At 41.8% G+C, this 121,896-nt stretch overlaps 1 protein-coding gene across 1 annotated transcript; it reads right to left on the bottom strand.

Moving 5' to 3' along the window:
• Window positions 1–2,986: 2,986 nt before the first annotated feature.
• Window positions 2,987–82,413, bottom strand: LOC126470384 (elongation of very long chain fatty acids protein AAEL008004-like). The gene is made up of 9 exons (XM_050098214.1): window positions 82,349–82,413; window positions 21,169–21,239; window positions 20,061–20,251; window positions 19,549–19,629; window positions 16,112–16,168; window positions 15,831–15,936; window positions 13,460–13,596; window positions 11,415–11,576; window positions 2,987–4,797 (listed from the first exon to the last, which is right to left on the bottom strand). The coding sequence occupies exons 2-9, from the start codon at window positions 21,227–21,229 to the stop codon at window positions 4,633–4,635; spliced, it is 960 nt and encodes a 319-aa protein (XP_049954171.1). The 5' UTR covers window positions 21,230–21,239; window positions 82,349–82,413; the 3' UTR covers window positions 2,987–4,632.
• Between the last annotated feature and the right edge of the window lie 39,483 nt (window positions 82,414–121,896).

The following is a 121,896-nucleotide window of genomic DNA, read 5'->3' as shown; positions in this document are numbered from 1 at the left end:
CTCTTGTAACTGCCATTTGGTTTCTGTACAAATTGTAAATAGTCTTTCGCTCCCTGTATTTTACCCCTGCCATCTTCAGAATTTGAAAGAGAGTATTCTAATCAACATCGTCAAAAGCTTTCTCTAAGTCTACAAATGATAGAAACGTAGGTTTGCCTTTCCTTAATCTATTTTCTAAGATAAGTCGTAGGGTCAGTATTGCCTCACATGTTCCAACATTTCTACGGAATCCAAACTGATCTTCCCCGAGGTCGGCTTCTACCAGTTTTTCCATTAGTCTGTAACATTACACGTATCAAATCGGTGATTGCTGTGTCTTCAGTCAGTTTTTATTATACTGCGACTTTGTTATAAAGTTGATAAAGGCTATAAACTATCGAAAAGTTTTTAAGCTTGTCAGGTGGAGGTAAAGAGTGAGAAATTGTTGAGGACGACAAGGAAAGTGATAATGAAGATAGGAAACGCAATTATGGAAATTACGACGGAAGCTACTTAGATTTTGGTTTCACGTGCGCTGTTGTTAACAGTAAATAGCGTCCACAGTGTTTTTAATGTTTGAAAGTATTTTCTGTTGAATTAGGAAATTAGGAAATTAAAAGGTCATTTATAAAGCATTCACAAGAATGAGATGGTCAAACCAAGAGAATATTTTTCTAGAAAACGTAGTCGAATGAAAGAAAAAAATCAACATTTTTAAGAAGGCAAAAACTTCGACTGAAGCACTTCTAGCGTACTACAATGTAGCTTACCGAGTAGCAAAATGCAAGGAATCCCATACGATTGCAGAATAACTAATTCTGCCGTGTGCTATTGACATGGTGTCCATTGTGCTTGGAGGGTTCATAACAAAACAGCTTTTGCCGATTACTTTCTCTGACACTACAGTTAGTTGTCTAATTCAATATTTAGAAGAAGATCTTCCTAAACTAATTACAGAAGAAATTAGAGGGAGGGATTTTGATCTGCAGCTTGATGAGGCCATTGATAACAATAGAGATGTTCATTTGATTTGCTGTAAGCGATTTGATGATGAATAAAGTAACGAAGTGATGGAAAATCTTTTTTTCTGCTAGGAAATAAATGCAGGTAGGACAGGCTAAGACTTTTTAGAAATAATGGGCAATTTGATGTTAGAAAATCAAATTAACTGGGCTCACTATCGTTGCATCATCCATAGAGAAGCACGTCTTCGCAACTTTTGAGTGTTGATCTAAATCAAGTGGCGCAAACCGACATCAGGAAGCTAGACTTTTTAGATAAATGTGTCACAATATTGGAGCTGAACGTAAATATCTCTTATCTTACACCAGCTCTCTTTGGCTTTCCATGGGAAATATACTATCGCACCTTTTTCAACTCAGGCGAGAAGTCTGTTCATACCTGGAACAACGAACTATACCGAAAAAATGAGTGGTCAGTGAGACAGAATGTTAATCTTAAGGGCCCAGGTTCGATTCTCGCCTGGGTCGGAGATTTTCTCCGCTCAGGGACTGGGTGTTGTGTTGTCCTAATCATCATCATTTCATCCCCATCGACGTGCAAGTCGCCAAATTGGCGTCAAATCGAAAGACTTGCACCCGGCGAACGGTCTACCCGACCGGAGGCCCTAGTCAAACGACATTTAAATTTATTTTTACGTATAAGGAACATAATTTCAATAAATTACAATTAATGTAATGTGAAATATGCATACGACATACCACGTAGCCTTCTTGATAAAAAGCATGTTTTTTTGTTAGAGCGGAGATAGCGTAAGCGAGGGAAAAACGAGTTTCATTTATACGGTTATTACATCGTAAGTTCCTAAAATAACAGAGATAAATGTGTGATCTAATTACAGCTACCTTGAACGTAAGCCGCAATTATGACAAGATGTTTCGTACATTTTTCACTTAACATTTATCAGCATAAGAAATACATATTCGTATTCGTTTAATTTCAAGGAAATTTATTGCACTGTTCCTTTTGAACAGAAAGGAATAAAAAAGGTTGTGCCTGTTCCCTCCGGTTCCAATTCATGGAAGCAGGTCATGAATTTCTCACGTCGCAACAGGACTTTTTAGCTCTATGACAGTTTCCTACCAAGCATCTCTCCTTTTGTTCAGCATTTTGTACTGCGTATATCTTGGATCCTATAAGAACCTGTGATATCTATATTCCTCTATTAACAATATTACAGTCTCTGCTGACCACTTCATCGCTCACGCAACTTACTTTCAATAATAAAAACAGTACGCATTAAAAACAGCAGACGAATGCTCAATGTGCTTTGGGCGCCGATGCTAAGAGCACGCGAACTCATATGATGATACGCGGAAATATCAACATCTAGCGCAACACGAGCGAGCACCTGCGAATGCTAACGGAATACGATTGAATGCTGTCTGCTCGCTCTCGCCTATCATTTACACTAAAAAGAATGCCGTTTCGCTGATGCGATTCACAGTGGCTTGCAGAATATGGATGTAGATGTAAAGGTTATGCCAGTGAATAATGTGGTGCTTCCTAAATAACATTTAAGGGAAATAAATGTTTCCCTTAGTTCGTGCTCTCGATATGAACTACAGCGAAGTTTGCCAGCCATTCAGTTCAGTACTATTATGCCATATTGTGCTTAGACCATTTAGATTTTGTAACAATAGTTCAGTCAGTATAGTAGTTGTCTTCTTAAATATGTGGAAATATTCCAGAAAACACTTAAAATACAGGAAACCTGAAAGAAGATGCTCGTATTGTGATTGTACTGATTATATGTGCGGGTAAAGAAAGCTACTTAGAATATATGGTATACTTATCTCTAATGCGGAAGATTCTTCCATATGGGAAATCTTAGCTTTGAAATATCAAAGGCCCACAGAACCGCAACAACAGAGCAATTTATTGTGATTTACGTTCTGTATTATGTGGAGTAAACAATAAATGGTATTTTGATTGATAAAGGATATCAGGATGCGTATTGTGATCGAGAAAAACAAATGAAACACGATTTACATAAATAAATAGTAAATATTTGAATATTTTCACAACACAATGACATATTACACAATGTTTTGACATGTGCAGTATAAAAGTGATAATCCCAAACGAGCGATAACAGTTCATATCCTTTAAGTCCAAATTTTTAGAAAGGCTTTCTAAAATTTATTTCGAATGAATTCCTGTTAATCGACGCAAATAATTACTTGAAACATATAAAAACTGTAGGGACTAAATGCGTTAATTATACACACATATTTGAGTTAAAATATTGATATGTGTACTCATGATGTTGACTTATCCAATTGAAAACGTTGTTTAACAAAAATACACATACACTCTGAGGTGTAAATCGTGCAGAGCAAACATCCCCTATGCTCCTAGTTTCTAGTTGTTACGCTCAGATAATATATAGCCATGAGAGAAGAAGCTACACAACTGTTAAAAATACCTTCATTTTGAGGTAATTTTCGTAAATATACTTTCTACATATTTTTAAAAATAACATCACAGTAGTTTAGTTACAGCTCATTTAAGCAACACAGATTTGCAGGAAAGATTTCCTTCCTTCTAGGGGTCTAGGAAGACACACACACGATGTGCTGTCGTAGCGGCTTTGTGGTGATCTGTTCAGTGACGAGTTATGTGTCGCAGTCTAAACAGCAGCTGAATATCGAATTCCGTTACAGTGCTCTTAAGCGAATGAATAATGTCACTCATTAGCACAACATTCAACGTGTACACACAATTATTCCGAAGCAAGTTCAGGGCTGACTTCAAGGAATTACAAATATTTTGCACTTGGTATATTGATGGGATTAAACGGCTTTAAATTCTCGGCAAGTGTATGTTGACAGAAGGTAACTTTGTACTAGAAACACGAGGGGCTTTCCTTAAGAGTATATAAGTTGTTTTCATGAAGAAACCTATGGAAGAAATAGCTACGATTACGACATTACGATTTTTAAATCACTGGGATGGCGGTGATCGTCGCGTTGTAAAATAACTGTACGAACATTTCACCCGCGATGTCGATCTAACGAAATCCCTTTATATATTGTGGCAAGTATTCCGACCAGCGATAAGTCACAAAACGCGGCCTGCTGGCCGCATCTGTAGCAGTACTCGACAAGCAATGTCCATTTCCACTCCATCGAATCCAATTAAACATTGTAATCAGGTGTAACACTTCTGATCTATTCTGCCAGCACAGCCCAACAAACGGAGTTGCCCTACACGAGTGGTGAGGCTACATAGCATTTCTAGTTACTTCAGTTACCACTCTTTAGTTCAGTCTGAATGCCACACGCGCATCGGATGCACTGTGAAAGAGCGAGCGATAACGTTGCCTGCAGCTTCTCAACAAATAATTGTTGTCACTTGAACATGACAGAAAAAGTTGTGAGCGGCTACTTCGTCGCCAGTATGAGAGTGAGAAGAACTGTCCTGCTGCGGAGTCGCAGAGAAGCAGACGTCATTTGTTTGTGAGTTGTCCCACGTATACGGAGGCTCAATGTGAGCGCCTGTCTCTCAGAGCTGGGTAGTCTTCACACGCATCCACCGCGCTCAGACAGCCACACACGCGCAAACAAGTCCACATTTCTTAGCCGACGGTGTGCAGCCTGAGGCGATGGGAGATTCGGTGGCGTAGGCGCGTTAGCTCTGGTCGATGAAGGCCCTGTTTCGAAGCTCGCTGGTCGTATAACCCGCCTGCACCGCCGCCTTGGGCTGTTCGTAGAAGCTGTTGCTGTTGTTGTTGCTGGAACTGTTGCTGGAACTGTTGCTGTTGCACACGGGTTTTGTATGGTTCGACTCCACCACCTGAAACAATACATACGAAATTTTTACATTATTTGAGAAAGTAATTCGTGTAAAATTAGAAAACACTCCAATAGTCCGTTTGGCTGTGCGACCGACCAGATGCTACAAACGGATGATTCCTCATAAGCGGAACCTACGAAGAAAAAGGCTTGATATCAAAATTGGAAACAGTGGAAATGTTATCTCGTTACACCGCAAGCAACGCATTGCTATCTTCAGCAGAAATTCGATATCTACTAGTACCTAAAGACCACCTCTAGGCTTTTCATTAGATTACAGCCTTCAGCAATACTCATCCATGTTGTTCCTGCTTGTTTTCCAATGTTATCTATCTACCATCAATTATGTAGTAGGCTCAGTCTTTTGTTATCTCTTGGAATCCAGCAACGAACTTACTTCATCCGTTAGACAGACTACAAGTCCCGCCTACGTTCATTCCATTTTCTCTGCCTTTACAGTTACATCTAGTCTGTCCCCTGACCAATTTGTTTGTTTCCTGTCTCTCCTGTCTCCCAAGATGCTACTTTGCACATTAAAAATCGATGTTTCACTGTCTTAAGTCAAAAATGGTAATAAGAGTGGAGTTCAATAAGTAATGCTTTTTTCTCGGCCAATTTAGCTTGAAAAAAAAATGCAAAATTTCTTGTGGGACGTCGTGAATATTCCCGCTTCAGGCCCTACTGTTTCATGAAGTTCGGGCAGGTGGCGTCGGTTTACGTAGCTTCCAAAATGGCATCTGTGACAGAGGTGTTTTCCAATCAGAGAGCTTTCATTTGTGTCTTCTGGCGGAAAACTAGAGCATCGCAGGTATTGATAGGAACTTGCAGAATGTCTACGGAGACCTGGCAGTGAACAAAAGCACTGTGTGTTGTTGGGCCATGGCGTGTGTCATCATCGCAACGAGGTTGTGCGTATCTGTCCAATCTCCCGCTTGCCGGCCGGCTGCGCACACCTGTGATTCCTGCAATGTTGGAACGTGCGGACACACTCATTCGAGATGATCTGCAGATCACAGTCAGACACCTCGCTGTTTAACTGGACGTCTCTGTTGGTAGTGCTGACACACTCGTCCACCAGTTGGGATACTCAAACGACTGTGCCCACTGTGTTTGTCGCCGCCTACACACATTTCGACTTCCACCTGTATGGCCCAAAGAAAGATGCACTCCACGGGATGCAGTACGTGGATGATGGGGAGGTTATTGATGCAGCAAGACGTTAGCTCCGACGTCGATCAGTAGAGCGGTACCATGTTGGTAAACAGGTTCTCCCACTAAGGTGACGTAAGGACGTCACATTGAAAAATGGTTCAAATGGCTCTGAGCACTATGGGACTTAACATCTGTGGTCATCAGTCCCCTAGAACGTAGAACTACTTAAACCTAACTAACCTAAGGACATCACACACATCCATGCCCGAGGCAGGATTCGAACCTGCGACCGTAGCAGTCGCGCGGTTCCGGACTGAGCGCCTAGAACCGCGAGACCACCGCGGCCGGCGTCACATTCAACAAAGGTAATGTTGAAAAATGGGGTTTTGTGGCCCAAAGAGTGCGGAATAATATGGTGTGCTGGAATCCTACATAAGACCAACCTAGTTTCAGAACAAAACTGTTGCATTAGTTATCGAACACCTCTCGTAAAAATAGATCACAAATTTTCCTTCTACAGTAGGAGGGATTGCTACGTTAAGCAGGTTAAGCTGTAGTTTAAGACTGATTTGTGACATTTATTTCGTACACTAGATTATGTGGGGAAGTAGCTTCACACGTACTAGAATCTAGTAATGTTATATGCTAATACTGTAGAAACCTATAATGAGTGACGGTATAATAATTGAATAAAGTTAAAAATAGTTTTCATTATCATCCTATTTACTTTTGTTTGTATCAGTATATTTTCAAAGACTGTGAAAGTCTTTCAGTTCTACTGGAGTTACAACAAACCGCATATGTTAGAAAGAACAGCGGAACAAAAGAATCTTGTCAGCCTCTCCCAAAAGGTAATTTTATGAAGAAAGGGAAAGGATGTCTACTCTTGCCTTCGTTTCTTAGCGCTATCTTGTTACATCTCCGTAAGACACACAAGGGGAGGAAGGAATAGCGAGGTCACGTAGTTCATGATTTCTCACAAACCACAACTTGTGTTTCTGTGTTTACTTTCATGTTCGAGGCCCAAAGAGAGAGCTGTCTCGAGATAGCGTAGATTCAAATTACTGACAGCTAGACTTTATGATAGTGATGATATGTGTAAAAAAAGAACATCGAAACGTTTAAGAATAATTTTTTTATTGAGTCTTGTTTATTCAATCATATGATACTGCTTCGCTGTTATGGTAAAAGCACTCTCAGTATTTGCTAACGAAGATTTTATTTTGCTATGCAGCTTGATATATTTGTAAGCTTATAAGTAAATATGTAAACATTCCCAGTACGATAGAAGGAAGGTTAGAGTTTAACTTCCCGTCGACAGTGAGATCGTCAGAGACGGAGCACAAGCTCTTTTTAGGGAAAGATTGGGATAGAAATAGACCGTGCCCTTTCAAAGTAACCATCCGGTAATTTACCTTAAGTGAGTTAAGAAAATCACGGGAAACCTAAATGTGGATGGTCGCACGAGGATTTGTACCGTCGTCCTAATACGTGTACAGTCTGATAACCACTCCTCTACCTCGCTCGGTATTCCACTACTGGGCAGCGGTGGGGGAGGGGGGGCATGTGAATCAGTCGTGTAGAGACAATAAAGGACGAACATCCTGTCTACCAAGAGGTCGTAGAAATGGAAAATGAGAACCCATTTCCTTAGCAGAGATTCAGCTTCACACGTAGATGGCGGAGTGAGACAGCCAGCCATAAAGCGGCAAATGGCAATGAGCACTATGGGACTCAACTGCTGTGGTCATCAGTCCCCTAGAACTTAGAACTATTTAAACCTAACTAACCTAAGGACAGCACACAACACCCAGCCATCACGAGGCAGAGAAAATCCCTGACCCCGCCGGGAATCGAACCCGGAAACCCGGGCGTGGGAAGCGAGAACGCTACCGCACGGCCACGAGATGCGGGCATAAAGCGGCCAAAAGGGTGGGAGGGAGGGAGAGACGCTCATGTAGGGAAGACAGTGAAAGAACAGTGCTATTGTCATCTGTATTTTGGATTCAAGTAACTGCGTCATTTCGGTGGGAAGTACTCACAAATGAGATATTGTGGAATTAAAGTGTTATTAGTGTCACGTAAAAGTAATTTTTAAAAATATTTTCCTACTGCAAGTAGCGGGTACTTGCGTATATAAACAGGTGTTGCTAATACAGGTAAGGAATGGAACAAAATGGACAGCAGCTGTGCTTTCTACCACATTCTACAAGGAGCCTTGAAGAGCATCGATATGGCCGATAGACAGGAAATTCTGCTGGAGGAATTGCGTTCCGAGCCGTCCTTGTTCTCCAGAGCGCACAAACTCGTTTCGCAACGCGGGCGGCGGGCACGATCCGACCGGTTCCGCTTACCTACGAGCCAAAGCATCTCTAGTCCTGATACAGGTGACTTTTCCACGTGTCCGCGGGGACTTTCCGACGTCGATTTTCTGTTTACGTCGCAGTGCGGAGCGCAGGCTGCCTCTAACCGAACCGCGAGCAGAGTGACGGGTGAACGACACGTCAGCGGCAGGTGTTTACCATCAGCAGTTCACTCCGGTGTCTGCTCTCGCTGCACCCTGAGACGGACTGTAGACAGTATGCTAATCACGAACGAAGAATCCGATTTCATGTTGTTCAGTATGAAATGCAGAACGAGCTGGCGTGCTTCCAAATCATTCCAGATTTTCTTTTCCCTATTCACGATGGAGTAATCAGCATTTAACGTCTACACAGTCCCTACAACACAACAGTATTTGTTGAATAAATGTTATTGTTCCCATTGCAATGAAATTATGATATGTGAAAGTTTCCACTGAGCTAAAAAATCTCAGAATACGATGTCTTGTTCCAAATGCAACTGTCCTAAAAGTTTCTTCGTACAACCATATTCAAACGATATGAAATGAATAAAAGAATTATTATTGAAAACCCAAGCATTATTCGCTTTCTCGTGATTCCACTATTGAATCGTGTAAGCACGTAAAGTCAGACAGTATGGGACTGAGGCTACACTCCACTTTGTCTCTACGGATTTTAAGGGCATCTAAGGTGCAAAGTTTAAAGTATTTTACACGTATCTTTTCACTACTGTTACTTATAGCTTCATTAGTAAGAAGGTAATTCTGCGAACGCGGCCGCCTCCCTCTATCATTGACAGAGCTGGCATACTCTGTCATTTTTATTTCTCGCATTTTTATCTGTAGCTACAGGAATGGCTGCTCAGTTAACACTCAACTTTGGTAAATATACGTAAATGCCGTCTTGCTGTCACATAGAAGTTGGTGCATTATGTTGCAATTCATTGCGATATGACAATACGAGAGAAATCGTACCGCATCAGTTAACACCACAACGTATATTACTATCACTTTTAATACTGTCGAGATGAATTGGGTGTAGTTTAATTATGTTCTGTCTTAGATTGCCGTTTCCTAAACTGATCGTCGCTGTTCTCGGAAGGTAAAGACAACAATATCATGCATCGTAGTGAGGCTTTTGCGCAGTAATCTTCCCGTAATGAGACAAAATATGGGCAACATTTCGTGAATGACTGACTCTCGACGTCCTTCGGGGCATGTTTGGCAACTCCGGCCAGCGTTGCGTCATTTCTCTGTGATAGCCCTAATTGCTTATGCAAGGATCTACCGGCAGCGACGCCAGAACAACAGAAAGTGGTATGTCGCAAGCACACCGTGACCTCGCCTGCAGAAACTCTCTTCGCCTATGCACCATTGATACTAAGCTCCCATTCGTATTGCGTAACTTATTGTCAACACCGCAAGCGCAGAAACATCAAACATAGTAGATTTATGAAAACTCGTCATACATACAGGTTTGCGGTGGTCATTCTCACAAGAACACGCCGAGTCACTTCTCGTGCTTCCTTTCCAGAGCTATGACGGCTTCACTTCATCTGTGCAGGCGGTAAGAAGACTGGCACATATGTGCACGTCTCCAGTCTCCTCCCAACGGCCCACTACTTCAGAGTTCGAAGATAAGCAAACTGGCTTGCCTACTACGTCAAGGAACTTGACGTTTAACGCAGAGTCAAGTAAAAATATTCAAAACTGTGGTTTTTATTTCCTTATTTATCTTTCCTCAGCTTGACAAATCGAAGGGAAAAGTGCGACAGTGATGCAATCGACAAAATGGATACGTGCTCTGACGTCACGCTCTTAGATGCCAGTTTCACATTCGCCCACATGCGATTTTACCACTCATTTGTTGTGTTACTGATATCACAAAATTTCACACTGGCCACTCCGTTTTCTTGTTCACATCGCGCGTGCCGTAGCCTCACATCAGTCCTTACTTGCTGACTAGTTGCAATGGCACTGTTTAACGGCGGCTTTTCATGCTGTTAACTGGCCGGGGTGTCATATTCATTCTTGCGTCATTTACGCCTTAACAAACAATGATAAAGAGAAATGAACTCCTCAAAAGTAGCAAAGTAGTAACAGAAACAAAAGATATTATACTAAATTAACATGCCAAAGTTATACAATTTTCTCCTTTTATACGACACCCGGAAAAATTGGCTGACAGATTTACACCTCAGATCGAGACATGTTTTTTCGCCTCTGATGTCACTTCCTTCCCAGCGTATTATTCAAAATGAGATTTATTAATGTTCAGCTGTTCTGAGCGTTGTTACGTATTTCGAGGTCGTCGCTGTTATTTGTTCCTCCGCGGGGCAGCTGTTTTCACTGATGGTCAGTGTCTTGTCTGGCTCAGTTCAACGAAGGTATGGGAGTAATCAGCTGTACCCTTTTTTGAAGGAACCGACATGGTATTCGTCTCATAGGATTTGGGGAATCCACGAATAAACTAAATCTGGACTGTCATACGGATATTCGGATTTCACTGCTCCAGAATTCGATAAATTCTTAGGTAAGAACTTAGGTATATGACAGGTTTCATGACAGTGTAACATAGGAACAAAATTACATTTTACTACCGTTAATGCGTATTGACGTAGGGAAAGTTCTAGATCTTGGTTTCAAAAAGGATGCTAGAAATCCATTACCCAATAACAGAATTGCACATCTCATTTCTCACTTCTAAAAATTTAAGTACAAAATAGCTGAAATCCGACGAGAGACCAGGGATTTTGCTTGGACTCACGTGAAAAATACCTAAAAACTAATTTATTGTGAACAATAAAGTTCAAGGCACAAACTTATTCAGCCCAAACGTCCAGTCACAGATCGAAATCCCCAGGCTCAGGCGATGAGGGATTGGTCTAAATAATGCAGCACAAATAGTACATTTAACATTATTCTGGTCAACTGTTTGATTACTGTGGAATAGTCGTCTAATCTTTTTCCCACCCCTCCTTGCACCTCCTCTTCCTCCCCCTCCATAGTCTGCTGAAACACGGAGAAAAGTTTCACCGTTTACTTTTCTTCTAAAATACTAGGAGCCACTAGAAGGCAGTGTTTACTCTGACAACACGACATTATACGACAGTTCAATTTCTCACCTTCTTCAGTGGTTTCCTCTTGTAGGCCTGCTTGTAGAAGTCGGAAAACAGGAAGTAGAACATCACTGCGTGCATTCCGATCCACCAGACGAAGGCGCGTGGGTAGTCGCAATCGATGAAGAGCAGCTGGAAGGCATGTACCATGACCAACACGAACTGCACCTGTTAAATTGTCAGAGGCTGTGTTAATGCAAATTCCATCAAGCTGCAAGTTGTGTGTCAGTTTCTTTTATATATGCTAACAGCAACTGTGAAGGCATTTACCTAAGATATACTTCCTGGTGTCTGACTGGATGGAAAATTCCAAATGTTTTCCAGACTATTTTGATAACTGACGTAGTTGTTTTCGTTTGGTGCTACAGACGGTTGTCTTAAAAGAACTAGCTTCCTGGTTACAAATTAAGCAGTGAGCACGGCTAAGATTATTGTCGGCAGCACCTACCGGAAACGACTTCATCAGTTGCCTTGAATAATCCGCAAAAAAAATGGAATCGCTACCTCGTCTGGACATCTGGAAACTTATCTTCTACCAATTACTCCAAGAAAACCTCTAAAAGCCTTTATATCTATCTTTTACACTGTGTCATTCTTGTTTTGTTGTTCAGCTAACAAATATTGGCCCATTTTTAAATGATGTTTGGAGCTCGCTATAAACATTTTAATTTACTGCTTTGTATTATTTAGGAAAATCAACATGGCGATTTGGCTTTTTTAAAACAATAGATATCTAGCGATGTTGTTACAGTTTATTCTTACAAGTAAATGGAAAATTGTGAAACCATTATTTTTGATCTGTCATTAACCAATTCACCATTATTCAAAGATAAAGAAGCTACTTCGACGCAAAAAGTTTTACTTACTAGTTATCAGATAAGCGACTCATCACCTTGCTAAAATCAGTACCCATACATATTTCAGGCTAGGGGTTTCAGAGTGTTCTGTATCTTTTGTCTGTCTGATGACTTCAGCGTTTCTGCATTTAACATAGCAAGAATACTCACTGCATTTCCAATTTAAGGTTGTCAACATGAGGACAGAGAGGAAAGGACCAAACCTTAACGCACGTGCTATAAGAAATATACGTGCTGCGCCAATTGCCACGCGTCAGTGCTCTGTGTGTTCTACTGACGGAGGCCAACAGCTTTTAAGGAATGAAGCGGTGCGTCATTGCTTTTCATTTGTATCACACTGTTTAGGGATGCAACTATCGTAAACAGTTTTGGAAGGCGTTGAATAATGTTTAACTCTGTTACAGTTTAAATACAAGCATCTACAACATGTTTAATTAAATACTCTTAAGGGTTTCATCATGAAAAATAGAATTCGACGTTTCGGCTGTTGCTTCTGACAGCCGTCGTTAGGTTGACTCGCACTCATTAAGGCAGCTTCCAACAAGAGCGAAAATGTTCTTAAATTATTTCATATGGTGATGCGGTCACATGTGCATAAAATTTTGTTGTTAATTTGACATCGACCGCGAAAAGCTACGATTTTTGAGACCTTCTCTCTAATAGGAGGAGAAAGACTGTTAAGAAGGTAGCGGTTTGAAACGAAAAAGATACTAAAACGAGTGTCTTGTCTGTGTGAGATACTGTGTTTTTCGATCTTTGCATGCTATGAAAGGAAAAAACTGTTAAAATTCATAGACTTATTTTCATTTCTCTTACACCAAAGCACTGACTAATAAGTAGTGGAAATTTGCGTATTAATGCATATAAATGTCACCTAACCCTCTGTTACTTTAGGGAAACAAATTACGTAACATTTTACTCTGATTATTCCATTTCTGCTGACTAAGAGATTAGCAACATTTACATCTGTTCGTTTATGCCACATTCATGTAACACTTTCTTTTATGAATGATGGACATGGGAAATGATTCGACAATAGTAACTCCTGCACAATATTTTAGACAAGCTTGTATTACAACTGCGTTGCGACACGCAAATACGGCATCGTACCTAATGTCTTTCACTCTCTTCAGTGACTATTAAGGTTAGGCGTGCAACATAAATGTATGCCTGTCCTTTACGATTATTACTTACCATCTGTAGGACGGTGAGGTATTTCTTCCACCAGAGGTAACGCTGGAATCGCGGTCCTAAGGCAGCCAGCAGGTAGTACGTGTACATGACGATATGCACAAACGTGTTGAGGAGTCCGAAAAATGTGCTGTGGCCACCTGCAACACAACATAAATTGGTTATTAATATTCTGTCATGAAGCTCGCTTGTGTGTGTGTGTGTGTGTGTGTGTGTGTGTGTGTGTGTGTGTGTGTGTGTGTGTGTGTGTGTGAACTTTTCAATCTTATTTATGTGCTTAGAGAGAGAGAGAGAGAGAGAGAGAGAGAGAGAGAGAGAGAGAGAGACTTGTATCTTTGGTATCTGATTCGTCTCTAGCACACTAACATGAAATAAACGTAGGCAGAGCAGTGCTGGGACCCTTGCCGTTCAAGTCGTATGTTAACGATCTGAGAGACGATGTTATTGGTAACCTCAGACTATCTGCAGATGTTGCAGATATATATGATGATGTACTATCTGATAAAAGCTTCATAAATATTCAATCAGATCTTGTTAAGATTTTGAAATTGTGGAAAGCTTTGTAACTTGCTTTAAATTTTCAGAAATTGAAAACTGTGCACTTCACAAAACACGAAACTTATTATCCTATGAGTATAGTATCAACGAGTTTCATTTGGAATCAGTCAACTCATACAAATACCTGGTAGTGGGGGTATGAAATGATTGAAATTGTGGAAAGCTTTGTAACTTGCTTTAAATTTTCAGAAATTGAAAACTGTGCACTTCACAAAACACGAAACTTATTATCCTATGAGTATAGTATCAACGAGTTTCATTTGGAATCAGTCAACTCATACAAATACCTGGTAGTGGGGGTATGAAATGATATGATGACACTCGGTCAGTCTAGGTTGAGCAGATGACAAACTTCGGCCGGCCGTGGTGGTCGTGCGGTTCTAGGCGCTGCAGTCCGGAACCGCGGGACTGCTACAATCGCAGGTTCGAATCCTGCCTCTGGCATGGATGTGTGTGATGTCCTTAGGTTAGTTAGGTTTAAGTATTTCTAAGTTCTAGGGGACTGATGACCTAAGATGTTAAGTCTCATAGTGCTCAGAGCCATTTTGACAAACTTCGGGTCACTGGTTAGATACTGGGAAGATGCAAACTGTTTATAAGGTTTAAAGAACTTTCCTGCTACCTGTCCTGTAGCACAACTGTAATGTGTGGGATCAATGCCAGGTAGGATATTTAAGTCATACGAAGACGGGCAGTACGAATTTTCGCAGGTAGAGCGTCATGGAAAAGCCGAAAAATCTGAACTGGCACGCGCTAAAGATAGACAGTACGTATCCAGCCAAAGCCTACTTACTCAGCTTCACTGCGAAGACAAGGTTAGACTAAGCACAGAGCTCACAGAGGCATGTATGAGAGCGATCATTCTTTCTCCACATCATACGTGATTGGAACGTCAGGAAACCCTAATATGTAGTACTACGGAAAGTACCAGCTGCCAAACATTTCACAGTGGTATGCAGAGTATAGACGTTGATCTTAGGTACTGATATTTTTAAGCGGTGGCACTGACCACAGTTTCGTGGATGGTTCGTTCCTGCAGCAATCTAGAATAATTTTGCTTTGTTGCACATTTAAGATATTTTTCCGCTTCCCCTGTCCGCCGTGGCGTCAGAGATACCGTTTAGAAATTCACCTGTATGATGCAAGGAAACCTTAGTTCCAATTGGCTGAATAGTGTGTACCCAAATGATAAAAAAAAAGATCGTATGGCATTGTTTGCCAGGAGGCCCCATTCGGGGGAGTTCGGCCGCCGTATTGCAAATCCTTTTGTAGGTGACACCATATCAGCCACTTGCGAGTCAATGGTTTTATTGTGACAACATCGCTTGGCTGTTGTGTGTAAGAGAAAGAATGAATAATGAAATTCATTTGGGTATCTTACGGACACTGAGTGTCTTATTTATAGGTTTAGTTTGCCCTCATTCATTTTATACTTTAGACGTGATGTTTCCATTACTAATTGTGCTCTTGTGACTTACCATTTTCACAGTGTATAGTGACGCATTTCGAGTAAACCTTTACAACACGTACATGCTATATAAAGTTCAGACGACTGGGAAAAGAAAACAAATGCGCTTGCAAGATTCCATTCCTCAGACCCATGCTCGCGTTACTTTCATCTCTGACAGTAAACTTTACATTGTTCATCACAGATTATTCGGAAATTTCAACGTCATTTTCTGTGCTAATATTTAAAGCGGCATGGTATGTTCCCTTTAATTGAAATCAAGAGTTACGTTTAAGTGTACTAGGCATAAAATTTTTCCTTGAAAATTTTTTCATATTAATAACTTTAAAAAGAAAAATAAATTCTCACCAGGGGTGAATTTGACACCGAACCAGACACTCATGGGCATCACACCGTGATGTACCACGTGCAGCGTCGAAATCTGCTCGTTCTTCTTCCTCAGCACGAAGAAGATCTGAAATACATCACCTGAATGAGCATCTCTGTGAATGGAAACTTTATCTACGATAAACAGATGTGTACCATGAGCCCGTACGAAGAATCTGAAGTTTGTAAACAATAGGATACAATTACAAGTAAACATAGGTACAGTTGCAAGAAACTAGTCTGAATAATCAAAGTGTACTCACAGTGTCAAAGAATTCTGTGAACTTGGAGAAGTAGTACCACCAACACCCACGAGCTACCTGCAATTAGAAATTGATCTTGAGGCGAGACGATAAAAGGAAACACACAATTTTCTTTTACAACTGCGTTAATTTGTTAAACGTGTGCATGAACTGTAATAACTGTAAATATCTTGGAGGAATATTTAGCAATACGTTTTTGCTGTCATTAAAGTAATATGAATCAACGATTATTTAACATGATTTTTCTATTGTTACTGCACCTGGAATTGAAGAAAATAAATTATGCAAATATTTCGCACAAGGATACTTCATCTCCCTTTTTATGCTGTGCTCGTTTATCTAAGTAAGTTACAGTCTGAGAACTCCAAATTTGTCCAAAGGCTACATAGACTCAAAGCTCGGGGTCCAGATGTTTCTATAATGCTTTATCAACCACACAATATTTCTGTCTTTCTGCTCCTCGCATTTAAATATCGGGCTAAAATGAGGTCACTATCCGAGATCATAATTGACGCCTGGGAAACTTTTTTAACATTAAATTATGTGGACAAAAAACTTTGATGATGTTTCCTTGAATTTATTCTGGTCACAATATCATTTTATATGGAAAAATGTCAGGACATATAATGATTATTGACCAATACAAAATCCTGATTCGAACATTTTCTTTCCAGTATCACTGAAGTATAAACTATGGTGTCTAGTGCATGGTGTCGCTACTGGGCATTGAAAAACTTAGATTACCAGTTATTTAGACTTGCTGTTGTTGTGATCTTCAGTCCAAAGACTGGATTGATGCAGCTCTCCATGCTACTCTGTCCTATGCAAGTCTCTTCATCTCCGAGTAACTACTGCATCCTACATCCTTCTGCATCTGTTTAGGTTTTCCATCTCTTGGTCTCCCTCTACGATTTTTACCCTCCAGGTTTCCCTCCAGTACTAAAGTGGTGATACCTTGATGCCTCAGAATGTGTCCCACCAACCGATCCATTCTTCTAGTCAAGTTGTGCCACAAATTCCTCTTCTCCCCAATTCTGTTCAGTACCATCTCATTAGCTACGTGATCTAACCATCTAATATTCAGCATTCTTCTGTAGCACCACATTTCAAAAGCTTCTATTCTCTTCGTGTTTAAACTATTTATCGTCCGCACAAATACTATCAGAAAAGACTTCCTGAAATTTAAATCTATACTCAATGTTAACAAGCTTCTCTTCTACAGCAACGCTTTCCTTGCCATCGCCAGTCTACATTTTATATACTCTCTACTTCGACCATCCTTAGTTATTTTCCTGCCCAAAAAGCAAAATTCGTATACTACTTTAAGTGCCTCAGTTCCTAATCTAATTCTCTCAGCATCACCTGATTTAATTCGACTACATTCTATTATCCTCGTTTTGCTTTTATTGATGTTCATCTAATAGCCTCCTTTCAAGACACTGTCCATTCCTTTCATCTCGTTCTCCCAAGTCCTTTGCTGTCTCCGACAGAATTACGATGTCTTAGGCAAACCTCAAGGTATTTATTTCTTCTCTCTAGATTTTAATTCCTACTCCAGATTTTTATTTGGTTTCCTTTACTGCTCGTTCAATGTACAAATTGAACATCGGGGATAGACTACAACCCTGTCTCACTCCCTTCTCAACCACTGCAACCTTTTCATGCCCACGACTCTTATAACTGCCTTCTGGTTTCTGTACAAATTACATATAGCCTTTCGTCCCCGGTATTTTACTCGTGCCACCTTAAAATTTGAAAGAGTTTTCCAGTCAACATCGTCAAAAGCTTTCTCTAAATCTATAAATGCTATCAACTTCTAAGATAAGTCGTAGGGTCAGTATTGCCTCGCTTGTTCCTACATTTCTGTGGAATCCAAACTGATCTTCCCCGAGGTCGGCTTCTACCAGTTTTTCCAGTCGTCTGTAAAGAATTTGTGTTAGTATTTTGCAACCGTGACTTATTAAACTGATAGTTCTGTAATTTTCACACCTATCGAGCCCTGTTTTCTTCGGAATTGGAATTATTACATCCTTTTTGAATTCTGAGGGTATTTCACCTGTCTCATACATCTCTCCCACCAGATGGACGAGTTTAATTATGGCTGGCTCTCCCAAGACTATCAGTGGTTCTAACGGAATGTCGTCTACTCCCCGGGCCTTGTTTCTACTTAGGTCTTTCAGTGCTCTGTCAAATTCTTCACGCAGTATCATATTTCACATCTCATCTTCATTTACGTCCTCTTCCATTTCCATAATATTGCCCTCAGGAACATCGCCTTTGCATGGACCCTCTATATACTCCTTCCATCTTTCGGCTTTTCCTTCGTTGCTTAGGACTGGTTTACCGTCTGAGTTCTTGATATTCATTCAGATGGTTCTCCTTCCTCCAAAGGTCCCTCTAATTTTTCTGTAGGTGGCAGTTTCTACATCCTTACATTTGTCGTCCAGCCATTCCCTCTTAGCCGTTTTGCACTTCCTGTCGATCTCGTTCTTGTGACGTTTGCATTCCTTTTCGCCTGCTTCATTTACTGCATTTTCTATGTTTTATCCTTTCATCAGTTAAATTCAATATTTCTTATGTTACCCAAGGATTTTTACTAGCCCTCGTCTTTTTACCTACTTGATCCTCTACTGCCTTCACTATTCCATCTCTCAAAGCTACCCATTCTTCTTATAATGTATGCCTTTTCCCTGTTATTGTCAATCGTTCGCTAATGCTCTCTCTGAAACTCTCTGCAACCTCTGGTTCTTTCAGTTTATCCAGGTCCCAGTTCCTTAAATTCCTACCGTAGACTTAATTTCTCTTAATTACTCAATATGCTACAATGCAGCACTAAACGTTTTCAGACACCTACCGTTTAACAAGGAACACATGTGACATGGCAACTGTCCGACAATGCTGTTATATCTGGGTTTGAAAAGTCAGGAGATATAAACCTCCACATTCGATAGAATTTCTTCTTTTTGTGAAGTTCGCTGGGAACAGTGCTTGGTGTGAATACCATGCACAGCTATCTCTGCACGTATCGCGCTAGATAACAAGATTGCATCTGCCCTCGTGGGAAAAGTCAAGGCTACGGTCATGGGCCACCTAGAATTATGCTACTATACAACCGTTATGTTTACTATCCAGAGTTACTTGATTCTTTCAGTGATTTAATGACTACCGTGACACTTTAGAAAAGTTATTGTATTTATTCTCTCGTGTTGTAAAATCCTGAGATTCATTACCTTTTTATGATATGTAAAGATGTTATCGACAAATCGCAGTACGGAAATGAACAATAATTTCGGTGTATGATGATTGCACATAATTTTTTATCTCTCGAGATTTTAAAGCAAGAATATTCTTTCAATGGAAATAGATTCGTTTGTAAGCCTATTAAATAAAACCTTGTGAATACACTGGCATTTGAAAGACTGGTAAAATATGCTTACCCTGAGGGCCTTCGGTGAGTTGGAGTAGTCGACTGGTTGGCATCTGAAGCTGTAATCTCTGAGCCACCCGCCTTCTAGTGCCTGAAATACAAATAACTCGTGTTGATAATGTGAACTTGATTTCGACATACGACACTGCTAACGGACAGCTACATAGTTAGCCAAAACTGGATATGTATTAAAAATTATTTTCTCCTTGTTTTTACGGATTGTGCATCGTGATGTCAGTGATTACAGTAATCATTTCGTACAATTTTATAGATAGCGTGGATTGCAGATATGTCACTTATGTTTGGGAGTTACATATTTCTGGCATTAAAGATTGAATGGAATCATGATAATTAATGCATCGTCTTATTTTTATATGAATGGAATTCAGATAACATGCATGTAAATGCTATATCTGCTGTCAATGATATTGTTTATAATACCTTAAGGCAAGATTGTAACCATTATGTACATAAATTCAACCACCGTTTTTTGTGATGTTTGTTAAGTTACGTAGTACTCACCTCCTTAAAAAGCCAGGCGCTGAATATGACTTGGAATAGGTTATAGATTATGAGAACTCCTCTGAGCTCGAAAGGTTTTCGATTCTCCATGAGTCTCGGTCCTAGCCTCTTTACCAAATACGCATAAGCTAAACAAATGAAGAGCGTAGGAAAAGGGCTAGACATAAGAAACCAATCCTTGACACGAGGGTCTGCAAAAAGAAACAATGATATTTTTGTTATGTTCATGAAGTAGTTTGTTTTCTTAAAGCTACATAGTATTTATATTACTCAACATAAATTTTATTTTATTTTAATTTGGTAACATCCATATTGGATTTTAAGTTAAGATTGTGAGTGTTACAAGTCAATGACAAATTAAACACACAGCGTGTTGTCGTTAATACTGGTAGTAATATTTTTTTTATTTACGAAGCTGCCTTACATGAAGCTAAAGTTGAGGACTGCATTATGTATAACCCTTATTTATCTGATACAAAGATTGAATTTACTCGAATAAATAAAATCCACAAAGCTTGTAAGATACGTAAAATTATATTGGTGTTGCGTTAGCTTTCTTCTTCCATTTGTGAATCTAGTTATGAAAAAATTGACCGACATGCTTCACTGAGCACAGTAGACCATCTTGATTTGTTCTTGTGGTCCTTATAAGGTATGTCATTTCAGGAGAAGATCTGCTTTACAATCTATCTCTCTCTCCCGAACAGTAGTTCTCTTACGTGCAACAGCACTCTGTGAGAAGGATCCCATCTTACATCTGAATATGACCACATTAAAGTTTCCGAGCATTGGAGTAACACTGCCATGGCGATTAATCGGACAGAGAATGATGCTTTGCAGCTAAAGCAATTTTATTCTTCGTGATGACTTTTTGTGAATACCAAACACTCTAATAGTACTTAGCATAAGTAAGCAAAGGCCTTGTACATCGCGTGCTTTACAGATACAGCAATGTTACCGAATCTTTTGGCAATAAAGAGAAGGCATCCAGTTGCCTTCGCTACATCTGATGTTATGTTACCGATTCATTTCGTGTCGCTTCGCAATGTTATTCAAATTTCGCGAGTGAATCTACGGATATAAATTACTTTTTGTCTGCCGTACTTACCGCTCTTGTTCTCCATTAGGTCATAGTACCCATCCACAACCACTCGCACCAGTTGCGCCATTTTTGCAAATCTGAAACAAAAACATTATTTTTAGATAATGAGACAATTTTCGCTATGGTGTTAGGGCATGATATTAAATTTGTGAAGCTAGTCGCCGATATTAGACAGTGACTGAATAATATAGCGGGCTGACATTTCCTCGACTCTTGACGAAGAGGTACATGTTTGCAATTAGTTGTGTGGAGTTCAAGCGGATTTTCCCACTCGTCTAACTGAGCGCCTTGGTAAAATGCTTGCAAGTGTGGAAAGTTCGTCATTTCTGTTCTCTGGCTTCTTGTAGTTGCTATTGTGTATACATTTCCTACATAGTTGAATGTTTGTGCGTTTCAGTCACGTGACAGTTTTATATGGATGTCTGTTGACTGAAGAGAAGGAAAAATGTGAAGGTGATGTCGTGTAGCCCTGACTGCTCGTGTAATGCCAGCTAGTCCTCCACCTTATCTTAAAATGATTCGCGGCTCAAGAACATCGCATTCTATCACACTGCGAGAAAGTCTGAGAAGTATCCTGTTTTCTTTCGTACTGTTCGGTAATAAAGAACTGTCCACCTATTCTTCCTTTCTTGGTCAAATTCTGGTGATGACATTTTCATCCATCAGTAATCGATCGCACTACCTGCAGATTGAGGACGACCTCTGTACTGAGAGTTAATGATCTGTCTTTGATACATTTAGATTCATTTAAACAGATTATCGGTTTCGGATTAACGGCTTATATCACATCTCGGCCACACAGCTGGGCGATTTCCGTAACATATTAAATATTTCGTCGGAAAGTGACGTAGCATATATGCGATTCCAGTCTTTCTCGGCGTATTTCACTGATGAATTCTTCTCGGGTTATCAACCGAGTGGTGGCGTCGTCTTGTCGCAACGTTTCGATGAGTTTCGTACCCATCATCATCTCCTTGTTGAATAAAGGAGATGTGTTTCACACTAGCGAAGATGAACAAGTGCTCGTAGCTTATCTTCTGGCGAAGATGATGGGTACGAAACTCATCGAAACGTTGCGACAAGACGACGCCACGACTCGGCTGATAACCCGAGAATTCAACAAGTGGCGTAGCTTTTGTAAATTCCTATGAAACTACAATGTCAGTAGTTATTGAGACGAATGATTGCGCCGGCCGGAGTGGCCGTGCGGTTCTGGGCGATACAGTCTGGAGCCGAGCGACCGCTACGGTCGCAGGTTCGAATCCTGCCTCGGGCATGGATGTGTGTGATGTCCTTAGGTTAGTTAGGTTTAATTAGTTCTAAAGTCTAGGCGACTGATGACCTCAGAAGTTAAGTCGCATAGTGCTCAGAGCCACGAATGATTGCACAAAAAATTATGCATTGTATGGGAGACGTTTCACAATTCATGTTACATGTTCCTAAAGGTTGTAAGAGGGGACTCAGCAGATTAAGTTTTATGCAAGAACCCATGCCCGGAACCGTCATCCAACGACGCTACAGAGCGTCAAAATTATAGGCGCCAGCGCCTGTAAACGTATCTATACTCAGAGTGATTCCGTGATGATATTATAAACTTGCAAGAATGATGGATACGGATAAATGTACCAATTTCACGTAAGGGCCCCTGTACCGGAAACGAACGAGTCGAAAGTTATAAGCGAAAACCTATCTGAGACCTCTGGCAATGGAGTACACGTACCGCTACTGTTATTGCTAAGCTTTTAGTGTAACCAGTTTTCAGAGGTGGTAGTATGAACCGAAACAAGAAGAAATGTCTAGTAAACATGAGCTCTAAAATGCATACCTAAGAGCTACGAGCCCTTGTTTAATAAAGGAGATGTGTTTCACACTAGTGAAGATGAACAAGTGTTCATAGCTTATCAGGTATGCATTTTAGAACCCATGTTTACTAGATATTTCTTCTTGTCTTAATCCATTTTACCACCTTTGAAAGTTGAAAATTCTACATTCTTAGCAACAACAGTATCGGTACATGTATTCCATTGCCACAGGTATCAGAATGATTTTCGCTTGTAAGTTTCGACTCGTTCGTTTCGAAAACAGGGCTCTTACCTCAAACTGATACATTTATCCGTCTCCATCGTCCTTGAAAGTTTGTAACGTCATCACGGAATCATCCTGTGTGTATATAGACATTTACAGACTCTGGTGCCTGTAACTTTGATGCTCTGTACGGGCGTTGGATGACGTTGCTGGACATGGGTTCCTGTGTAAAACATCATCTACTAAGTCCCCTCTACAACCTCTAGAAGTGTGCAACATGAATTGTGAAACACTCAGTATGTATAAACCAAGTAGTCGACACAGTATGACTTATCAAGGCCGGATGTTTATACATATTATCCGGAGATTCGCAGTAACTTCTCACTGAGTGCATGACAACGAGCAACAAGGACGAGTCTTGCTGGTACATAGTGTCAGTCTTGCTTTAAATTGCTGGTAGATAGTGTCAGTCTTGCTTTGAATTGATTTGGCTTATTTGGGATAACTATATCAACATAGAACACTTATCTTGCAATGAATATTAACTGTCGTTTGCACTTCAGCAACACAAAAACCAAATGTAATCAAAACCGAAATTAAATTTACGGTTCCCACAAAACCTCAAAATCTAATGCAATTCAAGGTTTCTCATAATTTGCTTGATCACAGATTAACCCCAGGGAGCGAATCTACTGTCTCATTTTTACTTTCTCTTTTTTGCTTCTTACAATTAAAAACAATAGTCTATAGCACAATATATGTAGTGTGAGAATTAAAAGACCGTTTTTCCTACATAAGAGACACACTGAATAGCTTGGTTTGGTCATTATAAGGCGAAAGAATTTCCACGTGTTGGTGTAATTTTTAGATGGTTGGTTGGTTTGGGGAAGGAGACCAGACAGCGTGGTCATCGGTCTCATCGGATTAGGGAAGGATGGGGAAGGAAGTCGGCCGTGCCCTTTCAGAGGAACCATCCCGGCATTTGCCTGGAGTGAATTAGGGAAATCACGGAAAACCTAAATCAGGATGGCCGGACGCGGGATTGAACCGTCGTCCTTCCGAATGCGAGTCCAGTGTCTAACCACTGCGCCACCTCGCTCGGTGTGTAATTTTTAGAGTCTTCTTCAAAGAAGTCAAAGGAAAGAGAACTTTATTACTAATTCTGTAAACGAAAATCGCTCTTTTTGGTAAGTAATGCGTTTCGCTAGATGCCCGCGTGAACATGATCTAAGTGAGCCAAACAGTCTAGTCGCACGATTTCAAATTCTAGATTCTCTCTAGAAAACTAGAGGTCGCCCGGAATCGTCTGTAGAAAGCTGGTTGGGAAATTGGTTGGAGCAAGAACCTTTGTTTCGAACTTTCTCGGTCGCAGCGTAGCGGATCTGTACGCTGTCGACAAACATCAAGAATGAACAATACACAATGAAAGTACCAGTAGAAATGAGTAGTCGCCGATCAGACTTCGGCGTGGAAACCTTTCATTTAACGTACACTGTGTTTTTTCTCGGAAATTACTTGCAACTGAAGATTCACTATTTACGCATTTAGAATTTTATATCTTTCTCTTCAGTGCCCACTCTAAACCCAAAAACAGTTTTTCGATCAAAACAAAACAGACAGCTGATCTACACCGAAAATCTGAGTCTACCACGCGTTCTTTGTGTAGCTGGCGTACGGGACAGAGAGAGAAAAGCCGAGCCCTCGCTGACTGGAACCTGTTGCGGAACACGTGTTGACGAGCGCTGCGTAGGCGCGACGGCGCAGAAGCAGGTGGGAACGAGTATGGGCTGCCTGCCTGTGACACAAACTGCATTTGTCGGGCGCTAGCACCGACGCATTGCGCAGCCCGGGGCCATTACCACGACACACTTTCGCGTCGCGCGCTCGCGCCACATCTCACTGGCCTTCACGCAGCGCAAATCGACCGTTTCCCAGAAGCCACAGCACTCCTATATTTTTTTTCTGCTACCGAAATATTTGGACTTGTTCTCGGCGTACTGCGTGTTATGCAATGCACGCAATTTTCTTTTATGGTCCTTAAACAGGAATGCTGCTGCAAGTAATGAGTCAGAAGTCGTGCCTCAAGTCAGATTTGTAGTCCAATATTACGGAGAAAGGCCACGTTTGGCTCGATCATTGTCGCGCGCAAGGCGCTGTCACAAGCTAATCGAAAAACAATAACTGAAATTATTATAACAATACAACGAGAACGTCTTTTCTCGGCTGCTAATGACGTCTCATTGGCGGCCCTTTAACTGTTCAGTCGTGGATGGTGGTAATGACCCTTCGCTTGCAAAAGTGCCGCTGACGTTACGATATTTTCAATTATTTAGACTATCAAAGCACGTGTTGGTCAGTAATCATCTTACCTTTTTTCTTATACTACACTTCACTTAAGCTATCAATGTTTGCAGCAAGCGCTGCACCTGTCGAATGTAGTTTCCCGCCATCGATTTTAAAAGCCTGTACTTCGAAATAACAACACGCACCACTTTGGCTACTTTGGACTTAATACTGCTGTTATTTGTCGTCTGAAAGAGCTTAATTCTTTCAATGGTGACGCTCACAATTGACTCGGTTGCGCAACATGTTAAATTAACGCATAAAAATGTACGATGTTACCATCATTACACATGTCCAAAGTCTATGCATGTGGCGATACTACCAGCTCCCCCCTAATTTCTCACTTCCCCCCTAAAAAAGTCAATACAATGAACACTGAACTAATTACTCCAAATATGACATGCATAAGATTTTGATCCTCGTTTTACTTACCATGCTACATTGAAGTTTGACACTATATGATCCATTTTAGGTTACATTTGTGCGGCTACGGATTGATTTCTTGAGATAATCTTTCAGCTTATTTTCTACTATATGTTTAATATAAACTTTTGAAATGTGGTTCTACAGAAAAACGCTGAAGATTAGATGGGTAGGTCGCGTAATTAATAAGGAGGTACTGAAAACAATTGGGGAGAAGCGAAATTTTTGGCACAACCAGACTAGAAGAAGGGATTTGTTGATACAGTACATTCTAGACATCAAGGGCTCACCAATTTAGTACTGGAGGGAAGTGTGTGTGTGTGGGGCGGGGGGGGGGGGAGAGATAGTAAAGAGGGACCAAGAGATGAGTACAGTAAGCTGATTCAAAAGGATGTAAGTCGCAGTAGTTATTCGGATATGAAGGTGCTCGCGCGGGATAGAGTAGCATGGAGAGCTACATCAAACCAGTCTTCGGAATGAAGACAACAACAACAACATATTTGATATTTTAATGCGAGCACCTGGTGGGGCGACCCATGTCATTCGACATGCTGGGAAGCAATATAAATATCCACTCAGCCACTAAAGGGATTAAGCTAACCAGCGCGTAACATTTATCTTACGCAACGCATGTTACAGGCGCTGGCTAGCTTTCTCCTGTTTCTTACACTCTGCCGTTTTGCCCACATAATTAGTATACCTTTAACAGCAATGATAGATCATGCTTGTCACATATGAAGGTCTATGATACTTCGAGTAATAGTTCGAAGATTAATTCTTTTGTAGTTTATAACAATGTATTGTCAAGACGTAACATGAACCCCAATAATATTCAAGACAGTACTTTTGTGTTCTGACATTTGTGCCATAGTGGATTAATAACTTCTCTAGACAAATATACAGAACATGGGTTGAAGACGGCGCTGAAATTGTGATACAGAGAATGAAAAGAAAAAAATGGTTCAAATGGCTCTGAGCACTATGGGACTCAACTGCTGTGGTCATAAGTCCCCTAGAACTTAGAACTACTTAAACCTAACTAACCTAAGGACAGCACACACATCCATGCCCGAGGCAGGATTCGAACCTGCGACCGTAGCAGGAAAGAAAAAAAAAAAGATGTAATAATTTATACGAACATTCGTGTTAAACAAAATAAGAGCAGTTGTGGGAAGGACGTTAACGTCACAAAAGAAGACAAAGGCGTGATACGGTAGTAGTGTCACATGTTGTTAACGGCGTCTGGGAAACCCCCACGCAGAGATACTCTCGGTTCATTATTTCGCTGGGATGGTAGTTAGTGTAGTTGCTGTAATTACTGGACTGCTTACGACTGGATGATGATTTACAGAGTATTGCGTAAAATATAGGATGAAGAAACGCTGAGACTATTCCTGGTGACGAAAGCTGCAGAAGCCTACGAACGAACGAGCATTGTACTCTTTCGCCGTAGTGAAGCTGCGCGAGTTAGCCAGTCAGACAGGTGCATTAGTTCCTCTGTGACTAGTGCAACATACGTTAGGGATGGCGCAACAAATTTATAACTGTGTTTGCGTAAGCTACGGATGGCCCTCATATGTGGCCTGATCGAAAGCTGGTAAGGACTGAAATGTCAACTAGGCTACAACTTTCGATGCGGCCCGCTTTGCTCGACTGTTCTAATTCTCCACAGTCTCGCAATATGCATTTTACGATCATACCAATATTGACTTGTTAGGCACGGTGATCTAACAGTAAGGTGCTTCTCTGTAGACTGAACTACTGGCACTCGAGTCGTAGCATTCAATAGGCTCGAAGGTTGTTTTGTGTGTTCTCCTCCGAATATGAAAATATTTTGTTGACGTCGACCTACGTAGGGAGAAAAAAATCATCATAATAAAATAAGGGAAATCAGAGCTCGCACGGAAAGATATAGGAGTTCGTTTTTTCTGCGAGGTTTTCGAGAGTGGAGTAATAGAGAGTTATTGTGAAGGTGGTTCTATGAACTCTCTGCAGGTACTTAAGTGTGATTTGCAGGGATCCACATAGATGTAGATGTAGAAACGTTACGAATGCTTGTAGCTCGGAATACATAACACACGTTCAACCCTCGTTCCATCCTTCCGCCCCTCCCTCACTACTTATGATGAGCTGAGCGAATGTGAGCTATGTGTGTAGTGGTTGATCGAAGGTAACGCAAGTAATGGTTCGAACTTTTTTGCACGGGAATCATACAACAACACCAAGTGTGTGTGGAAACTAAACGACAATATAGTCTGTGTCGTCTGTGAGCGTTTTAATAGTATCTAGTTTGTTCGCAGACATGATTTTTTTTCACAAATTTAGTATTAGTTTTGTCCGATGCATCTTTAATCATGACTATTCTTCAAATGTCCACTGTTCTTTGCACTGTGAATAATATTGTAAACCAATTCTATTTTCTCCCTTTACCATTTCATCCAAAACCGGATCGAGCCAAAAGTCTGTCTAAGTTTCTGTCGAATTTAATTAACTGTGCTCTTTTGAGGAATCTGTTACTGAGTCACAAAATTAGTGATACCATGTGCGCCATCAATTTCTCTTTGTAATTGATCTCAATAATTGATCGAAAAAGTTTTAGTTTTCTGCTGTGTAGTAAGGAGTGTAAAGCTAAATACACTGGAAAATTAGCATTTAAAAGGAAAACTATGAAGTTAAAAAATAAACAAATACACATTATAGTTATTGGACATATAAGAAAGATCTTCAGAATAAGTCATTGTGCTTTGCTGATACGTGTCTGTTCTGATTTTTTATTTAGTTTACGTTTTCTTTGTAAAAAAATGGTTCAAATGGCTCTGAGCACTATGGGACTTAACATCTGAGGTCATCAGTCCCCTAGAACTTAGAACTACTTAAACCTAACTAACCTAAGGACAACACACACATCCATGCCCGAGGCAGGATTCGAACCTGCGACCGTAGCGGTCGCGCGGTTCCAGACTGAAGCGCCTAGAACCGCTTGGCCACACCGGCCGGCTTTTTTTCTAAATCACATCAAAAATATTTCCATCAGGCCCACCATGAAAGCCAGGAAAGGCAAAGGAAAAAAACCCAGCTGTAAAAGTGGCTTATGAAACTATCGCCAATTAGACACAGATGATGTCTTTTCTACATCATCATGATTCAGTTTCATTATTATTTTAGGTTAGATATTCACTTCCCGTTTCTTGAACTCATTCTTTAATACTCTGTCCGTAACTATTTTCGAACTGCTGGAACACTTTCTATGTGCAAGCATAACTGGTAGCCACGTGGTGAATGCCTGGTGACTGATATCGTAAAAAACTTCCCAACCGCGTGCTCCCAACAGCTGGACACGACTAGATGTGGACTGAGGTCGAGCACAAGAAAACACAGTAGTTCTGATCAGCAGTGCGAGCTGTTTGTTTCAAATTACACCTCTCGATTTCTTTTGATGCCACAGTACGCGTTGGAATTAAAGTGTTTTTCCTGTAAACGCTCCATTGCATCGGTGCCGATATAAATACCGGAAAACTGTCCTACGCTCTGCAACGCTACCTTATATCAAGGTGTTACTCATGAAATGGTTCACATTGCAGTGATCTGAAAATCAAAATTCAAAGAAACCGAAGACAGACTTCTTCAGCTACAGAATAGGAAGGAAATGGTATTGACATCCATGGCGTGCATCCACGTCAGAGGGAGGACTTAGTATCACTAATTTTGTGACTCAATAACAATTCCCTCAAAAGAGCACAATTTATTTAAATTAGATAGAAACTTCGACAAATTGTTTGCTCGATCCGATTTTGAATGAAATAGTAAAGGGAGAGAATAATACTGGTTTCCAGTATAATCAACAGTGTAATGAACAGTGGACATGCGGAGAATAGTCATGGATGTAGATGCACTGGACAAAAAAGATACTGGATTTGTTAAAAGAGTCATGTCGGCGAACAAAAATTTATACTATTAAAAGGTGCACAGACGACACAGTCAATATTTTATTTAGTTTCAACATGCTTGGTATCGTTGTGTGATTCCCATACGGAAAAGATATTCAAACCATCACTTGCATTCCCTTCGACCAACGATTACACACGTAACTCACATTCACTCAGTTTGTTAAAATGGAGAGGGAGGGGCGGGCGAAAGGATGGAACTAAGGATGAACGTGGGTTACATATTCTGATCTACGAGCATCCACATATTAGTTTCCTAAAGACATGGTCACTTTACATATTGTTCCTTCTCAAACAGCCGCACGACAAAGTATTGTAAGAGTATATTATGGAACAGTGGTGCCATATGTAGAGTACAAACAATAAAGAAGGCTTTGTAGAGAATTCTTGACTCACTGAGACTATCTGATGACCGAACAGACATACCTTATCATATCCAGCTAACACACAACTTTCGCTGATAGTTATTTCCACAGTTTAATTACAAACTTCATTGCTCATCATTCCTTCTCCGCAACAGTTCCTGTCATAATGAAGGAGACTTCCTTGAACATTGTCTCTATCCTATTAGATTCTCTGAATTATGTATGCAAATAAATGCAGGTGGTTGTGTGGTCTACAGTAGCTCACAGTTTTACAAGGTTCGAGGAAATCTTATCACTTGATCATCTCTCTTTCTCCTCTCCCGACAATGAATTTTTCTTTTTTAACAACATGTCGTTTATTCACTAAAAACGCATGTGTACGTATAGCGCCATCACAGCACTTGGATGACTCCGTAGCAGCCATCATTTGTGGACAAACGGCGTTCAAGTGTAGATAGTTTGTGGTTCTTAGTAACCAGATGAAGAAAAGAGTTGCGAAAACGATGCGCCTCATTAATTCTATGCACAAAGCCACGTAACAGGACCAGCAGCGCAATCAAACCTTAAATTATTCCTGCCATCCACCGAGAAAATCAGTTACCGCGCGCAGCGAATGACTGCATAGTGCTTACGATGTCCGAAGGCTGCTATTATGATGAAGCAGCTATTCCGACATCAGGCTCCGAATTTAGCCACGCACGGTGTCCATTAATAGCGTAACGATTCTCAAATCATACTTGTTTACGGCTTTTTGCTTTATTTTCACACATAAAACGTACAGTGACCTCGAGATCTGCTTATAAGCAGCCGCATCCCACACGAGTAGAAAATAAACAACCACTACTATCCCACAGTTACTCACCGCAGTTTTCTCAAGATCGGTAGTTAGACTTTCTTATGGCATCAAAGAAATAAGTCGAAGACATTTACCAAATAAAATATGTAGATGAAGCTCTTACTATGTTCAGACAAGAAATTAAAATTAAGAGAAATCGCTATTTTTGTAAGTTTACGATGTGCAAGTAGTGACAGAAAATTTTTTCTGGACTATTTCTGGTTCACCTGTACGCAAATGCTTACAATAAAGACCTTGTGTATACCCAGCGAAAGGTTGCCGAGAGGGGAGGGATCCCTATTGAGACTTTCGTTTTCTCAAATGACTTTTACAACTGATGGTGGTCATTTGGTTTGGGGCAGCATGCACCACAGTAAGGAAGTTTCTGTCATACATTGACTGTTCACGATCAGAAACTCAATGAGACGAAAATAGCTCGCGATGGCAGTCACTATCGCCACAAACTCAACCTGGGAATAAACATTATAGCAGTGCGTTATCTAATCACAACATTAAAATGTACGGGCTAATAATACCAACGACGTGGATAAAATCTGAATTACGGTAACAGAGTAGTTAGTAAAGGCCTACAGTATGTTCTGCGATGCTTGGAGACTGGTCTGGACGTGACCACATAGAGCTTATTGTAAATTCTTGTTGACTCTTGGAATTTTGTGCTAACCGCCAACTCAAACAGGAGGTGGACACTGACATGTAGTATCCTAAGCGTCGAGCAGAGTACAAGATGTGACACTCATAACGGCGGCCGCGTAGCAACAGGATTGATTTATTTTCGCTTATATTCTGTGTGACACCAACGTCACCATCAAAAAGTGGATGGTATTACTTCAGAGCAACGTTCAGTAGTTGGACAGTTGCAGTTACTCAAACGTTTCTGAAGTAAACTTGACAGGACAAAACAATTGAGAGGCGGGTCTCCACAATAATGTGAGCGACCTTGAATCATGCAGATAGTTCGCTTAATTTCAATTTCATTTTCATTCGTAATTTTTTCGTACCTGTTATAATTATCACATCGCATATCAACTGTACAATGAAATCTGATGATTCTGCAAAATCAATTTTTACTAGACGTCTAAGGAATTCGGAAGTGCATTATATCGCAATTTCATAACTGGAATCGCTTTTTTAATAATACATTCAAAATCTGTCATATCTGCTTATGAACTAGTTTAGTTATACAATGCGGTGACAAAAGTCATCGGATACCTCCTAGAAATATTCGGCCATACTGCCTCTGTAGCCGTCCATGATTGCGAAAGTGTTGCCGGAGCAGGATTTTCTCCAAGATGTGACCTCTCGATTATGTCCCATAAATGTACAATGGGATTAATGTGGAGCGATCTATGGGTCCAACCATTCGCTCCAGTTATCCAAAATGTTCTTGAGCTATTACAAGCTTACACAGTGCCTTCTTGATAACTTGGGTCCAAGGCTTCGTAGGGTCTGCGCCACCCTCGAACCCTACCATCAGCTCTTACCAACTGAAATCGGGACTCATCTGACCAGGCCACGGTTATCCAGTCGTCTTGTGTACAACCGAAATGGTCTCGAGCCAAGTAGAAGCGCTGCAGGCGATGTCGTGCTTTAGCTTAGGCACTCGCGTCTGTCGTCTGTTGCCGTAGCCCATTAACGCCATATTTCGCTGCACTGTCCTAACGGATACATTCGTCGTACATCCCACACTGATTTCTGCGGTTATTTGACGCAGTGTTGCTTGGCTATTAGTACTGACAACTCTACGCAGCTCTACGTCCACTGGATTGTCCGTGGCGAGAGGTAATGCCTGAAATTTGGTATTCTTGTCATGCTCTTGACACTGTGGATTTCTGAATATTGAACTACCTAAAGTTTTTCGAAGCGGAATGTCCCATGCGTCTAGCTTCAACTACTATTCCGCATTCAAAGCTTGTTAATTCCTGCCGTGCGGCCGTAATCATATCGGAAACCTTTTCACATGAATCACCTGAATACAAATGACGGCTCTGCCAATGCACTGCCCTTTTATACTCTCTGTACGCGGTGCTACCGCCACCTGTATGTGTGCATTTCGCTATCCCGTGATTTTTTTCACCTCAGCGTAAATGTGGTTTGAATCAATCTAGTATCTACACCTCTACCTATGTTTGAGCAGTAATAAACAACTAAATATTTTGATTTTGCCATTTTAATTTTGAAATCCGCTTCTGTGGTGTCTGCATACCGTTGTGGAACTAGCTTTTCACCGAATTTTGGCGGTAGTATGCTAGTTGCTACATCGTTATTTGAACCTAAGATTGGAGTGAAATATCATGAAGTGATATTTCTGTAAATATGGAAGATTTTACTGTACATGTTTTCGTATTTTAATTGTTAGAGTGCTGTGTTTATGACCTGGAGAAGAGGAACACAATCGGTGGCTGTGGTAAACAACCTAAGAACACACACCAGTTGGTACACTAGACCCACGGTCCGGTGGGGTTTGGTTCACCTCACTATAGTTTAACCTATGTTATACGATTCATACTATATCAGTTGGTCTTGAGTCGCTGGCAGCTGTGACCGAGCGGTTTTAGGCGCTTCAGTTCGGAACCACGCCGTTGCTGCGGTCGCAGGGTCGAATCCTGCCTCGGGCATGGGTGTGTGTGATGTCCTTAGGTTAGTTAGGTTTAAGTAGTTCTAAGTCTAGGGGGCTGATTACCTCAGATGTTAAGTCCCATAGTTCGTAGAGCGATTTGAACCATTTTTGGTCTTGGGTCTGAGGTATTGCATCCTAATCAAAACCAGTGTAGCTAATGTGAGAAAAATGACCTGGAAGAAAAGCTATAGATTACGCCCCGTCGACGCTTAAGTTAGTAGCGGCATAGCACAAACTCCGTTTGGTGCGACATGACGTCGTTTACACACAGTGCGGAGGAACCTGCTTCATTTTTACCTGCGAATACAGTATGTAGACATTGGCACTTCTTAGACGGAACAGACTGTGACGCTGTTTTAAAATTCGGCGGAAGATGAGAAGAAGGAATCTATGGGAAGTGGGCAAACCGGAGTGGGGATTGCAGCGCACGTGTGATGGAGGTAGCCCGCCGCGGAGAGGTCAGTACTCACAAGCTCTCCTTTGCAGATGTTCAGTCCTGCGTGCAGCACCTATCCACAGGTCACAACCATCACACACACCAATGACACGTCTGCAGTCCATCATCTTATTGCCATACTGCTTTACTGTAGCCTTCCACGACTATCTCTCTTTCTGTCTCCCTCCATATGACTTGTATAGACTGCTTGTAAGAGATCTCATTGCCTTGTTAATTTTCTCGAATCAGTTATGCTTGAATATATAGTTCATACCTATTTCAGAGACCTTACACAAGCAAAGTTCTCGGTTACGTGTACAGTAACGTTGATAAATTTAGTGTTCTACAAATGAGAATTACAGTTTACACCCCAAAACGAGTTAGCGCTTTAGCTACCAAAAAGCAAATCGTCTGGGAAAGCATGATTACAACACAGGATTATATATTTCAATGTATACACAAAAAACGACTTAGAGCTTTTGGTTGTTTTATTAATTTCCAGTCCCATAATTGGATGCGTAGAAGAGAGGTAACCATAGGCTCAATATTGACTGATGAAATGGGCACATACAGCTGTGGGTGTCTGATAACAGTACAGGCACTGCGAAAAGTTTACCGATGACGGGGACGTTGATCGATAGATTAAGGTGCTAATATTATTTTAAGACACGTGACGGCAATACCATTAGCACCCGTTGGCTGTTTGAGTGAATGAAGATTTATTGCTCTGCAGATACTAGTTTATGAACAACATTATACCAGTGACGATCGTAGTACGGAATCGATGGTAAACTATAGATAACATTAACTAACTTCTTTATTCCTCTGCCTGTAGTTTAGACTATTATAGACATCAGCCTCATCGTATACAAATTAAAGAAATATTAATCAACTGGTAAGAACTTGTTAAGATTATTGCGAAACATGTAAGTACTAAAACAGATTCTACCATCCACATTTGAGGATAGACTTCCAGAGACGGTAATAACTGTTCAATCCAATATTCTTTGACATTCACTGTAGTTGCCATTTTCCTGCACTTTGGAGAAAATCGTCAACCAGATGAGCACACAGCTGTCGTTTTGTGCAAAGTGGAAGCAGGTAACGTCGGTGGCAATCCTATCTAGAAATATGTAAGCCCTGGTAAACATAGAGGGAGGACGCATAGCGCATATATAGCAGCAGGAAATTCGTCGAAAATATAATGTTTCCCCAAGTGTTAGCAGATTTCGTGACTGTGTTTTCGTGCGGTAGTGCTGACAAAAGACACTGCGATTATCTATGTAATTTTAGCGAACAAGGCCTCGCAACTTTTTTGTTTTTCTCTTCCTGGTCAGTCATTGTCTGGTGCGGTCATAAAATATATTTATTAGTTTATGTTACTTAGAGATTTTGTTGTTTGTGCTCATTTTGCCTAATAATACCTATTTAATTTCATTGTGATTGTTCTAACGACTAATCATACCTTTTTTCCTCAGCTTTTTTCATGAATTTGATAATTAAATGTGGCTTACTTTGTGTGGGGATGTCTGTTAGTGAATGATCGCATGTTAACGGCACCAGTCAGTGTAATACGTTTGGTTTGCTTTCCGAGTAGAACCTGCATCTAAAATTTCACTTTTCACAAAACGACGTCCGATAGCTTTTAGGCGTAAATCACGTCCCAAAATTATATTCATCAATAGGCAATCACGGTAGGGGAGCAAGTTAAAACATATGAATCATGATGGTGGTAATTAAATACCAATTTCAATATTTAAAAAATATTTTTAAATGATTTTTCATGTACGTAATTCTTGTTGATTTAACTGAAGACTCAATTAGCCAGAGATAATTTTAATTTGATTCAGACTTGCATTAGAGTTGAAACATTTTAAAAGCCAGAATAATATAAAATTAAATAATAAAAAATAAAAGCCAAATAATAATAAAAAGCCACCATTAAAAAATCATGGCCCATTTCCAGAAGTGCGTCACACGTTGTTCAAAGAAAGTCGTTACTTAGCTTCCTGGATTACATCTGTCAGCTTCTTCTTTTCAGCGGACGGAAGACTAAAAAAATGGTTCAAATGACTGAGCACTATGGGACTCAACTGCTGAGGTTATTAGTCCCCTAGAACTTAGAACTAGTTAAACCTAACTAACCTAAGGACATCACACACATCCATGCCCGAGGCAGGATTCGAACCTGCGACCGTAGCGGTCTTGCGGTTCCAGACTGCAGCGCCTTTAACCGCACGGCCACATCGGCCGGCAGGACGGAAGACTGTAAGAGGTTTGTAATGGCAGTAAAATATCAACGATCGACAAAGTGAATGAAGATTCCAGGTACCCCAGCCGGTAGTGTAGCTAATCTTGGAACGCCAGGTTTAGCAACGGAGTCATAGTTCTAATGACATACACGAGCACCCCTTTATTGCTATTCATAGGTTCACTACAATGAAAACTTCGAACTGCACATATCAGATTTCTTCTCTTTAGCTAAAACGTGTGCAAATCATTAACACATTTTGTTGTAGCTACGTTATTATGCTTTTTCAGTTTTTCGGACTTGAGACCTCGGCCGTATCAAAATCATTAGAAACGTAACTCGTGCTGAGTTTTGACATACTATGACAAAAGAAATCAGGTTCAATTTTGATGAAAATAACCATTTTGCTTTTACGTGTAACGTTTCGGAGAATCTATAGGATACCGGAACTGAGATAAATGTATAGGTCCAAGTCCAAATTTAATCAGTATTGTAGCTAGTTAAGATGATAATATTTGACGTACTTTCTAATAACTTACTTTTTTTAATACCGATATTATCCTTTAAAAAAATGGTTCAAATGGCTCTGAGCACTATGGGACTTAACATCTCAGGTCATCAGTCCCCTAGAACTTACAACTACTTAAACCTAACTAACCTAAGGACATCACACACATCCATGCCCGAGGCAGGATTCGAACCTTCGACCGCTACGGTTGCGCGGTTCCAGACTGAAGCGCCTTGAACCGCTCGGCGACCAGCGGCCGGCTATTATCTTTCCTGTGTGGCATTAACTTAGTATCATATGTTTTATTTCGAAAATATTTTATGTTTGCGGAAGATCTACTTACTACATGTAAGATGAAAACAAAGCACTATCACCAATGAAAAGTTTAAGGGATGGCAATTTACTGTTAACCATCCACTCGAGAAATACCGAGCGTGCTGGAGCAGCTGAATTAGGGTTCCGCCTTCAATGACCTCGATGGCGACTACACTGTTAGTTACAACGTCCATACCTTTCAGTCACGAATCCTAAAAAAAACGTATAAAGATACAGATAACCAAACCTACTATTAGTGTCACGCCTTAGTCGTTATTGGAAAGCAGCAAAATAAATATCCGAAAGCTTATGGGCCAGAACGGCAACTGCAAGGACGGACTCACACAGGAAGAAAAAGGCTCTCAATATAGGACCTATATTCGAACGATATTCTGTATGCCGATAAGTCGAACATGCGAGAAGTACGGGACTCAGTTTGCAGCGACGGAGCAACTGGCAGAAGCCACGGCAGCAGGGTAGCGCGACTCGCCTTGGCATTGACCCACAACGTTACGCAAGTCACGCAACTTTCAAGTCTGTGTTCCGATGTCACGTGATTGCTACCTTACCACACGGCATACTTGTGCGTGTTTTAATCTCGTATACGGCACGACAGCAGGCAATTAAATTATTCCTTAATTTGTCTACTGACCGTTTTCCTTAAACAAACCATTATTTCTACGGTGTTATTTAGTCTGTATTTTTATTGTTGAAGTAATAATCAATGTCATCCAGTAATAATAAAACCCGCGTGAGACTTAATATCTTATCCTGAACCCTGACAAGTAAAGATGACGGCTTTACTAGGGTTAATGTTGACACTGATTTGGTAACAGAATTATGTGTAGCAGTGGTTATATTGGTAAAACGGACTTACGCGAAGGATGGCTATTTACATGTCCCTGCCGCTATATGGATTTAAATTTACCCAGGCTCTCGCTAGACTGTTTCAGGCAGTTGCCAGGACGTTCACTTCGGAGGAACACGGCCGATCTCCTCTCTCTTCTGTTAAGAAGTCCAATTTGTCGTCCGTCTCCAGTGAACTCTCATCTTTTCCCCTCCCAAATGTACTTGTTTATGATGTGATCGAAAGAAGCGGTATTAAAAATCGTCACTAAATGATCGTGATACAGGGTTTACAAGCATTCGTAAATCAGTTCACGGGAGCGCCGATATAGTTCCTCAGACAGTCCACTACCGCTTCCTCCCAGTATACTTGTCCATCTGTGCGTCGCGTCTAATGTACCCGACGTCGCTGTTACGTAAAACTCTCCCTTATACCATTCTTTTACTATTTACCACTGTAGAAAAATTACAACCAATAACACATTTCCAGGATACTTGATAATAATCTCTGAACAATGTGAAACATACCATTGAGAGCAGTAGAACCTGGCGGACCAGAGATTCATATGAAAAGGCAACTGGTCACAAACGGTTTTGAATTTCAATTAACATCTGTGCAATAAGGGTCTGGTTTTGACGACCAGGTTCAAATGAATCATGCAGCTTGCAGAAATACCATAAAATGAAAAACTGCATTTCGTGTTCCAATGCAGAAAATATAAGGCAATTTGACTTAATATAGCTCTCAATTTGTGGTCGCGTAATATTGGAGTGCCAAGCATTTACAGTACTAGTGGTTAATACGATACGGCTCTTACATATAAAGCATAAATTATTGAAGTCGATGTATAAGAAAATTGTTACCAACGAATTATAGGCGATATAATGAGTATTGTGGCAGATAGTATTCCACAGGACGCTAACACCACGCAGTTTAACAGCTTGTTTTTCCAACTCTCTATAAGAGACCTACTTCGTCTGCAGCTAAACATTAAACAACAAAAACATACATACAACTGCCAAGTAAAAACTAAACGCATATATATGCTTGTTATTGGCTGTCTACCTCATAATTACAAAATAACAACCACGGCATTATAATTGGGATAAAATTTGCAAATTTAGTACTTCCTCGGAACAAGACGCTTAAATTAATCCTTCACTTTCCCTAGAATGAATCTTGTAAAATGCCCAGGCAGTGCTAGAATCTCTTTTCTGTTTTTTTCCAAACACTGTGCCAATTTATCTCTTTTTTCCTTTCATTTCCATTATCCCTTTTGCGACAGAGACAGTGTTTTCCCTTAACCAACTTATTGCACTGCGATTCCACCGTATGTAATTCTATCGAATACCGTCAAATTGGTCACTGACCTGAATATTGCAATCCGTATAGCACTAAGTTACAGAAACGTAAATGGAATAGTACTTGTCACGTGCCAATACTTTTGTGGTGAGAAAAATAACTGGACCTGTACTTAACTGCTGTGGACATTGTTTACCGTCTGGAAAAGACATTTGTTCACAAGTAGAGAAAGTGAACCGTACGCGGATTACTTTCCGGGTCTAGCATAACCTTTCTGATTAATATATATTTCTTCAGATTCAAGAGCTGAAACCATGCGTATTAAGCAGGCTCTTGCATAACATTTCAGTAAGTTATAGAATGTGATTAACTTCTGCGTCGTGAAATTTAAACAAAAATAAAATTTTCTCTTTTAGAGACGAACATATTACAGGAATTCAGTTACCTGACACGATCCATTGCATCACTTTCCTTCAGTGTTACGTGAACTAAACCGACTCATTACTTTTAAGCGAAAAGATGAAATGAAATTCTTAAAAAACGTATATATCAAATCGCCTGAAAGCATAATTTGCTATCTGTCACGACATCAGCAACGTGATTAAATTCTATGGCTTGCTCGACTCGCCATAACAAGGTTATAAAAGCAAATTGTCCACTGGTGGAAAAACTTGCTCGAAAAAACCAGTATACATGACCTTGATACCCAGTCTGACTTATTCCTGTTTAGAGGAAAAATAGTTGCTCCGTAGAACAGACTGCTAAAGTGACTACGTTCGTATTCCCTAGATCGTTCTGTCAAGCCTCTGTTAGCAAACAGAAATAGTTTACATACTTGATTATTTTCTCAGAGACACGTTTTTTCCAAGCGCTAAAAGTTTCTAAATCACTTTGTAATTATAATATAAGGGAGTAAAACGTATGAAATCATACGAATCTATAATTATTTTCGATGATTATGTTTTTAACAGTCGTAGCGTTATGAGTTTCGATTCTCATGTTTTATTTTATTGCATTTTGTGGTGCGGTCTTAAGAAAAGTAGTCATCATTTTCTGCTCCAGATAATGAGGAGTCTGTCTAAACTGCTGATTATATCTATAAACTTTGCTTATATCCAAGTGTGACTACGTAAAACCGTGTAATGAGGAACTTCTTGCAAACCGTCTTATGTTTCATGATATGTCAGCAGGACAACTGTTGAGGAAGTGAATGGCAAATAATTCGAAGCGCTGAGAGAGGTGGAGTATCTTGAAAAGTTCGAAATTTGTGATTTTATTCAGTGGCGCTTATCTAAAACTACTACGTTTCGATTTCGACACAAAATATTACATATCTGCAAAGTAGGAACTACATACTAAATTAGTTTTTCGTTTAATGTGTATCTGAAAATATTTTAACCTAACACTGCGTCAATGCCGCAGTATTCATTACAGTAACTGTTGCAGTAGTATACTAGATAAATGGTTCAAATGGCTCTGAGCACTATGGGACTTAACAGCTATGGTCATCAGTCCCCTAGAACTTAGAACTACTTAAACCTAACTAACCTAAGGACAGCACACAACACCCAGCCATCACGAGGCAGAGAAAATCCCTGACCCCGCCGGGAATCGAACCCGGTAACCCGTGCGTGGGAAGCGAGAACGCCACCGCACGACCACGAGATGCGGGCAGTATACTAGATACTGACACTTGTTACAGTCAGTTCTTGACTACATCTTTTCTGCAAGGATTCGTTTCGTAACTGTTGTAAACTACTAGTCAATGTCAGCACACGATACATTTTCTAATCCTTAATCTGCGAACTTTGCACTGTTAATACTCTTAGATCACAATTTTCTTTGCAAGATGTTTTTGCCATTACCGTCTCATTTTTGTACCCGAAAGTAATTTGTGATATATTATTCTTGTGAATTAGAAATACCAATAAATCAAGGATCAATTCCCCGTTTTTAATATCTACACACCGTTAATTAGTCCAGTACTCTGTTTTATCCTACTTTCCTTTGATTGTTATTATGTTTAACAGCTGTGATAAAAAAGATTTCAAAGTGGATCGTAATGTACTGAAAAAGGCTACTGAGTAACAACACGGTGATGGGTGGGCATATCTGTTTAATAGAAGAGTGCGGGAGACTTTGTGAAGCAACTTTCCTACTTCTATACAGTGGAGTTCCATCACCAAGAAAATTCATTCTTGGTTCATTAGAACTAAAGTCGCAAATTAGTGGGCAAAAGGAATAATTATGCACTTTTCCTTAAATTTAACCTAATATTTCGAACTAACAATCGTTTTCGCACACGCACAGTGTAACCGTTTAAATTAATAGAGCGATTTCGTGTTTCACTTGAGATAAAATTCTGAAAGCACGTACGGCAGTAATTGGTTGTTTTAGAGTGGTTGTTAGTGCGAATGTTTCAAAAAATCTTCATTTCAGACACATTACCAGGGCATCTTGACAGCAATGGATGCATCGGAGCTCAAAGAATGGCGTGCAGAGTACAAGAACCTTCTGGGACGCAGCGAGGCACGTGTTGCGTAAGCTGTCGTCAAATAATTGCGTTGTTACCTAAGCTGGTGTGTTTACGTTCCGTACCGCTATACATACAGAGTTCCTTCATTGCGCTGCTTGTTCACCCATTGAGAGAAATCGCTTGGTTCAAGTAAGTAATGGTGGCACTTTCTTCAGCGTTACGACTCTTGTTATAAGCAAAAAATTTCATTCCTCAAGGGAAGTTCCCACACTTATTCAATGATGTTTGTTGTTATCGAGTTCATAAACAGATCTGTATTTGTAGGAGTCTAAGAAGTATTTGCTTGCTTCATGCGTATCGGTTCCAAGGAACAAAATTAAGCACTCTCTCTGGTCTCCATGTCGTAGTATCTTTGGGGGAAAAAATACGTAGCATAGTTAATTTTTTCCGCCTGCAATATATTAGGCGTTTCTGAGAGTAACCGAAACCAATAAATAAATATGATATATAGCCTCATATAATACTCTATATCCCGGAGTAGCTGCGGAAGAGGGAGTTGGCTATAAACGTTGTAGTGTAAGTACATCTGTTCGGGTCTTCGTATGAGAGTGTTTGCTATAAACGTTCAAAAAGTGGTTCAAATGGCTCTAAGCACTATGGGACTTAACCTCTGAGGTCATCAGTCCCCTAGACTTAGAACTACTTAAACCTAACTAACCTAAGGACAATACACACATCCATGCCCGACACAGGATTCGAACCTGCGACCGTAGCAGCAGCGCGGTTCCGGACTGAAGCGCCTAGAACTGCTCGTCTACAGCGGCCGGCTATAAACGTTGTTGAGGAGTTATAAACGGGAAGGAACGCCCTTATTTCGATTCAATTAATGATATTGTCTAGGCCATTAGGCTGTTATCTACACTTTTATGTGCGTAGAATGGGTTGACGGTCACGTCATATAGAACTTCTCTGCTGTTCAAGTACTATACTTTGTATATCCACATCAAATAATCTGAACTCCGATAACGTTCATGAAAGGCGCAAGCGATAACTCGTGTGAGGAACTTAGTTAATACTTGTAAGAACAGCTGAGACCAAGGGAAATCGATTAGCGTAACCAGATAGCGCTGCAAGTTTCATATGTTATCTGTTATACGTCTGTATGTGTAGCAGAAAACAAATTGTCATTGATCATTTAGAGAACGCATGGCATGTGCTAGAAACGAGAAGAATGCGTTGTATTTTAAATATTTCGTTTGGATACGTAATGTAATTGCATGCATATTTCTTCCAAATATAACGTAGTCAGTTTAAGGCGTAATATTGTTGTAATGTCTCAAACATTCTTGAGAAATTCATTGGCTCAAAATACAGCCTTATTTTATTGTATAAAATGAGCATTGAGTGGCGTACCTCCATGTCTGACAGTATCGGGAGGTCTTTGTCTACAACATACGAGCATATATCTTCCAATCCTATTACAGTATAACAAGTTATAGTGAGTTCAAGAGCTCTTAGACTAACATTTCCAGTTTACACTTTTAGTTTGAAAATTATTACTCAGGTATTGTACATTTAATGCCAAAGGTCGGCTAAACAGAGTAACTGTGACTTCAGTAAAGTGCTGAGAGAAGTAAAAGTGAATCCGATTCAGTGGCTAAATGTGGTGACAAAGGAAGAACGCACACATTGCTCTTACGATGAGGTTATATTATTGGTGGTGGTGGTGGTGGTCTATCATCGACTTATCCCGTCCTGAATGTATCTGAAGTGAAACTTTACATCTTAGTAACTGTACTGGATACGTCACAAAACAAATAGAAAAGTTAAAGTCCTGTAGCTCATCTACGAGAAAATTCTTGCAAACAGCTCGAAGTACACAATTAGCCAATTATAAGGGTCGTACAATCACTAGACCAAGACAATATCGATCGTGCAGAATCTGGAGTCTTCTAGTCTCATTGCATACACCTTCCTTGTCACACCGTGGACCTATTGAAAGACTACCATCGATAGTGACCATATTCCAACACTAACTGCCCACAATCCACTACTGACCTTATGAATATCACGATTGCTTTGTCTGTCCCCTTTTACTGTAACTCTGTTTTGTAAATCACTGCAAATGCTTGTGAGATAGCATGTCCTCCTGTGTCTAGCTGTCAATTATAATTAACTTGTTCATATTCTCCAGGATCATGAATTTCAAATGAAAGATGATCCGGTGAATCTCTGTCACTAGCTTGCTTAGAGCTCGTTTTCAGCGTACCAGAGCGGAGAAAGACCTGACCCACTCTGAGATGGACAGATCTGGGCTTGCGTCATAAGGTACATGGTGAGAGGGGAGGGGAGGGGAGGGGACGATACAGAGGTTGATTTGATGCAGGACTAGAGATCGCTGTCGAAGGGATGGAGGTTGGGCTAGGCTGGGGTCTGACCAAGCCGTTTCGGGTAGCGAACTCACCCACACCATCTGCTGGGGACTCCTCACTATATACAAAACGGCGCGAAGGACATTTGATTCGTTGGAATTCTGCAAACCAATAATATCAATAGATCCACTGATGCCTGATCTCAAAAACAGGGCTCAATCTATCTCAGAAAAGTTGTTTTTCAAGCTTGAATTGCGGCTTGTAAAGTAACGAGTAAAATACACCACAGTGTATAGTTGAGGCGAAGGAGATATAGCTTCCTTATTTCTTCGCCAGATTACTTTTTGCAATAACTGAAGGCAGGTCGTCGCTCATTTGAAACCTCGAGTGCGGTGCAAGAAGTCTTCCGGACGTTATGCAACTCTCATTGCTTTGTAGGCAGCAGCGTGAACTGAGGTAGAAGTCCCTTCGTCTAATGTGATTATGAAAGATTTGCATTCTTTCTTGATCGAGAGCAAGGTCGAATACCCTGAAAAACAGCAGACTCCGCTGATTTACCCCAGCCTGGTAGAACATTTCCTTTCACTTTTCACTTCTTTCACATCTGAAAATGATTTGAATATGTGAAAAATACCGTGATTTATAGCTCACTTTGAAATGGAGGTCCTATAATTACAGGGGGCAGACAAATGAAAACGAGAGTGATGGAAAGAAAGTAAGTGAACTGTTCATTATTTCGAAAGCAAAGCGAATCGACAACCACGAATATCTTTCTTCAGGACTCCAAAAACATGGGGTTGGCCCACACATTGCCAACGTTGTTTCGAGTACGCCGTAGAATTTTCGCTGGAGACTTCTTAAACATCCTCCATACAGTCCTGGTCTCTCCCCATACGAAGTCAGTTCAGGGGTCTGAGGAACGCAAGGATATACGACCCCCAACAGGACCATGTCTAGTAAAGCACAATGGTGTTCAAATCAGCTTTCTGATCGAGTAAAGCAAACAATAAATGTGAATTAATACACAAACAGCCGTACGCTTTCCGACGGTTGTGGTGGGATATTCAAGGCTGTAATCCCATAATCTAGAGACAGACTCCAGTCCCATATCGAATGTTCTGATTTAACTTCCTCAAAACCTGTTTAAGCTAACTCAAACTAATGTCAAAAATGTTCGAATGTGTGTGAATTCCTAAGGGACCAAACTGCTGAGGTCATCGGTCCGTAGACTTACACACTACTTAAACTAACTTATGCTAAGAACAACACACGCCCATGCCCGAGGGAGGACACGAATCTCCGGCGGGAGGGGCCACGCAATCCGTGACACGGTGGCGCTTCAAACTGCGAGGCAGCGAATGTCAGTACGGTCTTTGTAATAATATTGCCGCTATCGATTTTTAAATAAAAAAAGTAAAATTTTTATGTAAATTATTGCATTAAATCCCTTCTCTCGCTAATAACGAATCGAGATAAGTGCGTAACTCAGAAATGATTGGCTTGGATCTAATTTATATCAAATAACCTCAAAGAATGGTTTCTGACATTTCATCAACTAGCAGCGTCTTTCTCCGCATTCTGACGCGAAACTCCGATTCCAATTCTCCTCTAACGCGGGCGTGCCACGCAGTGACGCAAGCTCTCAGACGAATAACCCGTTTGTCAGGCGAAACGAATTCGATTATATGTGTCTCAGAATAATGATTTCGATTTCATGGAGAGTATTTATCAATCCGAGGACAACAACTAAGTGTGCGCGAATCCGTGCTAGAGATGAGAAAAGAAAGAGGAAGTGGAAAACTTAACTTTACATCGACACTGCAGGCCTTAGAGACGGAGCATTAGCTCTACTTGGCACGGCTGTAGCCTTTTTCGAGGAAACGTCATGATGTTTACCTTAGCAGTTTAGGGAAACCACACAAAACATCAGTCATAATAGTCGGAGTGCGGTTCGAACAACTAGCTTCTCTCGAATATAGGTTATGTGCCTTCAGTCCGCGACGAAGCTAAAAAAGGAAACATTCAATGAAAATAGTAGTAGAGATTCAGGTTTAATCTATGACGTGAGTGCTACCGCAGAAATATTTAAACTAGTCGTCGTTAAAACTATTGATATGTGACTAATGGACTTTAAAGAAGCTTTTACAGTAGTCCCTTTAAAACGGCATTTTCGTACCGCAGTGACCCATATGCGTTGTCGCAGAGACTTTTCGCCTTATGGATAATGGTGTCTAGTAGATGTGACTCGAATTTTTTTTCACAAAGCACGCTAATAGTAGCACCAAGGAAAACCTGAGATAGGATTCATCCCGCCAATAACTATGAGCAAGTTATGACTTCATCATAGCGATAATTGTGTTTGATGCTGCACCAAGAGTCTTCCGTATCACAAAAATTATAAAAATTATTTTCTTTGGCGTGGTAGTATCTCTGTAGTATATTATGTTATAACTCAATAACGAAGAAGAATGTTGTTCAATGTAGTTCTGGTTTCTCGTTCCTAGTTACCATCTCCCTTTTCACCTGTTTAACTATCCATTATCTAAAAACTCAATAAAAAACACGGCTTACTTCGGATTAGATATAATCTTTTCCTCATTTCAGTTTCTCTATCTCACGTTCCAGCCGCAGAAATGAGTGGCGTTACACACAGTCTAGCAGCCATATCAGGACGTCGTGCCGCATTACGTAACGGAAGTTGTAAAATAGTTGTTAGAAATGTTGCGCCAGAGAGACGAGTGACAAAATCAGAAGAATGACTACATTTAACCACATTTGTAACCACCTGCTGTAGTGCAGGAAAAGTTTACTAACATGGGACTGCCATGCATAGCCCAGCGAGCGCATGGGTTAACGGCCTCGGTCTCATTTACTGCACGTGAGAATGCCCGCTGCTTCGGAACAGGTGGTTGTAGGCCATCGCTTGTCAACTTTTACGGAACGGCTAGGCTTAGAAAGCTCGATTCTTGAGCAATACGACTGGGACTCCGGCACACGTCCCAGGCACAAACGACAGCTAGGCTCGCTTAATCTTAGTATTTTTCTGTTCTCTTCCAGAATATAGTTTGCCGCAGTCTGAAAATTGCTTGAGTCTTTCCATTGCTCGTACAGAATGTGAAAATCCTCATTATAAGAAAATTAAACAGCCAGGTCAAAATAACACCATGCGAACCACACTTTTGATTCTAAAATGACTTAGCTACATAACAGTTCCCTTCAAACCCATTTTTATACGCCATTTGGAGGAAAGGTTATAATCACGCGACTGCTTAGAGGTACTACGTAGTTCATTGCTTGAGAATTTCTCAGTGGCAATAAGATGCAGCTCAGAAGCACGAGAGACAACATTAAACAGAATAATATCTTCACGCAATGGATAAAAATGATTTTATGGATAGTTATTTATTCTATGTGAAATGGAAGAGGTAACGCGATGTACTAATATACCTTTAGAATCTATTTCAAATCAAGGTTCGTCTATCCGATGTAAATTTTCCGCGGTTAAAACAAACCATTCCAGGTTGACACCCTTATTGTCTCTTCAAGACGTACCCAGCAGTCTTCTGCTCCAGTCCGTGTCGGACTAAAGTCTCCGTTTCTAACGACTTTGCTGTTGACGAAATGTTGAGCGCAAAGGCATCTATATACGGGATTCCCAAATGTGTTCGCGACAAGCCTTGAATACCTTTAGCGACTGACGACTGTTGTTGTAATCCATTATCTGGTAACAAAATGTGCTATGGCTGGTGGATAGACTCACATTTTAACCCATTGAAGGGTGTTCAGCAAGTGTAAAAAGTATACATGGAAAGAAGCACTTGGAACGAAAACAATAGGGTAAACGTCACTCGTTAGGTATCTAATATTGAATAGGGCTACTTTATTTCGACAAAGCTCAGTAACGAACTGGCAACTAGAAAGAAGTCTTTCGAGATTATCATTTCGCTAGCACCCACAAATGCAGATGGGAACTTTGAGTTCTAAAAAATCTTGTGACTTACCACGAATGTCGTATAAGAGTCATGCGAAAATAATATTGGGACAAAGTCTTTCTTAGAAATTTTGTGGAATGCTTGGTATCTCAAATTTGGTCTTCCTATGAGAAGAATAATTTCGTGCTGTAATATACCATCAATCAAAGAGCACGTTCGGTAAATTCCCTAAGTGACCTTTTACTGCAGTTACTATTGTCATAACTATTCATAACCAAATTTGAAGCCTTCGTGTCTCTTAACCGTATTCGAATACTAGCTGGAATTAGTAGGTATCATAAACCAGCTGTCTGATGCAGGCGTTTATAGTCTAACAAGTCATCCACGGTATTCCATTGAGACTACACGCTAGACAAAACAGTCTGGCGATTGCTACTGATAGTTATCACAAGTCGGCGTCGTTTACTTTCTTGAAGTGGCCGTTGTTAACTACTACAATGGACGCGCCGGCTAGTAGTCCTTCCACACACAGTGATTCTGGTATCTACACGATTCAGTAAATTGAGGAATGCTGAGTGTCCATACAGGTGTGGTGTTTAAATTTTGTATTAGTTTTACGCAGCGATCCAAGTGCAGATGTGTTCTCATAAATAGCCTAACCTTATTTTCAAGTAAAGAAAAGAAGCGCATGGTAGCGATTCCTGCTTTCGCTGACATTTAAGTGATATATAAATTCAGTGATGTAAGACACAAAGGAGTTACAGCCCTTTTACCGTTTTTTTTTTAAACAGCAATAATACTCTTTCTCTGCTGACGAAGGGTAAGATTTTCATCCCACCTCCTCCATTAATATGCGCGTATTCCACATAACACTCTCTTCTGGACAGCTGTTGCTTCAGAAGGTTAGGGGTATGATATCGAGCGGTTGCCGTGTCAAAGGAGCTCGTAAATCAATTCGTTCTCGAGTTTTTCGGTGGTCAGGTAAGTGCAGACCAGTGCCTGAAATTGCAGCGTCGAAGTCGGCGGTGACCCACTTGTGGCTAATAGTGTTTCACTGTCCGGGCCGCGAAGCTCACCCAGCGCCCGTTACGACACGGTCTCTGCCGCTGCCGTCGCCTGATGTAACCGTGGCCCACACTAACCAGACCCTCCTGATGGACAAGTCGCGTCCTGTCCACTGCTTCACCGTCTCACAAGTACTATAAGTGTAGCAGCTGGGTGGTGCAACTGTTATATCGTCTCTGTTTCTTCATAGTAGAGTTTTGGCATTTCAAATGGCAACTAACAAATCGTACGTTCCACGGACGACTGATAGGAGTGGGAGTACCAGAGTAAGGTTCTAATTAGCTGTCTTAGGCATTTGGAACTCCAGGAAACAATCAGCTACTGGAGGAACCTGGTGAAAGTTCCACAAAGCCAACAACGGTTAAGACAGAAGATCGACAGCGTTCACGACCGACTCATTGCTCTTCCAACAACTCTTGGAAGGTCCTAGGGGTGTAAAATTTTACGTATTCTTAGTCAAAAGCCGTGCTTCCATAACGAGCAAAATCGTGTGTGTGGATGAATGAAATTTATATATTGGTCTGGTATCCCTATCGCTAGAGAGTGCTATTTAAATGGACGACTGGTCGCACAGAACGTTACGAAAACGTTCGCAGCACTCTGGCCCTGTATAATCTTTTTATCATCTGAGTCACTGCTTCAATAATTTTATGAAACGTGATTTTGTTTGGAAAAATCGTACATCCTTCTTTCATCTACGGCATTATACGTTTCGTGACGTTTTTCACATGTTTTATTTTGCTCACATGATGTAGAGCAAATCTACTGAAATACACTTCAGCTGTGATGTTGCTTAGTTTCCCTCCACTGTATTTTCCTATATGTGAAGAAAGCAAACAACATGTTATCTCTGTGTTATGCAACATAAGACATCAGCTTGGCTTCCACTACGATACGATATTTACTCAGACTCATAAAATGCGGTAAATGGAAATGCCGTGTGGCTAGTGCCTCCCGTCGGGTAGACCGTTCGCCTGGTGCCAGGCTTTCAAGTTCACGCCACTTCAGCGACTTGCGTGTCGATGGGGATGAAATGAAGAAGATGATGATGATGATGATGATGATAAGGACAACACAACACTCAGTTCTGAGCCGAGAAAATCTCCGACCCAGCCGGGAATCGAACCCGGGCCGTTAGGTACGACATTCCGTGACGCTGACCACTCAGCGACCAGGGGCGGACATAAAACGCGGTTAATTGCTATGATAGTTAACAGCTTTATGAATATCTCTGTGTAAATATTAGTGTGTCTTCGCAGGAACATATTTCACGAAGCTAATTCGATGAACTTTTGAATTAAAAAAAAAAAAAATGGCTCTGAGCACTATGGCACTTAACTTCTGAGGTCATCAGTCCCCTAGAACTTATAACTACTTAAACCTAACTAACCTAAGGACATCACACACATCAATGCCGGAGGCAGGATTCGAACCTGCGACCGTAGCGGTCGCGCTGTTCCAGAATGTAGCGCCTAGAACCGCTCGACCAATCAGGCCGGCCAACTCTTGAATCGTTTAGTAATAAAGGCCACATATTCTTCTTTATAATGCTGTGTTCTGTGTGTTTGGGTCAATATAACATCAATGTCAATATAAAAGTGGCATTTACAGGAGTTTACCGACGAGGGAAGGGGAGGAGATGGAGGGGCGAGACAAGTGGATGGGGATGGGGGGGGAGGTGGAATGGTGGAGGGGACAGGGGAAGGGAGGGGGGAGAGGGAGAGGGAGCTATTGTAGCAAAGAAGAATAATCCAGCCAGTTGTTTTTGTAGATAGATTACCTTGTTACCATAGGTGAACGTGATTTCATGAATATCTACCAAGCACATCTTTGCTATAAAAATCTTAATGGATGCGATGTCTATGAACCTGGTGACCTGAATAAAGCTAGAAAATATTTGCAAAAGATAATCTATTCGTATACCGATGTTAAAAATATGATATGAGAACTGAAAATTAAAAACATGATATACAAAAAGAGCCAGGAAAATTGAAAAATGCAGTTCGATATCAACAAAAGTAACAAAACAGGAGAAGAAAATTTAACTAATATTCCTAAAAAGTGAAGAAGGCAAGAACTTTAAAATATGTTTCTTAAGCTTCGACGTAATCAGACTCTTTTTTCCTACAAAATTCGCGAAGACCATTTTAATGGCAGTATTGGATTATTTTCTAGTCCGTTATTATTTTAACGTTGACTAACATAAATAAAGTTGAACAAATGTGCGCAGAAAGCTTGAATTTTTCGTTACTTGTTATCTAAATTGTAACTCGGGCCCAGCGTCATCCTTATATGAATGTGGGAAGGTCTCCGGAAACTACACACTAATAGTCCAGTAAAACAAAGGCTTACGAGCCTAAGATCTTAATGTACCTCATATGCATAGTTCAGCATGTTATCGTGCAGAAATAGTTACCCTGTATCTAAATACTGCCAATTCGTCATGATCGAGAACCAACTCCGGGGCACGAACTTGACGAAAATTTCAAATTTTTTGCCCCATCAAGTGCAGAGAAACGCACTCTGTCTTTTCGAGTGTTGCATATAGACCCATAGGTAGCCTAATAGTCGTAGATTTCTGATGAGATGCATCTCTTTTCCAGTATTTCAGTTTTTGTTTTTCGAAAGACGTATATTTATTAACGTACACGCCAATGTCAAAACTTTGCGTTACTGTTTGCTGTGATACGCAAGTGGTTGCAGAGGACGGATTAGGAGTCTTTATTCTACTTTCTTAGACTTGAACACGACAGTGGCCTCGCATTGGTGCAGACAAGACAAGCCTATGTTATGCAACGATCGTTAAAATAACAGTATTTCCTGTCACAGTCGGCCTCATAATACCAAAAAAGGCTAAACTTCCCGTTTATCAGAAACAATCATTTCTAAAAATACCCGAGAATTCTTTTACGAATAAAATTTCAGTGCTCTAGATTCCTCTTTTCCTGCAGACATCTACTAGAGCTTGCTAAGTGCTCTGCTCGTTTATTGACTATTCCGGCGGCGTGAGTAAACTAATGAACCATCAAAGAAAGCATAACCCATGAAATGAAAAAGTTTCAGTTTATTGCTGCAGCGTCTCAGTGGAGTGACTGGGAAACAGCGATCTTCCTTCCATCACGCTACTGGCTGAAACTTTTTCTTTTTATACGTATGCAAATACAATCATCATGACAACGAAAAGTCATAGATATATCCATTTTATATTCAGTTTTGTAAACCACTCTAACATATGTACATATTACCAAAAAAAAGCTGCTCACTGATCTAAGTTATCAGTATCTTGTCCCACATTGCATGTCTTGTCAAGTTAATTGTTTGACCTGGATATAATGATAGCTGAATCTAACTGCGAGTTCTTACGTTCTAAGCTAACGACAGCGTTGCTGCTTGCGAGCGATCGAAATGCAGCGGTTGCTTCCGTCTTTTCTTTTGTATTCCGCCGCTCAGTTGTCATCTAGCATTAACCTTCAGTTCTTTACGATTGTTCTTCACGACAAATGACATGGACACGATCTGCGTTCCTTCACACTCCACTGCTTTGCAGCTTCCTCATGGCTTTGTGACTCACCACGGGAGCGGGCCTGTTTGTAAGAAAACTTCACCCTGCTCGTCGTATTTCATAGAAACTTGGTAAGTGTAGATTATCGACATGTGTTTACCATAATGTAAACGCTCAAAGTTCTTCACTCTCAGCTAAGAATGCTTCTGTCCTACAAACAAGCAGAAAGGGAAAGGTTCTTGGGAGAAAGTTGTTAGTTCTGAACTTCGAATTTCTACACGGCGTCGAGCCTCTGAATACTGAGCGCGTTTTCTGCGATGGTTTGGAATAGGCGTTTATTCAAAAACTTCGCAAGATTATCAAGTTTATTACCTTGAATCCACAAGTATATGGTTTAAATTGCAACTCGGTTGGTGCATAGCACAGCAAAACTTATAGATGCAGCATATTTGTCTAGCATCTACTGTATTCTTTCGAGCGATAACTAAGTTAATCCGCTGTGTCAGTTACCCCTTATTGACGTATTCACATGTCTTGTTCCCACTACGTATAGGTTGAACATGCAAGTCAAACAAACAGTGGCCCTTGTGGCACAACATACAACAGGTTACCTGCGTATGCTGTCGCTCTGCTTCCAAATTTGGACTTATATTTTGTAGGAACTCTGTTCTTCGCCTTTGCTGTTTTACACACATTTCATCTAAGGCCATGTCATATAGACTCCTTCCGCACACCAAGCAATAGGGCTCTACTCTTGACGTTTGTTTCCCCTACAAAATGGTAGTCAGATTGCTACGCTCGATTATACTGAGATGTCATATCTACTGCTGTGTTTTTGTTCCCGATGTCATAGCTTGCATATAGCTTTGTTTAGGAACATTTACACTCTTTTCGAAAGTTTTATGTGTCTGACTGGGCGAATGTTTCGCCATTTCGTCTTCTTGTGATCACATTATTATTTCAAAGAGTAAGTTGTATGACGAGACAGAGTAAGCGACAGAAACAATAGTCATATACATATATCTACCATTTTCTTCATTTCATTATAGGTACACTGTTATATGTCGGCGCAGGTTGAGGTAATCTTACAAAATCAGAAAACTTCTTGAAACACATCGTAGCAGATAATTCGGTTCCTACACGATTCGTTGTCAGTGTTAAAGTGCTGCGTACCGAGGGAATGAATCTGTGCTGCGGAGTGTTTTATTCGACGCATTTCTGTCACAGATACGCAGAGAGTACTTCGCGTGAACTTAATCACCGAGTGTCGCACAAAGAGATACACTTCCACCCGTATGAGATCGTAATTATGCAACGTCTCATGAATGAAGAAGGTCACAGCATACGAGACAATAGCTCACAAGGACTCCAGGTGCACCTGCAGCCAACAGGGAATGTTTGGTGCCAGTATCCGAACAACTGTACGTTGGTAATACTCTTCATGCTGAGAAAGTCTTTATGCTATTCCACATCTTCAATAATAACGTACAGCGTTTCTTTCGGGACATCTAGCGCTAGAGGCCAAAGTGGTGGTGGAGCTGAAACAACTATGCGCGAAGCAACAAATGGGGTGCCACAGACACATTACGCGCGTCATGCCTTCCTTCAAGCAGCCCATGTACGAAACAGTGTATTCTTATTAGGGGACTCTGTGGTTTCCAAAATTTTAATATCATAAGTCTCTCGAAAGTATGCACCATGGTGTGGTGCGCCTCGAATGAAATCTTTGCTGCACAATTACAACATGTTCTTCTCTGAAATATACTTTTATACTTTTCTGCTTATATCCATATTTGGGTTATATAAAAAAATGAGGTCTCGGCTTGTATTTTCCTTCGCGGTGCAAATTTACAGATGCCGTCGAGATCGATCGGCAAACCGTCTTTTATTAGATTTTCGTGATGGTAGCAGAGCAGGGGTCGCACAAACCCAGTCACTGACAACGAAAGGCTTCTTTTCTGTATGTTGTCTAATAATTTCAGCTACAGGGTTCGAGGAATCCTTTTTCCTTCTCTGAACAGCGATAGATAATGTAACAGAGATTATGTCTCAAATCCATCAACAGTGTTCACATGTTCCGCAGATTATCTACCCAATCGTAGTACAGTGACGAGAATCACTGTAAATATTGATAAACGGACATAATACGAAGAAAAAACACAACTGGTTAGTAGCAACTGACTCTCTTGAGAATGCTGGAAAACTTAGACATTGAATCGTCTGCGGCGCACAAATGAAGCCAAAACTTTCCCACTGGGCGCTAATGAGCCGTGGTAAAAGCAAATGGCGCCATTCACTTTGGAAGACATCTAGCTATCAAACGCATATATCTCTGATTCTCATATTCTTTCATCTACACCTTGAAGGGGGAATGTTCAATAATGTCATCGGTTTAAAGAGTATAGATTACGTTCGCTCCCTTTGCGCTTCGTTACATCGTTTCTGCAACATCTCTGCTGAAGTTACAGAGAATAAGCACTGTCATTAGATGTATTATAAAAATACATTATACTGAATCGTTTCTCCTAACCTAAAGAATTAAAATAAATTCGAATATTTGCTAAGAAATCTCTGAAGAACATTATGTATTTTTAACTTTAAACCTAACTGTAATCAAGAGTGCTCAAACGAATTAATCTGAGAGGAACATGCATGCCGAAATGAATTCAGTAATTATTAAGACAAAATATGCCTACTATTCTTGTGTCAGAGATAAAACTGTTGCGGTTCAAATTGATGGGCTTAGGGGAAGATGTGATTGTTTTGAACTGGGCTCTTTAGTGCATTTTAACTGTCCTAAAGTCGTTGCACGCGACTGGTAAAATCTCTATTTTGATAGATCTTCGGACTAATGTATGGGGAAATCTTCAAGTATCTAACATAGTTCGTAGTTACCTTGACTTTTGAAGCTTACTGGCAGATTAAAACTGTGTGGCGGACCGAGACTCGAACTTGGGACCTTTGGCGAGGCCGAGTTCGAGTCTCGATAACGCACACAGTTTTTATCAGACAGGAAGTTTTATATGAGCGCACACCCCGCTGCAGAGCAAAAATTTCGTCTGGAAACCTTGACTTTTTGTTGTACATATGCAGATCCAAACTAGCTGAAAAATCATAATAAACGGGAAATAAAAGGGACAAATTCAGAGAATAACCGCAATTTCTCTTTGCTTGCGACACAGGATCAACACACAGCAGCAATTTCTTGTGTCTTTTTGGAATAACCTAGAGTTCTTATTGCATATCTATATTCACATGAACATAATTACTCTGCAATTCACACGTAAATGTTTACCAAAAGGCTCATAAACCACTTTCAGATAATTTTTCTGGCGTTCTACTCTCGAGTAGCACGTGTGTGAAGTAAACACCTAAATATTTCTGCGTGAGGGCTGATTTCTCTTATTTTATCACGATGGTGTTAATATTTCTTCCTGCGTATGTGAGAAACGACAAAATATTTTGGAATCTGGGTGAGAAAGTTGCTGATCGTAATTACGTAAAAAGATCTCGACGCAACGAAAAACGAGAATGACTGTGCTGTGAATATGCCAATAAACAGTAAATAAGCTGGTAAATTTCGAAATTAATTCACGTGTTTTTTTCGTTTCTGACAGATGGACGAGACACGGGAAATTTGCACCTGCCTAGCGTAGTTCAAACTGGACTAGATTTTCGAGTCCAAATTCACGAGCCGATACCTAATGCCACTATCCATATTTTTCACATGTGAAGAAAAAAAATGATGGGGGAAAAAACTCACCAAGAGCCGGCTGGAGTGATGCGAGGTTGTGGTGCCGGCACCAGCGGCCGAACGCGGGCAGCTGCAGCTAGGCGAGTGGCAGCGCAGCGCGTTTCGGGGTAGCATCTAGCGGCGCTGCCAAATGACGCCGTTAACAGGCGCGCGGCGCGCCGACATCAGCTTTCGCTAGCCGTCTTACCCGTTTCTATCAGCTCGTCTTCCCCTCTGCCACGTCCTTATGTAAGGACTTCGCTTTGTGTGTGCGTGTTCGTGTTGGGAAACGAGCTTTCCTTTGTAGCAGCAGGCCGTATTATACGCACATCGATCCAGGTCAGTAAGGTAAATCTATGTAGAACGCACTGCGACAGAGCTTAAGCTGTCCTTTTACGGGGTCGAGGGGGCGTTATCATCCTGGAGGTAGTGGAGTTATTACCGTCGCTTTAAACTACCCTTGAACATTCGTGGCGAGTGTTGCCTTACGAAAGCTGATGGAGATGCTATTTGTGAAGTGTGTAATTTTAGTGAAACCTGAAGTCTTGAGCACTTTTGGGAGTCGACCAAGGCGGGTGAAACTTGTGTATTGATTGGCAGAGTGGGTAAAAATGCATAATATGCACAATGAATCTGGCCATAACCTTAGAACTGAAAAGATCCCTACGGCACATCCTATAAAATACAGAACAGCGCTTCGAGATAGAGGTAGAAATTGTCCGAGAATATTGTTCGCGCTGTCCCCCTGTGAAATGTGAAGAGCTTACACTGAACGAAGACGAGTGTGCCAGTTCATCCAAATAAGACCATTCTTACTTAGTCCCTTGTTCTCTAACTCTTAGATTTGACTAATTTTTGAAATGTTACCAGTAAAATTGCTGCTTTTTGTCTCAGTATAACTGTCTTTAATGCTTTACTATCATTTATGTGGCTATATTTTAATAAACAAGTGTCTATTGTAACTGAAAATTTTCATATTCTTTATTACCCAAATATGCTTCATCTAGACCGATCATAGGTAGTAAATTCTACTATGCCGGCCGTAGTGGCCGATCGGTTCTAGGCGCTACAGTCTGGAGCCGCGCGACCGCTACGGTCGCAGGTTCGAATCCTGCCTCGGGCATGGATGTGTGTGTTGTCCTTAGGTTAGTTAGGTTTAAGTAGTTCTAAGTTCTAGGGGACTGATGACCACAGTAGTTAAGTCCCATAGTTCTCAGAGCCATTTGAGCCCAGTAAATTCTACAAACGTATTTTAAAAGTATATATTGTAAAAAGCAGTAATAATGGCATAGAGCTTCCATACGTTCAGAACAGATATTTCTGAGCATAATCATACCCATACCCACTGAAGTCTGCAGTATTAAAAAATTGCCATAGTTTAACAGACGCACAAATATGTATATTTTTCCAATTGGATATTTCTATATCCGTTTTTTATAGAGCCCACTGAAGATACCTGATATGACTAGAATTAATATTAACAAGTAAAAATAAAGTTATCTGTTGCGAAATACGACTGTTTATTAAAAGACATCCTTGCGCTCTCGGTGGCTTCTTGTTGCATTTGGGTACGCTATGTTATATTTCTTGAATGCGTATCATTACAGCTGTTCACATCTCTTAGATGATGCAGATTTTCACGCCAACATTGACACTTCAGTATGCTTATGGCTTTATAAGCGGTATGTGACCAACAAGACCGTCCTGATAAAATTGCAGACTCGGCGTAACAATGATATCTTCATTAAAAATTGCTCATCTGTCCGGTAAAAAGAAAATACCTTTAATACCTTAGTGTCTACAGGGTCTTTGACGTTAGACTATCTCCGGCACCTACTGTATTACCATTATCACTAGTGCCACTATGCAATTTGCGAAGCACATTTACCTTAATTATGATGAATGCGTTTTTCGCTTTCATCCACGTGGTCGTGGTGGTCGTCAAGATTCGGAGCTTGTTTGTCAAACGGCTACTCAACATCCTGCCGACAGTGAGTTCGTTAGAAGTGGAAAAGTCGTTATGTCTCCGTCTAATGGCTATCGCCGTGGAGGTCCTGCGCTCGATTACCACGCCAGAGTTTTCCGCGGGGAACTGCCAGGGATGGGCTATTTTAGATTCGTGAGACGAACTGAATCACTGTTTTAAATAAACAGTCACACTGATCGGAATATCTCCCAACTGGCGACGGTTCACAAGGTTGTTTCGGGGAGTGAACTTCACGATCCCACTTTTTTCTCTCTGTAATAGCTGGCTTTGTGCAGAAAAAAAATGATATTTGCTACGAAGAAATCAATGGTATTCCTCGGTTTGTTTACACGTTTCATACGTTAATCTAAAAAGAGCAGGTCTGTCAAGTCTAATAAAAAATAAAAAACAATATGCAACTTCAGTTGCAACAAAAATGAACTCTAAAGCTGAAATGCTATGTTGCGTGCGAAACACAAGGTTCCCAGGCAGAATTCACAAAGCATGGGGATGAACTGTGCAAGCACAAATGAGCCGTGCGACGGTAGTGTGTAGTGACTGCACAGCTGTCCTCGTAGTTTTTTCCGCGTGTACTCATGTTCGTGGCGATATCATGCGTTCGCTGAATCCGGCGCACCAGACGGGCGGCCAGAGACGCTCTACGTTTACTGACTGAAGAAAAAGAATTATTTCTATTGAGACAGGATCGTGCAGTGATAATATTAAGGCATGAATTGAAACCTGGAGTTCTCAGCAAGATGTAACTTACGGTACGTAGATACTACGGTACCTACTAATTTTAAATCTTGTAGCTTTTTTTAAAGTCATGGCTAGGTATTTCATCAGAAGGCAAAGAACCATTTCCTAGATGATAAATTTTCGGCCGTACAGTCATGCTGATCACTAAATTGTTCTGCTCAGTATTTAGTCGATTGGCCAAGTCACCTTCATTAGGTGATGCTAGCAAAAGCCCTTCAGATTTGTCTCAGACTGATCAAATGTTTGCTATTAGGGCAGCTGACGATAAGTGAAAGCAACATCAGTGACACTCTCTACTGAAGCAACAAATTAAATCAGTTGTCGCCGAACTCCGTCAGGAGAATAATAGTGAAATGTGATACGACAAGGCTATCACTGAGGCGCAGACTCCTAAGTTTCTGAGATGTCGGTGTAAAGGATGTATAAGACACAACAGAGATGAAGGCCTCAATTTGTATTATAATCAAATAGTTCAAATGGCTCTGAGCACTATGGGACTTAACATCTGAGGTCATCAGTCCCCTAGAACTTAGAACTACTTAAACCTAACTAACCTAAGGACATCACACACATCCATGCCCGAGGCAGGATTCGAACCTGCGACCGTAGCAGCCGCGTGGTTCTGGACTGAAGCGCCTAGAACCGCTCGGCCACAGCGGCCGGTCCAATTTGTATTAGACTTAGTATCAAGTATCGAATTTGTGGATTCACTTAGGTCGTCTGATCAATCAGCATTGAAAAACCAAGGGAATGGATTTTCTGAGAAAAACCGTGGAAGACAGACATACATGCAACAGTCAACAGTGGAAGTAGTCGGCATCGGGAATAGTTCTCAATTATCACCTGATATTTGTTTCTAATAGTATGTCCGTCCGTTTGGTGATAAGTCACAGAGCACGGACATAGCTTGCAACACCTAATGAAGACCACTAGGTTCGTTGTGGTGAAAAAAAGGCTGAGTCTGGCCGCGGAAGCACACGTAAATATAACGACTCTGTTGGCCGTTGAAAAGTTGTTGTACTGAAGAGTAGACAGTCGTAAATATATGTTATTTTAATTATGACGGAAGACTCTCAGAAAGATAACTATTGCTTAGAGTTATTACTTCCTTCCTTCTATGACACTGTATCGGACGCTGTATTGAAAAACAAACCAGATGCTGTCCAGTCACGGACAAGCCACGAGATCGGTCTTCTCAAAGGTCTGATGCACGCCTTGGAGAAGCAAGAGGTAGTATGTAAGCAACAACTACAGTATAGGAGAGTGTTCGCACGGCATTTGAAATGAGCATTGTATTGTCCATTGCTCTCTAAGTGAGCAAGGTTATTACAGGCGGCAATGTTGTAGTACTCAAAGCAACTTTGGTGCTGAACCACTTTCTTCTACACATTATATTCTTTCTCTTATCTGTATAGAAGGAGTAGTAGGGATGATAGTGGTGTCACTAGAGTTGTCAGATGATCCATTCTGTAAATATCATCACTTTGAGATTGTCGATGTAATACTAATGGGATTGACAAGCGTTGACACGAAACTTAAGTGTTTTGGCACACTATGCTAATGGCAGTGTTATCCAAATTATTCAATTTTGAGCTTTCCTTGTTAATGTTTCGTCACCGAACGCATTCTGATGTATGCTAACAACGCCGGTCGGAGTGGCCGTGCGGTTATAGGCGCTACAGTCTGGAACCGCGTGACCACTACGATCGCAGGTTCGAATCCTGCCTCGGGCATGGATGTGTGTGCTGTCCTTAGGTTAGTTAGGTTTAAGTAGTTCTAAGTTCTAGGGACTGATGACCACAGTAGCTAAGTCCCATAGTGCTAAGAGCCATTTGAACCATATGCTAACAACTTTTACGTGTGTGTTTGTCGCCTCCATTAAAGGCGTTTATTCCCGTCTTACGTTTGAAATCATAAACATCATACTGTGCACATTAAGCACTGCAAGGAGCGAAATGACTCCTCGTCGAAACATCGTACCTCTGCCCCTCATCTCGCAAGACAGACCAATTCTGTTGGCAAGTTGTTGATTTGGAGAGCAAGAGCACACACGAGAATCTAGAGGAGGGTGCTCCGGCAGAGCCCGCGGGCGGTCTCATAGGGAAAACAAATGCGGTACGCGGAGCGGCTGCTGAGTGGGCCTGCGCGCTGTGTTTAGCCCGTCGCGTGGCGAGGCTCGCTAATGCCGCAGTACGCATTGTCGGCACGCACGAGGCCGCTGCCGCTGCCGCCCACGGCGCTTATCGTACGCTGGCCGCTCTTGTTTCTGTGCCGTACACGCGTACCTACACCGTTTGGCAGCGTGCCTGGCCCAGTCCCGGGACTTGTAAACACACTAAAGAGTTTGCTCTTGGAATCCCACCCGTGAGAACCACTTGCAATGGACGCTACTACTGACTGCTAACGTACAGCTGGAATTTGTTCGCCTCGATGATTTACTGAAACTCGTCTTTAACCTCTAGATTCCCCTTCTCAGGTTGAGCCTCAGTTGACACTAGCTGCAACAATCTGTAGGTCCCTTGGTGTGGCTGAAGGGCACACTCGCGGAGACAATGAAAGATTGGAGGTTGGAATTTCGTGACAAAACATCGAAATTGCTAGAGATGGAAAACGAGCACATCTTGACAACGATGTGAGCCACCAGTTGTCCGCAGACTTATTGGACAAGCCATCCGGCGTCGTGTTTAACTAAGGAAAAATTACACTGAGGTGACAAAAGTCACGGGATAGCGATATGGCGGTAGCATCGCGTACAAAAGGTGTAAAAGGTCAGTGCATTGGCGGAGCTGTCATTTGTACTCAGGCAGTCATGTGAAAAGTTTTCCGACATGATTATGACTGCACGGCGGGAATTAAATAGATTTTGAACGCGGAATGGTAGTTGGGACTATACGAATAGGACATTTCATTTCGGAAATCGTTAGGGGATTTAATATTCCGAGAGCCGCAGCATCAAGAATGTGCCGAGAATACCAGATTTCAGGCATTACCTCTCACCACGGACAACGCAGTAGCCGACGGCCTTCACGTAGTGACAGAGAGCAGCAGTGTTTGCGTAATGTTGTCACTGCTAAGAGACAAGCAACACTGCGTGAGACAACCGCAGAAATCGATGTGGGACGTATGATGAACGTATCTGTTAGGACTGTTTGGCGAAATCTGACGTTACTGGGCTATGGCAGCAGTGTGGCGCAGATTCCACGAAGCTATGGACGCAAGTTGTCAGCAGGGCACTGTGCAAACTGGTGGTGACTCCATAAGGGTGTGGACTGGTTCACATGGAATGCAAAGGGTCCTTTGGATTTTCGGCTATTTGGAGACAATCTGCAGCCATTCGGCGATGCAACAACGATGGAATTTTTATGGGTGACAATGACCCATGTCACCGGGCCACAATTGTTCGCGATTGGTTCGAAGAGCATTCTGGACAATTCGATCGAATCATTTGGCCACCCAGATCGCCAGACATTAGTCCCATCGAACATTTATGGGACATAATGGAGAGGTCGGTTCGTGCACAAAATCCTGCACTGACAACACTTTCACGTTATGGACTGCTATAGAGGCTACACGGCTCAGTATTTCTGCAGGGGTTTTCCAATGACTTGTTGAGTCCTTGTCACGACGAATTGCAGAAATCCGCTAGGCAAACGAAGGTCCGACACAATATTAGGAGGTATCCCATGGCTTCGGTCACATCCGTGTAGATCGAGATGTCCGAACAGGAAATTGAGCTCCTGCTATACTGGGCCGTCAGTGACAGTAGTTCCCTGATACAGTTAATTGACCACAATATAAACTATTGAAATTATTATGAGTCTAAGTTCCGAGACGACATTGTCTTCGACAACATCTTGAGTCATGACAACGACGGTAAAATATGAGATATGCGGATCTATACGGACAGGTAGACAGGGTGAACCCAAACTACACCGACTTAACTTTGGAGTTTGTTCAGGAATATGTTGTGAGTATTTTGGCACAAGAAACCCCTAGTTTTCGGCGGCTTGTTGCAGAATATTTACATATCGTTTTATTTCTTAACGCTGTGTATCTATGTGTCTGTAATGCACTAACAATAGCTAGACATCAGTGAAAATGCCGACGGTGTGCACTGTATGTCTTGTTTGGGAATGAATTTGTGCCATGCACCTCTCTATTTGCTGTTGACAAGGGTAATGCCTATATTACTCATTGCCATCCAGACTGGATTCAGTACTACTTGGTTCTTGTCTCGGGTTTCTTTTTCCGACAGTGGTAGCTGTACGATAACTGTCATACACAGCAATATGGATAGGTTAACAGATGTGGAGTTGGGCGATGTGTACCTTGTGTATGGGTTCGCTGAATACAGTATAAGCCACACAACAACGCTACAACCAATCAGAGCACTTGTTGCATTATTCTGCGTTTTGTATTGAACGTTTTGATGATGTCATATTACATACCCTTCCACTGTTCTGAAGGTATTTTCACAGAAATAAGGGCAATCAGGTCAACAAACCGAATAAATCATAATTGCATTATTAATCTGTCTGTGGAGTTTGGGATAACTCTGCATAGTTGGAGCCAGAGGTAGAAACCAGTCAGCGGCACCAACTACACGAAGATCTACACTGAGATGACAAAAGTCATGGGATACCTCCTAATATCGTGTCGAAACCTTCTTTACCCACAGTAGTACAGCAACTCGACGTAGGTGGACTCCACAAGTTGTACGAAGTCCTCTGCAGAAATCCTGAGCCCTGGTGGCTCTATAGCTGTCCCTAATTGCGAAGATGTTACTGGTGTAGGATTTTGTATGGGAATTGACCCCTCGATTATGTCCCATAAATGTTTGATGAGATTCATGTTTGGCGATCTGGGTGGCCAAATCATTCGCTCGAACTGTCCAGAATGTTCTTCAAACCAATCCCGATCAACTATGGCCCGGTGACATGGTGCACTCTCAACCATAAAAATTCCATTGTTTGGGAACATGACGTCCATAAATGGCTGCAAATAGTCACCAAGTATCCGAACATAACCGTTTACAGTCAATGATCGGTTCAGTTGGACCGGACGACCCAGTCAATTCCATGTAAACACTACCCACACCGTTATGGAGCCTGCACCAGGTTGCACAGTGCCTTGTTAACAACCTGTGTCCATGGCTTCGTGGACGCTGCACCGCACTCAAACTCTATTACCTGCCCTTACCAACTGAAATCGTGACTCGTATTTCCAGGCTACGGTTTTCCAATCGTCTAGTATCCAACAAATATGTTGACGAGCCCAGGAGAGGTGCTGCTGGCGATGTGTGCTGATAGGAAAGGCACTCGCATCAGTAGCCTGCTGCCATAGCCCATTAACGTTAAATTTCGCAGACTGTCCTAACGGATACATTCATTGTATGTCCCACATTGATTTCTGCAGTTATTTCACGCAGTGTTGCTTATCTGTAAGCACAGAGAACTGTACGCAAACGGCACTGCTCTCGGTCGTTAAGTGAAGGCCGTTGGCCACTGCGTTGTCCCTGGTGAGAGGTAATGCCTGGAATTTGGTATTCTCGGCATTCTCTTGACACTGTGGATCGCAAAATATTGAATTCTCTGATGATTTCCGAAATGGGATATCCAACTCCTTGATGAAAGTCTTAATCCCCGTCGTGCGGCCATAATCAAGTCGGAAACCTTTTCACATAAATCACCTGAGTTCAAATGACAGCTCCGCCAATGCACTGCCCTTTTATACCTTGTGTACGCGATACTACCGCCATCTGTATGTGTGCTTATCACTATCCCGTCACTTTTGTGACCTCATTGTATAGGGGAAACAGAATTACGATGAAGCTGCAGATGCATTATGCCTTCCTGTTTTGGAGTCCGACCCTTCTATGTGTAGCTAATCTTCCTTCTCGAAGACTTGGTGAAAGACTGTGTGGTTAGTTAGGTTTAACTAGTTCTAAGTTCTAGGGGACTAATGACCTCAGCAGTTGAGTCCCATAGTGCTCAGAGCCAAAGACTGTGTCTGTTAAATACTGTGTGTTCGACAGCTCATGGACTTTCAACACTGCTTCCCCAGCCGGCCAATCTTCTCATTTACACGCTCTCACTAGAAACAAACGAGCAAAATAAAAAAAAAAAACTTGAATTAATATTTGCATTCTTCGTAGTTTTATTGGATAGGTGTTGGGTTTCCGGAATCGGAATTTCATTGTTTTGTAAGGATACGATTGTAGGATTCGCTACGAGATTATCATGTTCACCAAATTGAAGGCAAACTTGAAACAGCAAATTTGTGTGTGTGTGAGAGAGAGGGAGAGAGAGAGAGAGAGAGAGAGAGAGAGAGAGAGAGAGAGAGAGAGAGATTACGCTCACAACTCGTCTCATAAACAGAAATAAAATTTTTATTCTCCACGAGTGGCTGAGGCGAGATCATCACACTTCTAGGATCTCTGTTTGGTTTAAGCAATCTGTAACCATCGAAGTTCCTGTAGAGAAATAACCCCATTATTCATAAAATTATGAGAAAGTGAATTACGAGGGTCGAACCTGGAGGCTGTTAGCAAAGAGCTTGCGCTTTCATGTGACTTCTTCCTGTAGCCAGGATTTCATGCAACAGACTTCATAGGATGCAGAAACGGCATAGTGTTACAGAGCCAGCGACGGTGCATCTGGAACATGGTCACGTACTCGCCTGATGGTCGTTGCAGCACGCTCCCTTTGTGTTCGTCAGTACCCAGGGTCGGGAGTATATCGGCAGTTCAGCTCCTTGTAAACGTATTAACACTAACGTACTCTAACCCAACAGCCCATCTGTTGCTGGAATTGCAAAAAGATTAAAGACAATGAGGCAGAGCGAGAGGAGGACTGCGATTGAAACAGGCAAACTCTTCCTTCATAGGAACCATCTTTTCTTCTAAAATTTAAACTCTACCTTGTCTTTTACTTTCCGAAGGAGTTTGCTCTGATAACGATCTGCCGTATATTTTTGGGTAACAATGAGAGGGATGTGGAATACCTGTCCAAATTACTGGGCGGGGTATGTCAGTGTGTCAGTGAACAACGAGCTTCGTTCATATGAAAAATTATTTTACTACTTTGATTCTTTAACCTCCCTTGTTTTTATATAAGTTTTTAACAAAATCTTAGGGTTTAATAAGGAAGTTAGGTTGTCATTTACACTCTTTTAAGATCTACATACAGAAATGTAGGTGTTTGTGTATTGAGCAACTTTTTCTGTTTCATCTAAATTTTGGTTCTTTTAACTATACGCGCCTCAAGTGAAGACATCATGAGTGCAAACTACCAAGATTTGTGCCTCCTTAACTCAAAATCAACATAATCTTCAGTGTCATACGGTTTTCTCAGGCTTGGCTGTGGGTTACACATCATCTTTTACCAAAAGTTTTATCCCCCGCTGTGAAAGTCACTTTCAGAGACTATAAAGATAGATATTTAAATTCGTTGGGAAAAATAGGAATAACAACTAAGCCTCTTCCTCCTGTATTTTACGTAAGCATTGTGCTAATTGCCTTAAAATGTTTTGAAGTTATGAAGTTTAGATACGTATTTTTGCTGTCATGGCAATCAATCCCTGCTAAAACAGACGTACAGAGAGTGTTATGAAGTAAATTATTTCACTAACAGTAAGTCTTATTTGGTGAAGCTATTTTCGATGGCACTATAGGTGACAGTGATAGATATTGACCGGAATAAATGGAAAATAGGCGATGTCAAAGGAACACTCGTCTTTTAAATCTGAAAATCAATAGCTTCACACTTTAGAGAAATATTCTGTCACTTAATAATTGTATCACCATAGTGTCAGGTGTTTATGTACTGACATAGGCCTTGATGAGATTCATTTGTAGTCTGACTATGTAACACTGAGCAGTTGAAACGTTCAATATCTTACGAAATTGACTGGAATTTTCAATACAGAATGACACATAAGTCACTAGCTTTTTCAGTTTGAGTGCCGTATTGTAGAATTCAACAGTGTCTGGGAAAATTGTCGCGTCCTCGGTTTAGCCTACATTCCGTGAAATGAGAGAAAAATGCATTGCATTAGATGTCACAGAACTGTTTTAATGGCACACATCCCTCTAACCTACTTCTTACTCAAAAGTTTGAAAAATTTATAGCAACCTCATTCAGTGCACATAGTTAAAGCTAGGTTAAGGCGAAACTAACGTCTTGTCTATCCATGGGAATCCAAATTTCAGACAAGTAACAGGAACTAAGCGTAAATGAAATACAAAAAAGAGTAGCGTGAACAGACGACTTCTTTAGTATATATGCAATTTCGTTGGCATGCTATGAGACAAGGTTGTGACAGTGACGGACTGACCATGCAGACAAGGTACCATCAGCATGCCGAGGGCAAAACGGTCAACAAGACACTACAAACAGACACAAAGGCGGCCACCAAGTCCCGAAAGCTCCGTAGTCGTCGGGGATCGCACTCAACGGATTTATGCCTGACAGTTGCTTGGCAGCGAATCGGCGAGTCGCAAGGACGCGGTTCCTCCGTTTCCTTCGTCCAACGCAAAAACTTATGGGTAGAATAGTCTGGAACTACCCACGAAACGTCCACAGCTTTTACCTTTCTGTAGCAGGTCTACGTGTAAAACTGGTTTTATTCCCTTTGTAAATCCCCGGTAACACCTAGGACTTTTACTTGTCACTTATCACTTATTTTACCTCTGGCAATGTTTTTTAATGTGAAAATTGTCGAGTTACAGCACGTCTCGGTGTCCCCGTTGAAATATAGGTCCCCGTATAACTGGCAGGGTAATTCGGTTCATGTCCACGAAGACCATGCCTAGGAAACCACTGTGGAGTTCGAATTAACCTTCGGGTCGATGACAGCTTTAATTTTACAAAACTGCACTATCAGTTCCTGTTTGGAGAATCGAACGGTACCATAGTTCTAACGAATTCCGTATACTTTTTTGTCAACTAATCATCAAACATGCTTCATGCAGTTTCTTTTAGTTCTTTTAGACACAATCGTAGCATGTATTTATCGTGACCAGATTCAGCAACTCATCATGCATCTTCAGAACCCCAATTCCTACGCAGAATACTGCAAATTAAAAGTCCGCGACATTCGTTGTCAAATTCAAAAATATCCTTAATTTATAATAAACACTGATTTCTGGTGCTAGTTTCTAAGACACAATATTACCAATTTTATGTTTCCCTCTTTGCTGATACGAACTGTTTAATGGACACTCAGACAGAAGACGGAGAATAACCAGCCAGTGTAGGAAACAGATAATCTGCTTCTAAATCGTAAATGTCTAGTGATTGCGATATGCACTAAAATAAAATTGAATTTAGCGTAGTACTACACTCTAGGTAGTGTGTGAATTTCAGATTTTTCGATATGAAATGGATAAAATATGGCTTGAAAAGGATATAAAATATTTTGGATAGGAAACTGTGACAATACTTACGTTACAGATAAGCATGATGTAAACTGATGTCTGAGAGGAATATCTCTTCGCCTCTAGCGAAGCTTGTGCGACAAGCAGCAGGCAATAAATTTTTGATATCTTTCATGAAACACCATAGATTCTTCAAGAGATATATTTTTCAGAACTAAGCCCAACGAAAAATGTAGCGGGTGAAAAAAAGCTTCTCAGTCTAGTATTCAGCGTCTATAACGACGTTTAGCCTTTGTCACTATTATGCACTGAGCAAGACAGTACACAGAACTTGCAATCAGGGGGAATCCCCTACTATCGTATACATTTAGATTTTTAGTGAAACACACAGGAGATTGCCAGAAAAATTGTTCCAAGCGTCCACGATCTATTCCTGCAGTTATCGTTATCCAACTGAGCTATCACTCCGTGCTTACTAACCTAATTGTTGACGGCGCGCTTTACGGCAACTTTCCTATCGTAATTTTCGAATCGTTAAGCGGCAAGGACACATCTCTTTCTCTTTTCTTTCCATCCCTCCTGAGGAACAAGTGGCCTTAGGGTAACTTCTGCAGTGTGGCCTACATCTCATTGTACAAAACTGTTTCGGACAGTGAGAGTAATCAACCTTGGCAGATGGACAGAACGGGAAGCTGTAGGGAAAGGGGCAAGGACAGCTACAGCGGTTGCTGGTGAAGTGGTCGGCGCACCTCTGGCCTTGCGACCTCCGGGGCCTACAAGGAAGGATAGCTACAGCCACCACCCAAGGTGTTCCGGTGCGGTTTTCTTCCGGCTCTGCAGCTCACTTGCCTTCGCCATGTCAGAGAAAAGCCACAGCAGCTAATATGCAAGGTGTTTTTTTTCATGTATTTAATATATTATTGTTTGCACGGCAGCTATTTCCACATTCCATGAGGGGATGAAGTTCATTACAAATAAAATAATTCTGATGAGTTACTCATTTAAAGTCTGTAACTGATTAAGGAGACAAACAGAGATCAGATATTCTTTTGCTCAGGGAATTTACCATTTATAGTGTAAATTATATTGAGGACAAATCTGTGCGAGCTTACAGCATGTAAGTTACAAGCTGCATTCGTTTCCTATTAAACTGTCTGTATATTATATGCCCTATGCGGAAATGAGACTGAGACACAAACTAGAGAGGACCTGTGTGACAGACCATCCATTGTCAATTCAGCGTGCCGTATCTGCGCATTTACGTCATTCTAGAAAGATGCGTTTAGCGTAATACGCTTCTCGGCTTGCTGTTACACCATACCGCGAAACTCTCTGAATTTATTACACGCCTGAAATACGTTAGAGATTTGATTACGTTATACACATACAAACGCATCTCTCTTCACTTAACTCCTCGAAGACCGAATTTCATGTTTAGAACTTTTACAGATACGGTATACTCATTAAAGTGATCGAAAGCCTAGAGGACATTCCTACACTCTTCTTGTTCGGGGGGAGGGTGGGTGTTCATCGGTTTTCTGAGTGGTTTAATGCAGCCTTCAAGACTTTCTTTCCTGTGCCAGTCTCTTCATCTAAGAGTAGCTGTTCACCAAACCTCCTAAATTATTCGTTCTATGTGTTTTAGTCACTATCTTCCAGTACAGTACTACTCCGTCTAGTACCGTGGCAGTTATTCCCTGATGCATAACAGATGTCTCATCATTTTGTCCCTTGTTCTAGTCATTATTTTCCGCGTACTCTTGTCCTCACTGGTTCTGAGGACCACATCCTCATTTCTCACTTTATAAGGCTATATATTTTTCAATAGATATTTTACTAGCACTACAACTCAAAACTCTTCGCTTGTCTTCATTTTGGTTTCCCACAGTCTATGATCCACTTCCATATAACGCTGTGCTCCAAATGTACAGTCTCAGAAATTGGTCCCTCAAATTAAGGCCTATGCTGGACACTGGTAGACTTACATTGACAGAAAGAAATCACAACACCAAGATGGAGATGTACGACATAACAGCAAGTTGGTAGGCGTGTTTCTACATCTGAAAGGTGACGTCTGTTCAGTCGCGCAAGAGAGGCGCTATTAGCGCCACTATGAGCATGCAAATCAGGTTTGCTTTAAATACACGTTGTAACAGATGTGAGCGGTTGTTACCTTTGAGACTGGATGCGGTGAGTTGAAGTTGGTCAAGAATGTGTTTAAGGGGAGAAAGACGCCATTATAAACACCTCACTGGGTTTGAACGAGATCGTGTAAGGCGGCTACGAGAAGTTGGATGTTCCATTTGCGATACTGCAGAAAGACTTGGCAGGAATGTAGTCACTGTACATGATCGCTGGCAGCTCCGGTCACAAGAATGCACGGTCGCAAGAAGACCGGGCTCCGGATGGCCACGTGGCACTACCGAGAAGGAAGACCATCTTGTTCGGCGTATGGCCCTCGCGTATTTTACTGCATCTGCACCAGCAATGTGAGCAGCTGCTGTCATCACAGTGACATAACGAGTGACACAACGAACTGTCATAAATCGGTTAAAGGACAGCTCCGAGCCAGACGCCCTATAGCGTGCATTCCAGTGACCCCAAACCACGGCCATTTGCGACTTCAGTGGTGTCAAGCGAGAGTTCATTGGAGGGCAGCATGGAAGTCTGTTGTGTTTTCTGATGAAAGCTGGTTCTGCCTCGGTGCCAGTGATGGCCGTGTGTGTTGGAAGGAGGCCAGCTGAGGGCCTGCAAGCAACCTGTCCACATGCTAGACACACTGCACCTACATCTAGAGCTATGGTCTGGTATGCGATTTCGTATGACGGCAGGAGCACTCTCATGTTTATCTCACGCACCCTGACTGCAAATTTGTACGTCAACCTGGTGATTCGACCTGTTATGCTGCCAATCATAAACATGGTTCTAGATGGTGTTTTCCAACAAGATAACGCTCCTCGATATACCGCTGTTATAACTCTATATGCCGGCCACTTGGGCTGAGCGGTTCTAGGCGCTTCAGTCCGGAACCGCGCTGCTGCTGCTGTCGCAGGTTCGAATCCTGCCTCGGGCATGGATGTGTGTAATGTCCCTAGGTTAGTTAGGTTTAAGTAGTTCTAAGTCTAGGGGACTGATGACCTCAGATGTTAAGTCCCATAGTGCTTAGAGCCATTTGAAACATAACTCAATATGCTCGACTGAGTGCTGACATGTAGCCTTGGCCTGCTCGATCACTAGATCTGTCTCCAGTTGCGCACATATGGGACATCATCGGACGGCAGCTCCAGCGTCATCCACAAAAAGCACCGACCGTACCTGCATTGAACGACCGAGTGCAACGGGCGTGGAACTCCATCCCACAAATTGATATCCGGCACGCGTACAACATGTCCGTGGACGTTTGCATGCTTGCATTCAACATTTTAGCTGTTACACTGGTTATTAATGTACCAGCATTTCACATTTGCACTGCCATATCTCGTGCTTCCATTAAGCTGTCATTTTTAAATGTTAATCACTTAAATATGCTACCTAGACAAATGCGCTCCAGAAATTTCATTCCCCTACATTAATTATTTTTTGGCATTGCGATTTTTTCCGTCAGTGTGTTTTACTGTGGGATGCTCTCTTTGCTTTCGCCAGTGTACTTCTTATATCCTCCGTGATGCGTAATTTTGCTTGCAAGGTAGCAAAGTTTCTTCACTTTGTCTACTTCATGGTCCTCAATGTTAATCTTAAAACCATCGCTAATCTCATTTCTGCTACTCTTCATTAGTTTCATCTACCTATAACGGCTAACAGAACTGAAATAAATCGGACTACGCTGATCAGTGTAGTCCTCGATTATTCATAATAAGCGCTTTATACGTGGAACGTCAGTCCTTCATATCTTATCCCACTTCTTATAACGATGGTTTTTGAAAGCAGCTGTCAAGATTTTTCTAAAGTACTGTAGCGAAACCATTGTATAGATGTTAAACTCAGAACACTCGTCGATAGGCGACGGTGTGTTCTCCTTCTTTGTGTCGGGCAAGGAGCTCGTGATACAATGCGGGTGGTCTGTGAACCCTGGAAGCGTAGGCTGGGTGTGTCCTTGGCCCCATACTATGCGAGGTGCGAGAGAGCGGTCGTCGCCGCCCACTGCTAAACAATCTGGCCATCACCTCCGCAGGGAAACATGATGCCACGATTCGCTCACCACGTCGGTCGGTTCCAGCCGCAAAGGGGTGGTTCACCGGCACCATCTCTCTAGACGTGTTCGGTAAGTGAGGTGTTGCTTCCCAAAACCGGTCTGCAACCTTTACTTTCCCTTCTGACGGATGCCCCCGTAACTCTCGGTTTCTGCTCGGCGACCTCAGAGGCTGCGACGCGTTGTCGTAATCCTGGACCGCAGCCCTGAGCTCCAGCGCGTTGCCAACCTTGGCTGCTATTATGCCGCTTTCTCATAGAACATTCGATGTTGAAATCCTGATGGTGGGCTTATTCAGTTTGTACTTGGCATAAACATCTATAAAACACTGAACGTAAATATTCCGGCAATAGCACGTCAATAATCGGCGACGTAATATTGAGTCTACGTTCTTACCTACGAATTACTTTAAAGTGAGTGACAGTGTGTACTTCTTCCTGTTCCACGTGCCGGTACCGGTATGAACATTTCTTCCTGTGCCTATCGTGGATATAGCGTAGGAACAAGATTGCATATATGTCTGTGAACTGTTGTTATCCAAATATTATTTTTAGGATCTCTACAGGTGCAATATGTAGTGGTTGAAGAGTACTGACAGATTCTGTCCTGAAACCTGGTCCTTGCAACATTTCACGAGATAAGAGACGTCTTCCTTCAAGTGGCCGACACGATTTCTGTCGCAGTATCCCGGGAGGCAAATAAACCAGTGACCATTCGCGTTCTCCTCCTTTATATAAAGTCTGAATCAGTGGTAATCCAGTCTGCTATGGATACTACACACTTGAGCTTTTGTAAGAGCCAAATCAAAATCGGTTTCTTTTTTGCCTCCGAGGTGCTAAACATTGAGTTAATATCAAGTTTTTAATATTCTTTGCAATAAACGCAACCCCTAGAGGAAATTATTCTCACTTAACCTCAGCGCAAACATTTTTTGTAATCGCCTGTGTTTCAAAATACATATTTGCCACACTTAGTACGTTTACGTTTCGCGTGAAATAGAGTTCTCCGCAGGTCATTCGACGCTCCAATAAGTCGAGAATAATTGTGTATCAAATTTTTAAGAAATAAATTTAAAAAATAGGAGTGAAGACGTAAATCAACACTCTGGTTGAGTGCTGGCACAAAGAACGCAAGGATGATTAATTTAATTCCATCAACTAGAACGCAATGCTTAAAAGTTCCTGCGTTGAATATACAGGTAAACTGCCATATTGTTAGGTTTTACTCTAGCGAAGGAGAGTACTGTTTTCGATTTGCACGACTATTGCTTGTGTAATTAATCATGTAATTTTGGTAGTAGGTGACAATCATAAGCAGAAGAAAAGCTGCACATTTTTCATGGGATAACAAGAAGAATATTGCCACTTTTCTCGTCCGAGGTAATGGAAAATACATTTGACTACTTTAGCACAGTTAGGTGTTACCCAGTGTCATGCACTAATGCCAATCCTAACGTGTATTATCTGTATCAAGGAGTATTCAGCTTATGTTACCGTAATGTCTGATGTAGTTTCTGTTTTAGTTAATATTTTCTGAAATTGTGAACAGATGAATATCGTATAACTTTGTGGAAAACTGTGGATCGTAGCACTAATGTTCAGCGGCTTATCTTCTTGTAAGTCAGCACTAATTGTTCTGCCAACAATAGCGATAGTGAGCAACAGTACTAGTCGATATCGGACAAAAGTATGGAGGTAAGCACTTGCACTGGCACAAGATGTAAAAATTCAGAAGTCGCTCATTTTGTTAATCGGAAATAACAGAAAACCTAAAATAACATGAGTGGCCCAAGATTCAGTCAAGAACTCGACCTTTTACAACAGATGTTCTGACCTGGTTACCATTTCTCACTACTGTTGTTCCCAGTCAGGAATGGATAACAGGAATCTGTATTTTCTAAACAATGGCTTAGTAAATATTTCCGTTTATATATTAAAATATTGGATAGGGACTGAGACAAGACCATCCACACAGAGCAGTATTCTGTTGACTGTTGGTCAAATTGTGTTGATCACAATGTGTCATTGCACGACGTCCCTCAGAAATGCGCAAGTCAGTCGACTGCAGACAGGGCAAGGGTGATCACGTCTAATTTATGTGATAAGGTACGCTGTGGTTTTGCAGCTGGAATCGACGCGGAGCTAAAAGCCTTGGGATTTGCCTGTGCGGTTAAGTGAAAGACAGATTCATTCCTTTATTTATCCCATAATGTCATAGAGAAAGGAAAAAGTAAAAGAAAAATATTAAAGAAAATAATCATCGTTTGGTAATCTTGCTGCTAATGCCTCACTGTGTATGATCGTTTTCTCATTCAGTGAGGACATTGTCATGAATGTTCTACATATAGCGCAACTCTGTTGTCTCCTGGACTACTGACTTTGCTTTCGTATTTTTTATGTTTTTCGAACGATAAGGAAGTGTCTGAAGTCCTGCATAAAGAGTAATGTTAAAAGAGACGTAACACCAGTCGATATTTGACAAAGAGCAGAGAAGAAACTAGATGTGTCGCATTGAAGAACCATTCACTCAAAATGAATTAATGTAATCAAGAAAAATAAAAATAAATATAAATTATCCTAAAAGTTAACTTAGCCAGATGGAGGTCAGAATCACCTTTCTTTAGATTAGAGTTAGATTGTCTCTGAGTGAATATTCTCGATTATGAGGAAGTACACAGCATCAATGTTCTGGTTTAAGAGATGTAGTCCCGAATATTGAGATCTGCCAGCTGAAACCGTTCGATGCTAGCCGAGAGACCACTGTAGTGAGAAAATCACTCATATATGTGTAACGAAGGATTCTTGAGAATGCAACCGAACGTGGCGAGGCTACGTTCATGAGGACCGATATTCAACCACTCGTACGTCCTTTTTATTTGGACGTTTTCCATTTTTACCAATGACTTCAGGCACATGTCAGACTGGATCCTCCAATGAAGCTACAATAATTGTGTTGCAGTTCTCCGACCACGTGAGTCTAGGGTCCATCTTCAATGATTACGACATGGGTTGCAAATTAAGAACGTCCTTATCTTCTCCCTTGGTCTGCTGAGCTATTTTTCTGCCTCTAATGATGTGGTTGTCAAAGGTGCGACGAAGTCTTACAAAAACGCATATTAACGTTCCATAAATATTTCTACCCATTTTTACTGATGAAAAAAAACGTCGTTATACATAAAAGCGTATCTCTTACATGATTTTTCACGTAAAAAGTCTAGCAATCGTATTGCATTCCCACTATAATTTAACATATTCATCACGATCCTCATATTGCCCAATTTGAGCGTTCTATATTTCCTCTTACCATTAAAAATGGTTCAAATGGCTCTGAGCACTATGGAACTTAACTGCTGGGGTCATCAGTCCCCTAGAACGTAGAACTACTTAAACCCAACTAACCTAAGGACATCACACACATCCATACCCGAGGCAGGATTCGAACCTGCGACCGTAGCCTCTTACCACTAAGGCTGGCGCAGGTTCTATCCAGTTGTCCACTTTAGTTACTTTGACTCTGCAGTGACGTATATTTAGTTGCTTCTTTTCAATGGATCCCTTACTCGTTCATGTGGACGTTCTCTTTAATAACATGCAATGCAGACGTAAATACTATTAAATAATTGCTATTTTTGTCGCAACCACCGTCTATGACAGTCTCTTACACAGAAATAGCATTTAGGAGCAACCTACGCATCTGTCGCCGCATTTCATAAGAGCTCTTGTGATGATACCATGTAATTTTAAAAAGGTAATTTGGAAAAATATAGAACTAATTTACTGCACAAACTATGTGGGCCTGTTTATCGGGACAATTCTGGAGTAAATAAATTGCGAGAATATTATTTTCTATATCCAAATGGTCCAAATAGCTCTGAGCACTATGGGACTCAACTTCTGAGGTCATTAGTCCCCTAGAACTTAGAACTAGTTAAACCTAACTAGCCTAAGGACATCACACACATCCATGCCAGAGGCAGGATTCGAACCTGCGACCGTAGTGGTCTCGCGGTTCCAGACTGCAGCGCCTAGAACCGCACAGCCACTACGGCCGGCTTTTTATATCCTTTTAATTTCATTTATCTACACTTACTGCCAGGTTGTATTTTATTCTCTCTTCATGCCAGCTTATCACAGTTTGGAAAATCAGATACATAGATCTATGTCTTTCATAATTCGAGATTAGACAGTTGTTTCACTTACCACCAAGAACGTATATTCGGAGTTGTAACCCTGCAGTGCAGTTGTTTCAGAGAGCTTCAATAGCTACGAATTCTGTCGACAATGAATGTGCATATTCCAGAACTAGGCGCAGAGTTTCTCCGACTGCGTCCTGAGTCGGTGAAACACTACGTTTCGTGCTGGGAACATATGTTACGAAACGGGAAGCTCCGTTCTATGGCTATTCTAGAAGCGGTATGGCCAGCCGTTAGATTCTTGATCGCAGTTAACAGTTCTCTGATTAGTGCGCTACCCCGCTACACACGTTTTTAGTTCAATACTTCAGTTATGCACCCATGAGACCACACAGAGCTATAGATTTATAAGGATTGATTCCGTGCATAGGAAGCGCACAAATTCATTTGAATCGATGTTGAAGGAGTTTTGCTGTTCGAGAAAGGTCAATTTATGTAACAGGGGATATGATACTGTGAGTATATGTTTTCCATGATTTCACTAAATCAATTAAGGACAAGAATGAGCTCTTAAAAGGCAATTCCTTTCGCCCTATTTGTTCCTTCTGGGTTGGTGTTCCACCGTTAATGATTGAGATACTGACGCGACGTTAAATTATTATCTTCCTTTTTTGACATTGAAATACAGTTTCTTCATATCTGCACTAGGAAATGTTTATTTATCGCATTGGTGAATAATACCTTTCGCGTTTCCAATACGTCGCATAAAGTCCAAGTATATATGGATAGAACCTTTGAAACAGCTGGAACATAAATATTTCACAAGGTAATAACGTGTACATATTTACGATGTTCAGAAAGTTGTTACTCAACGGTTTTGGAACCGAGAAAGTTATGTATGAAGCTATTCATACTAAAATTATTAGCTGTACAAAGTATATTCCGTCAACTACACATTTGGAAGATCTAATGTTACATGTGGTACTTTAAGTAAGGTGTTGTTTAGTGCGGCGCGGGATTAGCCGCGCGCTCTAAGGCGCTGCAGTCATGGACTGTGCGGCTGGTCCCGGCGGAGGTTCGAGTCCTCCCTCGGGCATGGGTGTGTGTGTTTGTCCTTAGGATAATTTGGATTAAGTAGTGTGTAAGCTTAGGGACTGATGACCTTAGCAGTTAAGTCCCATAAGATTTCACACACATTTGAACATTTTTTTGTTGTTGTTTACTTATGTTACTCAGGGGCCTGTGACGAGTAGTACATCGGGAAGACGAGGTTCTGCTTAATCATTATTCAGCAAAGATAATTATTTCGGTGTTCGAACGCTTAAATGAACAGAAGACTTACAAATCCGATGGTAATTCAATATCTAGTGACGTAGTCAGTAGCTCGTTTGGCACAGATGCAGACATCTTAACAATTCTATGTTGATATAGGTTACATGTATGTGCTGGGAACGACCTGCTGAATTGATCAAAAGAAATATCCATTGAAGCCAAGATCGCTGGATCGCTGAACGAGGCGCAGTAGCTTGGAGCGTATTTCATAATACGTAAACTTCGTTCCAGACTAATGCTAATCGAGGGGGGCGGAGGGGAGGGGGTGGCATTGAATAAAGTCTTTGGATCCTATTGAGAGCTCTCTAGCTCGCGTAACTATCTGAGTAACTTTTTTTTTCCTGCTATAAATCAGGCTAGCTAAATTCAGAAGTGTGCTTCTGTTTTCGTAACCCGAAAAAAATTTCAGAACCCTTTAAGTCTCGCTAGAAACACTTTGAAACGTAGAGGAAGCTTTTCGGCATTACACGCATGAGCTATATAGAATTGATAAAAATAAATTTCTTTTGAAGCCAAGATCGCTGACTAATACTTTCATTTCGCGATGATCGGTTTCGACAGAAGCTTGCCGTCATCATCTGATCTTCGGAAATTTAAAGCCCGTACATATCATTCACACAGCGGGAATCACATTAGTGGAATGTCTTCCCGCTATGTGACTGATATGTAAGCACTTTACATTTCCGAAGATCAGATGATGACAGCAAGCTTCTGTCGAAACCGATCATCGCGAAATGAAAGTATTAGTCAGCGATCTTGGCTTCAAAAGACATTTATTTTTATCAGTTCTATATAGCTCATGCGTGTAAAGCCGAAAAGCTTCCTCTACGTTTCAAAGTGTTTCTAGCGAGACTTAAAGGGTTCTGAAATTTTTTCGGGTTACGAAAACAGAAGCACACTTCTGAATTTAGCTAGCCTGATTTATAGCAGGAAAAAAAAGTTACTCAGATAGCTACGCGAGCTAGAGAGCCCTCAATAGGATCCAAAGACTTTATTCAATGCCACCCCCTCCCCTCCGCCCCCCTCGATTAGCATTAGTCTGGAACGAAGTTTACGTATTATGAAATACGCTCCAAGCTACTGCGCCTCGTTCATTTCAGTACTGTGACATATTTGTGTGCTCGCTATGATAAGACAAAATTTGCGTAAAAAACAGGAAAAGAAATATGGCCCAAGAGTTGGTGACCAGGGGAACTCTGAGGTCAAGCCGCTCGCCCAAGGCTAGTGTCCTTCGCGGGTGCGGCAAACATGTGCTTGGAACGGACCGTGACCAATGTAAACATTTCAGCCGCAGGTGCTTCAGCCTCTCTCAAGCTGATGAACTAATGATTTTTACTGAGTGGAAACTTGGGCGAGTGAAGGAAAATTCCGTTCAAGTTTCCTTTGTGTTCCTGGTTGAAAGTCATACTACAGAAATAGGCGATCGAGGCTTATTACGCTAGATTTAAGGGACTTACACAGAGCTTTTAATTGCATAAATTTCCAGGAAACATTCATATTAATTGCGATTAATAGTTGTTCATGAGGTGTTTGAGCTCTCTTTACGTACAGTAATATAATGTGAACTTTCCATGATGGTAAACAGTAGCTGACATGCCATTAGAATATGGTGAAAATGTATTTCCGCAAGACTGTTTATAGCATGCTATTAAATTTCTTAAGTCTGAGAGGAAACTTCTTATCATTGCAGCTCCCTTTCTTTCTGCTGCGATTATGGACCATTTTCACATTTACGGCGTAGTTTATACGCGGACGAAGTTACGCAGCCATTCTTTATGTCAAAGAACATTAGCAATTATACTCAGTGTTTCCTGGACTGCCTGTGAAGAGAAGCCAGCAAACCACAAACGATGAGCTTCCAGCATTGATAATACACTTCCAAAGCTAGGGTTGTGTGATTGTCTTACCTGTTGTGACGTAGGAACAAACTGGCCAATGGAGTAGTACATTTCCGAAACTTCACATTACGTATCTTCTTAACGTAGATCGTTGTGATAACAAATGAACGTGAGAGAAGTGAATATTTCAGAAAAATGAGGAGCATGTGGCGCAGCAAGAAGGGGCAGAATGTAAGTGTCGCCGAAACCGTACAAGGTAATCCCAGTTGCCCGGACAGCTGTAACACGTGCAGAACAAGGCTTCTCAGTTACGGCGGGAAGCATTAATGACCCTATCCTCTGCTCTCATGCCGAACTTCTCTTGTTTCGAAACACGTTCCAGGCTCACGTATGAAATGGAAATTTTAAGAGGTCACACGCCTCGAAACATGAAGAGTAAAGCAAAAGCGGACACATGCTGGTATGTATTGGTGGCTAGAAGAGAGACATACACAAACACACGCTCACAGAGGCTGGTACCTATTCCGTTAGGCTCCGTTAGCGATGTTCTCCCTGTGGGCAGCACGGAACTGCTCCGGGTAGATTGACCTTCGGGCACTCATTGTAATCGTCTCTCGTGGAATACCTGATGTAAATCTAAATCAACACAGAGATGCTGGTGCCGAGATATGTTACATTCCAGGCAAAATTGCTGGGTAGCTATTTAAAAAAATTGCTTCTAAGCACGCTGTGTTTTAAAGTTCATATTTTGTGTGGATACTGTTGTTTCCTATCAATATTGTTACTTACTGTAATATTTGTGAGTATTCCTCAGAAAAAGCCCTGTCCGATACACTTCAATTTGCAGTCCATGAAGCCTTCCGGCGGTATATGTTTTTATTTATAACGAATACCACAAGGTTAGGTTTAGCTAATATGCATACCAGAATGTCTTAGAGAACAAAATCACGGACATCTGAACATGGAGATTCAGTAAAGACGCTTAGATAGTTGCATGGCACTTATATAAAGCAATAGGAAATGCCAATAAAGAAAACTAAACAATATTTATGAGATGCATTTATTTGATGTAGCGCATAGCTTTCTTTTGTTCAGTTCTTTACTTTGTACTAGGAAAGCATTGAGAAAGATATATTGGGTCGCATAAAATTACCAGACTATCTTCTGACTGCAGCTCTAAGCTCTAGTGCACTTTTTATTGGCGTTTTTAGACATGGCACAGGTATCACGCAATACTTTGTTTCCACTGCTGGGATTACTAGTCTTACAAAATATCGACAGAGTACCTGTAGAGTCTCTTCAATTATATTTAATGAAGTAAGGAAAAGCACTGATTTGACAGATATAGCTTAAAAAACTGTACCATCGAACTAGGTATTTGTTAAAGTGCTGACAAAGAACGAAATAAAATTAATAACTTCCACAAACCAATGTCTGTTGGGACCCTTCCCCCTTGTTCAATGGCCGGCCGAAGTGGCCGTGCGGTTAAAGGCGCTGCAGTCTGGAACCGCAAGACCGCAACGGTCGCAGGTTCGAATCCTGCCTCGGGCATGGATGTTTGTGATGTCCTTAGGTTAGTTAGGTTTAACTAGTTCTAAGTTCTCGGGGACTAATGACCTCAGCAGTTGAGTCCCATAGTGCTCAGAGCCATTTGAACCATTTGAACCCTTGTTCAATGGTGCCTTCATGAAGAATAAAGCGATTCATCATCTTTGTAATTTCTTTTTACACTAAACAGTTAATTCCGTTCCTCTCCGACAAATAATAATAGCAAGTGAAACAAAGGAAGCTGTCCCTGCGTGGATAAGAGTTCTTTTTTTAAATTTTTTAAGGCAAATGTATACAAGGCAACGAGAAATTACCAGTCTTCTGGCTCGAATCGCAAACACTAGCGTTGTATCAAGTACGGAAAAGTACGATTCCATTAAGATTTTTCGAGTAATATTTTCCGTTTCCACAGTTAGCATTGTTAACTTGACAGAATACCTGTATATTGTTTGTAGAGTCTTTACAGCTAGAATGGATGAGGCATTGTAAAGTGTAGATCCATAGGCTTAACCACTGGGAGTTACCTAAATCACAACCACAAGATAAAGAAATTGATTAACTGGAGACCCGTACTGACACTTGGGACATTGTCACTGTATTCAGTGTGTCATCATCGCCTACAATTCACCACATGATCTTCGTAACTCTGATGTTGTAATGAACACTTTTAAATCCATTTCCATACAGAAAACTAAAACACGTCATTGCGAGAGAGGACCGGAAGCGCGCCTTACCTGCGTGCCTGGTGAGTGCTTGGTGGCTGGCGGCAGACGGCGGGCGGACTGAGCGGCGCGCAGCCAGCGCTCGCTATATAGGCGCCCCTGCCGGCTGCCGGCTGGCGGGGAGTGACTCGCTGACGTAAATCCGCTGCACCAACCAGCTGGAAATGCCCATGCCGGCCGCACACTCCGCCTTCCGACCGTTCTGGAAAAAAAGATGCGCTCCTCTGTTAGTCTTAACTTGTGGTACATACTGGCACCGAGTACCGAACACTAAAATTCCATCTCTTTATCAAGAGAACTCTTGTTCCTTCCCTACTTCATACATGTCTCCTTATTGTTACGTTCCTACTGCTGTAGGACCAAGAGAAGACCCACAAAGGGCAGCGTTTTCCTTTTCTTCTACCAAAACCTCTTCATCCTTTGTTCTTCTTCTCTTCCGCTCTTCTTCTGGCATCTTCAGTACTCTCTTCTCTTATTCGCTCCACTGATGACTCTCTACCCTTTTTATATACCCTTTTCTGTTGGCGATCCCTGTCAGATTGATCAGTTTGTACTTGCTTCTCCAACCATCCTTTCCTTCCATACAGATCTCCAATTCCAACCAATCCTTCATGCCGGCCGAAGTGGCCGTGCGGTTCTAGGCGCTGCAGTCTGGAGCCGAGCGACCGCTACGGTCGCAGGTTCGAATCCTGCCTCGGGCATAGATGTGTGTGCTGTCCTTAGGTTAGTTAGGTTTAAGTAGTTCTAAGTGAGTGATGACCTTAGAAGTTAAGTCGCATAGTGCTCAGGCAAATAAATAAAAAAAAAAATCCTTCATGAGTTCAACAACTAACTTGGTTCCTGTCTTTCCTCTTGTACTGCCCATTGTTCCCGATGCCCTTTTGATCATTCTATACCTAGTGATCTGGATTACCTACCTCGAAAATCTTGCACTTTTCAGTCTGATTTCCCCAGATACTGATCTGATGCTCCTGATCAGTTAAAATGCTTCAAATGGCTCTGAGCACTATGGTACTTAACTTCTGAGGTCATCAGTCCCCTAGAACTCAGAACTACTTAAACCTAACTAATCTAAGGACATCACACACATACATGCCCGAGGCTGGATTCGAACGTGCTGGATTCGTAGCGGTCGTGCGGTTCCAGCCTGTAGCGCCTAGAACCGCTCGGTCACCACGGCCGGCCCTGATCAGTTCTTCCCTGGATCTTCATATCCATGTCATCACCTTTTTTTGGACACAAAAGAATTAAAGCCATTAGCTGCCAGTGGGTACTGATTTATATCGATGGGGCAAGCTGAAAATTTGTGCTGACTCGGATTCAAACCCCGGTCTCCTGCTTACTAGGCAGACGCGCTGACCACTACGCCACCTGGACACAGTGGTCAGAGCAACTGCGCGGACTACGCTAGCACTCCTCCCGTCAGACCCAAATTCTCTTTCGGTCATGTCCGAAGGAATAGATGCTACGTATATACACTCCTGGAAATTGAAATAAGAACACCGTGAATTCATTGTCCCAGGAAGGGGAAACTTTATTGACACATTCCTGGGGTCAGATACATCACATGATCACACTGACAGAACCACAGGCACATAGACACAGGCAACAGAGCATGCACAATGTCGGCACTAGTACAGTGTATATGCACCTTTCGCAGCAATGCAGGCTGCTATTCTCCCATGGAGACGATCGTAGAGATGCTGGATGTAGTCCTGTGGAACGGCTTGCTATGCCATTTCCACCTGGCGCCTCAGTTGGACCAGCGTTCGTGCTGGACGTGCAGACCGCGTGAGATGACGCTTCATCCAGTCCCAAACATGCTCAATGGGGGACAGATCCGGAGATCTTGCTGGCCAGGGTAGTTGACTTACACCTTCTAGAGCACGTTGGGTGGCACGGGATACATGCGGACGTGCATTGTCCTGTTGGAACAGCAAGTTCCCTTGCCGGTCTAGGAATGGTAGAACGATGGGTTCGATGACGGTTTGGATGTACCGTGCACTATTCAGCGTCCCCTCGACGATCACCAGTGGTGTGCGGCCAGTGTAGGAGATCGCTCCCCACACCATGATGCCGGGTGTTGGCCCTGTGTGCCTCGGTCGTATGCAGTCCTGATTGTGGCGCTCACCTGCACGGCGCCAAACACGCATTCGACCATCATTGGCACCAAGGCAGAAGCGACTCTCATCGCTGAAGACGACACGTCTCCATTCGTCCCTTCATTCACGCCTGTCGCGACACCACTGGAGGCGGGCTGCACGATGTTGGGGCGTGAGCGGAAGACGGCCTAACGGTGTGCGGGACCGTAGCCCAGCTTCATGGAGACGGTTGCGAATGGTCCTCGCCGATACCCCAGAAGCAACAGTGTCCCTAATTTGCTGGGAAGTGGCGGTGCGGTCCCCTACGGCACTGCGTAGGATCCTACGGTCTTGGCGTGCATCCGTGCGTCGCTGCGGTCCGGTCCCAGGTCGACGGGCACGTGCACCTTCCGCCGACCACTGGCGACAACATCGATGTACTGTGGAGACCTTACGCCCCACGTGTTGAGCAATTCGGCGGTACGTCCACCCGGCCTCCCGCATGCCCACTATACGCCCTCGCTCAAAGTCCGTCAACTGCACATACGGTTCACGTCCACGCTGTCGCGGCATGCTACCAGTGTTAAAGACTGCGATGGAGCTCCGTATGCCACGGCAAACTGGCTGACACTGACGGCGGCGGTGCACAAATGCTGCGCAGCTAGCGCCATTCGACGGCCAACACCGCGGTTCCTGGTGTGCCGTGCGTGTGATCATTGCTTGTACAGCCCTCTCGCAGTGTCCGGAGCAAGTATGGTGGGTCTGACACACCGGTGTCAATGTGTTCTTTTTTCCATTTCCAGGAGTGTATATATTTCAGGCGATGGTAGTCAATGAGCCTTTCAGTGTAGATGCACACCTAGCACGAACTCTTATGGGAATCGGCGAGATGCTGCGAGTAATGAGGCTAATGTGCAGAGGCGCTATATCACTAGTGTGTGGTATAAGTTGAGAATTTCGGCCTCACGAGAGTCTTGCTAGGGTAATCCGTGCAGTTGCACTGAACAGTGTGTCCGGAAGGCGTAGTGGTCAGCGCATCTGCCTAGTAAGCACAAATTTTCAACTCTCCCCATTGATATAAATCAGTGACCACTGGCACCTAATGTTTTAATTCCTATGTGTCTTGATTCCTGGTATTTTCCTTACTATGTTTATCTCTGTTTTCTCTAGCTATTCTACACGGTGCCCCCTGGTATTTGCCAGTCCCCAGTGATTTTCGGTGTCTTTGTCTTGTCGCAGGCGATCCTCAGTCACATGCTTCTGACTACCTTGCTTAGGCTGCCGAGTTGCGTCTTTTGCATCTTCTTCTATCTGACTTAGTATCGTTATGTCGTCGGCAAATGCTAGGCAGCCGACTTGAGCCCTGTTGTTCTCTTTGTCCACCAGGTGCATCATTAGTATCCCTATTTCCTCATTTATTGTTGTTCATTCCCTCATAACGTCGTACAGAGATATGTTAAACAAAACTGGTGACAATCCGTCTCCCAGTATGACACAAATCTTGATATCAAACCCATCCGATAGTATTCCTCTGAATCTTACCCTTGGGTTCGTGTCAGTCAGAATTTAAGAATTTTCGTTATTAATTCTTCTATACTGGCACCTACCCCTGTGATTTCAGGATATTTTTGTATTTTAAGTGCCCACGCTTTGCTTAAACACAATGAAAGTGACCGTTTCCGCAAGATGAGGAGCAGGTAGTACAGCAAAAAGTGGTAGAATGGTATCGGAATAGAATCACTGTCTCCTAAAGTAGCGGTTACTGGTTCGACTCTCGCCTCGAAATGGGTATGGGTTTACATATGCCTTAGATGTGTGTGTTCATATATGAGTGAGACGGGAGAGAGAGAGAGAGAGAGAGAGAGAGAGAGAGAGAGAGAGAAAATACGACATCATATACGTCTGAGAAGAACAGATACAGGGTGTAGAGGACCTCTAGAGAAACACTGTGCCCGCCCCGCATGTTGTCGAGATTGTTTCGAGTACGTTACAGAAGTTTCGCTGTGCAGTCCTTACACATCCTCCATACAGTATACAGTCCGGATCTCTCCCTATGCGATCGCCATCTTTTTGAAGCCCTGAAGAAAGACATTCGTGGCCGTTGATGCTCTTCGGCCGAAGGGGTGCAAACCTGGGTACAATCGTGGTCCCGTAGACAACCGAAAATATTTTTCTATAAAGACAGCGACCGTCTTGCCTCCCAGAGGGACAAATGTATTAACAATTACAGCGATTACTTTTGAAATAATAAACAGCTTAATAACCTTTATTCCATCTGTCTCGTTTTCATTTGATCGCACCTTGTATGTAGATTATGTGTAGTATTCCAGTACTAATATTAGAACGTGCGCTCGTCCCCCCCCCCCCCCCCCCCAACACACACACGGAGACATTAAACTAAGTACTAACATGCGTAGATGACCTAAATTCCTATGGATTTTTGGTATAGAATAGGTTTTTAGGTACAAGCCTATGTAAATCTCTTAAGAGTTGTTCATTGTACATTACTAAGAATGTTGAAGAGCCAATTACAATCAGTAATGGAAGTGCTTCATCGTTTTTTGTCCGTTAATCTTTGTGGGATAAGAGGACTAAAGAAATCAATTAAATGGATCCTTTTCCTGTTAACAAATGGAACCTTGTGCGTCTTATTCAGAAGTACTTTGAGTCGTATCAGAGAGTAGTATCGGAGAGCAGTACATCTTAGATAGCATGTACGATCTTAGACATTCTTATTGGGCGCAAGATGTTGTCCATAGGTAAAATATGACATCTAAGTCATGTCAGGTATGTATGTTATAATTCCATTTGTATGGAGGTACTAATAATGACATGCCATTATATATGTGCAGATTTTAAAAATACATGTACATATGTATGTATATATTTATATGTTCCACATCTCCTCCTAAACCACTAGCCTATCAGAGATGTGGATGTGGGGGTGAAAAAGCAGTGTACCCCACTTCATGAGAATACCCATACATCAATCATCCAGTATTTGACAATGAGAGAACTCAGAGACTTGCAACAAACTTTTTGTCGCTGACGACCCCCACAAAGTGATGAAACGATAAAACTTGTCGCTTACTAAATTTTCGCTGTTCATGTAATAGAACTGTCACATGAAGCATGGCGTTTTAATTTATTACTTCTTGACTACTTACAGCATTCGTGACACATTTTTCAGACAGTATTCACATATACCACTTACCGTACCAGAAAAATTACATCATTGTATGACACTTAGTTCAGAAGATACGACGTTATAAACACTGACTGCGTGAAAAACTACCGCATCATGCATACATTTAAATTTATTACTTCGTTGCTACTAAATCAATTCGCAACACTTTTCGCAGACAGTGTCCACATTTGTCCCTGAATATGCCAACAAAAGTATATACATCATTGTATGATACGTTGTTGAGGAGATACAACATCATAAACACTGGAGCATTATGCATGACGTTTTAATTTATTACTTCTTTACTACTTACTCTATTCGCAACACATTTCACAGACGGTGTGCATATATCCCGCTGAATGTACCCGGGGAAATATATCATTGTACGACACATAGTTCAGGAGATATGACGTCATAAACAAAGAGATACATGAGAAAATATCACATTATGCATGACGTTTTAATTTTTAATTCTTCACTACTAACTCTATTCACAACACATTTCGCAGACAGTAGGCGCTGGATGTACCTGCAAAATTACATCACTGTACAGCACATGCATCAGGATATACATTATAAACATTACGCTGCGTGAAAATAAAACTGCAGGGCGAAATTCGCGAGACGTACAGGTGAAATATAGATACAAATACGCATAAAATATGTTAAACATGTGTGAAATATATGTGTAAGCGAGCAAAACCACGGGTAAAAAATTCATTGTACAACCATGGAACTATTTCAGTTAAGTTTGGTATACATATTAGTTACAATCTAGAAAAAAATACTATAGGTGTAAGAACCACCAACTTACTGTTGGAGTGAGTGTGCTAAGCTGGAGACAGAAGGGAGGACGAGGAGATGGACAGAAAGCGAGGGGGAGGGAGAAGATAAGGGTAGACAGAAGGAGGAGGAGATGGCCACTGATAAGGAAGGGGAAAATGGACAGGGAGGGGGAACGCGGAGGTGGACAGAGAATGGAAAGAGGAGAAGAGGGAGAGAAACAGGGGGAGGAAGAGACAGGAAAAGAGATGAGGGAGGCGGAGATGAACAGACAGAGAGGGAGGTGGAAGTGGACAGAAAAAGGGAAGAAGAGGGGATGGACAGGGAGAGGGGAGAGGATGAGATGGGTAGAGAAAGGAAGCTTCTCAGCACTAAACATGTGACGAGCAGTATTTCTTATATATGCATATAACGAAAGCTCGTCACATGTTTCATGCGACTCCCAATGTCAACGAGAAGCTTCATAGCGATATAGCAAGAAAGTATCAAAGAGATACTGCTCGTCATTGTTTCATGCGACTTCTAATGCCAACAGGAAGCTTCTGTTTGAGTCCAGTTACAAAAAAAGTTATTTTTAAAACTAAATTTTAAATGCCAGTTCTACTGAGAGAGAGCAAGAAAGAGAGACAGATAGAGAGAGAGAGATAGTGTGAGAGAGATTGCGTAATTTGTACGATTTAGGTCACTCATGTGTTAAACACATCCACTTACTCTGTCTGTTTAGCTGATGTCTGGAGCCAAGTTATTTTTTAAGTTCTCAAGTATATTATAAAACGAAGTGCATAACTTTCTTATTCTCTGGTGATGTTCATTAGTCAATTGGAATATCGTTAGCTGAGTGTTCTAGTCCAAATACGGGCGCTAAAGACCTCGATGTTGTGCGCCCACATAATTCTATCGTCATCGGTTAAAATCATTTCTAGTCATCTCTTATATCAAGCTGTGTAGGGGAATGATCGAACAAATACCCTGACTCGACAAAAAGCACAAAAACTGAGTGGTATTACCAAAACCAGTAAAACTATTATAACCAGAATTCAAGGCCGAGTGTAGCCCTACCTGAAGCAGTTCTAAACAATTTACATGATCACTCAACAGGTCAAAAGACACATGACGAGCACCTATAGCACGATGTGCGCTATCTTACTGCCATCTGATTCGCGATTCAGAGTCTCTTGCTTGACTAAATGAAAGAAGCTATGCCTTTTAGGAGCCTAACGTCTTGTAGTTGTAGAGATAATTTCGAACGGAGAGCAAGTAACTCCGTTAGACAAGGATGTGTGTAAAAATAGGTTGTTGCCGTCTAGAGGGAACATCCTGGCATTAGTCTGAACTAATGTAGGGAAGAGATGCGAGACAGGTTGTGTTGGCCTCATGGTTAGTGGAACCCTCTTCTTCCGCAGTGTCTTCAGCACTGCAGTTAGTTGTCGAATTTCCGTTACTTTTTAATCATCGAGTGCCGTCCATGGGGAGGGGAAGTCACCTAAATACGAGTTTCGCATTATATCTTGTCCCTGTGGAATGGTGAATGATGACTGTTGACAAAAATAATAGGCAGAATGTTTTCATCTGCATCTGAGTTTATATCATGCCCCTATAAAACAGTTCATGGTGTCTTCTCATAAGCAGACTGGCCCTACACTTTTTGAGTGACAATCTCATGACTTTTGTTGGCATTAAAATGATCTGTAAAACCTTGGAAAGAAAGCTTAAACTTTAAGCCTAATTAAATAGGAAATATTCTTTCTCGTTTCATAGAGTCAGGTTTACTGTAAATCTATACTGATTTGGAAACAAAATAGGATTTACAAAAATTGAGATTTCAAGCAACTGGAATGTTTTTGTTGTTAGACCACGTAAGTAATTACCTGAGTTTTTGGGCCTTCTATAAACTTAATTGAATAAGACATATTCAAGTTGCGTTTTGACAATAATTTGGGATTCGGTATTGGAAATCAACTAGATACTTGCGTAAATTGGAGAGGGAAGATAACGAAAGTACGTCGATGGCTAGACCAGCTGTCTGTCGTTAAAACTGACGACTGATCCGCTTCCTGTGTTGTTCATTTCCTTGTCACGGAAACAGGCGCGTAAGACGTTACGCATATTGAGCAGGCCATTAAATAAGAATTTAAATGCCATTTCTTTCTCTTCTTCCTTCCTGGAGTTATTCCCGTCTCCCCCTCCACCTCCTCTTTTTTCTTTTTTTTTTTTCATGCCCTGAACTTTTATAAGTTTTAGCTCGTCTGGAATCAGTGATTCGTTTCTCTGAGCGGGCATCTTTCCTGGCGCCTCAATTTCAATCTGATCTAAGGAGAGGTATGTCGTGTACTTCTGCGAATTTAGTAAGTTCTGTCTGTATACACGGTGCAGTCACATCAATGGGACAACTGGTTATATTCAATGTCTAGGTGCAATAATCACTCATAGACGGCACGTAGCAGCGCTGGTACTGGAGAGTATAAAAAGGGCGCCAGGGGAACGCGGAAAATAGTGCAGTCGTTGTTCAAAATGGTTCAAATGGCTCTGAGCACTATGGGATTTAACTTCTGAGGTCATCAGTCCCCTACAACTTAAAACTATTTAAACCTAACTAACCTAAAGACATCACACACGTCCATGCCCGAGGCAGGATTCGAACCTGCGACCGTAGCGGCCGCGCGGTTCCAGACTGTAGCGCCTAGAACCGCTCGGCCACTTTGGACGGCGCAGTCGTTGTCGTAATTTTTTTTAATATTTTTTTTAAGAGGTGGAGCCCTTTCACGCCCACACCGGCATAGTGGCCAACACAATAGGTCTACTGCCATATCTGCATAAGGGTTAGTATTCACTAAAGTAGGTGTCGCAGGATGTGGGTACTGCGATGTTTGTCCGCAGCTCGTGGTCGTGCGGTAGCGTTCTCGCTTCCCTCGCCCGGGTTCGATTCCCGGCGGGGTCAGGGATTTTCTCTGCCTCGTGATGACTGGGTGTTGTGTGCTGTCCTTAGGTTAGTTAGGTTTAAGTAGTTCTAAGTTCTAGGGGACTGATGACCATAGATGTTAAGTCCCATAGTGCTCAGAGCCATTTAACTGCGATGTTTGCGTACGTCTGGTTAGAGTTAACCATTAATACGCGCTCATCTGGAGATAGATTGGGTCGAAATCGAACGTAGGGTAGCGGTTTGAAGGGCAGAGGAAAAAAAGTGCCAAGGCAAGAGCCAAGGGAAAAAAACCTCTGCGATAGTTAGGTCGGGTGGTAAGAGCAGTAGCGGTTGTCTTGCTGCCTGCGATAGGTCGTGCAAGGATAGGCTTTGTTAGTAATGTTAGTAGTGGGTATCATGCGTGTCGATACCTTGACGTTGTGCGGTTGTGCTGCTCGGCGGCTGGCGCTGGGTGCTGGTGCAGAGTCCTCGTTCAGCGTCAGCAAACTGCAACAGTTAGGTTTATTATCGATCTTGTGTCCGATAGGTCATATACCGTAAGTACAGTGGGAGGAAATGTTGGCGGATTGTTTGTGCGTCTGTGGGTGAGCTCGTCGGTGTCCCTGCTGAGGCCTGTTGGTCGGCTCTAATAGCAGTTGGTAGTTACCAGTCAGTGTTGCTGATATGCAGGGGATAATAATTGTCGTAATGCGCGCATTAAAGCTATTTATCTGACGTGAAAAAGAGTGTGGTTATTGGTTTTCGGGCCAAAGGTGGAAGCATTTCCGAAACGCCCAAGTTTTCGAGTTTCGGTGTTGTTAATGTACACCGTGCTTGGCAAAATAGCGCTACCCAAAATCAGTGCCGTGGCAACAGTGGTGCACCACGGGTCATAGATGACAAGGGTGAACGACAACTGCGGAGATTTGTACAGGCGAATAAACGTGCAGCTGATGAGCAACTGAGCCCCCAGATGGACCAAGGGGCTACCAACAGTGTCTCCTCAACGACCATACCGCGAAAGTTGCTGTGTATGAGCCTCGGGAGCAGGCTGACTGCTCTTCATCGAAGACGCAGGCTGGAATTTTCACGCCAATACCGCAACTGGACGTCCACTGAGTGGCGACAGGTGGCCTTTTCAGATGAATCGCGTTTTGTGCTGCATCGGACAGGTGCCGTTGCCGTCTACGGCGTGCAACGTCTGAAAGCAAACACCCTGCAACAATCGTCGGAAGGAGGAGGGTGCGTTATGGCCTGAGGAATTTTTCCCGTGGCACCCCTGGATAATCTTGTCATTCTGGAAGGCACAATGCAGTAACACAAGTATGAATATATCCTGCAACGTGCCATACAGCTTGCAGTCTACGTGCGTGGTTTTCCTGGCCGCCAAACTCCTCGGATTGAAACCCAGTCGAGAACCTGTGGGACCACTTTGATCGGGCTGTACGCGCCATGGGTCCTCAACCAGCCAGCCGCTGTGGGCGAGCGGTTCTGGGCGTTTCAGTCTGGAACCGTGCTGCTGCTACGGTCGCATGTTCGAATCCTGCCTCGGGCATGGATGTGTGTGATGTCCTTAGGTTATTTAGGTTTAAGTAGTTCTACGTCTAGGGGACTGATGACCTCAGATTTTAAGTCCCATAGTGCTTATAGCCATTTGAACCATGTTTTTGATCCTCTACCGCAGCTGGCCACAGGTTTGGAGTTGGCACGGCTCCACATCCCTGTCAGTACTTTCCAGAACCTCATGGTCTCTCTTCCTGCCCGTCTCGCAGTCGTCCGCGCTGCAGAAAGAGTATATTCGTATTTTACTTTGGTTGTTGAACTTATGATGAGGAGACCGGGAACCATTCCGGCCATCGTCTTAACGTGTGTGAGAAACAGCTCAACTACCACAGACAGGCTGACCGAACAGTCATCCTACAGCCGTTAATACGGTTTGATATTTCGATTCGAACTACATCAGCTCTCTGTATTCCAAGACAGTACCCTATATGTCACTTGATGTCGTTTTACATTTCTTTGAGGTATCACAAATAATATAAATGTAGTAGTTTCGTAAAAAATCTGTTGATGTGATAATGTAGCAAAGAATTTGCAGACACTATTTGTCCAAAGCAAGTACCGACTTTAATGAAAACTGCAGTCACTGTCCATATACTTCTCACTTGTTATTTTAATAGTCGACGACAACGTACTCTTATAAATACAGTATTTGGTGATCTAATCATTCCACACAAAGAAAGTGATGGTTGGATCTAGGATCTCATCACGCAAAAGTAAGATAATACTATGTGAAGACATGGATATTAACACATGTATCAATGGTGAAATTAGTAATAATTCTCTAAACATTCTGAGCACATTTTCATGGTAAAAATGGTAAACATTGCTACTAGGGTATCAGAAAGTTCAGATCAGTCTTAGACCATATAGTTACAGATATCGACAGGGAAAGTAGTGAAGTATTTGTAATAGATCTTGGCCTTTCTCATCATTACTGTCAGACAATAAAGCTAAAGAGAGGCTTGTAAAACTTTCAAAGCCGCTGGCTACAGAAGGATCTACTCGGAACGCAAAATATACTATTTTTCTTGGACATCGACAAATCAAACCTGCGATTAAGTTTATATGGGGAAAAATGTGGACGCTAAGTTCTCTAAATTCTGTACATTGTTTAAATTAATTTTTGAGGAGGTATTTGAAAAGGTTACAACTTCTACAGCAGTAGCTAAGGAAAACAGATGGATAACTGGTTGCATTCGGAAGTCCTTCCAGACAATAAAATTTCTCCGTTCTTTACAAAAACACGACATGAATCTACAGTTCTTAGATTACTGTCACAAATAAGCTAAACTCCGTCCGAACAGGCCTTGGAACGCCCAACGGTACCGATCGGCCGTCGTGTAATCCTCATCCCACAGGCGTCATTGGAAGCGAATATGTAGGGTCGTGTGGGCAGCACATCGCTCTCCCGTTCGTATGTTAGTTTACGAGACCGGAGCCACTACTTCTCAATCAAGTAGCTCCTCAGTTTTCCTCACAAGGGCAGATTACAATCACAGGCATAAGAAAATTCAGGAGGGTGCTGCTTGCTAACGAGTTACATGAATAAACTCACTCTGTTTTACAAAGACAAAGCACAGTTTGGTTTCCGAAGTGGGAGGAATATGGCATATGTAATTATAGAGTCCACAAAAGTGCTACTTGAAGCTCTTGACAAGGATAAGTGTGTCACAGGCATATTTTTAAACTTTTCCAACACTTTGATACTGTTGACCATAAAATACCACTAAACAAGCTATAAGCAGTAGGTGTAAGAGGAAAAGAAACCGAGTGGTTTCAGTCTTACATGGAAAGTAGGCTGCAGAAAGTAGTGACAGTTCATCCATCTGCTGACTATAAATTTGTAATAGAACAACTGTCAGACAAGAAACACATAAACATAGGTGTTCCTCAGGGTAGTGCATTGAGTCAAATTCTGTTCTTAATATACATCAACGACTTTCCTGACAGTATAAGACAAGGAGAATGCGTTCTCTTGGCTGATGTCAGCAACATCACAGTCACTGATAAAACACCTGAACTCCTATTCGAGAAAGCAAGTGAAACTCTCAAGTATGCTTACAACTGGGCAATATGTAATAGATTAACATTGAACCTAAAGAAAACGAACAGTATGTACTTAGTATAATGAAGGAACACAATTCTGTTGCAATACTAATTTAAAGATGATATAAAAAGCACAAGGTTTTTAGGGATGAATGTTGATTTCAGTTGACATAGAGTGAAAACACAAAGATGCTGATAAAAAGAATGTCATATGCGCGTTTTGTTCTCAGGATTCTATCATCTATTTTAAAAGCTGCTATCTTGTGGTGACATACGGTTCTTACATACACTCAGTTATTAGCTATTGGATTCTTTTCTGGGGACCGAAGACACAGAATTTGGATACAATTTTTAAACTACACAAAAGGACCGTAAGAATATAACTGGAAATAGTAACTGGCCTCATTGGAAAGAACTTTTTAAAAGACCGGTTTCCTTACTGCACCAAGTGAGTACATCTATCAGTCTATTGTGCGTATCAGGAGAAACATTACTAAGTATTTCACTAATTATACTACATATAAACATGAAAAAAGAGCCATTTTGGGCTTACATTTACCAAAGAAAAACAAAGATCACACTCAAAACAGCATGTTCTATTAGGGACTAAAATTGTGTAACAATTTCCCAAGGAGATGAAAAAGATTACTAGAATACATCTGTTTAAAAACACAGCTAAAACGTTTTTCATAATTAACGCATACTACACAAACAAAGATTGCTTCGAGAATACAGAGCAGTGATTATTAATGAAAATTGATAACTGCATCACCTTGTCTCATTACAATATTGTAATGCCTTTGCAAGAAAATCATGTTCCAAAATCTATTGTGCATGATATTAATGTCCTCAGTTGAACATCTCTCTCATTAGCAGGGATGGTGACGCATTTTTTCAGATGGACTGAGGGAAAGACGTGAAGACGGACATGTGACATATTTACCGGCCTGGAGTCAGTTTTCTGAATGGACCGGAGTTAGCGGAGGGGGGTACAGCAGCAGCATCTTCGTGGTTCCAGAGTCATCAGCGGAATGGAGGGAGGGTGTGCCCTTCATGTGTACAGCGGCGAAGAGTAAACGTGTGTTTATATCAAAGAACATCGTACAATAGGGACCATCTGAGTGAGGCAGTGTAGCTGTTAAGACGCTGATCTCATATTAGGGAGGAAGGAGATTGCTGTATCCGGCGATCTTGATTTAGTTATTCCGTAGTTTTCTAAGTCACTTCTGGCAAATTCCGGGATAATTTCTTTATCAAGGCCACGGTTGACCTCCTGTCCTATCCTGTTAAAGCATACTGATTAGTCTGTGTATATGTGTATTTTTTGAGTTATTTATTTTCATTGTTTTATTATGACAAATCGCATACCATTGTAATACGAACATTGGATGAATGAATGAATAAATAAACAAATTTCCTGAACACTTAACAATTCGTGAAGAGTGATAACAACAGTCAGTGACATTATCATAAATGCCTTGATAAAGGGAGATATGAAGTGTTCGTTGCAGCAACAAGATTTCACTAGAGTAATAATTGTTGAGGATTTCAGTACCGAAAAATGGTTTGTAATGAAGGAGACGAATGATATGTGACAGATCGCAGAAACGTGCTTCATCCAATATCACACTGAAGAAGTTCGCAACTTGTCCCAGTAGATGAATACAATTCCCCAGTCTGGTATTCCGAGTGGATGATGAAGACACTAATTCAGATATTGCGGAAAAAGGAAGGAAAAACAGAGCCTAACATCGCGGTTACTGAAGACTGATCAATAGCTCAAAAATAGTCAGATGGGCTCTATTGAAGGAAGCAATCCAGCATTCGCCTGATGCGATATAGGACATCACGGAAGCCCAAACAATAATGAAGAGGTTGAGGTTATAAACTTTACTGTTATCAAAACATCTCTGGTGTGGAGGGTGGCACGGAAGCGAAAACTGCTTAAGGTGAGAGTATGCTTAACTGACCCTGCGACACTGTCGGCGGAACACCATCGCTATGTTTTGCCCATACACATTTATAGCTAGTTGCATTTTCTTATAGAAATATGAGATTTTTATTTTGTAGTCAGACCTTTTGTAACGTAGTTTTCCATCATTTGGTATAGAAGAAATTTGTACCAAGGCCGAGATTCGAACCTGGGTCTCCTGCTCCCTAGGCAGATGCGCTAACCACTACGCCACCCTAACATATCTGCCTAGTGAGCAGAAGACACAGGTTCGAACCCTGGCCTTGGTAAAAATTTTCATTCGTCGCTTCAGTCTGCCTTTATACATCATAGACGTTTCAGACTTGAAAAGATCTCTGGAACTATATATTTGTAGTTTCATTTGAATAAAAAGACCTCCAGGAAACGATGACCATAAACTTTTCTGAAAGAGAAATCGACTTCGTCGTTTTTGGGACAATGCTACCAGTTTCCACACATTGCTGCTTTTGGCATGAAGTGGTGCACCAAACCAAACCAGTTGAATTGTTGTTAAAGAAATTTACAAGTTTGGCGCCTAAATTCCACAAAGATGTAGCGCAGTTCATTTTTGGAAATTTGTGGTAAGTTCCAATGTGACCAAACTGCTGATGTCATCGGTCTCTAGGCTTATACACTACTTAAACTATCTTCCGCTAACGACAGCACACACACCCATTCACGAGAGAGGACTCTAACCTCCGACCCAGGAGCCTCGCGAATCATGGCAAGGCCCCCTAGCCCCCGCGGCTACCTCGCGTGGCGTGCAGTTAATTCTTTATGTAAAATGTACCATACTGTTTATTTTGATACGTCTGTGGCGTCAGATGATTGACAGAATTTTGATCGTCGATCGTCAAAAATAATATTGCACTAACTAAAAATAATGATTTCATTGATGTCAACGTCATCACAGGTCGAGAAATTTTCTCCTTGTCTTCGTAACAGTAAAATGTTATTATAAAACACTGATCTGTATTTGTTGGCTGTCTCATTGAGCACCTTCCCATGTGAGGCATAGGGGAAAGCCTCCCAGATAACCGTGGTTCTTGGGAAATGAAATATCGAGGGTGGACCAAATACTAACTTAGGCCTAAACCCATTAGTGTCAGTTCCGGCATCCAGCGGACCACGTTGTCTTGATCTCAACAGTGAAGTCTTTAACATTTGTGTTCTCCAACAGAGATTACAACAGAGATCACCACAACCACCTTCAACTTGAAAAAATCATGAAGGAAGAACAGGAAAAGTATCCACTACCCCAGGCCCCAGTAAATACACTGGACTTCCCTGGTCGTTGGATTCTGGGGGACCAGGAACATCACTAGAAGGAGGAGAGTCGGAGCATCTCCAAACCTCTTCACAAGCACTATATTGACACGCTCAACACAAGTACGCTGGTGAAGATAAGCAAGCTCAAACAGCTTACGGATGTTCTGGAAAAAATTCACATCGAAATAGTCGCAATACAAGAGATGCGTTTCACAAACGAAAACCACTTCAACACAGAAAACTACAGGATATTCAAAGGAAACCTTCTGTTAAAAGAGGAACACAGACAACTTTTGGCACCGGATTTGTTGTTCACAAATCAATCATAGACAACATCCTAGATTTCAATTCAGTATTAGAAAGAGTCTCTACGAAAACATTCAAATCAGGAAACAGAAGATACACAACCATCGATGCACGTGCAGCGACAAACGATCATAACAGAAAGAAACTTCGAGAAGTCGAAGACTTCTGGGAAGCCGTGGAAGAAATATCACATAAAATACAGAAAGATATGTTAAAATTGTATTAAGAGACTTCAGTGCAAAACTAGGCAAGAAGAAGGAGAAGAAGTACACCCAAATGACAGGCCCATACACAGCACACAAACGCACCAACAAGAATGGCGAGCGTCTCATACTTTACTGTCAAAATTTTAACTTAAAAATTATCGTCAAAGCAATTTCAAAAAACCAAAACGAAAACCCACAAAATGGAAAGTGCCCAGAAACATTTGGGGAGAATTTCAAATAGACCACGTAGCCGTAACAAGCAAAAATACAAGCGAAATTGTGAATGTGAGAACACGGAAAGTATTCTTCGATTCCGACCATCACTTGCTACAAGTAAAAATTAGCCCAATCCCAAGAAACAGAAAGACCGGGCACAGAACACCTGAAGATAAATAAAGACAAATTTATTGAAGGGATTAATCAAAATTCAACAGAAAACTGAACAGACCTAGGGAAGAAAATTCAGAATGCAATGCTTTGGGGTCAACCTCTTAGGGAACGAAAACATAGATGGTGGAACGCAACTCGTGACCACGCCATTAAACGTAGAATGCAGGCTTGGAAGAAGTTGAGCAGTAACAGAGCAAAAGAGACATGGCAAGATTTCCACAAAGTCCAGAAACATTCCTCGAAAGATATTAGAAGAGTGAAAAGAACACAGCACGAAAACAGACTAAATGAAATCGGGGAAGATTTCAAGAGAAATAACACGAGAAATTTCTACGTAATTTTCAGGGAAAATATAAAGTAAAATATAAAGTGTTAGCAGCTTCCAAATATTTGCTGAAAAAAAAAGGATGGACCTCTGAAAACAAATACTAAATAAAACTGTAACATTTTAAAAAAATTATTTTGATAAACGCCTTAACTGCGAGAAACATAAAGAAAAATTATATTTCACGAAAACAGTGCCAAACCCAGTTTCAAAGCCGCCTTCAATAACAGCGGTAGAAAAGATTATAAAACAACAAAAAACAACAGAGCCATAGGAGAAAACTGCATTATCTCCGAGATCTGGAAACTCAAAGAGCAAACCATCACAAAGAAAATTCATGAAATTCTTACAAAAATATGGAATATAGAGAAAATTTCACGTGCGCTGATTCACCCACTCAACAAATAGGGCGACAAGACAGACACTAGTAACTACAGAGGTATCTCATTATTATCGGCCAATTACAAAATCCTCTCCAAGGCATTACTCAATAGACTAGAGCCGGAAGCTGATGCAGAGATAGGTGAATACCAAGCAGATTTCAGAAAAGAAAGGTCCAGTATTGAACAGATTTGTAACCTGTGAACGCTGCTGAAGGTCAGACAGACGAACAACACTGTAGTGACATTCGTTGACTTCAAGAAGGCCTACGACTCCATAGACAGGCAGATTCTCTTTGACACATTAGAAGAATATGGAACAGACAGGAGAACTAGGACATTCATACAACATACACTTACAGATACCACATCCAGAATAAAATTTATGGTAGAAATCTCAGGCCCATGCGAGATACATACAGGGTCAGACTAGGAGACGGTCACTCACCGCATTTATTCAACATTGTGTTGAACAATATTATCAAACAATGGGAAGAAAAAGTAAAAGGAAGTCAGTTAGGAAGAACGTGTGCAAACAAGACGATCATAAAATGCCTGGCGTTTACAAGTGACCTGCCAATACTCAGCAGCTATAGACAAGAAGAACAAGAAGCATTGGAATATTTACGTGAAGTCTCTGCGAAAACTGGTCTACAGATATCGTACGAGAAAACGCAATACATGGAAAGAAAGAACAACTACGACCACACAAAATACACAAAGAGTAACAGAGTGGAAAAATTCAAATATCTCGGGGGATATATACAAATAAGAGGATCGAACAAGGCATCCAACATACAAAGAAAATAAAAACTCCAGAAGGCATACAAACTCACATGGGCGCACTACAGTAAAAAAGATATTTCAAGAAAGACTAAACTCAGCCACTACAGTACAGTTGCACCACCAGAAGCACTCTACGCATGAGAAACGACCACACTCGGAGCATCAGATATCACAGAGACAGAAAAAATAGAACGTAAAATCCCCAGAAAAAGTTTAGGAGCAGTACACAGAGTTGGTAAATGGATGAAGAGACCAACCCAATAATTATATGAAGACACTGAATGGTGCACAGTCATTATCAGAAAACGCCGAATAACATTCTATGGACACACACATAGAATGAACAACAGATTCACAAAGAGGTTTTTTTTTCTGTACTAAACAGTTCAATCAAAAAAGTCACATGGTTTCAAGAAATAGAAGAAGATCTAAAACAAGCAGGTATCAGTATTGAAATGATAAATGAAAGAGGCAATTCAGAAACAAGATTATGAACACGAAATCTGAAGTAAAAGAAAAGAAGGAAAAAGCAAACTATGGACAGAGCAAAGGAAACAGTAACGCAGCCAAAGAATGAAGAGGGTTTCAGAAGAGAAAAAGAAGAAGGAAGCAAGAAAAAAGTGAATAATCATGCAACATTCAAGTTAACCACTCTCTTGGAAGCAAAAATGTAAAACTACTGCTACTACTACTACTACTACTACTACTACTACTGATTTGTAATAAATTTCAAGACTGGAGTTCCTTTAAAACAGAAGAAATAAAAGGCAGTAACACAATAAAGTTATTAAAGATGTAGTCCAACATTTAATTGAACAAGGATAGGGATGAAATTCGGTGGTCACCTTTCAAAGGAACTGTTCCGTCATTCTTCTTAATTTTTTTGAGGAAATCATTGAAATTTGAACCATTTATTACCGAGTGAGGGCGCAGCGCCGCTGTATCACCTCGCTCACTTCCAAAGATGCGGTACGAAACTCATGAACCGAAACCAGTGCTATTCTGTTCGATGTCTGTATAAAAATCCGAGTGTTTCTACACAAAATGTTAGAGCATCACATAACCGTATTACGGGCCTCATGACTAAGTAGCAGAGGCAGGGCAAGCGTAAAAATTACTGCACATCATACTACTTCGAGCAGATAAGTGGGGAAAGGTAATGTATGGCATTCACACTAAGTATTTTTGACCATATAGTGAGGGAGCTCTAGACATAAATATCGTCTTAAAGAGACCACTTGGGGCATTAACTTCACTTGGAAGAATTAATTTTTCGCCGTTTGTACCTACAGGATGCCCCGGGAAGAATGGTCAATATTCAGGGATACAGTAAGCTCTTTGCTAATGTGGGCAATGAGCTTTAAAATGCGTGCCTTAAGAGCTATGAGCAGTTGATCAGTAGAAGAGATGTGTTTCACAGTAGCGAAGACGAACAACTGCTCATAGCTCTTAAGATATGCACTTTAGAACCAATGTTTACTGGAAATTTTTTGCTTCTTTTGGTCGATACTACCACCTGCGAAAATATAGAAAGCAAAGAACTTGTAACGAAACAGATTTCTTTCACGGTATTGAGGATGAAATAGTGTTCAATGCTCTTAAGGTATGCATCTTAGAGCCCATGCTTACGAGACTATTTTGTTTCTAATGGCTGTTCCTCTCATATCCCTGAATATAGACCATTCCTCCTGGGCCACTGTGTATACAATAAATTTCCTAATTCGCTCTTTACATTTGATGACGGAGTTGTTTTATTCCGTAGATAAATTATTTTTTCTTTTTACACTCATGACCGTCAGATAAGAAAGTCTTCACCAGTGTCGTTTTGATGTGGAATAATCCGTTTTGTGTTTATCACGATGGATAAAAAATTATTGGAAAAAAATTAGTAAATTCCCATATTTAGTGACAACTTTACGAGAAAGCACTAGTCGCAGTCTGGCGGACGTATAGCTGTTTGCATTCATGCTCTCCGCCTAGAAATTTGTTCATAAGGTAGTCTAACCATGCATTGTGTGTATGAGCTTGTAAAGGACGAGACTGCTGAGGACATCGGTCCCTAAGCTCAAACACTCCTTAATCTAACGTCAACTAACTTATGCTGAGGACAACACACACACCCATGACCCAGGGAGGACTCGAACCTCCGACGAGGGAGCCGCACGGACCGTGACGAGGCTCCTGAGACCGAGTGGCTACCCCGCACGGCCCTAACCATGGAGTTCATTATTTCATCGAGGAGCAGAAATTACCCTCCCATCTCCAAAAGGTCCCATTTATTGCCGTTTACACTTCTTGTAGCGAGGCTGTAAGGAAGGTGGAGATAGTTATTTGCTAACGAAGAGAGTACAAAATTTTAGCGGTTACCCCTGCGCCACCATTTTACAACTGCAGAACAATAAAAAATAAGCCGCCCGGCATCTTAACAGCCTTATGATTCCGCAGAACTGTTTTGAATCTACCAGAGAAAAACGGAACCATACTTTGCTACAACAAATTCACACATTCTATCATGGTTACATCCACTTGACAATATATTATCACAAATTATGTAGACCGTTGGTCGTTGAACCAAGAGAAACGAAGGACTCTTACTCTTCTCTACGGGGATGTCAACTCCATTGGTTACTGCTGCTGTATGTAATGCTCCTAAGCAATTGTGTGATTTAAACTCTTCGCATTTACTACGCACGATGTAGATTTAAGGTGCTGCTTCCTGGTTGCTATTTCAAGCTGCAATCATAAGTGCATGGACTGACTGTGAGCTTGCAGTTTTAAAACTAGTCTTTTAACCATACTCAGTGATCTTATCTCAATCTCAGTTCCCAGCCAGAAAGTTCTGTGAGTGTGTTTCACCTCTGTAACAATTTTAGTCAAATATCATGTTTTATTGAGAATTAATTAGTCGTTTTCGCATGGCTGCTACATGAAAAGGTCTTTGCTCTTGCTCACATTCCTTGTAATAGAATCATACTCTTACCTTGAATTTTTTTGTCCACATTAATATATCAGTACGTTTACTTCCTCTGTGACGTAAAGACTGATGTTAAAGACGTTTTAGAATATTTTGTCAATGGTCCTTCTTGTTGACGCACATAAATGTTTATATACAACTCTTCATGAATAACAACGCCATCTCGTCGTCCAATTAGGTTTTCATTCATATTTCAGCATATTCTGTTTGATTCTATACCTGTTTTCCAAATGGTATAGAGTTCATCGGAAAAGAATAGATGTTGCCATCATTACGTAACTGCTTCATCATTCGAATCGATTGATTGACTGGGTGATTAGTTGAGGGGAGTTATGGGAATTATTCGAATCATGTATTCTGGGTTAACGATGGGGCTCGCCATTCATAGAGACAGCGCAGGTTAGTATATATTGTGTCTAGCCCCTTTGACGGTTTCCTTGCTCACTCAAAACGATTCCCTGAACTGTTCTAGAACGATGACACTGACCAATGACTCATCTCCAGAACATCGTCATAGCCTGCGCTCAATAGCTTCCTATGTCATGATGTAGAGTAGATGTGACGTCAAGCAAAAAAAAAAAAAAATCTTCATGCGCACGTGCATTTATACATCGCATCACACATATGCACCGGTGTGTTTACGATTGCGTGCCATTGCGTGCATATAACATGAATACATGTACACACACGCACCCACCATGTACACTACTGGCCATTAAAATTGCTACACCACGAAGATGACGTGCCACAGACGCGAAATTTAACCGACAGGAAGAAGATGCTCTGATATGCAAATGATTAGCTTTTCAGAGCATTCACACAACGTTGGCGCTGGTGGCGACACCTACAACGTGCTGACATGAGGAAAGTTTCCAACCGATTTCTCATACACAACCAGCAGTTGACCGGCGTTGCCTGGTGAAACGTTGTTCTGATGCCTCGTGTAAGGAGGAGAAATGGATACCATCACGTTTCCCACTTTGATAAAGGTCAGATTGTAGCCTATCACGATTGCGGTTTATCGTATCGCGACATTGCTGCTCGCGTTGGTCGAGATCCAATGACTGTTAGCAGAATATGGAATCGGTGGGTTCAGGAGGGTAATACGGAACGCCGTGCTGGATCCCAACGGCCTCGTATCACTAGCAGTCGAGATGACAGGCATCATGGCTGTAACGGGTCGTGCAGCCACGTCTCGATCCATGAGTCAACAGATGGGGACGTTTTCAAGACAACAACCATCTGCACGAACAATTCGACGACGTTTGCAGCAACATGGACTATCAGCTCGGAGATCATGGTTGCGGTTACCCTTGACGCTGCATTACAAACAGGAGCGCCTGCGATGGTGTACTCAATGACGAACCTGGGTGCACGAATGGCAAAACATCATTTTTTCGGATGAATCGAGGTTCTGTTTACAGCATCATGATGGTCGCATCAGTGTTTGGCGACATCGCGGTGAACGCACATTGGAAGCCTGTATTCGTCATTGCCATACTGGCGTATCACCCGGCGTGATGGTATGGGGTACCATTTATTACACGTCTCGGTCACCTCTTGTTCACATTGACGGCACTTTGAACAGTGGACGTTACATTTCAGATGTGTTATGACCCTTGGCTCTACCCTTCATTCGATCCCTGCGAAACCCTACATTTCAGCAGGATAATGCACGACCGCATGTTGCAGGTCCTGTACGGGCCTTTCTGGATACAGAAAATGTTCGACTGCTGCCCTGGCCAGCACATTCTCCAGATCTCTCACCAATTGAATACGTCTGGTCAATGGTGGCCGAGCAACTGGCTCGTCACAATACGCCAGTCACTACTCTTGATGAACTGTGGTATCGTGTTGAAGCTGCATGGTCAGCTGTACCTGTACAGGCCATCCAAGCTCTGTTTGACTCAATGCCCAGGCGTATCAAGGCCGTTATTACGGCCAGAGGTGGTTGTTCTGGGTACTGATTTCTCAGGATCTATGCACCCAAATTGCGTGAAAATGTAATCACATGCCAGTTCTAGTATAATATACAGGGTGTTTCAAAAATGACCGGTATATTTGAAACGGCAATAAAAACGAAACCAGCAGCGATAGAAATACACTGTTTGTTTCAATATGCTTGGGACAACAGTACATTTTCAGGCGGACAAACTTTCGAAATTACAGTAGTTACAATTTTCAACAACAGATGGCGCTGCAAGTGATGTGAAAGAGAGAGAAGACAACGCAGTCTGTGGGTGCGCCATTCTGTACGTCGTCTTTCTGCTGTAAGCGTGTGCTGTTCACAACGTGCAAGTGTGCTGTAGACAACATGGTTTATTCCTTAGAACAGAGGATTTTTCTGGTGTTGGAATTCCACCGCCTAGAACACAGTGTTGTTGCAACAAGACGAAGTTTTCAACGGAGGTTTAATGTAACCAAAGGACCGAAAAGCGATACAATAAAGGATCTGTTTGAAAAATTTCAACGGACTGGGAACGTGACGGATGAACGTGCTGGAAAGGTAGGACGACTGCGTATGGCAACCACAGAGGGCAACGCGCAGCTAGTGCAGCAGGTGATCCAACAGCGACCTCGGGTTTCTGTTCGCCGTGTTGCAGCTGCGGTCCAAATGACGCCAACGTCCACATATCGTCTCATGCGCCAGAGTTTACACCTCTATCCATACAAAATTCAAACGCGGCAACCCCTCAGCGCCGCTACCATTGCTGCACAAGAGACATTCGCTAACGATATAGTGCACAGGATTGATGACGGCGATATGCATGTGGGCAGCATTTGGTTTACTGACGAAGCTTATTTTTACCTGGACGGCTTCATCAATAAACAGAACTGGCGCATATGGGGAACCGAAAAGCCCCATGTTGCAGTCCCATCGTCCCTGCATCCTCAAAAAGTACTGGTCTGGGCCGCCATTTCTTCCAAAGGAATCATTGGCCCATTTTTCAGATCCGAAACGATTACTGCATCACGCTATCTGGACATTCTTCGTGAATTTGTAGCGGTACAAACTGCCTTAGACGACACTGCGAACACCTCGTGGTTTATGCAAGATGGTGCCCGGCCACATCGCACGGCCGACGTCTTTAATTTCCTGAATGAATATTTCGATGATCGTGTGATTGCTTTGGGCTATCCGAAACATACAGGAGGCGGCGTGGATTGGCCTCCCTATTCGCCAGACATGAACCCCTGTGACTTCTTTCTGTGGGGACACTTGAAAGACCAGGTGTACCGCCAGAATCCAGAAACAATTGAACAGCTGAAGCAGTACATCTCATCTGCATGTGAAGCCATTCCGCCAGACACGTTGTCAAAGGTTTCGGGTAATTTCATTCAGAGACTACGCCATATTATTGCTACGCATGGTGGATATGTGGAAAATATCGTACTATAGAGTTTCCCAGACCGCAGCGCCATCTGTTGTTGAAAATTGTAACTACTGTAATTTCGAAAGTTTGTCTGCCTGAAAATGTACTGTTGTCCCAAGCATATTGCAACAAACGGTATATTTCTATCGCTGCTCGTTTAGTTTTTATTGCCGTTTCAAATATACCGGTCATTTTTGAAACACCCTGTATGTGTCCAATGAATACCCGTTTATCATCTGCATTTCTTCTTGGTGTAGCAATTTTAATGGCCAGTAGTGTATATTCTTACATCAGGAGCCCTTTCAAGAAGGGAGATTATACTTGCAGTACGGTAATCTACCTCTACTTTTTATTGCTTCCGAAAGTTGTTCTACAGTGTTTACTATGTCTATGAAACTTTTTGGGGACTTTAAGAAACAATTCTTGATTGCAGAGTATCTACAGTGAAACAAAAAAGTTTTTTGGTACTATTTACCTAAACAATCCAAACTAAATCAGGATTTGTTTGCGAACGCAAATTTACCAATAGACCACATTTCTCTGCCTATGAATCCAAATATTTGATTACCTCTTCCCCACTCTGACAAGAACGTATGTTCTTACATTTCTGACTTTTATTCGGGAGGAGTGGGGTTCATATTCTCGTCCGATGGTCCCGACTTACGTTTTCTTTTGTTTGCCTAAATCTTTTCAAGTGAATGCTGAAATAGTTTCTTCAAGAATGTCTTGGCAGATTTATAGATTCTCGGCAGGACGATAAACTCTAACATCCCTGTTTCGTTCTTTAAAAGTTGTGGGGTATGCATTCAGAGTATCAATAAATGGGATGTAGCGCTATATATTGTTCAGATGACTTCAGAATTCTGTGGTGCTGTCGTTGAACACGGATGTTCCGAATATTAATACTTTGTGGCTAATTTTGTTTACACACTAATTTCAACACGAGAATAACAATTCATTAAGTTTTGTACCGGTGCTATGATAGACTGAATTACAACCAAAATTAGTGGCGATAACTGGTGCATTGTGTATGAGAAAATTCATTCACTGCAATAGCAGCACAATTCAGTACGGAAATACAAAGTCAGTTTTGCACCACAGATAATAGCTGGTAGCATGTTATGACACGTTGAAAACATCCTTTAGTTTTCTCCGTCAGTGCTTCCACATAATGATTTGTGATATATAGCATCCCACGCCGCAACTGATGAGAAGGAGAATAAATTTGGGAAACAAGAATTTCCCGACGGAATGGGAAATGTATTGCGTCAAGGGAGGGACAGCAGTCGCTTGCAAAATATAATCCAATAAAGGGAGACGCAAGAGCGTCGGCGAGTTTCCCGTGGTGGACCACTTGATGACTTTCCTGTTTTGGCGTCCTGTTGGTGACGTATGCGCTGCCGGACTTTGGACCGTGACATCGCTGGACCACTCACTGCGCCCATTTTCCTGTGGCGACAACACTAGTCAACGGCAGTCTGCGAAAGATCTTTAGTTGCCCTTACACAACAAGTGAAACGTGCAAAATCATCTTGCAATATCCGGACAAAGTAGTGCAGTGGTTAAAGCAACAGAGTTGCATGAGAGAGAAGCAGGGTTGAAATCTCCAGCCCATCAATCCATATTTATGCAGTAAATGCACTCCCAGTTGTGAATATGAATCACCGTCGGCTGTAATTGGAATGACGACAGTGAAAATTTGTGCAGAACCGGGACTCCAACCCAGACTCCCAGATTTTCGCGAGCGGTCACCTTAATAACTTCGACCATCCGGGCACGAATCAGGGCCAAACTCAAGCTTCCACATGTCGTCGTCCATTTGTCACAACCTGCATTCGAACGTTACGCAATCCCCATCCAGAAAGGACATATTTATTGCGAGTCGAGGGCCTGGTATTGGCGAATAAATACGAGATATTAGTACTGTGTCATTAAGAAGCACGGTGCAGTTCCTCCGGACATTCATGCATGGAACATTGCAGCGTTCTTCTTAATAACACAAGCACTGCTATTTCGCATCCGTATCTGGGTTCAGGCGAATAACTGGATGTTTCCTTTGGCAGGGACCCATCCAATTTCCTTCTCGTTCTGTGTTCAACTGATCAAGTGCTCCGTCTTTACTGACCACAGTACCAACGGGTGTTAAACTGTTTCCTTCTTTCTTCTGATTCTAACAGTGTATACCTTGCTGTATTTTGATCTTGATCTCTAATAGATTTCAACAATTAAGATTCTGTAGAGTAAAACTTTCTGAAACGTGTATTTTATAGATCTTATTTTTGTCGATTATTTCGTGTTTACTTAGTTTTCCCTCGGTGACTCTTATCATAATGCGTTTAACATTTTCCATCTTGTATCCAAAACAGAATATACTCTCAGTTTACATATGAACCGTGTAGCTTGTTCTGCGAATGATGTCAGACAGACTTATAATTTTAAAGACAAATACACTTCGCGTTTGTTTAATATGACGTCTGTACACTGTTTATGAACTCCACATTCTCAGTGTTTTTCAAACTCGTTGCAGGAGGGCATGCTGAAATGTAATGCCTTCGAATTTTTTATGCGAATACTCTTAAAGCTTTTTGAATAAAACAAACTTTATTAGTGCAATTTTGTCATATGATGACATGGTTATTAGCATTCTATGTTTTTAGTCTTCATGCTACATAATTATTTCTCAACATAGACATTCTGACGACGAACACATTTCTCCAAACGAGAGAACTGTTTACCGTCACTGTAGACTGTTTGACATTGTTGCCTCACCTCTGCTTGCACCTCGAAAGTGTTCTTTAATTTTGGGATACAGAAGAAAACTGGATGGGGCCAAACTGGGACTGTATAGAGGGTGATCGATTGATCGATGTCAGTGAACCAAAGGCATCGAATTGCTGCAGATGTCGCAGCGCTCGTGTGTCGCCTGCCACTGTCGTGCTGAGTGAGAGGGCGCTCCACGTGTGTGCGAACTCTTCAAACTGGAATCTCGATTACAGTTCGCTATTTCTCAGCCACCGATATGCTTACTTTCCACACCGTCATATTATCCGCTACAATTCGGAGCCCTCTAGCGGTAGGCGGCTGCAAATATGTGGACGTAAAGCATAAAGACGTAGAATTTTAATAATATTTGTTTTATTTATAAAACGTTAAGAGCTTTCACGTAAAAATTCGGTGGAATTACCTTTTTACCTTATTTTTGTGGTTTCACAGCGACAAGTTTCAGCATATTTAACATAAATCCATCATCTGGCATTTTAATAATAACATGAGGCCAAAATGAGATGTGTTCTTTTATTGGTCAATCCAACGGTGTGAAATGAAAGCACGATAGAAGCTTTTATCCCTGGTTTGTGGTATGAAACAGTTGGTGCAGAGAATTCAAGTTAACCTTATTTTTGACTCTTCTCTCCCTGTGTAACAAATTCTGTGTTGATGCAGCTATGATAAGACGCAAATATCGTTATCCACAAACTTCAATATCGTTTTACGGAGTTAAATTTCCAACGAAAGAAAATACAAGTCTTCATCCTCAATACCTTAACGTGGTGACAATGTGGGATCCATCTCATATTTTGTACTCGGAGGTGTTAGAGGATGTAGATTGCTGTCGATAGTAAAATGAATACTTATAAAATCTGGCTTTAACACTTCGTTGCTACGGATAAAAATGACACTTGGGGATCAAAGCCACTATCAACACATTGACAACTTTACAACAATTTGAGGGTTACACTTCACTTAGCCGTCATATGCTGATCAGATTTCAGGCATCAGAGCTTTACGCCCTCAGCATGTAATAAACTACCTTCAATTTGTAATTTATTTCAGGACATCGGCGTCTAAAATCCCCTACGCGACATATCCTTCTCTTCCCTAGCTAGTGGAAGTTAAAGAAATACAAATTTCGTCCAGCGCCTGATTTCGAACCAGCTACTTTCCGGTTGAACACCACTGAATTATCACGTTTAGTGCCGTTTAACATGGGGGCAAGTTATAGAGCAGTAAGCTTGTAGCTGTAGGTGTAGAAAATATGCAGCACACCTCGCCACTTGAATCTAAGTCAGTTGTAAATTCGAACAGGAGATTCTGCTGTTAGGTAGTTCTCGTGCCAGAGGTGTAGGCCAAACAGTAAGTGTTGGGGAGCGAGAACCAGGCCAACAGCGCTGTGATTCCTAGAACAGGTTTGACTCGTATGGCGAATAACATAGCGCACTTAAGAAGGATTTTGCAAAAGAAATTTAGATAGTGATTATGAGCGGACAAGGAGAATGACGTACATGCCGATCTGGAAAAGATAGCTACTGAAACTGGTGGCAAAAATGTGCACCTTGCGAAGGTGAACCATTTTCATGGTCGGCCTCATCTTAATAGGTCTGTTCGGTGCAATAACATAATGTTTGAGAGGATACTAATGACAGAGGATATATCTCATACTGCAGTATTCCCAGCATTGTCGAAGCTCTTCAGAGGCTTTCGAGGCTTAGCCTACCGAAAATTTTGAAGACAACCTACAGTTAGAGCTAGAATATAACAATGTTTGAAAAAGTAAATTTATTTTGTATGTTACTACAGTTACAGTCGACCCATCCAGGAATTAAGAGTTCACTGATTATGCATGTTGTCCAATTAAACAATTCGCTGGAGGCTTCTACGACGAGAGTTCAATAAGTAATGCAACAATTTTTTTCTGAAATCGGGTTGGTTTTATTCAGGACTCTAGTACACAATATAATTCACCACTCATTTGGCCACAAAACCCAATTTTTCAACATAATCTCCATTCTTTGTTGATCCATTATGAACTGTGGGACAACGCTGGAATGTATTTCTTCATGCAATAATTTACCAACAGCCGTATGTATTGTAGAAATTTATATTATGAGCTTCTTATATGCTACCAGTTTCGGCATTACATTGATGCCATCTTCAGGCCCCACAACACGTCATAGCCGGAAAATCGCTATACACGGAAGGAGCCATATAACTGGATCCGTGAACCAAATCACTATGCAACAGTTCTTGGTGGCCAGGCGACACAGACTGGGGCGGTTTGCAAACCGCCCCAGTCTGTGTCGCCTGGCCACCAAGAGCTGTGCACAGCGATTTGATTCACGGATCCAGTTATATGGATCCTTCCGTGTATAGCGATTTTACGACTATGACGTGTGGGGCCTGAAGATGGCATCAATATAATGCCGAAACTGGCAGCATATAAGAAGTTCATAAAATAAATTTCTACAATACATACGGATGTTGGTAAATTATTGCATCAAGAAATAATCTCCGGTCAGTGCGATGACCTTACTCCACCTTCCCGGGATGGCCTGTACATCCTCATGGTACCACTCCACTGGTCGACGTCGTAGCCATCATCCAGCTGCATCAATAAGCTCTCCATCATCCACGTACTGCTCCGTGGAGTACATTCTTCATTGGGCCAGACAGGTAGAAATCGGAAGGAGCGAGATCCTGGCTGTAGGGTGGATGAGAAAGAAGAGTCCAATGAAGTTTTGTGAGCTCCTCTCGGGTCCGTAGACCTGTGCGAGGTGCTGCGTTGTCATGGAGAAGTTCGTTTGCAGTTTTGTGGCTACGAACACGCTGAAGTAATTTCTTCAGTTTCCTGAGGGTCGAACAATACACTTGAGAGTTAATCGTTGCATCATTAGAGGGAACATCAAACAGAATAAACTCTTCAGAGTCTCAGAAGATTGTCGCCATGACTTTATCCGCTGAGGTTGCTGTTTTGATCTTTTTATCGGAGGAGAGGTGGTATGGCGCCACCCCATGCATGGCCGTTTTTCTCCAATTCGAAGTGATGAACCCATGCTTATTCGCCTGTAACTCCGTTCGACAAAAAATTGTTACGATCAGCCTCGTAAGGCGCAAGCAATTCCGCACAGATGGTAATTCGTTGCTCTTTATGGTTTTCTGTTAGACGACGAAGAACTCAGCTGGCACGCACCTTAGAGTACCCCAGCTGGTGGACGAGTGTGTCAGTAATAGCAACAGTGATGTCCAGCTGTGTAGTGAGGTGCTTGATTGTGATCCGTCGATCAAATTGAATGAGAGTGTCCGCACGTTCCAACATTGCACGGGTCATAGCTATGTGCGGCCGGCCGGCAAGCGGGAAATCGGACAGGTTTGCGCGACCTTGTTGCGATGGCGACTCACGCATCACCCAACAACTCATTGTGTTTTTGTTCGCTTTCAGGTCCCCTTACACATTCTGCAAGCACCTTTGAATGTCTGCGATGCTCTGGTTTTCCGCCAAAGCAAACTCAGTGACAGCTCTCTACTTGGAATGCATCTCCGTTACAGATGCCATTTTGAAGGTCGCGTATAGCGCTATCTCTTATCGGAACTTCACGAAACTGTAGGGGCTGAACTCTGAATATTCCACGATGTCCCAAAACAAATTCTGCACTTTTTCAACCGAAACTGGCCGAGAAAAAAAAGAGCTACATTTCTTATTGAACACCCTTCTAGAACTAGTTTCTTCTTTCCACTTGGCAGCCGGCAGGGCGGCAGGCAGTGACGTGTGTCATAGGAGCAATGAGGTTGCCTCGGCCGTGAAACTGTGTGATATTTCGCGCGCTGCTCACCGCAGGATTAACAAAACTTATTTTAGTAGTGTAATTCGTGAGTGTAGGTGACTGATTATATTATGACTCGTGTAGAGGGAACACTTCTGTCTTTATTTCGCGAGTTACAATGACCAACCATTTTCAAGCTGGGCGCTTATGAAGGTAAGTGTTTCACGCCACACTTAGACATTGATATAGCTGATAGCACCCAATATAAAATTTCAATTTTCTTGGTATAAAAAGTATCCTTGGCTTACAGGTTGCTATGTAACAAATAAACTGTATTGTTACACATGTTAGATGGGGTCGGGATCGAAAAAGAATGGACGTCAGCTTTTTTCGGAGTACGCGTGACAAAAAATTTTGACGGAGAAGCCGAGAAACACCAGAACAGTAGGAGATACCTTCAGAAGCAAGAGCGTTTTCAGTTGTTGGGTCATAGATGAACTGAATAATCAGTGTCGGAAGGAGACAAACTTCTAGCCATAAAACCTAAAGCGATTGTAAAATAAAACAAATTCGTAGTCGAGAGACTTATTGATGTAGTTCGATTCTTGGGCAAGTAAGAGCGCCGGCCGGTGTGGCCGAGTGGTTCTAGGCGCTTCAGTCTGGAACCGCGCGACCGCTACGGTCGCAGGTTTGAATCCTGCCTCGGGCGTGGATGTGTGATGTCCTTAGGTTAGTTAGGTTTAAGTAGTTCTACGTTCAAGGGGACTGATGACCTCAGATGTTAAGTTCCATAGTGCTCAGAGCCATTTGAACCAATCTGAACCCAGCAACATCTTGCATTCGAGGAAGCTTTGAAGATGAAAGTTCAAACAACAAAGGCAATTACCTTTGAAGAGAGTTGTGGCGACCGAAAAATTCCATACCGCAATACGAAATGAAATGTCTCGCTGTACCGAATACTACAGACAAGAACCGAACAAAGTCGAGACAGACAATGCCTTGGCTCGCACGCAGCCTACACACCCGGCACGTGCATGATTTGGCGTGTTGTGGTTCGCGTGCTTTATAGAAAGTATCAAAAATTAGTTATAGGAGGTGACATTAATGTTTATTTTATAAGTCACTGTACATTGAAAAGAATCCTACAAGATCTGCTAAGTTCATATCGTATGATGAAGACTATTCTTTCCAGCCAGAGAGCAGGGGAACAGCAGCACAATTAAAGACAACCCGTTTGTTCATTCTACATTACTAGAGGGACATTCCGTTAATAAAGGAGTACATAGCCTTTCAGAGCATTACGCACAAATTTGAACACTGTAACGAACTTCTGCATACCCATATGTAAATATAATCACAAACTATTTAGAAATGTTAATACAGCACAGCAGCAATAGAGACTTTTATAAACCTCCACAAAGGAAAAGAGTGACAGGAACTTCATAAAGCTGATACAATAGACGATAAATATATTGCTTTCCACAACACATTTCTCATGCTCTTGAAAGTTGCTTTCCATTACTACGTTTAAAACAGGGCACTAGCACCCAACAATTAACCTGGTTGGCTGACTAATAGGATAAGGGTATCACGTAGAACAAATTAGGAATTATATTGAAACGTTAGAAATAGTATAATCGACCTGCAGATTGCCTGAAATGCCAGTTTTCTATGTTTCCACGATAGTACCTCGCGAAAAGAGCGTCGTCTTCTTTTCGGGGAATCCCATCTGAGTTCATGAAGAATCTCCGCAATACTTGCAAGCTGATCGAACCTACCGGTAAAAAATCTAGCAGCACCCTTGTGAATTGTTTCTATGTCTGTCTTTAATTCTACCTGATGGGGATCCTAAAACTCGAGCGGTACTCAAGAATGGGTCGCATTGTCCTTTATAGATGAGGTACACTTTCCCGAAGTTCTCCCAATAAAAGAAGCCGAGCATTCGCCTTCGCTACTACCAGCCTGATGTGCTCGTTCCCTTTCATATCGTTTTGCAACGATAGGCCTAGATATTTAATCCATGTGACTATCTCATTATAACACTACAGGGTTTATCTTACTCACGCGCATTAACTTATACTTTTCTATACTTAAAGCAAGGGGCCATTCATCACACCAACTAGAAATTCTGTCTAAGTCATCTTGTATCCTCCACCAGTCACTCAACGACATCTTCCCGTACACCACAGCGTCATCACCAAACAACCGTAAATTACTGACCACCCTGTCCGCCAGATCATTTATGTATATAGAAAATAAGAGGGGTCCTATCACACTTCCGTCGGGCACCCCTGACGGTATACTTGTCTCTGATGAACACTCACTGTCGAGAACAACGTACTGGGTTCTATTCCTTAAAAAGTTTTCGAACCACTCACATACCTGTGGACCTACTCCGTATACTCGGACCTTCGTCAACAGTCTGCAGAGGGGCATCGTGTCAAATGTTTCCGAAAATCTGGGAATATGGAATCTGCCTGTTGCCCTCTATTCATGGTTTGTATAATATCATGTGAGAAAAGCGCAAGCTGTGTTTTGCATGGGCGATGGTTTCTAAATCCGTGCTAGTTTCTGGACAGAAGCTTTCCTGTCTCAACGAAATTTATTATATCCGAACTCACAATGTATTCAACAATTCTGCAGCAAGTCTATGTTTAGGACACTGGTCAGTAATTATGCCGATCCGTTCTTTTTACCTTTCTTATACACAGGTGTCACCTGTGCTTTTTTCCAGTCGTTTGGGATTTTGCTCTGGGAGAGTAAGTCGCGATAAATGTAAGTTAAGTAAGGAGCCAATGCCACAGAGTGTTCCCTGAAAAAACAGAATTGGGATCCTATCTGAACCTGGCGAATTATTTGTTTTCAACTCTTTTAGTTGCTTCTCTACTCCAGGAATACCCATTTCTTTGGTGTCAATGCGGGAGTCTGTGGGACAGTCGAACGACGGTTTGTTAATACGATCCTCCTACGTGAATGATTTCTTAAAAGCGAAATTTAAAATTTCATATTCCCTTTTGTTGTCTTCCATTGCTACCCCAGACTGGTCAACGAGTGAATGGATAAAAGTCTTCTACCCGCTTAGTGATTTTACGTATGACCAGCAATTGCTCGCGTTCTCGTCAAGATCTTTCGCTAAGGTATGATAGTGGAAGCTGGTATATGCTTCACGCATTGATCTTCTTACGGGCGCGCTAGTTTCTACTACATTTTGCCTGTCGATATTTACGCATTAGTTTTTGAACCGAGTGCAACATTCTCTCTCCTCAGTATTTTCCGAATTTGATTATTAAACCACGGAGAGTCCTTTCATCCTTAATCCACTTACTTATTACAGACGTGTCCACAGCACGATTTATAATCTGTTTAAACTTTCCACATAATTTCTCTACATCTATCTTATTGGAACTAAATGATCCCATTCATTGTCTAAGTGGGATACTAACAACTGATTATCTGCTTTTTCTAGCATAAATACTCTCCAAGCCTTCTTGAAGGATTTACTGACTTCAGTAACCATTGTCGCTATGACCACTAACCATTGTCTCTATACTGACAGTCTCAATGGCCGGGTCTGTTTATATCTACAAGGTCTAAAGTATTTCCACTGCGTGTCACTTGTCTTGTTAGTTCTTCAAGGAAGTTTTAGGGAAAACGTGTTTAAAAGTACCTCACAAGTCTGTCTGTCTGTAGTACCTGCAGTGTATCCATAGAAGCCCCAGTCTGCGCACTCACCATCCTATGGAATACAATCTGTCTTTTCGATAAACATTCCATGTCACGCTAAATATTTCCTAACTTTCAGCCAGCTCTCGGTTCTGAGAATAATGTGCGACAACTTTCCTGGAGCTACCACCTATCCCAAAAAAATCCATGTGCTAAGTAGTCTGCTACAGGAGTAGTTGATTACTTTGTGTGGTGCATCCCTGACCTTTCCTGGAGCTACCACCTATCCCAAAAAAATCCATGTGCTAAGTAGTCTGCTACAGGAGTAGTTGATTCCTTTGTGTGGTGCATCCCTGACCTACCAAGGGGAGCCCTGCAGCTCTCCACCCCATAGCGCAGGTCCAGAAATGCGCAACTATGAGTGTCACAGAATCAACGGAGCTTTTGGCTGAGACCTTCCACCAGGATCCAAACCAAAGGACCCCAGTCGACTCTGGGCACGATGCTGCAAACTGCGGGCTCTGCTTGCACCCCATGAGTGAGGCCAGTCGTCTTCACCAATTCTACCAACCGCGTGTAGGAACTGAGGATGACTTCAGAACCGACGAAGACGTCATCACTGCCGATATGAGGAGCAACTTGCGGACTACTGCGCCCTGAACTTTCGATAGCCGCAAGCAGGACCTCCTCCACATCTTGGATGAGCTCTGGACGCAGTTTCCTTAATGGGCTCCAGAACACGCCTAACTTTGGAGCTCCTGATAACTAGTAAACTACCGAGTGCATGCTCAGACCACGCTGAAGGATCGGCCACATATCCACTCACAGAGTGAATGGGTGAGACCAAACTGCAGCCTCTATGACCCTCCGCCTTGGACTGCGCGACCGTGTAACAACCTACCACTCACCCTGCAGTGAGCGTGGATCCCCCGCGTGGGGTACGCTGGAAGTTGCCCCGACAGCAGAGCCTGTGGTCTAAACAAGCGACGTCTGAGGTGTCTCATACGTTGCGCCACTTTCCTCGCTGCCGCCACACCCTGAGGCAGCAGCCCGATGGCGGCTGACCGCGACCATGAGCGTCTACAGCTGTAGCGAACTGCGACCAGCTCCTCTTGTATACTCAACCAGCACGCACACGCCCAATGTACCAAATAGAGTAGTTCCAGACACAAGTTCGTGGCTTGTAACAATAGCACTTAGTGTTTAGAATTTCTAATACACAAATTTCATTAGACGGAATGGATATATGATTAGTAGATCTGAACAACTCACATTTACAGATGTTTAGATAGACGATTAGCCAAAATGGAAAGCCCGTCTTATGGATCTTTTTCTAAAACTGAATGCATCTATATTTATCATTAAAACACTAACTGCAATAAGTGATAGCGCAACAAGGAAATTAGTTAATTTTACTTATTTTCATTTCCTTGTGACATATGGCGTTATGTTCTGAGATAACTGTTCACATTCACAAAGGGTATTTTTGACTCACAACGGAAAGGTGGGGCAGTATATGTTGTAAGTTACGAACTGCTTTTCGACCCCTTAAGACAGAAATAATTTTTATCAACTTTACCACTGAGAATAACAATACAGACGTAAGGACAAAAAATGACACTGAAGAACTTAAGAAAGAATATTGAGAAGATAAGAACCAAAACCAGATACATGGAATGTACAAGCATCTAGAGGACAGAATGAGGTTAGTTCGAGTAGAGGAGACCAATGTATTCGTTATTGCCCTACAACAGGGATTCTCAGACCGCGATTGATCCGATGGCGGTCCGCATCTCACCGTTCGTTCTTGTAATTTCGTTCGCTTTGACTCATCTTTTCCCCCTTCCCGAAAAGGAGAGGGCGGTTCCTTGTAGAACGTAAGGCTTGGAGCCACGCCAGCCTAGCAGGCACGGGGGCAGGGGGATCACAGTTCGGAATAATAACTTCTCTCGCGGCACGTTAATTTACAACTAGAGTTCTTAACAACAATGCAATCTCAGCATCAAGAGCTGCTCTTTGGCCTGCAAGAAACGACATTTAGTCGTCAGTTCTACAATTTTGCCGAGCCGAACATCAAAGCAGCTGTGAAATCAATGGAGTGTCACGTTTAAAATTAAATTGAGTGAATAATGTTTCTGTGAAAATACGTTGTTGTAATTATATTTGTTAAATAAAGTAAATGTTTGTGAGACAAATGACGTGAATTAATTATGTGTATGGTTTTGTTTTTCTACTTGCGGCCCTTACGTACTCACAGTAAGGAGTTTACGGGCTGCTTTACCAGCAAGCCTGTATCTCACTGCTCTACAATATATACTCAGATTGAAGCATCCATAAAGTCGCACTGTTATCTTTCCGACCCCAGAAGCAGCTGATGGAACCAGAATACGAACAAGTAATTTTCCTACCCATATGAAGGACCTCTGCGATCTGCTGCGGAAACTTTTCACGCGAAGACAAGAATAATTGAATCTGAAACAGGTTTATCGCGACTTGGCAAGATCTCACGGGAAAACAGTTATCTATACTGCGCAGTCACTTCCAAGGCATCACATTCATGTTAATTGTCCACAAAAGATTACAGAGTAGCCTAGACAGAAATAGGGCAAATTGATGTTATCAGATGTTTTGGTATTATAACTGAGATCAGGAAGCTAGCTGACTTTTAGGAATGGATATATTGTGCATACAGAGACCATATACAATATGCAGGAAAATTCTGTATTTGCCATCCACAGCTGAGATGATATTAACAGGGAAGAACCCGATGACAGTCGCAATTGTGCTACGCAAGAAGATCGTTGTAACATAAACAATTATATAATGAGTACGCGATAAATGTGGAGATCACAAAGGATACTGAACTTGTATTTTGTGAAGAAGGACATTTTGGTCGTACTACAAGCGTCAGAGACTGTTCAAATGCTTGTTTTGGAGTGTAGTTTAGTTTCCAGCACAATCATACAGTGTGGTTTTCTCGGTAGTAGGTGGGAACTACTGCATTCGTCTTATGATCTGAAGATGGATGGTGACGGGTGATCCCGGTAATCACTTACTGAATCCGGTGTGAATGTGAATGTTGTTGTTGTTGTTGTGGTCTTCAATCGTGAGACTGGTTTGATGCAGCTCTCCATGCTACTCTATCCTGTGCAAGCTTCTTCATCTCCCAGTACCTACTGCAGCCTACATCCTTCAGAATCTGTTTAGTGTATTGATCTCTTGGTCTCCCTCTACGATTTTTACCCTCCACGCTGCCCTCCAATACAAAATTGGTGATCCCTTGATGCCTCAGAACATGTCCTACCAACCGATCCCTTCTTCTAGTTAAGTTGTGCCACAAGCTTCTCTGCCGGCCGGAGTGGCCGAGCGGTTAAAGGCGCTACAATCTGGAACCGCACGACCACTACGGTCGCAGGTTCGAATCCTGCCTCGGGCATGGATGTGTGTGATGTCCTTAGGTTAGTTAGGTTTAAGTAGTTCTAAGTTCTAGGGGACTTATGACCACAGCAGTTGAGTCCCATAGTGCTCAGAGCCATTTGACCCATTTGAACCACAAACTTCTCTTCTCCCCAATCCTATTCAATACCTCCTCATTAGTTATATGATCTACCCATCTAATCTTCAGCATTCTTCTGTAGCAATGTGAATGTAAAATACACTATTTCCGAGACGAACATTTATTTTCCATATGGGCACGAAATTCGTCCTTGCCTGAATCTGTTACATGTCGCTACTACTCCTGTGTTGGGAAGAAACGCCGGCCGGGGTGGCCGAGCGGTTCTAGGCGCTACAGTCTGGAACCGCGTGACCGCTACGGTCGCAGGTTCGAATCCTGCCTCGGGCATGGGTGTGTCTGATGTCCTTAGGTTAGTTAAGCTTAAGTAGTTCTAAGTTCTAGGGGACTGCTGACCTCAGAAGTTAAGTCCCATAGTGCTCAGAGCCATTTGAACAATTTTTTTGGGAAGAAACTGAAAACACGTATTCGAATTAGATGCTAAAGCCAAATCTGTACTCTGACAGAGCCTTGCAACGGATGAGAGAAGTACAGACCTGGGAGACGCTATTGCTGCATCGGATCTCCTAGCTCTAAAGAAGTAAGGTCCGACATCAATTTGCTACAGGAGAGCAGTTACAGATAGAGGCATACACGGTCCGATCAAAAGTATTCGGACATCCCTATGTAATGCGGAAATGACCAGTACATGTCAGATGAGGCGGACACGCAAGTTTAGAAGGTCGCTGGGAGAATTGTGTTGTCAGTAGACGAGCAAAAACAGCAGAATGGCAGAAGAGCTCAGTGACTTTTAACATGGACTAGCCATTGGATATCACCTGAGTAACAGATCCATTAGGCAGATTTCAAATCTTCTAAAGATGCCCAAGCTGACAGTTGATAATGTGATTGTCAAGCAGAGTCGCGAAGGAATAATCATAACTTAGACAAAACCAGGCACTCATCTACTGACGGACAGGAATAGTCGAGCGTTTCGGAGGGGGGTGCATGCGCATGAAATCAGTGAAAGGAACCACTAGCCAATTACAAAATGTTACCAGCAGTCCAGCAGCTCAATGATTGTACTTTGGGATTTAGAAGAATGGGGTACACTGGTCGAGCAGCTCCTTGTAAGCCTTACATTTCTTTCGTCAGTGGTAACTGATGCTTGAGGCGGTGTATAGAGCTGTCACTAAACGGTGGATGACCGGAAACAAGTAATTTGGAATGAAGAATCTCGCTATACGCTTCAGCTTTTCGATGGAAAGATTTGGGTTTAGCGAATGCCTCTGGAACGTTACCTGCTGCAATGTGAAACGCCAAAATT

Source organism: Schistocerca serialis, chromosome 3, assembly GCF_023864345.2.
Source record: "Schistocerca serialis cubense isolate TAMUIC-IGC-003099 chromosome 3, iqSchSeri2.2, whole genome shotgun sequence".
NCBI lineage: Eukaryota > Metazoa > Arthropoda > Insecta > Orthoptera > Acrididae > Schistocerca > Schistocerca serialis.
Note: the sequence above shows the minus strand (reverse complement) of the source record. Positions and strands in the feature narration are given on the sequence as shown.

What these genes read in the sequence shown, in the direction of transcription:
- LOC126470384 (XM_050098214.1), bottom strand. Translation starts at nt 21,229, where the DNA reads ATGGCGCAACTGGTGCGAGTGGTTGTGGATGGGTACTATGACCTAATG. An exon ending in CCTAATGGAGAACAAGAGCG is followed by an intron (nt 20,252 to 21,168) that starts GTAAGTACGGCA and finishes TTCTTTTTGCAG; the next exon opens with ACCCTCGTGTCAAGGATTGG. An exon ending in TCACAGAATTCTTTGACACT is followed by an intron (nt 15,937 to 16,111) that starts GTGAGTACACTT and finishes GATGTATTTCAG; the next exon opens with ATCTTCTTCGTGCTGAGGAA.